The sequence below is a fragment of the Bubalus bubalis genome, chromosome 13 (assembly GCF_019923935.1).
Source record: "Bubalus bubalis isolate 160015118507 breed Murrah chromosome 13, NDDB_SH_1, whole genome shotgun sequence".
NCBI lineage: Eukaryota > Metazoa > Chordata > Mammalia > Artiodactyla > Bovidae > Bubalus > Bubalus bubalis.
Window position 1 is genome coordinate 1 of NC_059169.1, and position 144,179 is coordinate 144,179.

General features: G+C 44.6%; 5 protein-coding genes, 1 long non-coding RNA gene and 2 pseudogenes across 20 annotated transcripts; 2 read left to right on the forward strand and 6 right to left on the reverse strand.

Moving 5' to 3' along the window:
- Positions 1-19,846: 19,846 nt before the first annotated feature.
- Positions 19,847-60,630, reverse strand: LOC102415736 (olfactory receptor 5M9). Of its 6 annotated transcripts, none has more exons than XM_044927013.2 (5): positions 57,281-57,401; positions 48,783-48,894; positions 27,270-27,595; positions 25,761-26,743; positions 19,847-21,102 (listed from the first exon to the last, which is right to left on the reverse strand). In XM_044927013.2, exon 4 carries the CDS (start codon positions 26,712-26,714, stop codon positions 25,782-25,784), a length of 933 nt encoding a protein of 310 aa, XP_044782948.2. In that variant the 5' UTR covers positions 26,715-26,743; positions 27,270-27,595; positions 48,783-48,894; positions 57,281-57,401; the 3' UTR covers positions 19,847-21,102; positions 25,761-25,781. The 6 variants fall into 6 exon arrangements, 3 of the variants coding, with proteins under 3 accessions (XP_044782948.2, XP_044782949.2, XP_025118275.3); XM_044927014.2 differs by lacking the exon at positions 19,847-21,102 and adding an exon at positions 22,834-23,146; XR_006543927.1 differs by lacking the exon at positions 19,847-21,102 and adding an exon at positions 60,493-60,630 and having other exon boundaries at positions 25,799-25,938.
- Positions 20,237-22,720, forward strand: LOC123328926 (annotated as a pseudogene).
- On the reverse strand, positions 51,473-57,401 carry CHAMP1 (chromosome alignment maintaining phosphoprotein 1). The gene is made up of 2 exons (XM_025262489.3): positions 57,281-57,401; positions 51,473-54,919 (listed from the first exon to the last, which is right to left on the reverse strand). Exon 2 carries the CDS (start codon positions 54,880-54,882, stop codon positions 52,468-52,470), a length of 2,415 nt encoding a protein of 804 aa, XP_025118274.1. The 5' UTR covers positions 54,883-54,919; positions 57,281-57,401; the 3' UTR covers positions 51,473-52,467.
- A 158-nt stretch (positions 60,631-60,788) lies between the features above and the next one.
- On the forward strand, positions 60,789-70,981 carry LOC123328932. Its single transcript, XR_006543929.2, has 2 exons — positions 60,789-61,249; positions 70,056-70,981. It is a non-coding gene; the product is annotated as an uncharacterized LOC123328932 (long non-coding RNA).
- Positions 65,693-84,755, reverse strand: UPF3A (UPF3A regulator of nonsense mediated mRNA decay). 9 transcript variants are annotated; one of them, XM_044927003.2, is made up of 11 exons: positions 84,506-84,755; positions 83,188-83,294; positions 81,471-81,577; positions 80,185-80,283; positions 79,956-80,066; positions 76,451-76,506; positions 76,215-76,361; positions 74,574-74,639; positions 70,741-70,901; positions 69,442-69,736; positions 65,693-66,670 (listed from the first exon to the last, which is right to left on the reverse strand). In XM_044927003.2, exons 1-11 carry the CDS (start codon positions 84,707-84,709, stop codon positions 66,425-66,427), a joined length of 1,599 nt encoding a protein of 532 aa, XP_044782938.2. In that variant the 5' UTR covers positions 84,710-84,755; the 3' UTR covers positions 65,693-66,424. The 9 variants fall into 9 exon arrangements, with proteins under 9 accessions (XP_044782938.2, XP_025118278.3, XP_044782941.2 ...); XM_025262493.3 differs by having other exon boundaries at positions 76,203-76,361; XM_044927006.2 differs by lacking the exon at positions 84,506-84,755 and adding an exon at positions 83,801-84,146 and having other exon boundaries at positions 76,203-76,361.
- Positions 84,756-90,567: 5,812 nt separating this feature from the next.
- CDC16 (cell division cycle 16) lies at positions 90,568-117,188 on the reverse strand. The gene is made up of 18 exons (XM_025262494.3): positions 117,028-117,188; positions 115,828-115,882; positions 115,634-115,731; positions 114,315-114,353; positions 113,922-114,062; positions 111,817-111,976; positions 110,843-110,934; positions 110,138-110,271; positions 109,305-109,384; positions 108,256-108,305; positions 107,365-107,438; positions 105,562-105,687; positions 100,523-100,675; positions 99,217-99,280; positions 96,847-96,908; positions 95,804-95,939; positions 94,221-94,311; positions 90,568-91,042 (listed from the first exon to the last, which is right to left on the reverse strand). The coding sequence occupies exons 1-18, from the start codon at positions 117,073-117,075 to the stop codon at positions 90,783-90,785; spliced, it is 1,863 nt and encodes a 620-aa protein (XP_025118279.3). The 5' UTR covers positions 117,076-117,188; the 3' UTR covers positions 90,568-90,782.
- Positions 117,189-126,350: 9,162 nt separating this feature from the next.
- CFAP97D2 (CFAP97 domain containing 2) lies at positions 126,351-139,678 on the reverse strand. Of its 2 annotated transcripts, none has more exons than XM_006076607.4 (5): positions 139,090-139,678; positions 136,836-136,916; positions 135,833-135,951; positions 135,368-135,491; positions 126,351-126,791 (listed from the first exon to the last, which is right to left on the reverse strand). In XM_006076607.4, exons 1-5 carry the CDS (start codon positions 139,177-139,179, stop codon positions 126,576-126,578), a joined length of 630 nt encoding a protein of 209 aa, XP_006076669.1. In that variant the 5' UTR covers positions 139,180-139,678; the 3' UTR covers positions 126,351-126,575. The 2 variants fall into 2 exon arrangements, with proteins under 2 accessions (XP_006076669.1, XP_025118281.1); XM_025262496.3 differs by having other exon boundaries at positions 126,351-126,839.
- Positions 129,089-129,897, reverse strand: LOC102402676 (annotated as a pseudogene).
- Positions 139,679-144,179: the final 4,501 nt, after the last annotated feature.

The following is a 144,179-nucleotide window of genomic DNA, read 5'->3' on the forward strand; positions in this document are numbered from 1 at the left end:
ACCTAACCCTAACCCTAACCCTAACCCTAACCCTAACCCTAACCCTAACCCTAACCCTAACCCTAACCCTAACCCTAACCCTAACCCTAACCCTAACCCTAACCCTAACCCTAACCCTAACCCTAACCCTAACCCTAACCCTAACCCTAACCCTAACCCTAACCCTAACCCTAACCCTAACCCTAACCCTAACCCTAACCCTAACCCTAACCCTAACCCTAACCCTAACCCTAACCCTAACCCTAACCCTAACCCTAACCCTAACCCTAACCCTAACCCTAACCCTAACCCTAACCCTAACCCTAACCCTAACCCTAACCCTAACCCTAACCCTAACCCTAACCCTAACCCTAACCCTAACCCTAACCCTAACCCTAACCCTAACCCTAACCCTAACCCTAACCCTAACCCTAACCCTAACCCTAACCCTAACCCTAACCCTAACCCTAACCCTAACCCTAACCCTAACCCTAACCCTAACCCTAACCCTAACCCTAACCCTAACCCTAACCCTAACCCTAACCCTAACCCTAACCCTAACCCTAACCCTAACCCTAACCCTAACCCTAACCCTAACCCTAACCCTAACCCTAACCCTAACCCTAACCCTAACCCTAACCCTAACCCTAACCCTAACCCTAACCCTAACCCTAACCCTAACCCTAACCCTAACCCTAACCCTAACCCTAACCCTAACCCTAACCCTAACCCTAACCCTAACCCTAACCCTAACCCTAACCCTAACCCTAACCCTAACCCTAACCCTAACCCTAACCCTAACCCTAACCCTAACCCTAACCCTAACCCTAACCCTAACCCTAACCCTAACCCTAACCCTAACCCTAACCCTAACCCTAACCCTAACCCTAACCCTAACCCTAACCCTAACCCTAACCCTAACCCTAACCCTAACCCTAACCCTAACCCTAACCCTAACCCTAACCCTAACCCTAACCCTAACCCTAACCCTAACCCTAACCCTAACCCTAACCCTAACCCTAACCCTAACCCTAACCCGAACCCTAACCCTAACCCTAACCCTAACCCTAACCCTAACCCTAACCCTAACCCTAACCCTAACCCTAACCCTAACCCTAACCCTAACCCTAACCCTAACCCTAACCCTAACCCTAACCCTAACCCTAACCCTAACCCTAACCCTAACCCTAACCCTAACCCTAACCCTAACCCTAACCCTAACCCTAACCCTAACCCTAACCCTAACCCTAACCCTAACCCTAACCCTAACCCTAACCCTAACCCTAACCCTAACCCTAACCCTAACCCTAACCCTAACCCTAACCCTAACCCTAACCCTAACCCTAACCCTAACCCTAACCCTAACCCTAACCCTAACCCTAACCCTAACCCTAACCCTAACCCTAACCCTAACCCTAACCCTAACCCTAACCCTAACCCTAACCCTAACCCTAACCCTAACCCTAACCCTAACCCTAACCCTAACCCTAACCCTAACCCTAACCCTAACCCTAACCCTAACCCTAACCCTAACCCTAACCCTAACCCTAACCCTAACCCTAACCCTAACCCTAACCCTAACCCTAACCCTAACCCTAACCCTAACCCTAACCCTAACCCTAACCCTAACCCTAACCCTAACCCTAACCCTAACCCTAACCCTAACCCTAACCCTAACCCTAACCCTAACCCTAACCCTAACCCTAACCCTAACCCTAACCCTAACCCTAACCCTAACCCTAACCCTAACCCTAACCCTAACCCTAACCCTAACCCTAACCCTAACCCTAACCCTAACCCTAACCCTAACCCTAACCCTAACCCTAACCCTAACCCTAACCCTAACCCTAACCCTAACCCTAACCCTAACCCTAACCCTAACCCTAACCCTAACCCTAACCCTAACCCTAACCCTAACCCTAACCCTAACCCTAACCCTAACCCTAACCCTAACCCTAACCCTAACCCTAACCCTAACCCTAACCCTAACCCTAACCCTAACCCTAACCCTAACCCTAACCCTAACCCTAACCCTAACCCTAACCCTAACCCTAACCCTAACCCTAACCCTAACCCTAACCCTAACCCTAACCCTAACCCTAACCCTAACCCGAACCCTAACCCTAACCCTAACCCTAACCCTAACCCTAACCCTAACCCTAACCCTAACCCTAACCCTAACCCTAACCCTAACCCTAACCCTAACCCTAACCCTAACCCTAACCCTAACCCTAACCCTAACCCTAACCCTAACCCTAACCCTAACCCTAACCCTAACCCTAACCCTAACCCTAACCCTAACCCTAACCCTAACCCTAACCCTAACCCTAACCCTAACCCTAACCCTAACCCTAACCCTAACCCTAACCCTAACCCTAACCCTAACCCTAACCCTAACCCTAACCCTAACCCTAACCCTAACCCTAACCCTAACCCTAACCCTAACCCTAACCCTAACCCTAACCCTAACCCTAACCCTAACCCTAACCCTAACCCTAACCCTAACCCTAACCCTAACCCTAACCCTAACCCTAACCCTAACCCTAACCCTAACCCTAACCCTAACCCTAACCCTAACCCTAACCCTAACCCTAACCCTAACCCTAACCCTAACCCTAACCCTAACCCTAACCCTAACCCTAACCCTAACCCTAACCCTAACCCTAACCCTAACCCTAACCCTAACCCTAACCCTAACCCTAACCCTAACCCTAACCCTAACCCTAACCCTAACCCTAACCCTAACCCTAACCCTAACCCTAACCCTAACCCTAACCCTAACCCTAACCCTAACCCTAACCCTAACCCTAACCCTAACCCTAACCCTAACCCTAACCCTAACCCTAACCCTAACCCTAACCCTAACCCTAACCCTAACCCTAACCCTAACCCTAACCCTAACCCTAACCCTAACCCTAACCCTAACCCTAACCCTAACCCTAACCCTAACCCTAACCCTAACCCTAACCCTAACCCTAACCCTAACCCTAACCCTAACCCTAACCCTAACCCTAACCCTAACCCTAACCCTAACCCTAACCCTAACCCTAACCCTAACCCTAACCCTAACCCTAACCCTACCCTAACCCTAACCCTAACCCTAACCCTAACCCTAACCCTAACCCTAACCCTAACCCTAACCCTAACCCTAACCCTAACCCTAACCCTAACCCTAACCCTAACCCTAACCCTAACCCTAACCCTAACCCTAACCCTAACCCTAACCCTAACCCTAACCCTAACCCTAACCCTAACCCTAACCCTAACCCTAACCCTAACCCTAACCCTAACCCTAACCCTAACCCTAACCCTAACCCTAACCCTAACCCTAACCCTAACCCTAACCCTAACCCTAACCCTAACCCTAACCCTAACCCTAACCCTAACCCTAACCCTAACCCTAACCCTAACCCTAACCCTAACCCTAACCCTAACCCTAACCCTAACCCTAACCCTAACCCTAACCCTAACCCTAACCCTAACCCTAACCCTAACCCTAACCCTAACCCTAACCCTAACCCTAACCCTAACCCTAACCCTAACCCTAACCCTAACCCTAACCCTAACCCTAACCCTAACCCTAACCCTAACCCTAACCCTAACCCTAACCCTAACCCTAACCCTAACCCTAACCCTAACCCTAACCCTAACCCTAACCCTAACCCTAACCCTAACCCTAACCCTAACCCTAACCCTAACCCTAACCCTAACCCTAACCCTAACCCTAACCCTAACCCTAACCCTAACCCTAACCCTAACCCTAACCCTAACCCTAACCCTAACCCTAACCCTAACCCTAACCCTAACCCTAACCCTAACCCTAACCCTAACCCTAACCCTAACCCTAACCCTAACCCTAACCCTAACCCTAACCCTAACCCTAACCCTAACCCTAACCCTAACCCTAACCCTAACCCTAACCCTAACCCTAACCCTAACCCTAACCCTAACCCTAACCCTAACCCTAACCCTAACCCTAACCCTAACCCTAACCCTAACCCTAACCCTAACCCTAACCCTAACCCTAACCCTAACCCTAACCCTAACCCTAACCCTAACCCTAACCCTAACCCTAACCCTAACCCTAACCCTAACCCTAACCCTAACCCTAACCCTAACCCTAACCCTAACCCTAACCCTAACCCTAACCCTAACCCTAACCCTAACCCTAACCCTAACCCTAACCCTAACCCTAACCCTAACCCTAACCCTAACCCTAACCCTAACCCTAACCCTAACCCTAACCCTAACCCTAACCCTAACCCTAACCCTAACCCTAACCCTAACCCTAACCCTAACCCTAACCCTAACCCTAACCCTAACCCTAACCCTAACCCTAACCCTAACCCTAACCCTAACCCTAACCCTAACCCTAACCCTAACCCTAACCCTAACCCTAACCCTAACCCTAACCCTAACCCTAACCCTAACCCTAACCCTAACCCTAACCCTAACCCTAACCCTAACCCTAACCCTAACCCTAACCCTAACCCTAACCCTAACCCTAACCCTAACCCTAACCCTAACCCTAACCCTAACCCTAACCCTAACCCTAACCCTAACCCTAACCCTAACCCTAACCCTAACCCTAACCCTAACCCTAACCCTAACCCTAACCCTAACCCTAACCCTAACCCTAACCCTAACCCTAACCCTAACCCTAACCCTAACCCTAACCCTAACCCTAACCCTAACCCTAACCCTAACCCTAACCCTAACCCTAACCCTAACCCTAACCCTAACCCTAACCCTAACCCTAACCCTAACCCTAACCCTAACCCTAACCCTAACCCTAACCCTAACCCTAACCCTAACCCTAACCCTAACCCTAACCCTAACCCTAACCCTAACCCTAACCCTAACCCTAACCCTAACCCTAACCCTAACCCTAACCCTAACCCTAACCCTAACCCTAACCCTAACCCTAACCCTAACCCTAACCCTAACCCTAACCCTAACCCTAACCCTAACCCTAACCCTAACCCTAACCCTAACCCTAACCCTAACCCTAACCCTACCCTAACCCTAACCCTAACCCTAACCCTAACCCTAACCCTAACCCTAACCCTAACCCTAACCCTAACCCTAACCCTAACCCTAACCCTAACCCTAACCCTAACCCTAACCCTAACCCTAACCCTAACCCTAACCCTAACCCTAACCCTAACCCTAACCCTAACCCTAACCCTAACCCTAACCCTAACCCTAACCCTAACCCTAACCCTAACCCTAACCCTAACCCTAACCCTAACCCTAACCCTAACCCTAACCCTAACCCTAACCCTAACCCTAACCCTAACCCTAACCCTAACCCTAACCCTAACCCTAACCCTAACCCTAACCCTAACCCTAACCCTAACCCTAACCCTAACCCTAACCCTAACCCTAACCCTAACCCTAACCCTAACCCTAACCCTAACCCTAACCCTAACCCTAACCCTAACCCTAACCCTAACCCTAACCCTAACCCTAACCCTAACCCTAACCCTAACCCTAACCCTAACCCTAACCCTAACCCTAACCCTAACCCTAACCCTAACCCTAACCCTAACCCTAACCCTAACCCTAACCCTAACCCTAACCCTAACCCTAACCCTAACCCTAACCCTAACCCTAACCCTAACCCTAACCCTAACCCTAACCCTAACCCTAACCCTAACCCTAACCCTAACCCTAACCCTAACCCTAACCCTAACCCTAACCCTAACCCTAACCCTAACCCTAACCATAACCCTAACCCTAACCCTAACCCTAACCCTAACCCTAACCCTAACCCTAACCCTAACCCTAACCCTAACCCTAACCCTAACCCTAACCCTAACCCTAACCCTAACCCTAACCCTAACCCTAACCCTAACCCTAACCCTAACCCTAACCCTAACCCTAACCCTAACCCTAACCCTAACCCTAACCCTAACCCTAACCCTAACCCTAACCCTAACCCTAACCCTAACCCTAACCCTAACCCTAACCCTAACCCTAACCCTAACCCTAACCCTAACCCTAACCCTAACCCTAACCCTAACCCTAACCCTAACCCTAACCCTAACCCTAACCCTAACCCTAACCCTAACCCTAACCCTAACCCTAACCCTAACCCTAACCCTAACCCTAACCCTAACCCTAACCCTAACCCTAACCCTAACCCTAACCCTAACCCTAACCCTAACCCTAACCCTAACCCTAACCCTAACCCTAACCCTAACCCTAACCCTAACCCTAACCCTAACCCTAACCCTAACCCTAACCCTAACCCTAACCCTAACCCTAACCCTAACCCTAACCCTAACCCTAACCCTAACCCTAACCCTAACCCTAACCCTAACCCTAACCCTAACCCTAACCCTAACCCTAACCCTAACCCTAACCCTAACCCTAACCCTAACCCTAACCCTAACCCTAACCCTAACCCTAACCCTAACCCTAACCCTAACCCTAACCCTAACCCTAACCCTAACCCTAACCCTAACCCTAACCCTAACCCTAACCCTAACCCTAACCCTAACCCTAACCCTAACCCTAACCCTAACCCTAACCCTAACCCTAACCCTAACCCTAACCCTAACCCTAACCCTAACCCTAACCCTAACCCTAACCCTAACCCTAACCCTAACCCTAACCCTAACCCTAACCCTAACCCTAACCCTAACCCTAACCCTAACCCTAACCCTAACCCTAACCCTAACCCTAACCCTAACCCTAACCCTAACCCTAACCCTAACCCTAACCCTAACCCTAACCCTAACCCTAACCCTAACCCTAACCCTAACCCTAACCCTAACCCTAACCCTAACCCTAACCCTAACCCTAACCCTAACCCTAACCCTAACCCTAACCCTAACCCTAACCCTAACCCTAACCCTAACCCTAACCCTAACCCTAACCCTAACCCTAACCCTAACCCTAACCCTAACCCTAACCCTAACCCTAACCCTAACCCTAACCCTAACCCTAACCCTAACCCTAACCCTAACCCTAACCCTAACCCTAACCCTAACCCTAACCCTAACCCTAACCCTAACCCTAACCCTAACCCTAACCCTAACCCTAACCCTAACCCTAACCCTAACCCTAACCCTAACCCTAACCCTAACCCTAACCCTAACCCTAACCCTAACCCTAACCCTAACCCTAACCCTAACCCTAACCCTAACCCTAACCCTAACCCTAACCCTAACCCTAACCCTAACCCTAACCCTAACCCTAACCCTAACCCTAACCCTAACCCTAACCCTAACCCTAACCCTAACCCTAACCCTAACCCTAACCCTAACCCTAACCCTAACCCTAACCCTAACCCTAACCCTAACCCTAACCCTAACCCTAACCCTAACCCTAACCCTAACCCTAACCCTAACCCTAACCCTAACCCTAACCCTAACCCTAACCCTAACCCTAACCCTAACCCTAACCCTAACCCTAACCCTAACCCTAACCCTAACCCTAACCCTTACCCTAACCCTAACCCTAACCCTAACCCTAACCCTAACCCTAACCCTAACCCTAACCCTAACCCTAACCCTAACCCTAACCCTAACCCTAACCCTAACCCTAACCCTAACCCTAACCCTAACCCTAACCCTAACCCTAACCCTAACCCTAACCCTAACCCTAACCCTAACCCTAACCCTAACCCTAACCCTAACCCTAACCCTAACCCTAACCCTAACCCTAACCCTAACCCTAACCCTAACCCTAACCCCTAACCCTAACCCTAACCCTAACCCTAACCCCTAACCCTAACCCTAACCCTAACCCTAACCCTAACCCCTAACCCCTAACCCTAACCCAATTCTAACCCTAACCCCTAAACCCTAACCCTAACCCTAACCCTAACCCTAGCCCATAAGTAAGGAATTTATTTCTTCAAGGCTGTAGTCTCTTCCAATCCTCTCTTCTGAGAGGATATTGTTTGAGAGGAAACCGAGTGGGATCTCAGAGGACAATGATGACCGGTTCAGCTTGGTGGGCTCGTCCAGCTATCCCCTGGTCCCACACCAGGGGTTAATGTTGTCTTCCCATAGTTTTTGGTCCCTCTCTATTGAAGGTGTAATGGGTTCTTCAGTGGTAACCAGGAGCTGTAGAGCTCTAGGTGCTGAAAAACTTCCCATCACAAGGGTGGTCCCCAGTTTAGTGAGCATATCTCTTCCCAATAAGGCAGTAGGACACTCAGGGACCACCAGAAACTGGTGGGAAAATATTTGTCCATCCCAGCAACAAAGAAGTGCTTGGGTGAATCTTTTAGTAGTTGCTTTTCCTGTAGCACCCAAAATGGTACAGATTTGGGAGGAGAAGGCTCCGGAGTAGGAGATCAAGACAGAGTAGGTAGCCCCTGTGTCAACCAAGAAACTCTCAGACCTACCTGCCACATCCAGTTGCACCCTTGGCTCCAGCCCCGTGACGGTTATCTGTGACAGGCGGGCTGGCTGGAGCAGCCGCTTCAGTCCTCTTGAACCATCGTGAGGGTAGGCTTGGCGCTTGACCTTGAGGCTCTTGGGTCCGGAGGGCAGAGTGCCACCCAATGTCCCAGTTGATGGCATTTGTGGCAAGCCCTTCTAGGAGACTTGTCACAGTTTGGACACTCTTTGGCCCAATGCCCCGCCTGTCTACAGATCAGCCATCTGTCTCCTGCCTTGTCCTTCAAGGACTCAGGGATTGCCATAGGACTTCTCTGGAGGGCGGCCAGCATCTGGGCATGCCTTTTCTCTTTCTTTCTCTCCTTCTCCTGGGCCTTGGCCTCCTTCTCCTGTTCTCTGTTATAAAAGGTATTGGTGGCTGTCTGGACAATCTCGTCTAAAGAGGCAGCAGGGTCCTGCTGTTGTAGCTGTTGTAACTTAATTCTGATATCTGATGCACACTGGGACAGAAATTTGTCCTTTTAAATCACCTATCCCTCGTAAGAGTCTAAGTCCAGATTGGTAAACTTTTGGAGTGCCTCTTTTAGCCTTTCCAGAAAGGCAATGGGGTTCTCATTGGGGTCCTGAGTTATTGTTGAGACTGGGCACAGTCCCAATAGGCTTTTTTGTTTTCATGATGAACTTCCTTAGGGGTGAGTCTTTCTGAAGCTTATCCTACCCAGAACTGTTGCAACCCGAAAGCCAGGCGTCCCCGGGTCAGGGTGCAGATCCCCAGGCAGGCTGAGGCATGACAGCCTCCTAGAGATTGAATCCCCGGGCAGGTTGAGGGTGACGGCCTCCCAAGAATTGGGTCCCTGGGCAGGTCGAGGCATGATGACCTCCTGGGACCCCTGGGACTAGTGGATCCCCGAGCAGGTTGAGGTGTGACAACCTTTTGAGGACCAGATCCCTAGGCAGGTCAAGGCGTGATAACCTCCTGGGACCCCCGGACTGGAGTTTGGGCATCCCCAAGGTCTCCAGTGTGACCAGTGCTGGGTAGAATTAAGGGGTTTGTAACTCATTGCTACTTTGCCCACTGTGGATGGGAATAGATATGATGTAAGCTCATCCTACCTAGTACTGTTGCAACTGGAGAGCCAGGCATCCCCGGGTCAGGGTGCAGATCCCCAGGCAGGCTGAGGCGTGACAGCCTCCTAGAGATCGAATCCCCGGGCAGGTCGAGGCGTGACAGCCTCCGGAGAATTGGGTCCCTAGGCAGGTCGAGGTGTGACGACCTCCTGGGACCCCTGGGACTAGTGGATCCCCAAGCAGGTTGAGCCGTGACAACCTTTTGAGGACCAGATCCCTAGGCAGGTCAAGGCATGATAACCTCCTGGGACCCCCAGACTGGAGTTGGGCGTCCCCAAGATCTCCAGTGTGACCAGTACTGGGTAGGGTTAGGGGGTCGGATATTATAGAGTAGTTCCCTCCCAAGGCCAGCTATTTTCTGGTTGTCTCTCCAGAAGATTATAGAGGCAACCTTGTGGGTCTGGATGGGGCTCAGGAAAAGAGCATGAAACAGGAGGGAAGGGGCAAGAGCACAACCTTTGAAAGACTGACAAAGCACAAGGGTATAATGTAAACCAATTAAAATCAATTGGGTCCAAGATGACAGGTCAAATTCAAGTAAACCTTAATCCCCAATCTATAAGCCAACAGACACACCCAGAGGTGGCAGGACAGCTCCAAGGCAATAGAGGGAGGAGTGGGTGGTTCCCCAAAGGCTGGGATGATCCTCCCACTCATTAGCATATGAATTCCACCCCCTCACAAAACCTAGCCAGGCCTAATTCCAGGGCCCCGGCCCTTGCCCTCGGCAATGGTTCACATCCTGAAGAGTGGCTTCTCTCTGGATCCTAACAAATCCACCTCTTTGTCTCTCAATGAATTTTTGCAATGAGACATCAGAGCCTGAGTCTCATTAGTTTTGGCCAGGCTTGAGTCCCAGGAGAGAGCTGAAGGACAGGAGGAAAAAGCAGTGGGAAAAACGTGCCAAGGAATCCCCTTCATAGCCCACCAGAAAATTTGTTAAGTATAGACTACCAACTGAGCCACCACGGAACAGAAAGAGTGCACAATAAGTGGACTGCACTTGAAACATCCCAAAACCTTCCCCCACACTGTCTGTCAAAAAATTGTCTTCCAAAAAAACTCCCGAGGTCAAGGAAGGAACTTCAAGTGTACTCAGCTGTCCCAGGTTGCTGGCTTAGGGAGATGCTGAAGCAGGGGTGTCCCAAGAGGTAGACCCTCCCTTGTGTGAGGTCCTCAACAGACCACCGATGGCCTTGGTGATGATTGGAGAGATTTGTTTCATTTTTTTTTTAATAACCTTGTGGGATAAACTTAAAACTTAGCAATTGTTACAGCCTTCCTAAGAAAAAGTTTTCTTTCTTTACTGATCCGTGAAGTACCAACTATGATGATCACTGTTCTAATATACCTCACAGTGTTGCTGACACTATGGATATAATTGTGTGAAATTGAACTTGTTCAATAAAAATGATGAAGCATCTGCCCTGTGGCCAGCACTTTCCAAGGGTTGGAGAGGAAATTAAATACTCCATAAGATGCACAGCTGGTAGGCACATTCTTTAAAAAAAGCCTTTTACATTTCCACCAATAGTTTATTCTCAATGTCAACACTTGCCAATCAATGACCATGCTGGGTAGGAAGCTCATTAAAAACCCAGGAGCCAGGGTTCCTGGAAGGATATCCCATTCTCCCTTAGACAGTCCTCCACCCTCAGTGTCCTCATCTGTAAAATCATGGACAACTTACTATAATTCATTCCTGGAACCCAAGCTTATTGAGAGGGATGGGAAATATTACTCCAAGTCCTGGATGATAGACCAGATTTAAAGAAAAATATGTCATTGCTGCTTTTCGGTCAAACAGACAAATACAATGAAGGAAGGAGTCCCTGGCCCTAAGGGATTTGCCTAGGGGTCTAGTCTGGAAAGTTCTTACACATCAGATGGCTCCAAGCTGGATTTCCACAAACAAGAACATCCATGCAAAGGACAAGCCTGCAGAGCTCTGTGCCCCTCAGCCACAGGAAGAGACTGCCTCCCTACAGCCAGCAGCATTTACAAGTGACCTTCTAAAGCCTTCACCAAACTACAGGGGCACCTCTGGGCTTTCTGTTTCCCTCACTTTTCTGACTCTTTTCTTAAAAAAAAAAAAAAAAAAAACGCACATTTCTCCATAGAATGCCACAGTGGAAGGAAAATATGCCTTCAATTTTTAGACCTTAATTTGCAAAAAAACTTGGAGCTTTTTTTTTTTTAATTAAAGCACCACATAATTAAAAAAAAAAATTTACACGTTCTATTTATTCAGTTCTAAAACACCACACTTACTGCACAGGGTCCCCATGGAAAGGCCCCCTCTCAGCAGGACAACCACAGATTCCACCATGAAAGGGCAACAAGGTGCCCTCCTCCCTTCTTTTCTGCCTGTGTAGCCACCAGGTGTTTAAATCCATGCACCCTACTAAGTTGCTAGGGTGCAATTCGTGGACCCTTCCCCTTTCCCATCCCAGCAGGTGGTCAAGGGCCCACTGGGCTGCAAACTGCCGGTAGCAGGGCTGGGTCAGTCGGCCAGAGTAAGGGTTGTGGAGTCTCAGCAGGTGAAATCACCAGGCAGGATAAATCCCTTGGACTTCCTGGGGACCTCGCTGCAGGCACTGGGCTGCTTTCGAAAACCGCGCGGGTCTGAGCTTTATGCGAAGGGGTAAAGTGGTAAAGGCCTTGACCCCAATGGCGAGGCCTTTCTGCGACCGCCAGGTTAGGGGGCTCCGAGACTGTGCCAACAGAGAGGGCGGAATACGTGGTTCCCTGCTCCACCCTGTGCCACCGAGCCCCAGTTCCTTTACCTGTGGTCCACACCTCTCCACTCCGCTCACTGGATGCCGATCGATGGGGACCCAGGAGCCCACGAAATGGGCATTCCCAGCCGCAATGGCGACCCCTGAGACCTAGGACCCACAGCCTAGGAGCTCGGAGGAGGTGCGCTCCGCCCCCGACGCGGGCCAGGCGTGCTCCGCGCATACGCCCACTGCCAGGAGAGCCCGCGAGCCTCGCTATTGCCGCCAGGTGAAATCCATCCAGGAGCAAATCCACCCCACCAAGACAACCCAAGCTTTTTATCAGCTGTGAAGTGAAGTCGTTCAGTCGTGTCCGACTCTTTGTGACCCCATGGACTGTAGCCTACCAGGCGCCTCCATCCATGGAATTTTCCAGGCAAGAGTACTGCAGTGGGTTGCCATTTCCTTCTCCAGGGGATCTGCCCAACCCAGGGATCGAACCTGGGTCTCCCACACTGCAGGCAGACGCTTTACCATCTGAGCCACCACGGAAGCCCCACGCGCTAGGTACCTGGAAAGGGGGAGGCGAGCGAGCGGCACGGCGCGCCCCACGGGCCACCGCCCCTATGTCAACCAGCACCGCGTCTCTGCCCGCGGCCGCCCGCGGGCCTAGGCGCTGCTGGCCCGTGACGCTTGGGGGCCCGGCCTTGCGCTGGTCGACTGCCGCCCCCGGAGGTCCCCACCGACGCCAGACGACCACCCCCACGTCCCCCCGAAACGGGGCAGACCCCTCCCCCGCCACCTGGTGGGGATTTAAAAACCTGGTGGCCACCCAGGCAGAAAAGAAGGGAGGAGGGCACCTTGCTGCCCTTTCATGGTGGAATCTGTGGCTGTCCTGCTGAGAGGGGGCCCTTCCATGGGGACCCTGTGCAATAAGTGTGGTGTTTTAGAACTGAATAAATAGAACGTGTAAATTTTTTAATTAAATTTTTAATTTAAAAAAAAAGCTCCACCCGTACGGCCGCACCCCCCACCCCCGACCTCTCCCCTCAACCACCGGGGTCCCCTGCCCGCGCCCCAGGCACCCTTCTCCCCCCACCCCCACGGGCAGAGGGAAGGGGCTCCGAAAGGGAGCGTGGCGCCAAGCGGGCAAGGGACACGACAGAAGTGAGAGGGCGAGAGAACCGGACAAGACAGCCGCGGGACGCGTGGGGAAGGGGGCTTGGGAGCAAGCCCCGAGGCTCGGAGGGCGTGGGGAGGCGCCTGGCGACCGCGCGGCAGGCCCAGAGCAGCGGACGACCGACGACCGGCTGAGGCAGACCAGTCTAGGGCCAGCGGCGGGAGGCGACGGGCAAGCAAGCGGCCCCGCGGCGGGGAGCCGCCACCCGTCACGCCGCACAGCCCGCGAGACGCGACCGGAGGATCCGCGCCATGAGGTCCGCGGCCGGGGGGGAGGCAGTCGTGGCCGGCGCCACGGGCAAAGGCGCGTGGGGTGGGGTGGGCGCGCGCTGAGCACCCACTCCCCCGCCCCGAACTCTCGGACCCAACCTCGAAAGAACGTGGCAGGGTGGTCGGGCGGAAGAGGGACACCGGAGACGACGCCACCGGGCGCAGGGCAAGGGTGGCGCCCGGCCGGGGATGGAGGCGCGGAGGGGCGGGCGGGAAGGCGGAGGAGAGCCGCCTTTCCCACCCGACCCCTACTCTGCACTCCGTCCCCCACCTTCTCGCGCGGCCCCTCATCCCCTACCACCGGAAAGGCCACTGGGCCCAACGCCCGCCCGGGGCGCGCCGCCTTCCAGACGTTTTTCCCTCCCTACCTTCCCATCCCGCGCCGCACGCTTGGAGGAGAGGCTCACGAGGCGGGCAGGGAAAGGCGAGGCCGCGGGGCGGGGCGGTCCCACCGCGCCGCTCTCGGAGCCGACTACGTTAAAGATCCTTCCGCAGGTTGACCTACGGAAACCTTGTCAGCTGATCTGTCTATAATTCAGTGTTAGGGTTAGGAAAAGGGTTAGGGTTAGGGTTACAGAAATACAGATGACCTGACCTAGGATGGACATGATATTCTATAGAACCAGAGAAAATTGGTTAAAATAAATTTTTTTTTTCTCTTGGAAACTGTAAAGCTGGTTCTTTTGCATATGCAATTAAAAACAATTAGCTTGTTAAAAAGGCCTGCCTAGGGCAAAGCTTGAAGTTAACCCTTTCCTTGAAAAACACTGCCCACTTTACCTGAGACCTTCAGTTCAGTTCAGTTCGGTCGCTCAGTCGTGTTCGACTCTTTGCGACCCCATGAATTGCAGCACGCCAGGCCTCCCTATCCATCACCAACTCCTGGAGTTCACTCAGATTCACGTCCATCGAGTCAGTGATGCCATCCAGCCATCTCATCCTCTGTCGTCCCCTTCTCCTCCTGTCCCCAATCCCTCCCAGCATCAGAGTCTTTTCCAATGAGTCAACTCTTCGCATGAGGTGGCCAAAGTACTGGAGTTTCAGCTTTAGCATCATTCCTTCCAAAGAAATCCCAGGGCTGATCTCCTTCAGAATGGACTGGTTGGATCTCCTTGCAGTCCAAGGGACTCTCAAGAGTCTTCTCCAACACCTGAGACCTTAGCCTTCCGCAAATGAGAACTTCAAGCCCCCACACCCCAAAAGGGAGGTCAAAGAAATATTTTAAATCTTAGGCGGAAAACTAGAAGATCTCTGTCTGTCTGTCTGTGTGGATTTATGTATGTCTCAGTGTGAGTCTTCTGTTTTTTGATAATATTGCTGAAGTTGTGAGTTCTTATTTAAATAATCGAAAGAAAAGGAAGCCCTTACAAACCAAACAATTCTAAATACAATAAAAAATTGACCTAAATGAATTTTAGATTTATGTGAACTGGGAAATAATCAATATTAAATATATAGTATTTTTTTTCTAATATAGGCATTTCTGAGAGTCATTAACATTAAGCATAAAAATTTCATTGTGCCTAGGTTTATTATAAGTTAAATATTGCTGTATTGTTATATCTGTCACAAACTTGTCAACAAAATACCTCTAAAAACAAACAAACAAAAAAAACTCCTAAAAAATGTAAATGTGATATGAGCTTTTAGATAAACTATTAAAAATAATTATACTTTAAAATATGTCTATAATAGTCTCGATTGAAGGCAGAGGAGAAGGGGACAACAGAGGATAGGATGGTTGGATGGCATCACTGACTCGATGGACATGAGTTTGAGCAAGCCCCTGGAGTTGGTGATGGACAGGGAAGCCTGGCGTCCTACAGTCCATGGGGTTGCAAAGAGTCAGACACGACTGAGTAACTGAACTGAACTGAACTTAGAGTAGTTTCTCCAGATTTTGGTTACCCGAGTTTCTATCCTTGTGCTAAACTAAGTGACGACAGTGTATTGAATAGCTAGGTCATTTCCAAATAAATTAAGGTTCTGAAACATTCACGACTTGACAGGACCTTCCTCTTACACAGAAACTAAAGAGATTTTTGACTATCCTGAATAGTGTCTGGTGCCATCCTAAGATGTTCACTATAAGAAAGCAATTTTTTTTCCGATAGTATCACTGATGTGTATGTTCACCAACTTATAGAATGCCAATATAAAAGTCAGTTCTTGGTTGCTTAAGGAAAATGTATGTCTTGTTATTAAATAAGGTATGAGGAATGAAATCACATTTTATGAAGGAAAAAGAAGTAGTTCTGACTTACAGGTGGCAGTTTCAGGATGAGAGAAGCAAAGGAAGGGATACAGAAAGGGATAAGGAGGTTTTATGGAAAGTGGACCCCCAGAAAAGAGTTTTGTGCCTGCTACAAGCTTTCTTGAGATGTTGAACTGCCTTTGCTAATGGATTTTAAGTTTCTTTACCTCTTAAGTGATCTGTTCTAGGCTGACCTTTGAAATCTTGTGTTAACTTCGGCTAAGTGGAGAAGTTTTGTTTCACAGTAACTTATGTGATCCTATCTGACTGTTATAAACCCTTTTGATATTTATGAACAAACCTTCCTAAATAATTGACTTCTATCTAACTTTGGGATGCTTCAGAGGGCCCCTGAGACCTCCCAAAGAGAGATATTAAACAACTTGAGTTCATTTAGCATGTTAAACTACATGGGAAGTGTTGTCAGAAAGACTGATGAATCTTCTCAAGTTATATTGTATGGTTAATGATACAGATCATCAACCATATAGATATCCTAGTAATATAGATATAATATATACATATCCTAGATAGATAGATATCTCCTAATATAGATATCCTAGAAATCATGTGACATTCATGAAAATCTGATACGTTCTGGTAAAAGGCTGTCAGTGACGTTTCTGGTTATCATACTCAGTGCTTCAGGCTACAGCAGTGACCAGGTCACTTTGCCAATTTCAGTTTAATCAGGTTTAAACACGCCGTCTATGGTTTCACACTGGTGCCTTCAAAAATACTGCTCCTTCAAGATATATGGAAAAGACTTTTCTAAGCTTACCCATAAACATTTTTGTTTGTTTGTTTGTTATCTGGTAAGCTGGTCAGACTGGAATTTAGTCTACTCTCTAGGTTAAGAGAACACAGTTTTCTTAGAATGAAGCTGTCGACCACAGATTATGAATTTCTTTACCTTTCAGTGATTTATATTTGTTTTTATAATTTTTTTTTACTTTGGTAAAGTAAATAAGCATTATTTAAGATTATGGTACATGTAGGATGGACCAAGCTTTCCCCACTCCTGCAAATTCCCTTAACCCCTCAGATTCTTCTGATGGGACCAAGGTCTCACTTCCCTCCAGAGGGACAATCCAAGCTTTTTACCAGCTGATCTTCCCCTGATATCAGAGTCAATTTGGGCATTATTTGGTCTATAATTTAGGCATGAAACTATGACTACATAAAGGAAAGATGACTTTTTGATGCAGGATGGCCATGATATTCCTTGGATTTCAGAGAAAATTGGTTAAAATGAAACTTTTTTTTTTTCTTGGAAACTGCAAAGCTGGTTCTTTTAGCATTTGCAGTTGAAAACCTCTAGGTTGTAAGGCCAGTTTTCATTCCAGTACCAAAAAAAGGCAATGACAAAGAATGTTCAAACTGCCTCACAGTGCAACTCATCTCACACGCTAGTAAAGTAATGCTCAAAATTCTCCAAGCCAGGCTTCAACAATATGTGAACCATGAACTTCCAGATGTTCAAGCTGGATTTAGAAAAGGCAGAGGAACCACAGATCAAATTGCCAGCATCCACTGGATCAAGGAAAAAGCAAGAGAGTTGCAGAGAAACATCTATTTCTGCTTTATTGACTATGCCAAAGCCTTTGACTGTGTGATCACAATAAAGTGGGGGAAATTCTTAAAGAGATGGGAGTATCACACCACCTGACCTGCCTCTTGAGACATCTGTATGCAGGTCAGGAAGAAACTGTTAGAACAGGACATGGAACAACAGACTGGTTCCAAATAGGAAAAGGAATATGTCAAGGCTGTATATTGTCACCCTGCTTATTTAACTTATATGCAGAGTACATCATGAGAAACGCTGGGTTGGATGAAGCACAAGCTGGAATCAAGATTGCCAGGAGAAATATTAATAACCTCAGATATGCAAATGACACCACCCTTATGGCAGAAAGGGAAGAACTAAAGAGTCTCTTGATGAAAGTGAAAAAGGAGAGTGTAAGAGCTACCTTAAAGCTCAACATTCAGAAAACTAAGATCATGGCATCTGGCCTCATCACTTCATGGCAAATAGATGGGAAAACAGTGGAAACAGTGGCAGATTTTATTTTGGGGGGCTCAGAAATCACTGCAGATGGTGACTGCAGCCATGAAATTAAAAGAGGCTTGCTACTGCTGCTGCTAAGTCACTTCAGTCGTGTCTGACTCTGTGTGACCCCATAAGGCTCCCCTGTCCCTTGGATTCTCCAGACAAGAACACTGGAGTGGGTTGCCATGTCTTTCTCCAATGCATGAAAGTGAAAAGTGAAAGTGAAGTCGCTCAGTCGTGTCTGACTCTTAGTGACCCCATGCACTGCAGCCTACCAGGCTCGTCCGTCCATGGGATTTTCCAGGCAAGAGTACTGGAGTGGGTTGGCACTGCCTTCTCCAAAAACACGCTTACGACTTGGAAAGAAAATGATGACCAAACTAGACAGCATGCTAAAAAGCAGAGACGTTACTTTGCCAACAAAGATCTGTCTAGTCAAGGCTATGGTTTATCCATGTGTCATGTATGGATGTGAAAGTTGGACTATAAAGAAAGTTGACCGCCAAAGATTTGATGCTTTTGAACTGTGGAGACCCAACCACGCCATCCTAAAGGAAATCAGGCCTGAATATACATTGGAAGGACAAATATGAACCTGAAACTCCAATACTTAGGCCACTTGATGCAAAGAGCTTACTCATTTGGAGGTCACTTTGATTTGCCTGTGAGTGTGGGAACCAAACCTAGGTGCAGGGTGTCAGGGACAACTGCTACTGAATAATGACATTAAAGCAAGTGCATTCCAGCCCTGTGTGACTCTCAGCACACAAGAGACTGGGAAAGCTATCTATCTTGGAGGAAGGAAAGGCAGGGCAGAGAATGTGTTTTCAGGGCCCTCCTCGCAGCTGGGGTTTGGCTCCTCAGGTCAGCCCACCAAGCCTGCTCCCAGGGCCTCAGTTCCCAGGTCAGGGCCGTGTGCCGCCTACACCTTCCGAGCCTTGCAAACACATTTCCAGGTCAGCGCGGCACTGCCCGTGGGGAAGGAGGCTTCCGGAGTGTATCAGCACCACAGCGGGTGCCATGCTGGGGTCACCTAGCCGAGGGCACCTGGCACCTCCCATGAGCGTGCCATGCTGGGGTCACCTAGCCGAGGGCACCTGGCACCTCCCATGGGCCCCCAGCGAAGAGTGGCAGGCAGAGCCCTGGCTTGCGAAAAACCGAAGTGGAGAGCACAGCTAGCTCTGGTAGAAGGAAGCAAACAGCCACGGGAGGCCTTTGCAGGCAGTTGCTGGGCCTCTCCGCATTAGGGCTCCCCGGGCAAAAAAAATCACTAAAAATTGGTAACACCAATAATGTTACACCAATAATTTAGAAAGTATTCCTGATTATGTGTTGAAAATAATTAACATAAAACTATTTGTTGCTGTTCACTCACTCAGTCGTGTCTGGCTCTTTGTGACCCCATGTGCTGCAGCATGCCAGCCTTCCCTGTCCTTCGCTGTCCCCCGGAGATTCCTCAAACTCAAGTCCATTGAGTAAATGATTATAAAGAACTCTACTTTTTAACATATGTGTATTCTAACTACAAGTGTGCTTTTTCACTTTTGGAAAATAGTATTTGAAAATGAATAAATTACATATGAATCCAAAATTTGCCTAATTCACAAATAGAAATATTTAATTTCCTCCACTTTTCTATCCATGGAATATCCTGTTTAGCTTTGTATTATATTTAGCATAATGAACATTTGTTAAAATAAATGTCTATTAAAACAAATAAAATGTTACATATTAAAGTTTTGCTCCACTGAGAAGTAAATATGGGAGCAGGATATTTTAAAATGTCTTTATTCTATTACTTAATATGACTAAAAATCTAAACCTAAAATATTACATATATTTATAAACATTTTTTTTATTAAACCTCAATTTTTGGCTTCAGAAAATTATAAATAGTCAGACGGGAGAGTTTGAGAGGGGATATATTTATTTGTTCTGATATTCTGCTTCAGAACTTCTGGGGAACTTCCCTGGTGGCTCAGACAGTAAAGCGTCTGCCTGCAATGCGGGAGACCTGGGTTCAGTCCCTGGGTCAGGAAGATCCCCTGGAGAAGGAAATGGCAACCCACTCCAGTACTCTTGCCTGGAAAATTCCATGGATGGACGAGCCTGGTAGGCTACAGTCCATGGGATCGCAAAGGGTCGGACATGACTGAGTGACTTCACTTATTCAGCTTCAATGAGCAATAATTTCTCAAGTTAAAACACACACGTTTTGGCATCTGATGACAATTCCTTACTCCTGATAACTTATCTGTCTTTAACTTGTCTCTTTTCAGCAGTTCAAAGACCAGAACACATGACTGAAGAGAATATTACCAGGGTGATGGAACTCATTCTTTTGGGTTTTCCAGTCCAGAGAGAGATTGAAATGCTTCTCTTTCTTCTCATTTTAGTGGTATATTCTCTAACTCTGGTGGGAAACATTGGCATCATTTCCTTAATCCGGTTGGATCCTCACCTTCACACACCCATGTACTTTTTTCTCAGTAATCTGGCCTTTGTAGACTTTTCTTACTCCTCATCAATAGCCCCAAAGTTCCTGGAGACCCTCCTGACCAAGCACAGGTCCATATCTCTCTATGCATGTGCGCACAGCTGGGCTTTTTCCTGAACTTCCTGATTTTGGAGACGTTCCTTCTTGCAGTCATGGCTTATGACCGCTCTGTGGCCATCTGCGATCCTCTTCTCTACATGGTGATCATGTCCCAAAAGGTGTGCATGCAACTGGTAGCAGGCCCTTACTGATACAGCTTTTCTGTTGCTTTCCTCCACACAGCTGTTACTTTTCAACTGATCTACTATGGCCCCAATGTTATTAATCACTTCTATTGTGATGATGTCCCTTTGATGGCCCTTGCCTGCTCAGACACCAGCCTCAAAGAGATCTTTATCTTTGCTGGATTCAACATGATCAGCTCTTTGACCAAGGTCCTTATTTCTTACCTATACATTGCGGCTGCCATCCTGAGAGTCCAGTCTGCAGAAGGGAGGCGCAAAGCATTCTCATCCTGTGGTTCTCATCTGACTGCTGTCACTATATTCTACGGGACTCTGAGCTTCATGTATCTGCAGCCCAAATCAAACCATTCCCTCGACACAGACGAAATGGCCTCTGTCTTCTACACAATAGTCATTCCTTTGTTGAATCCCATGATCTACAGCCTGAGGAACCAAGAGGTAAAAAATGCCTTGAGGAAAGACTCTGAAAAATGTTATTTCCTGTCTCTAATAAACATTAAGATGTATCTTGTAACACTGACTGTCTTGGAACTATGCCACACACAGATGTGTTGTTTTTATTATCTTTGATAGGTTAATTTTATTTCTACCATTTTTATATGAGCAAAATGACTTTGCACATGTGTTCTATTTTTCATATAATTATAAGATAAAAGGTTTAAAAGATTATAATGCACATTTTTAATAAATTGCTACTATTTGCATCTGTGGCACTTGATAGTTTTGACCTGGATAGTTTCTATTCAACTGATAATAAGATGTAGCCACTGCTTTAAAAAATGTTTCTATTTTATACATGGTGGAGACAGAAAAAGGGAGGTGGTAAAGTAAATTTCTTGTCCATCCCCAGGTCATTCCAGGCAGTAGCTGTTCCTCAACTGCACCCTGTCTGCTAAAAATCATTCCTCTCTGCTTCTGACTCCCACTAGATTCACTGGCAGTCACTCTCTGTAATTCCATGGTTCTCGTGTTATTTGAAAAGATGTCATTTTTCGACATGCAGATCTGGAAATCAGGGTCAGCTTTTGGAAAGTCATACTCTCTTTTTCTGTAGCAAAACAAAAATGCAGACATACCTATATTCCCTCAGCAAAGCTTAAGATCCTTTTATATTTTCGGGATTTGAAGAAATTACAATGGTTTGACAGGAAGCAGTAGTTTAAAACCAAGTTATAAATGTAGTTGCTGTCAGATGTCAGGAATATTATTCTATGTTGGGGTGGTTGTAAAGTGATGCAATCTAAGATCCACTTAAACCATCAACTGGAATTTTTTTTTTTAATTCAGATTCAAATGTTTGGTGTCTACCATGTGGGTGATATTGTGAGCTCTTCTCATAGGGCAAAATCAAAAACATTCCTGAATATGCTGAATAGTCTGCTATTTTGGAAAATACTGGCAAAAAAATGATTGTATAAGTTATTTAGAAACAGTTTAGCTTATTTTATCCAAGTTATCTTAGTAAACATTTCATTGTTAAATTAGATTTCACATTTATGTGAAGACATCAATATTGCCATGTTAAATTATTTATATTAAACTTTATTTTAATTTATGCCTCACCTAACCTCAACACCATTATTAAAGCAGCAGCAAGGTGTTCTAAGTGGATGTAAACTGTACAAATTCTGAAGAGAAGCAATGAATTGCAATCCTGATTTTCAAGTTCTTAAATCAACTTCTTTTGGGGTCAGGGAGCACAGTTGCAGAGAAATTAATCTTGGGAATCATGACTGTCCATTGCCCAAGATAAAACTCAAGAGAGGAGAACATCTTTGTTATTGCTATTTTTTAAATAATTCCAAAAGTATAATTTAAATAGTTAAAAGCACAGCAGCAAGCTTCTATAGTAAACTACAGAGTAAGGGCTGGACCTGAGATTGGCAATGTGAGAAGGGTTTAAAGGTCAGTGAATCTTTGAAAAGGAATCTGGTGCCCCTTCTGGGTAGCACACTGGATTCAGGGGAGGTTGCTGCAAAACCACAGGTTTACCAAGGAAACTTCAGATACATTTGAAGAGCTCCCAGAGCAGAAAGGATGATAGCCTGGGACACTAAGAAAAACTAAAGTGAAACCAAAGTTCTAACATTTAAAAATTACTTAAAGAAATATATTAGTTTCATCAGTCTGCATTAACAAAGGACCACACACTCATTGACTTAGAACAACAAAAATTTATTTTCTCACAGTTCTGGAGCCTACAAGTCTGAAGTCAAGGTATTGGCGGAACCAGGCTCTCTATGAAGCTCTAGGGGAGGTTCCTTCCTTGCTTTTTCCAGCTGCTCATGGTCCCAGGCATTCCTTGTCTTGTAAGCATCTTTCCAGTCTCTGCTGTCTTCTCATGGTCATCTTCCCTCTACATCTGTGTCCAAATTCCTTCATTCTTGTAAGGACATCACTCACACTGGATTAACAGTCCACCGTACTTCAGTATGACTTCATATTAACAATTGCATCTTCAACAACCCTACATCCAAATAATATCCTATAACCAAACTCTGAAGTTCTTCAGGTTAGGAATTTAACACATCTTTTGGGGGAACAATTTCACTCAGAATAAGTGCGTGTAAGTGTGTGCATGCTCAGTTGTCTTCGACTCTGTGTGACCCTATGGACTGTAACCCGCCAGGCTCCTCTGTCCACGGGGTTTTCCAGGCAAGAATACTGGAGTAGGTTGCCATTTCCTTCTCCAGGGGATGTTCCCCCAGGGATTGAAATCATGTCTCTTGCCTTGCAGATGATTCTTTGCTGCTGAGCCATTGGGGAAGCCCCACTAATAAGTAAGGACAGTTAAAGATGTGCTGACTCAAATGTATGGTGAAAACACACCTTATCTACACCTGCAAGCACAGTGCAGACAAAAAATAGCTGAGATTTCCTAAGCTTAAGAAAGATACTTGTAAATACCTAAAAAGGCTGGCGAAATGGCCTAGATGACGGGTCAAAAGGGATCCAAAACCAGTTAATGTGACAACTGGACTCTTAAAGGTCATAACAAGCCCAAGGACTCATCAAGTACTTAGGACAAAGAGATATATAACCTAATATCTAATATAGATCAGAACCTTGAGTTTTTCTCCTTCTGGTTAAGACAGAAGACAAGATGCCCTTCTCTCAATACCAGAATAGTTTCAAAGAAACTTGATCATTCTCAGGTAAAAATCATCCTACTGAGTGGTAAGATGCAGAGGTGAAGTGCCAAGGATACATTTATGGAAAGTATTATAAGAGCAAATATAGCACTATAGCTAAGTGAACTCCCAAGATGCAGTGACTTAATAAAGTAATTTACTCCTTTCTCAGGCAGCAGTATGAGTTAAGGGGTTTGGGAAAGGCAATTAGACCCTCAATATGTGGTTTCCATCTTTGTGTAAAAAGTGATCATTTCAGTGGCAACATTTTCAAGTGGGAAGGAAGAGAATACAGTCCGTATCTAATGGCTTTAACATAGAGAAGGTGATCTTTAGGTTTCAGGCACCACTTTCTACGGATGGCTCATTGCCAAGACTTGAAGCATTCTGTCTCCCACTGACGGGGGCAATGGGACGTGGTGAGCAGCTGGATGACAAAGGTTTTACTTATAAAATAAAACATAAAATAGTGGACACTGAGGAATATGTCTGCCATAAGGATCACAGAAAATGTGATTTTAAAGGGTCAAGTTATAATGATCTCTGTCCGTACGATTGTTTCTTGAGCAGCCTATCATTTCATACTTGACGCCAACTTGTTAGAAGTAAACTTGGGTGATTTAAAAACATTTAAAAAAAAAAAAACCTTTGTTAATGTAGTTTCCAATACTAATCAAATAGTACTTTTTCTTCCTACTTAGAACCTAAAGTTATGAAAAAGAACTCTCCTCCCACCATCTGCTTTTTCTCAGAACCAATCTGAGGGAATGTGGCTTGTGGGCAATTAGTAAATTAGCCTGAGTAACAATACTTTCTGTGCTTAAATGAATCCATCTTTCCCGTGATACTACCACAAGTAACTGTTACTTCTCAGAGTCTTTCTCCACACGTTCAGTTGTGCACCCCTCTTAACTGGATTAGCCCTTAAACAAGAATAAACTCATTCATGAGAAATTGCTTCTGCTTCCGATTTGCTTTTATGCTGGTATTATTAGCAAGAGTCAACAAGGACAAAAAATGCATTCCACTTATATTAAGAATGAAGGTAGATTAAGTGGACACCAATCAACATAAATTGAATTGTAAATGTGTAATCAGACTTAAGGAGCTAAATACAGACCTAAGAATGTAATGTTAGTGACAAGACTTTGGAATCAAACAATACCTTCATCATAGCAATGAAATGTTTAACAGGACATTCTTCTGATCAAAAGTTAGATTTTAAATGACAAAAATCCATATTGCTTCATTTTTTTAAACTATGAGAAGGACATAATAGGCTTTACTCAGAAATTTTTCACCTATTTAAATTAATGAAGAGAAAAACAACTAGACAAAATCCAAACCAAAGAGTACAATTACGGTGAGTCAACAGATTGTTTGAAATACAAATACTGTTAATTATAGAGCAATACATACTGAGAGTTAACCTTCTGATTGATTCATGACACTAGTTGAAGATTCTGAATACATGTTTGTTTTCAAGAGTCCATGCATGTATGAATGTTATTGAAAGCTTTTTTGGTAAATGAGGATCCAGCAACGTTTATATTCATGGAAAAGTGATGAAGTCTTAATTTTTTCTCATGAAATTATATATTACTTATAAAACAAGTGAAAAGCAATTATATATAGAAAATATCCTAAGAAAGCATATTCAAGTCTTACAAAGATAACTCCAGTTTAACGTGTGCTTATCCAAATGTGTTTATGAGTTATCCGATCACCACACTTAGCACAGTTTCACATACACTGGGACTCACAGTAATAGGTCAGGGTTAGAATGTTTGCATATGTAGATAAAGGAGGCTTAGTCCTGAGAGTCCGTTCATGGGGTAAACCATCACTGTGTTAGACTGGACCTCTTAGTATATTTGTGTTGCCTGTATACAGTCTATTTTAAACAGGGTTATTTATATGCCTGGACATTTATAACAGGAAGCGGCATACCCGGAATTATGTACTGCAGGTTCACTGCCTCAAGCTTGCCTTGACGTTTGCTTTGTTGACCGCCTCTTTCACATCTTCGTTCCTCAAACTGTAGATCATGGGACTCAGCATGGGAATCACTGTGGGGTAAAACACGGCCACCATCTTCCCCCGCTCCACAGACTCTTCAGTGGGCCTCCTGAGATACATGAAGAGGAGAGCCCCATAAAACACGGCAACAGCTGTCAGGTGGGACCCACACGCGGAGAATGCCTTCCTCCTGCCATCGGCAGAGCGCATGCGCAGCACGGCCGCTATGATGAGGGTATAGGACATGAGAACCACTGAGAGGGAATATGTGAAATTCATCCCAGCAATAACAATCATGGTGCATTCTTTACTGTGGACCCCTCCACAGGCAATCTTGATAAGAGCACGGTCAGCACAATAGAAGTGGTTGATTTCAAAGTTTCCACAGAAGTACAGGCCATATGTCCACAGTGTGCAGATTAGGCTAACAGAGAACCCACAGATGTATGTCACAGAGATGAGACGAGCACAGACAGTCCTGGACATTTCACTGCCATAAAGCAGAGGGCTGCAGATGGCCATGTAGCGATCAAAGGCCATCACAGCCAAGATACATACTTCCACGTGGACAAGGCCTGTGAAGAAGTAACACTGCACCAAACACCCCACATAGGAAATGGTTTTTGTCCCTGATAGTAAGTTTTCCAGCATCTTCAGAGTGACCTTGGAAGAGAACCACACATCCACAAAAGACAAATGACTCAAGAAAAAGTACATGGAGCTCTGAAGCTGGAAGCTGATGCTGATCAAAATAATCATACCAATGTTCCCTATCAGAGTGATCATGTAAACTACTAGAAACACCACAAAAAAGAGAACTTGAAGTTCCTGATGACTGGTCAACCCCAGAAGAACAAATTCTGTCACATCTGTGAAATTTGGCATTGCCTTCACTTAGACCCAGTCTGCATTGCCTATGGACAAATTAAAAGAAATGAATGGATTTATTTTATTCTTGAAAATTTTGAGTCATGTTTATCAGTATTCTAGTTCAAATAATATAAAAATCAACATAGACTTTGCACAAAGTTTAATATAAGAGTATATAATCATTTATTTCCTTTAATAGGCCTTATAAGTAATTATTACAATATTTATTAGTTTCTTAACTCTAAAACAATTACATTCACATACTACTAGTATTAGACACTTATTTTTGATAAATTATTTCAATGATGCTAACATCATAGAGTGCTAATAGAAGTAAAGCTAGACTGAGAGTCATCAGAGAATGACCAAATCCATTTAAACATATTGTCTTATAGGAAATGACTTGAGACTCATAAATGTAAATATTCAATAAGGTCAGACAACCACTTTGTGCTGACCAGGGAAGTAATAAGAGTGAATCATTGAAATGCCATTGAATACTATTTTTGTGTATGATGGTTGCCTTTCATTGTCTATATTAATACAAAGGCACATGTAATATTAACTTACTCATTTCCCTATGACTTGGAAGATATCCTTTTTTTAAATGCATTTGTTTATTTTTGGCTGTTGTTGGGCGCCTCTTGGTTGGGGTGTGTGGGCTCCTCACTGCAGGGCTTCTCCTGTTGTGGAGCACTGACTCTAGGTGAGCAGACTTCAATGGTCGTGGCTTACAGGTTCTAGAGCACAGGCTCAGTAGTCGTGGCTCTCGGGCTTAGCTGCTCCATGGCGTGTGGAATCTCCCTCCAACCAGGGATTGAACTTATGTCCCCTACATTGGTAGGCATATTCTTATCCACTGAGCCACCAGGGAAGTCCAGAAGATATCTTCTTATCTACGGAATTTTATGGGAGGATTGTTTTAAACCTTGGTCTTACAATCTAGTCAATGACATACTTTTCTACACTATGCCAGCATATGATGTAAAAAGCTTTCAACTAATGAAAACCCTAGTCATGTTTTATTTTATTTAGCTATATATTTCACTTGCTTGATTACTGCTGCTTGCAGGATGAGGTAAGCGGTATTTAACAACACAGACTGTATCAGTTTAACAGTTATCTCAGAAAAGTAAACCACAAGTGGATCAATCACCATATCAAAATTATATCAATAGATAAATTCTATATACATATAAAATAAAATTCAGGTGCCATGCTCTTAAAATTATTGTCTTATTTCAGATTCTACTGCTTTTCAGCAAAAGTCCATTATATGTATAATTATTTATTTTCAAATTCAATGTCATTACAATTAAAATGTCCACAAGGAATGTTTTCTCTGTTTAATACACTTCCCTAGATAAGTCTTCTGAGAAGTAAACTGCTCTGAGTACTTAGGGATGCATCTGTAGGATTAACATCATCTCGGGAATATAAGATCCCCATAATAACATTGCTTGAAGGGACTATTATGACATAAAATGGTCTGTAGTTATAATTGCTTATAATAATTCATTTACAAACATCAAAACCAATATTATGTCAAATATATTTGCTATATTATATTTATTATTTACTATATCTAGAAGTAGTCTAAGTTTTGCAATATGAAATTGAACAAGCTACACGAGATTTTGGTTTGCATCATAATTGATTCTTCTTGAAAAAGAGTGAATGAAAAATACAGAAATGAGACAATTTAGGGAATAGAACTACTGTGAGACGAAAAAGGAGCATGCTGATAAACACAGAAATAAGAAGAGGCAAATGCACACAGAGTAGTGCATTTGAGGATGTGACTTTTGAGGATGTGACTTTGAGGATGTGACTTTTCAGTTATGGGCAAGTAGCCAGTTATGTAAAAATATTGAGGAAAATGAAGCATGCTGAGACAATTTAGGGAACAGAACTACTGTGAGACGAAAAAGGAGCATGCTGATAAACACAGAAATAAGAAGAGGCAAATGCACACAGAGTAGTGCATTTGAGGATGTGACATTTGAGGATGTGACTTTGAGGATGTGACTTTTCAGTTATGGGCAAGTAGCCAGTTATGTAAAAATATTGAGGAAAATGAAAATACAAACAGTTAGAAGAGGAACTATTTTTAAAAATGTATAAACTCTACGATTGTATCATGGCTCCCTCCAACTAGTAGCAACTCACAATTTGGAAGCTGATTAATCTTTGTAAACACTCTTCCTACCCCTGAAATTATTCATATGGGAATTAAATACATCATAGAGAAAATTATTTGGGCACATAACAGTCACTGATATTTCAGTTCTGGTCTGGGTTCACCTGTACCCTGTATTTTCATGATCATAGATCTTCTGGCTTCTAAGTGTGGATAAACTAAGCCAGATGAGAGTTACTGATTTTGACTGGGAGATAGAGCTAAGACCAAGAATTTTCATATATAAAAACTCTTACCTCTGCTTGGTGAACCCATAATTACCTAATTAACAGAGTTTGATTTGGATTATTGGTACAACTAATTATAAGAGGATGAGATAGTTAGATAGCATCACCAACTCAGACATGAGTCTGAGCAAACTCTAGGAGATAGTGAAGGACAGAGGAGCCTGGCATGCTGTAGTCCATGGAGTCTCAAATAGCCAAATATGACTTAGTGACTGAACAACACCAGCAACTAAGTATAAAATATATAAAAAATCATCAAGGCACCTAAGAAACAAAGTAATACTACTTCTCCAATTTCCCTTCTTGTGTGATATGTGGGTTTTCTTCCACTTTTCATAATCAATCATTAACTCTGTGATAGTAGAGTTTGTCTCATTCATTTTAGAACACTTCAAACTGACTACATTAGTTGTTATATATTGTAGACATTCAGGGATATTCACACATGATTTTTAAGCATCCTGATCTCCAGATCAGCTTCATAGAATGCATTACTGTGTCCATAACTAATAAAATCTCTATTAAAAAAGGTAAGATATTAGCTAACTTTTGTTGAATCCTTACACAATCTTTTATAAATAAAGGTCCCATGAGAGAGGTTCTAATTAGCATATCTTTCTAAAAAATGAGAAAACTGAAGCACTGACAGACTAAGAGGCTCTCCTTGGATCCGACATCTGCAAACTGGCCAGACGGAAATGCAAACCAATTAACTGAACTCTAGGGGTACACTCAACAACTTTATATCACTACTGCCTCTTTGATAACTTTTTCTAATATTCTATTTCTCTACATTTAAAATGCAGTTTGATTATCATCCAAAAAAGGGGAAAAGTTATCCTTTTGATAATTCATGCTTGATGAACCAGAAGAGCTTGACATGGCTATAGAGCCTGAAAAACAGAGTTCTTGGACCACCATTGGTCCTCTATGCCTCTCAAGGTTCAGTTCAGTTCAGTTCAGTCGCTCAGTCGTGTCCGACTCTTTGCAACCCCATGAATCGCAGCACGCCAGGCCTCCCTGTCCATCACCAACTCCTGGAGTTCACTCAGACTCACGTCCATCGAGTCAGTGATGCCATCCAGCCATCTCATCCTCTCTCGTCCCCTTCTCCTCCTGCCCCCAATCCCTCCCAGCATCAGAGTCTTTTCCAGTGAGTCAACTCTTCACATGAGGTGGCCAAAGTACTGGAGTTTCAGCTTTAGCATCATTCCTTCCAAAGAAATCCCACACCTGATCTCTTTCAGAATGGACTGGTTGGATCTCCTTGAGAGTCCAAGACCCTCAAGAGTCTTCTCCAACACCACAGTTCAAAAGCATCAATTCTTTGGTGCTCAGTTTTCTTCACAGTCCAACTGTCACATCCATACATGACCACTGGAAAAACCATAGCCTTGACTAGACGGACCTTTGTGGGCAAAGTAATGTCTTTGCTTTTCAATATGCTATCTAGGTTGATCATAACTTTCCTTCTAAGGAGTAAGCGTCTTTTAATTTCATGGCTGCAGTCACCATCTGCAGTGATTTTGGAGCCCAAAAAAATAAAGTCTGACACTGTTTCCACTGTTTCCCCATCTATTTCCCATGAAGTGATGGGACCAGATGCCATGATCTTCGTCTTCTGAATGTTGAGCTTTAAGCCACCTTTTTCACTCTCCAATTTCACTTTCATCAAGAGGCTTTTTAGTTCCTCTTTACATTCTGCTATAAGGATGGTATGATCCCATAGTCCTAGGGCCAGATGACCGAAGTAACTTCTCATAGAGAGCCACTTTATTAAATAACTGTGCATCATCTTTTAAAGCAATTAAGCATATAGAATGTATAATTTAGAAATTTTTAAAAATCACTTTCATTACCTTTTCAGGAATTTTACACACACACACAATACAGCAAAGGTATAATTATTTCTTCAATATAGTGAAAGACAGGGAAGTATGGCATGCTACAGTCCATGGGATGGCAAAGAGTAGGACACAACTTAGTGACTGAACTGGGAATAACAATCATTCCCAAAGACACAATACTTTCAATTCCATTCAGATACATTTTAAAACACAATGTGGAAATCACTGGGTTTGTAGGGAAGATATAAAAGGCAAAACCTAAAGAGCAAAAATTCTTGTAAGTCCCTATGGTAGCAAGATATTCTTATGAATTTTTATATCAACTATTAATATAAATAGTAATATTTCCCAAGTATATAATTCCAGAAAATAAAACACTGTGATAACAAATAGGTCCACAAGTAAGGTCTTAGTCTCTTCTTCAAAAAAGGGCTAAAAACTAAAGATGTGACTGCATTAATCTCTATTGCAAAGAGTATAAAATTTGCAGACCTACCTTCAGCAGCAACAAGAAAACGATGATAATTCCTCACTATTTATAATAGAATCTTGAACACTGCACACATTGAGAGCATCTCCCCAAGGAACTATCCAGATAATGATGAAACACATTATAATTAAAATTATAGAAATATCTCAGGAGTAAGGGAAGTTAAGGAGGGTTAATTAGAAGAATGTCTTCTGATAACATTACATGACCAGTATCCTTAATGTCATGGGTATAATCTCTCCCATCTTCACATGGTATAATGCCTGCCTCAGGAAAGCACCTTGGACCTCAGGAAAACATTCTTGGTTTGCATTATGCAATGTTGTTCGGTCACGTTCTTTTATATTGTACTTTAGTTCTAATAAGCATTATCTTTCCGGCCAAACACAGCAATGCACACCCTATGCATCTCATGGCTGCTGAAGAGATCCCAGGTGCCTCCAAAGTACAGATCACAGAGAAATGTCTAGGGAGAATGAGTACAAGTAGAGGTCATTGGTGGAGAAGTTGATTGTAGTAGAACAATTCATCAGTGAACTCTTTTCAGGCTCTTTTTGGAGTCAGTAGAGCATCAACTTCGATGTCAGTTAGAGTGGAAATAAAATCTTAACTCTGCACCATAATTAACTGCCTGTCTTTGGAAAAGTAAGGATTCTCAGTTTCAAAGTTCATCTGTAGAAAAAGGAAACTGCTGTCTCCAGTGAGGTACGGGGATTGCAGACAACATAGGGAAATTCCTAGCACAACGCCTGTCTCTGATAAGGCAGTCAAAAAATTGAGACGAGCTGTGAATTTTTACCTATTAACAGTTTTGTGATCGTGATCAGTACGATCTCTGTGTTGAAGGGTAAAATAAAAAAAAAACTAAGTAAAATAATTCTGAGGTTCAGTTTCTCCACAAAATATGGATAGTAGGGGCTTCCCTGGTGGCTCAGACTGAAGAGTCTTCCTGTAATGCAGGAGACCCAGGTTTGATCCCTGAGTCCTGAAGATCCTCTGGAAAAAGGAATGGCTATCCACTCCAGTATTCTTGGTGCTTCTCTGGTAAGCTCAGACATTAAAGATAGCTAGCAGATTAAAGAATCTGAGTGGAAACCAAGATTGTTCACAAATTCCCATTTGTACTACCTCAATTTTGCTGGGAAATCATGGACAGAATAATACTCAGGCAAAGTTTTCCTCTTCAGTGCCCAAGGATCCCAGACTCCTTAGTTCCTTCTCACCTTTTATGGAGAAGCTACATAAGGCAAACTCATTGGCACCAGATTATTATAACTTAACTTGCACTCCCTCAAGAAAAAGGGAATTTAAAACAAGAAAGCATTGTGTGTGTGTGTGTCTGTATGTGTGTGTGTGTGCGCGCGTGTTAAACAGGAAGAGAGCAAGGAAGAGAGTCAAGGTTAAATACATTTTATACTAGAGATACTTAACTATAAAAAAATTGATAGATATATGAATAAATGTATGAATGAGATCCATTTTTTAAAGTGCTTTACAGAGCTATCCTGAATTTTCTGCAAATAGCAAAATTGCTTTAAATTCTCCAAAAGAATCAAGATTTGGGGAGATTATGAGCTAGAAGTGATCTTGGAGGTCAGATACTTCATCCTAAAAATTAACTGGATGAATGACACAAAATGAGTGGTTTAAGGTCACCTGCAAATTATTTTGAAAATTTGAAACTAAAACCAGGAACATGACTTAACCAAGAATCTTGACATCATCATTCTTCATGCAACACTGAAACAAATCTCAAAAGAGTAGAGAAAGTGGTTCACTTAAAAAAAAAAAAAAAAAAGAGGTGACAAATATTATCCAAATCCACTTGCCAAATTCACTTGCTAAATTCAGACTTAAATTGGAGAAAGTAGGAACAACCACTAGACTATTCAGCTACGGCCTAAGTCAAATCCCTTACAATCATACAGGGGAAGTGACAAACAGATTCAAGGGATTAGATCTGATAGACAGAGTGCCTGAAGAAGTATGCACGGGGGTTCATGACATTGTACAGAAGGCAGGGATCAAGATGATACCCAAGAAAAAGAAGTGCAAACACACAAAACGGTTGTTTAAGAAGGCCTCACACATAGCTGAGAAAAGAAGAGAAGTGAAAATCAAAGGAGAAAAGGAAAGATATACCCATTCAAATGTAGAGTTCCAAACAATAGCAAGGAGAGATAAGAAAACCTTCCTCGGTGATCAGAAAAAAAGCCTTCCTTGGCAAAGAAATAGAGGAAAAAATAGAATGGGAAAGACTAGAGATCACTTCAAGAAAATTAGAGATATCAAGAAAATATTTCATGCAAAGAGGAGCACAATAAAGGACAAAAGTGGTATGGATCTAACAGAAGCAGAAGATATTGAGAAGAGGTGGCAAGAATACACAGAAGAGCTGTACAAAAAAGATCTTCATGACCCAGATAACCACAATGGTGTGATCACTCACCTAGAGCCAGACATCCTGGAAGGCGAAGTCAAATGGGCCTTAGGAAGCATCACTGTGAACAAAGCTAGTGGAGGTAATGGAATTCCAGTTGAGCTATTTCAAATCTTAAAAGATGATGCCGTGAAAGTGTTGCACTCAGTATGCCAGCAAATTTGGAAAACTCAGCAGTGGCCATGGGACTGGAAAATGTCAGTTTTCATTCCAATCACAAAGAAAGGCAATGCCTAAGAATGCTCAAACTACCACACAATTGCACTCATCTCAGATGCGAGTTAAGTAATGCTCAAAATTCTCCAAGCCAGGCTTCAGCAATACATGAGCCATGAAATTCCAGATGTTCAAGTTGGTTTTAGAAAAGGCAGAGGAACCAGAGATCAAATTGCCAACATCCGTTGGAAAAACATTGAAAAAACAAGAGAGTTCCAGAAAAAAAAACATCTATTTCTGCTTTAATGACTATGCCAAAGCCTTTGACTGTGTGGATCACAATAAACTGTGGAAAATTCTGAAAGAGATGGGAATACCAGACCACTTGACCTGCCTCTTGAGAAATCTATATCTAGGTCAGAAAGCAACAGTTAGAACAACAGTCTGGTTCCAAATCAGGAAAGGAGTCTGTCAAGGCTGTATCTTGTCACCCTGCTTATCTAACTTATATGCAGAGTACATCATGAGAAACACTGGGCTGGATGAAGCACAAGCTAGAATCAAGATTGCTGGGAGGAATATCAACATCCTCAGATATGCAAATGATACCACCCTCATGGCAGAAAGTGAAGAAGAACTAAAGAGCCTCTTGATGAAACTGAAAGAGGAGAGTGAGAAGGTTGGCTTAAAGCTCAACCTTCAGAAAACTAAGGTCATGTCATCTGGTCCCATCACTTCATAGCAAAAAGATGGGAAAACAGTAGAAACAGTGACAGACTTTATTTTGGGGGCTCCAGAATCACTGCAGATGGTGACTGCAGCCATGAAATTAAAAGACACTTACCAACCTAGACAGCATATTAAAAAGCAGAGACATTTCTTTTCCAGCAAAGGTCCATCTAGTCAAGGCTATCATTTTTCCAGTAGTTATGTATGGATGTGAGAGTTGGACTATAAAGAAAGCTGAGCACTGAAGGATTGTTGCTTTTTAACTGTGGTGTTGGAGAAGACTCTTGAGAGTCCCTTGGACAGAAAGGAGATCCAACCAGTCCATCCTAAAGGATATCAATCCTGAATATTCATTGGAAGGGCTAATGTTGAAGCTGAAACTCCAATACTTTGGCCACCTGATGCAAAGAACTGACTCATTTGAAAATACCCTGATGCTGGGAAAGATTGAAGGTGGGAGGAGAAGGGGATGACAGAGGATGAAATGGTTGGATGGCATCACCAACTCAGTGGACATGAGTTTGAGTAAACTCCAGGAATTGGTGATGAACACGGAGGCCTGATATGCTGCAGTCCATGGGTTGCAAAGTGTCGGCCACGACTGAGTGACTGAACTGAACTGAGTAGAATTCACTGGTAAAAACATGGGCTATGGAGTCAACTTGTTGAATTCCCATTCTGGCTTTAACAATTTTGATCCATGCACTCTGGACAATGTCTCTTGATATTTCTGGGCTTCATCTTTTTTTTTTTTTTTTTTTTTTTTTTTGTCAAACTGGATTCCTTATATGGGCAGGTTTATTTTGAGGATTATGCAACAGAAAGTATGCACTATGGAACATACTGTTCTCCATACATGTCTGTGTGTTTGTGTGCATGCTCAGTCGTTTCTGACACTTTGTACATCCATGGACTGGGTAGTCATCAATAAATGGGAGCTATGAGTCATTAAGTAAAGAATCATAGAGAATGGCATTCAATATATTCCTTATCATCCACCTAAATGACTCAATGAATTATATAAGTAATAGTACCTAAAATAGTAAATATCCACACTTTTCTGGTCATTGGTATTTCCTTTTTCTTTGTCATTTATGAATCATAAGTCTAGTTTTGGCACATGATTGCCCAAATAAGAAAGCAGAGTTTTGATGGTTATAAATAAATGTATAACACAGAAGTCTACATATCTTTGAAGGAAGAGCCATTTTAGAAAGAGCATCAATGTCATGGCTCTTCTGCTGAATAATGCAGGCAGGATTTATATTATTTGTAGATTGGTGCCATTTCCTTAAGAGATTATACATATAGGTGAGTATTAAGTAATTGCTTTGTTAGCTTGTATTTTGCACTAAATGAGTTCTCTGGAGAAATAACAATTGGGTACAATGCAGATTTGCCATGGGGCCCAACTGGTTTCTGGTGCTTTTCTTCTTTAGATTCCGTGTCAATATTTTCCTTCATACATTGGTAAGTCTACATCATAATACTGATGTCTGCCATCGATACTCATGCCATATTCTGTTACCCGTAATATTTGTTTAATCCAATTTAACACAATTTCTTCCACACAATTATCATAACTTTGTGCCACAACCTATTACCATCTCACTTTGGGTTATGGGTTGAAAAGTTTATTTATATCAAAATCTTGACTCCCAGTACTTCTGAATATGGCTGAATTTGTAGATATAGTTTTTAAAGAGGAAATTAAATTGTAATCGGCTCAAATCGTGCATCCTAACGCAAGATGACTGGTATCTTTTTTAAGAAAGGAGATTAGAACATACACACAGGAAAGACTGTGAGAGACACAGGAGGTGATGGCTGTCTATAAGCCAGACAGAAGCTTCAGAATGAAACCAACCCTACTAACATTTTGATCTTGAATTACTTACTATCCTCCAAACTGGAAGGAAATCAGTCTCTTTCGTTTAAGCCACCCCAGTCTGTGGTACTTAGTTATAGCTGCTGCTGCTAAGTCACTTCAGTCGTGTCCGACTCTGTGCAACCGCAGAGACGGCAGTCCACCAGGCTTCCCCGTCCCTGGGATTCTCCAGGCAAGAACACTGGAGTGGGTTGCCATTTCCTTCTCCAACGCATGAAAGTGAAAAGTGAAAGTGAAGTCGCTCAGTCGTGTCTGACTCTAGCGACCTCATGGCCTGCAGCCTACCAGGCTCCTCCGTCCATGGGAATTTTCAGGCAAAAGTACTGGAGTGGATGCCATTGCCTTCTCCGTTAGTTATAGCAGCCCTCGCAAACTAATATGTTCTGCCTTCAGTAGACAAAGAGACTGATTTCATATTCAAAGGAAGTTTTGCTTCTTTGAAAAGTAGTATCATTTTTAATATATTTCAAACATTTACAGTACACATTCAAAATGTGCACAAAACATGTTTACAATTTATTGAATTTTTTCAAAGTAAAAATGCGTTTATGACCAAACTTCTAAACTGAGTAGAAGACCAACACTACATCAGACAAACTTCTCATCTTCTTTCTGAGTCAGTATTCCTCAAGTTAGATGAATCTTTATTTTTAGCACTCTACATAACTTGTGTCTTTTTCTGAATTTTACACAAGTGAAATCAAACAGAACACATTCTTTGATGTATAGTCTTCTGGTGAAAAGTCTGTTGATATCTGAACATTATGTTGATGATTGTTTTAGCTTGTTTGGACTGCTATAGTAATTATAACATAAGCATTTATTTATCACTGTTCTGAAAGCTGGAAGTCTAAGATTGGATTGGGTTCTGATGAAAGCATTCTTCCTGGTTTGTAGATGGCTGTCTTTTTGCTGTGCCCACACATCACATGGGGCAAGGGAGTACCCTGGGCTCTTTTATGAGGGCACTAATCCAGTTCATGGGCTTCCCTAGTAGCTCAGAAAGTACAGAATATTCCTGCAATGCAGGAGTCCTGAGTTTGATACTTGTGTAGGGAATGTTCCCTGGATCAGGAAATGGCAACCCACTCCAGTATTCCTGCCTGGAGAACCACATGGACAGAGGAGCCTGGCGGGTTACAGTCCATGGGGTCACAGAGTCGGACACGACTAAGCATGAGCAGGCACTAATTCAGTTCATGAGGGCAAAGCCAAGCCTTCATGACCTAATGACCTCCCTAAAGCCCCCGCTTCTAAATAGCAACGGTTCTTTTATTACCGTAAGTGTAGAGATCAAGTTGACAACATTCACTGAATCATGGAGAAAGCAAAGGTGTTCCAAAAAAAATCTACTTCTGATTGTACTCCAACTATACCAAAAAATCTGGAACAAACAACCTCATTTAAAATGTATAAATCTGAACACCTGGCCAAAGACAATATACAGATAGTAAATCAGCATATCAAAAATACTCAAAATCATATATCGTTAGGAAATTACAAACTAAAACAACAGTAAAGTAGCACTGCACACCTATTAGATCAGTAAACTCAAAAAGGGGGGCGGGGGACAGGGCTTGTCTGGTGGCTCAGTGGTAAAGAATCTGCCTGACAATGCAAGACACTCAAGTTCGATCCCTTACCCAGGAAGATCCCACATGTCACAGAAAAACTTAGCTGGATTTTTCCTCAGCTAAACAAGGCTCACCTGTGACCTGAACACTACATGTCTAGTACTTAGTAAACAGCTTTGAAAAAGTGTCCAAAAATTATCACACAATTATACACAGGAGCTCTACTTCTAATAGCTAAAAACTTTCAAATATCAGGATGTCTTCGATAGATGACTGCATAAACAAACTGGGATACATCCAAAGTGAAGGGGAGCAAATGCCACCCCAAAATATACCCCTTCAGCATGAGAATTAGTTGGACTTAATTAACTATTTTTTTTTAAGAGGACACATGATCATCTCTGAAACCCAAGTTCAAGACGGCTCTTCTGAGTCACATTTACAAGAGAAATCTCATTTCAAAAGAATTCTCTGTATATACCAGATAGAAGGATGACAGTCTTGTGAAACTCTTTTTTTTATCAATAGGGAAAGCTAAGATGTAAATATGTACAACAACCATACCCTTCCTTTCCTTTGGTTTTATTTTTTAATATTTATTTGTTTTTTTATTTGGCTGCACCAGGTCGACCTTCATTGAGGCAAGCCAGATATTTAGCTGTGGCATGCAAACTCTTAGTTGTGGCATGGGAGATCTAGTTCTCTGATCAGGGATGGGACCTGGGCCTCCTTCTTAAGGAGTGTCCAGTCTTAGCCACTGGACCACCAGGAAGCCCCTGTTTTGTTTTTAGATGAAGACGGTATCTAAGGTGATATCTTGGGCCATTTCAGTCACTGACTCAGTTTCCCGAGTTTCTCCAAAGCATACACAAGGTGCACATTATTAAACTGGTTTGCAAAAAAGGAAAGGTAGTTCATACTACAACACTGTATGCTTACAAATATGTAAATAGTAAATGGCATGTTATTTATTTTTAATTACTATGGGAAAAAAGAATGTAGTATTGGTACATGTTACAAAATGAATAAACATTAAAAACATCTTTAGTGAAAAAATCCACATAGAAAAGGCCACCCAGATCCCATATTCACCATGTCTGCTTTACATCCACCAAATTTGTCCAAATGTCTGAAAATCTCAGTAACAATCTAAAAAAATATTGGATGCGGATGGGAAAAAAGATATTTTCATACAATTGGACAACTGCTGAAAGTGGAAGTGGGGCTGTGGATTACATTATAATGTAGAAACTATATGATTTCCTGATTTTGGAGATTATGTGCTGGTTCCACAGGAGAATGCGCCCATTTTGGATAAAACGCATGGAGTATTTTAGGTGATGTGGCAAATGTGAGTATTTTTTTAACCATTATTAAGAGTTTACTGCACATTTTAAGTTACTGAAAAGTAAATTATTTTTCAAAACAACCACGTCAATACCACAAAAGAAAATCAGATCAGACAGGCTTGAAACTTTCTTATAGAGGCCAAGACTTACCCAGACAAAGTTCAAGGGAAGTTGTGATGCTCATTGTCCTTGAAGGAGTCCACATGGAATTTACAAACAAAATTTCCCACATAACTTCACAAAAAGTTGTTAGAATACATTCAGTAAAGTTGAATAATTTGGGATCAATTTACAATCATATAAAATACTACAATTTACAATCTAAATCAATATACGAAAATCACTTGTGTTTCTATACACTAGTAACAATCAGAAACAAAAATTAAGAAAAAACTTAACCAAGGACATAAAAGACCAGTAGTTAGAAAACTAGAAAGCACTGATAAAGAAACCAAAGAAAACACAAATAAACAGAAAAATATTCCATGCTCATGCACTGGAAAAATGAGTTATTAAACTGTCCATTCTAACCAAAGCCATCAGCAAATGCACTGCACTCAAAATATAATATCCAATGGCATTTTTCATAGAAATAGAAACATTCCTAATAATATTCTGCAACAACTAAGGACCCTGAACAGCCCAAAAGACTCTGAGAAAGAAGAATGAACCTGGAGGCATCTTCCTCTCTGACTTCAAACTACATCATGGAGCTGTAGTAACCACAACAGTGAGGGACTGGCACAAACACAGGCACAGGGACTCGAGGAAAGAATAGAGCGCCCGGGAATAAAGCCACATGTATGTGGACAGTTCATGAAAATCAAGCCAAGGACATGCAAAGAGGAAAGGACAGTCCTTTCAAGAATCAGTGACAGGAAAACTGGCCACCTACACCAAAGAACATCACTGGGCATCCTCTAGATCATCTAACAGAAATCTAACTAAAAACTCACCATTTTGCACATGGAGCTCTTTTCCACCCCCAACCCCACCCCCCGACCCCCCACCCTCCGCCAACGAGTTCTCTGAGATGGACCTCCGGTCAGCGCTCAGCTGGACACAGGAAACGTCTACTTCATCCTCATTTTTCCCTCTTGCAGCGCCCCCTTGCTGGTGGGCACCGAGGCAACCCCCCTCCTCTCAGCCTGGACACAGCCCCATTATCCAGGAGCCCAAGCCCTGACGGTGCTGAGAAGACAAAGCTCTCACCAGCTGGTCACCGAGCTGAATCTGAAGGCAAATGTCCTGTCCCCACAGGTCAGAGGTGGGGTTGGTGCCCCAAGCAGGCCACCAGAGAAGAGCGGGCAGCCCTGCACTCACAGACCCCAGAGGGCTCACCCAGAACCAGCTTTGCTGTGAGCACTCAGACTGGAAACCCAAACTGAAACGGAGCCAAAAATCTCCATGACACTGCTCAACACACAGCCAGGGAACAATTGATTAAAATTGATTAAAAACCATACAGAATGAAAGGAACATAAACACAAACTTTGCAACTGACACCACATTTCAATTAAAACTATAAACATTTTAGAAAACAACAAAAGATCTACATGACCTTGAGTCTGGTGATGAGTTCTAAAACACAACAAAAAAGCCAATATACAAAATGTTTTAAATAAATTAATTAAAACACTGACTTTTAAAAATGTATACATTCACTCTGTAAAGGACCTTACTCAAGAAAACCAAAGGACAAAGTGTTAGGGGAACCACTAACTAAAACTACCTGCCCGTCCTTGTCAGGCACCAGAGAAACCACTTGCCGGAGTCATCTTACAACAGGAGGTCCTGGGTAAGGAACAAGGAACTAACAAGCTACCACCAACCAGAAGAATTCAGGAAAGGTCAAAGGAGATGGGAGATTCCAATCCATAGGTCTTACCAACCTCCCAGGATCCTCCTTGCTAGAATCCACCTTGGATGAGTGATGCATATGCCACCAGGAAGGACTCCAATTCAGAATGACTGGCCAGAGATAAACCAGAAACTAATCCAATGCCCATAAAACCCGAGACTGTGAGCCACGTGGCAGAGCAGTTCTCTCAGCTTCCCTCACCCTCCTGCCCTCCACCCAGGCAGCCCTTCCCAATAAAACCTCTTGCTTTGACAGCACAGACAAACATTAATATTTTTTTTAAAACAACACATATCTGATAAAGAATTTGTACTCAAATTATACCAAGAACTCTAGAGCAAACAAACCCATTAATAATTGGTAAAGACTGAAACAGATACCTGGCCACAGAGGGTACTCTGATAGTAAACAACCATAAGAAACACCTGGCCACAGAGGGTACTCTGATAGTAAACAACCATAAGAAAACATACTCAAGATCATGGTGGGATGCATGCACAGCCACCTTTGGAAGACAGTCTGACAGTTTTCTCCAAAGCTAAACAGACTCATCATCTAGGATGCAGCACTGCTGCTGCCAAGCCACTCAGTCGTGTCCGACTCTGTGCGACCCCACAGACGGCAGCCCACCAGGCTCCCCCGTCCCCGGGATTCTCCAGGCCAGAACACTGGAGCGGGGTGCCATTTCCTTCTCCGATGCATGAAGTGAAAAGTGAAAGGGAAGTCGCTCAGTCTTGTCTGACTCCTAGCGACCCCATAGACGGCAGCCCACCAGGCTCCGCCGTCCCTGGGATTCTCCAGGCAAAAACACTGGAGCGGGGTGCCATTTCCTTCTTCAATGCATGAAGTGAAAAGTGAAAGGGAAGTCGCTCAGTCTTGTCTGACTCCTAGCGACCCCATAGACTGCAGCCCACCAGGCTCCTCCGTCCGTGGGATTTTCCAGGCAAGAGTACTGGAGTGGGGTGCCATTGCCTTTTCCAGGATGCAATACTACACCTCTTGTATTTAGACAACAGCTTTGAAAAACTGTGCATAAAATAATGCACAGTAGCTCTATTCTGGGTTAAAAATTGGTTAAAAACTGAAAGACATCAGACTGTTCTTCTGTAAATGAATTAATAAGCAAATTAGGGCACATGTACATCAAGGGGAGCAGAATATGCCACCCCAAGTTGTGTCTTTTGGACATCAGGATAATTCTGGACTGACATTTAAAAAACAGCAGATCCAGGAGAATGTTTGAAAATGCCCTTTTAGGAATTAAATTTACATTTATTAGGGAAATCTCCACTTGTAAGGCTGTCTCCACCTGTGTACCAGAAATGGACGGATAACGAAGTCTTAAGAGAAGCTAGTCCATGGAGATGGTCTGGATGTAAATCTGCATAATAGCCAGACCCCTGTTTACTGTGCTTTGCCTCCAAACCTCCCAAATCATTCCACCGTGCACCCCCTGCCCAATGTCTTTCTTTTGTTCTTAGCTAAAGACAGCACATAAGTTACAGGCTTGGGCCATTTCAGGTTTTCCTAGGTACCTTACAAGCATATAGGGGGTATGCATGGTAATAAGCTTCTGTTTTCCTCCAGTTCATCTGCCTTTCATCGCGGGGGAAAGTCTCAATGAGGAAAAGAGAAATGGAAAGGGAACATTATTTTTCCTCCAAAACACATGCAACGGAATAGTATTCAGAAATATAACAGGATGAACCATCAAACCAAGCAAAAATCATGGATGAATCTTACATGTATATTGCCAAGTGAAAGAATCCAGTCTACACACTAATGACCCCATTTATACGACATTCTGAAAAAGACAAAACAGACTTAGAAAAAGATTATGAGGTAGGAGGTTCAATATTCCATCTGATACATTACAGATGAAATGATTGGATGGCACCACTGACTAGATGGACATGAGTTTGAGTAAGCTCCGGGAGTTGGTGATGGACAGAGAAGCTTGGCGGGCTGCAGTCCATGGGGTCGCAAACAGTCAGAGACAACTGAGCGACTGAACTGACATTACAGATGAATATCTACCACTGTGCATTTGTATAAACACATAGACCTTTAGACCTCAGTTAGTAAATCATAATCTATTCAAATTTAGTTATTTAGGATATGAGAGTGTTACAGAATGAAACACAGAATGCAGCAGAGTCTAAATGACTTAGAAATGCATGGAAAAAACTCACTCTTTGTTGCTGGCAGGGCTGGCATAGGCTGACGAAAGCTGAAGCACCAGCAGGTCCTGAGGATCTTAGCGCAAAGAAAGCCAGAACTGGGAATATAAAGGGGTACAGCAGGGCCCCCACCTTGTTCCAGTCCTCCTGCTTCCCAGCCCACTCTCTGGGCCTGGAGGAGGGTCCTCTCCGACTGGTCCAGTGTGGACACATGGGCAGCGTCACTGTGTGGTGACAGCCAGGCACACAGGGCCCCTGGGCCACATGCAGCCGCCCAGGGCTTCCAGGAGCCCATGTGCAAGCGCCGGGACAGACATCTGACACATAGACGCACCACCTAAAGTGGAAACACCTGGTTCCTGGGAATCTAAAACTTAGCTTTTTAAAGGCCCTTTCCTTGGCCCTCGCCCTTCTGGGCCGCTGTGTCTCCTCCTGACTCCTCCTCCTGAGACGTGTGGCTCACAGGAGCATCCCCAGGACCTGAGCTACTCAGCAGCTCCCACTGTGGTCCAGCCTCTCAGAGGGGCTGCTCCACCGCGCTTTGTAAACAGGGGAACTCGCCGTGGAAAGGCCCCTGCTCGACGGTCAGGAGACAGCTGCGCAGGGACGGCCACGCCCACGCCGCCGGGGCCGCTGGGTTCACAGACTGTTTCCCTAGTAAGGGCCTCGGAGATCCCCTCGATCCTTCTGAAGTGTTCTGGAACGCGAGTGCAGGAAGCTAGCACACACTTTCCGTATTCCGGTCCTGAAATGCGGCTCAAGCCTTTCCCTTTCACGACCGCACTGGCAGTGTCGGGAGTCACTTGGATCGTTTTTCCGTTTAGTTGCTTTGATTAACTCCAAGGACAACACGCCTACACGCGTCTCTAACTGGAGCATGCACGGCCCCGGTTCCAGGCAAGGGCGACGCAAAACAGAGTGTGATACAGCTTCCTGGGGCATCATGTTTATTCCCTGTGCTTTACAAGGACACCCATCCAGCCTGAACTCACCCCACAATGTCCCAAAGCCGAAACACCAATGGTCCTGAGGAGACCCATCTCCTGTCAGCCTGAAGTGAACCCCACAACGTCCCAAAGCTGAAGCCCCAGCGCGTCCTGAGGAGACCAGACTCCAGTCAGCAGCCACGGGCAGCCAGGCGCTCAGGCAGAGCGGGAATTCAGCTTGGGGCGCGGGTGGTCGAGGAGGCGGGCTCCTCGCTCCCTGCCAGCCAATGGGAACTGCAGCTCAAGCCTCCCTCACTCTCGCGGCTGCTGCTGCTGCTGCTGCTGCTGCTGCTAAGTCGCTTCAGTCGTGTCCGACTCTGTGCGACCACAGAGACGGCAGCCCACCAGGCTCCCCCGTCCCTGGGATTCTCCAGGCAAGAACACTGGAGCGGGTTGCCATTTCCTTCTCCATTGCGTGAAAGTGAAAGGGAAGTCACTCTGTCGTGTCCGACTCTAGCGACCCCATGGACTGCAGCCCACCAGGCTCCTCCGTCCCTGGGATTTTCCAGGCAAGAGCCCTGGAGTGGGGTGCCATCGCCTTCTCTGCCCTCACTCGCGCAGGCACAGCTAAGTGGAGACTCCGCCCCTTGGGGCAGTTCTGCTAGGTCCATTAAACTATGGAAATTAAAACTGAAATATTGCCAATATCCAAAGCTTCTCCAAAATAGTTAAGGAATAAATAACTTGAAACTGTATAGAATGAAATGTAGTCACCAAATTCACTCAAATTTATTAACAGACATTTAAATTTTGAAACTATCAAAATTGTGGACATAAACATAGAAAATCTACATGACCCTGGGTTTGGCCTGTATATCATGAGCTTTGAGTTTTAACACACAAGCTGTCAGTCTAAAAAAGAAAAATAGTGTGGACTTTATAGAAATAAAGATGTCTATTCTGAAAGACCTCATTCAGAAAATCAAAATACAAGCCACAAACTGGGAGAAAAATATTTGCAAAATTCATATCTGATACAGGATTTGGACACAAAATAGAGAAAGACCTCTTGAACAACCCTATAAACAATAAGTAAAGATCTGAAGAGACACCCAGCCAAAAAAAAAGTTATACAGATAGTACAAAACAAAAACACACTCAACATCATACACCATACACCATTAGGGAATTACAAATTAAAGTCACAAGCTATCACACTACACATATTAGGGCTGCTAAACTCTAAATATATGACAATACCAATTGCTGGAGGCTGAGGAAGAGCAGGAACGCTCCCTCCGTGCTGGTGGGATGCATGCACAGCCACCTTGTAACACAGTTGGGCAGTTTTCTCTAAAGCTAAGCACACCTCACCTAGAGATCCAACAATCGTACTTCCAGTATTTAGGAAACTGCTTTGAAAAATCCATGCCCAAAGGCAAACAAAGATGAACTTAGGCACAGCAGCACTACCCATAATAGTTAAAAGCTTGAAGTAATCATGGTATCCTTCAATAGATGAATGCATAATCAAAGTGGGGTATATCCACGTCAAAGCAAGTAGAACATGCCACCCCAAAATATGCCTCTCTGCTATGAGGATTGCTTAAGTCCACTTCCATGAAAAAAAAAAAAAAGAGGGCTCTCAGTAAACTAAGTAGCAATTGCCATTTTGTGATGGACATTTACAGCAGACAAATCTCTGCATTTAAGGGCTGTCCCTGTTTGCACCAGAAATAAAAGGCGAATTAAAACTCAAGTAACTTATCAATGGAGAGGTCCCGACTTAAATCTATAAACAATCATACCCTTCTTTACTGTGTTTTGTGTAATTACCTTCCATAATGGGCTTCTCCCATCCTTCAGGGTCTTGTTTTTAGCTGAAGATGGCATTTAAGGTGATGACTTTGGCCATTTCAGGGAGTGACTCAGGTTTCTTTGGTAGCTCCCCTGTATACAGAAGCTACTTGTTGTTTTAGTCACTAAGTCATGTTCGCCTCCTTGCAACCCCACAGACTATAGCCTGCCAGGCTCCTCTGTCCATGGGATTCCCCAGGCAAGAATACTGGAGTGGGTTGCCATTTCCTTCTCCAGGGGATCTTCCCAACCCAGGGGTCAAACCCAAGTCTCCTGTATTACAGGCAGATTCTTTACCACAAAACCACCAGGGAAGCATAGAGGAGGTATGCCTCTGTTTTTTCTCCTGGTGATTTGTCTTGTATTATGGAAGGGCAGAGTGAAAATTGTTTTTCCTCCCATACACATGCAATAGAGTATTACTCATCAGTAGTAAGGAATGAACCACCAAACCTTGAAAAGCATGGTTAACTCTCACGTGCATATCACTCAGTGAAAGAATACAGTCTGGAGAAACAGCACACAGTATGACCTCATTTATGACATTCTAGGAAAAGCAAAGCTAAATAGATGATAAGCAGATCATCTGCTGAAGGGGGTTGAAGTATTCCCTGTGATGCTTTAGGATAGACCCCTGTCACTATGTGTTTGTCTACACTCATCGATTTGTATAGCCCAAAGGATCAAACAATCTATTCAAGTATGGTTATTCAGAGTGTAGGAGAATCACAGAACAGAATACACAATGCAACAAAACCTAACCACATTATAAATGCACTGAAAAGATATCTCACTGTAGGAGATGGGGCAAAATGTGTTGACTTTGGAAATGAATGGATACACAAAAGGCAAAATGGCCTGCACATACACACTGGGCTTCATTTTATAGAGATCTTTCCAGAGTGCTGCTGCTGCTAAGTCACTTCAGTCGTGTCCGACTCTGTGCGACCCCAGAGACAGCAGCCCACCCGGCTCTGCCGTCCCCGGGACTCTCCAGGCAAGAACACTGGAGTGGGTTCCCATTTCCTTCTCCAGTGCATGAAAGCAAAAAGTGAAAGTGAAGTCGCTCAGTCGTGTCCGACTCCTAGCGACCCCATGGACCGCAGCCCACCCGGCTCCTCTGTCCATGGGATTTTCCAGGCAAGAGTACTGGAGTGGGGTGCCGTCGCCTTCTCCGTTCCAGAGTGCAGTAGCTAGCAATTCTGAGACCACTGTACATGTAATCTGAAGAGGAGAAAAGAGCTGAAAATGCAAATGGTGGGGGCCAGGCTCCTCGCTGCAGGAGTGGGAAGTTACAGATAAACAAAGAATAAGAGGACGAAGCTGAGCCCCTGACCACCACTCCTTATGGCTCTGAGTTGTGTCCAACAGGACCACCATCACCTGCACATAGGTGCTATAACCAACCTGCCCCCTCCTGGCCTTTCCCCTTCCTCCCTGCAATGATTCCAGTGACATTTCCAGCCTGTACCCCTCTCCTAGGCCAGGTGCATCTGTCCATCCACGGCCTCCCCATCTCATCCTGGGGACAAACAGGCCCCTCAAGGACTGCAATCCTGCTGCTCCCCACGCCCAGGAGGCAGCCCCAACTTCTCCAGTTGGCTGAGCCCAGACACCTGGTGTAACCAAGCAGGAGCCAATGGGGCCCTCCCAGAACAGACACCGTCCCGTATCCTCTGCTGTAACTCCTCTCTGAAGTATGGAGATAATAGTATCTGAGGCACACTCAGGGAGTTGTTTTACAGCTGCTAAAAGCCTCACTGAGTGGAAGAAGTTAACTGCTTGATGAGCATGAACACGTCACCCCCAGAGTGTCCAGTACCTGAGGATTTGTGAGGTTAGCCACCTGTTACCTCACCAACCAGAGAACTGTGCACCAGCGAATCACATACTGGTGAGGATCCACATACGAAATCATCATGACCCCACCTCCCTCATGTGGCCCGTAAAACTGCTTTCCTGAAGCCCTTCAGGGATTTCAGGGTTTAGGGCAAGAGTTACTTGTCTCCACGTATTGGTGCCTTTACAATTAATGCTGCACTTTCCTTTACTGCACCTGGTGTCAGGCGACTGGCTTTACTGCACTCAGGTGTGTGGACTCAAGTTTGGTTCAGTAACACAGAAGCCTCCCAGGTTCCCAGTTCCTTGTGCCCCAGGGACTGTCAGCTCCTTCTCCAGGGCATATGGCCAACCCCCACACTAATTCCACTCTACACACACGGCCCTGGCCCAAGCCTAATCCCTCCATCAGGCCCTACAAAGCTCCCTGCCCTCACGGTGCATCTCACATCCCACCCAACATGGTCTTTCTGAAGCCTGAACAAGACCATGCCCCGCTCCTCCCTGTGAGTCCCCTCACCTGATGAAGCCAGGCATGATCTGTTCCAGGTGACTCCAGGATCCTGATTCTCTCCAGATGCCACGAGTGTGGTCGCTGTCTGTGCCCGTCTATATGGGCCTGTGGTGATCTCCTAAAATAAGGGTTATTTTATATACAGATAATGGGGTAAATGGTGGCCCCAAAAGATGTGTCCCCCCAGAACACGGGAACAGGGCCATATCTGGGAAAAGGGTCTTTGTAGATGTAGTTAAGGATCTCAAGGTAAGGTCATCTAGGGTTAGGGTGACCTTCAATCCAACTGACAGAGTCCTTATAAGAGATGAAAGAGGACACAGATGAGAAGCCTCATGAAGATGGAGGCAGAGGGGGTAAGGAGGGGGCCACAAGCCCCGGGACCCCTGGAGCCCCAAAGCTGGAGAAGGCAGGAAGGACCCTATCCTGGAGCCTCTGGAGGGACCTCAGTCCTTGATCTCAGGTGTCTGGTTTCCAGTACTGGGGGAGGATGAACTCCTGCTGCTTTAAATCACCCAACATGTGGTTGTTTGTTAGAGAAGCCACAGAGAACTCACACAGGCCCTGCTCTGTAGGATCCTAGAAGTGTGGGTCTCATTAAAGGAGGATGGAGGCTGGATTACAGAACCCTTAGAGTCAGAACTGGGCCCTCATAAATGATAAAGCAGTGGTTGGACCCCAAAATGTTGAGGGGTCAAGTCTGAACCTTGTCCCTAGGGGTACTGGCTGCACATGCCTCCCCAGGTTCTTACACCTTTATGTGGCATAGTTAAGTATCTAGTCCTGACTGAGGACATTTAATGTCACTGTTCACATTGCTCATTAAGAACCCACCAGTTACACAGGTGAAAACCCAACTAGGATCTTGCTACACGAATGAGCAATTCTGAAGATGGTCGGGGGTGGGGAACGTATGTGCAGACAGCAGGCCTTCCATCCTCCCACCCCTCCTCCACACTCCTGACCCCCTCCTCTACCCTCCCAACCCCCCAACCCTAACCCTAAATCCTAACCCTAACCTTAACCCTAAACCCTAACCCTTCAGTCATGTCTGATTCTGTGGACCCTGTGGTCTGTAGCCTGCCAGGCTCCTCTGTCCATAGTATTTCAGGGAAGAATACTGAAGTGGGTTGCCATGCCCTCCTCCAGTGCGTCTTCCTCACCCAGGGATTGAACTTACTTCTCCTGCATTGGCAGACAGGCTCTTTACATCTAATCTGGCCTGGGAAACCCGTTCTTTTTGATATATTCCTCCAGAATTTCCTAAGAGCCATGCGACTGAACTGAACTGATAGGGATGCTGAGCATTCATGTGTCTAATGGCAATCTGTATTTGTTCCTCAAAGAAATCTCGTTTCTTTGACACCAGAAGGGTAAAGTCACAATCAGTTCAGTGACTGCTTCATCGCCTTTGACTGTGTGGATCACATTGTGGAAAACTCTTACACAGCCAAAAATACATAAACAAATTAAAAAGTAAAAAGAAAGTAAATAGGTTCTAAACTAAGGACAGTTTACCCCTTAGAGGTAAAAGGAGAAAATTTTGGGAAGCTATAACTGAGGTGAGCCAAGAACATGGTGGTTTACTCAACTAAAATTGGCCTTAATGCCAAACTACACATGCAGCACAGCTCCTTAATCTAGCACCAAATCCATCTTATGACAGCATTATTAAACACCAACATGAGATGCCAAGTTATAGGATCTAGCCAGATTCCCCTTGAGCAGATATAGAGGACTCTCTGAGAAGACTGCACCAAAAGATATGACTCCAAAGAACCTGTTGCATGCTGTTACATGCTCAGACATGGTTGTTTTGATTGCAGGCTTCAAAACAGTTTCTGGGCACTGGAGGCCCTTTGTTTTTCTACTCATAATTTTAATCAAGTCAGCATATTAAAGACAGCTGTATCCAAGACACCTTCCCCCTCCTGCCTATTGGCATCATGTCTAGGAGTTAACTCCACAACTCACAAGCTTGTTGTTAAGCTGCCCAGTGTAAACCAACAATCCCATCAAGCAGTGCCTTCCCTGCCAGACCATGTTCTCTGAAATGACAGGTCTGGAGCTGCTTGTTTGATGGAATTCAAGTGCATAAGCCAATATCTCATTTCTGGCTACAAATCAGAATCCTTACGACACTAAATGCTCCCTATTGTTTAAATGAAGCAGTCAGGACTGACCACTACCAGGATTAAGTGCCCTTTAATAGGCTAACATGGATTGATGAGAATTTTCATACAAAGCCTCATGAAGCTAGGACTCGTGCATCCTTGGTTTCCACTTTCATGGATTCAACCAATCATGGATCAAAAATATTCGAAAAAATTTCCAGAAAGTTCCATAAAGCAAAACTTGAATTTGCCACTTGCTGATAACTATTTACAATGCACTTACATTGTGTTAGGCACTCTAAGTTATCTAGAGATGATTTAAAGTATGGGAGGACGTGCACAGGTTAAATACAAACATTACATGCTTTTAAGAGACGAGCATCCATGGATTTTGGTATCTGCAGGGTGTCATGGAACTAATTCCCTGTGGGCACCAAAGGATGACCGTACAGTCCCTGAACCTACCTGACCACTCTGAGAAAATAGAGCTTAGAAAATGCTGCTCCAGATACGAAAATCAGTGTGAAAACAAGTGGAAACTGGAAATAATTACACAAAAGAAAACACACAGGAAGATGCTGCTAACATGAAAGCCTTTGTTTTTAATTTGGTTGATACACATTTGACAAAATATTTTAGAATACAACAATCCATAAACAGGCACCAAGTACTTACAGTAACAACTGTGAAAAACACAGAACTGACGTATTTCTTAAACAGTAATGTTTATTTATAAAACTTTTTGTGGTGAATCTGGAAGACTTTTGGTTCTGCTCATGACCCTGGTCTGAAGCCCCAAAAGATGGTGCGTAAGGCCCAGAAGGAGGTGCAACTCGTAACACATTTGGCAAGTAAGGATCACCTGTTGGTATGAGCTCATAGGGAAGGGAAGGGCCAGATCCGGGGTAGGGTACAGAATGGAAGACCCCAAAGGAATCAACTAAGGACAAGACCTAAAATCACACCCCTGTTTCTGTTTCCTACAGGAGAAGACTGCAAACTATCTTTTAAACTGACTCAATTTCCCCTCTTTTAGCAGAAAATCAGCAACCCTGAGACTCCAAACTTCCATGACATAAAAGCTAATAAACACCTAAAAGTGGTTCAAGATTAATAAACTAATATTTTATGACCAAATAGAAACTTTAAAATAATTTTTATGATCTGAAAACACAGTTAAGAGAACAAAACTTCTCAGAATTTTCATGCCTAATTTCCATTGTCCAAAATTAGTTGCACAAAAAAGATGTAACTAGACATTTCCAACTGGGTACGACTTAGTCTTGTTATACAGAACACCTACCTCTTCGTATTACTCAAATATACTAAAGAAATTAGAGAAATTTTACCCATATGGAATATACAATATGCATTTATTGACTTAAACAACAGCCACATAAACAAGAGACCAAGAAAAAAAATAACAAACACTTATTCTTTGTAACACCACTGAGACAAACACAGTACACCACAAACATCAGCATCTACTGGCCCAACTAGGCTTTCTAACCAATACTTTCAACAAATGAGTTCAATAGACAACTCTGTAGAGCACATATCCACACCATGTTTAAAAATCAAATTTGCTGCTCCTCCAGTGGAGGTTCCAGAGCTTCCATCAGCTTTTTATTTGCTTCCTCATTATGCCGGCTTTGACAATGAGTTAAATGTTTCTTAAAGCCTCTTGGAAAATTTGATTCAAAATTACAACGTGGACATTTAAGCAAACTTTGCCCATGAGCAGCTACATGATTTTTAAGGAGAGATTCTAAAAGAAAAGCTTTTCCACAAATTGTACATTTGTAAGGACTATGGACATTATGCTTGTTAACCAAATGATGCAAAACAGCACCTTTTTTCATAGCACGACAGCAACAAATTTTGCAATAATACTTTCCTTTTCCACGCTTCATGTATTTTGCAATCTCTTCTTCAGAGATAAAAGCCTCTTTTTCTTCAGTAAACTGCAATACATTTTTGGACTGCTCTGGACTAGTAATGTCCATTTTGTTCTCTTTACTATAATCAATAGATTCCACATCAACCTGCTCTTGGTCACTGCTGGATTCTTGGCCCTTACCATCTACTGCATCCAAATCTGCTTTGATACACTCACTGCTACTAAGCTCAGCGTCAGAGTTCTCTTGGTTGTCTTTCTTGAGCTTCTTTGAGGAAGGAAATAAAGTGTCTTCCAAGAGTTTCTTAGGTGTATCCATTAGTTCTTCCTGAACTAAAACATCACACTTTTGATCATCTATGGCATCTGCCTGTGGTTCATCACCAAGCTCAACTGCCTTTTGAGACTCCGAGAAGATGGCAGACTTTGAAAGTTCAGGGAAAAGGGCATGCTTCCGGGGCTCTGGAAAAAGAGCACGTTTTCGTGGTTCAGGAGAAGCAGGAGGGGCGGTTTTGGTAGGCTCAGAAAACAGGGAAGGCTTTCTAGGCTCAGTACTGACAGAGAGAACAGGCTTCCAGATATCAGAGGCTGCTTTTGGGGACTCAGATGGCCCAGAAGGACCTGGTTTCCGTATCTCAGGGAAGACAGGTTTCTGAGGTTCGATGAAAAAGGAAGACTTCCAGAGATCAGGGGAACCACCACGGGAACTTTTCTGGGACTCAGGATAATCAACTGAAGCAGGAGATGTTTTCCGCTGATCAGGAGAAAACTTCCAAATCTCTGGAGACCCTGAGGGCTTTCTGAGCTCTGGAGATCCTGCTGGACTCCGGATCTCTGGGGACAGTGTTGGGCCAGGTTTGCGAAGCTCGGGAGACTCTGGAGGAACTGTCTTCCAGTGTTCAGGTGACAAGGTGGTAGCGGTCTTTCGCAGCTCCGGTGGGCCAGACTTCCAGGACTCAGGAGACGCAGGAGGAGATTTCCAGGAGCCAGACGAGACTGATGAAGACTTCCAGGAGGCGGAGGACACGGATGGAGCCGGTTTCCAAGGTCCAGGAGACACAGATGGAGCAGGTTTAGCTGGCTTCCAAGGTCCTGATGCTGCTGACGGACTGGATTTCCAAGACCTGGGGGATCCAGGTGGCCCTGGCTTCCAAGAGCCTGGTGACACAGATGGGGCTGGCCTCCGAGGCTCTGAGGAGACAGCAGAGAACAGCTTCCAAGGTTCAGGAGACACTGATGGGGACAGCTTCCTCGGCTCAGGGGAGACAGTCTGGGCTGGCTTCCGAGACTCCGGAGATGCAGTTGGGGACGGTCCCCAAGGTTCTGGGGAGGCAGCTAGTACTGGTGACTCGGGGGATGGGGCGGAAGGCGGCACCAATGTTTCTGGGAAATGCGAGTGTTTCTGGGGTTTGGGATTAGTCAGAGTGGCCTTTATTGGCTCAGGAGACACAGGAGCAAGTTTCTGTGGTTCTGGAGAAGGAACAGGGACTAGTTTCTGAGATTCAGAAACAAGAGGGGCTGGTTTTGGAAGTTCAGGAGAAGAGACAGGGGCCGGTTTTGGAGGCTCAGGAGAAGGAAGAGAAGGTGTCTGTGGCTCAGGAGAAACAACAGGGCCAGGCTTCTGAGAGTCCAGGGAAGGAAGAGGAGCAGGTTCTGGTGATTCTGGAGACGCAACTGGGCCAAGTTTCTGTGTTTCTATAGAAAGGGCAGGGGCAGGCTTCAGGAGCTCTGCTGAACTGGAGGCTGTTTTCTGGTGTTCAGGAAGAGGGGGGCTTTTCACAGGTTCTCCTTCTTTGTTGAACTGATTTTTTGGTTTCTCATTCCATTTCTCTGCAGCCGAATGTTTAGATGTGATGTGATAGTATACATTAGAGTACATCTTGCTGGTGAAAAAGCATTTATGGCAGTGAAACAGCTTTGCACTTTTCTGGTAAAATATCATTTTACCTAACCCACCGGCATCCATTTCATCACAAAATTCTGGATGGATGGTACCCATGTGGATTTGTACATTTTCATAATCTGTGCCTCTGAAATTGCAGTGGTCACACTCCAAACGTGCCGGCGTCTTACCACGTTCCTGCAATACTTCCATTTTCTAACACACACGATTTTATTCTTTAAAAACAGTGCTGTGACAAAGGAGAAATACAGGAATGATTTTCAGGGATCATAATTTGAATGAAATGCTATTTCTAGTCCATTCTATACTTGAAAAATTTTAAGTTTAGAATGGCACATGCATTTATTTATATATATCTCTATAAAGACTGTGAAGAGAAGGGGAAAATCTAACTAATTTTTAACCAAGTCCCAGGAACTCTGCTACTTTTACATATATCATCTCATTTAATCCTAACAATATGACTCCAATATTATTTTCATCTACAGATGACGAACCTAATGTTCAAAGTCAATTACCCAGGTTATAAGACTGTAAGGAACCCAAGCCTGATTCCAGAATTATCTACCGCATGTGCCTTATACTTTAATACCCTGAATCAACAAGCTGTTAGCACACAAAGGCTGAGTAAATGTCAAAGTTAAAGCTAGGCTATTCAGGCAGAGCAAGAAACTTTAGACCCACTTTACAAAGTGCTTGTTAAACTAAATCTAACTGTGAAAAGACAACTTTTAAAAAAAAGACAACATATCTTGTAATGCTTTATCCATCCTAATGTATTTTTATCCACTCATTTAATGAATTAATTATTTTGTGCCCTATGCTCTTCTAGGTGTTGGGGTTTTAGGGGTGTCTTACAATGTGGTGCTTACATCAATTGAGAAGATACGAATGTGGAAGACAACACAGAGAAGGCTCTCAGCAGAGACCTTAAAGGCTGTGAGGGGGGTTTGTCAAAAACAGCAATTCAGATGGAGGACACCCTTGAGGCAACTTGCTTGCCAGAAAACAGGACTTTAAAACTTTTAAGCTAATCTTCTTAGGCGGTAAAAGTTAAGAAAAACTCACATACTCATTCATGCGGACAAGACATTCACATAGTATCACTTCCCAGGGGTTGTCACTGTACTTATGTATCACTAAAGAGAAGTTCTGTGTTTACAAAAGGGCACGAATACATTCTATATAAATAAGGTATTAAACATATTTTTCTGCAATGAGCTTCCATTTAAAGAAGAGAAGTCTGTGGCTCAGGAGAAACAACAGGGCCAGACCGCAGGGAAGTGAGAGGAACGTGTTTTGGTGACTCTGAGAGCAACTGGACCAAGCTTCTATTTCTACAGTAACAGCACATACAGGCTTCTGCTGAATTAGAAGGCATTTCCTAGGGTATCTTTACACACAGGCTAAGCACTGAAATTCCTTATACAGATCTTTGAATGTGAGGGTATTTTTGTAGGGGAAATTCCTAGAAATGTTTCGAAGGCTATTTGCAACTGAAACTAATGTTTCACCAAACTCTCAAAAACCTGCAGCACTATTACATACGTTACATACCAAGTGTGTCTATGTGAGGAATAATTCCAGAATTCCCAACTCCCTCATCACCCGAGGATCATTCCACTTCAAACCCTTGCTACTCCTTAGGTGAAAACTGACATCTCACTGTTGTTTTAACGTTCTTTAATGAGAAAGACTGAGTATCTTCCCTTTTTATCAGCCACATGTATATCTTTTTTCTAAGATGTACTTTATGCATTTTTTTAATTATTTGTAAATAGTCTTTGTATATAAAAGAAGTCAGTCATTTTAAGGAAACTACCTTCTCAATTTACCATTTGTCTCTTGACTTTGACTTTCCCCCCCCCCAAACTACATATTGGGTTGGCCAAAAAGTTCATTCAGGTTTTCCATAACATATCATGGGAAAATCCAAAAGAACTTTTTGACCAGTTGGTTTACACAAAAATTAAAAATTTACAACTGTTTCTCTTATGACTGTGTTTTAAATTATGCCTTCTCATTCAAATACTTTAATAACTCAGTATTTTTCCTATGATAATGATAACTTCATTCTCTTCTTACATATTTGTATCTTTAATTCTCTGGTATCCAGCCTGTTTTTGACCCCAAATGGATAGTTTTCATCTCAACATTGATTACACATGTAATCAATGACATATAATGTTCTTTTCCTGAGATGCAGCATTCTATATAGCAATTACTAAGTTTTGTGATTATATTCTGGACTCTATTCTCCACCAGTTATATCAGGTATGCCCTTCTTAGCATGGATCCAACAACTGCTAAACCAGATTCTGTAACTAACACAATTAATACATGTTCATATACCACTATCAATATGGGTACGTATGCTTTTAACGTTTTCCCTTAAGAACTCTAAGCACTTTTTAAAAAATGCACTCATCATAAAATATTCTCTTAAATGTTAGAAAGTGAGAAATATTAAAAGCACACAAAAATATATGCAAAGCAATGCTACTAGAATATTACTGTATAAATTCAGGACAAATAGTTTTAGAACAAGGAAGAAATATAGTCCACCATGTTTTTTCATTAGCAGACTTACCAGTTGTCTTAGAAGAATTCTTTAAAATGGTCTTCAAAGGGCAGGCAAGTGTACATGGCTTTTTGACTAGACCACAGAAAACAATGTATAGTACATGAAGGACAGAGATGAGAAGTTGAACCTGAAAAAAACAAAAAGAAGGGTAATCAAAATTACTTCACTGTGAAAATCTGTGCCCTCTGTAATTCTGATAATTTCTCTCACTATCCTGCCCCTTCCAACAGCAACAGGGGTCCAATCCAAAGCCTAGACATTAACTTTAATAAAATGACACCAAAGATTACGGTAGGTAATATGCATGACATCGCCCTTGTTGAGTTTCAATTTAATGACCCACTATGGAATTATATACACAGAGCAAAATCCTAGGCTGGATGAATCACAAGCTAGAATCAAGACTGCCAAAGAAATATCAACCACCTCAGATATACAGATGATACTACTCTAATGGCAGAAAGCGAAGAGGACCTAAAGAGTTTTTTGATGATGGTGAAAGAGAAGAGTGAAAAAACTGGCTTGACAACATTCAAAAAACTCAACACTGAAAAAACTAAGATCATGACATCCAGTCCCATCACTTCATGGTAAATAGAAGGAGAAACAGTGAGAGCTGTGACAGATTTTACTTTCTTGGGCATCAGAATCACTGTGGGTGGCGACTGCAGCCATTACAGTACTAGGCTGATGAAAAAGTGTGGTTTTGCATTGTTAAACTTTGCTGTTTGATATTGGAATACATTCTTAAATAAATGTGGTCACGATATACATCATTTTAACATGCATGTCTCACTTTATGGCTTCTTTTTGCTAATGACATTACTTGCTGTTTTAGACTAGGAAAATGATGTTAGATAAAAGGCAAATTCAAGTGGTTTTTTTATTCGAGTTCAAAATGGGTCATAAAGTGCACCAGAGACAATTCACAGTATCAGCAATGCATTTGGTCCAGAATCTGCTAACGCAAGTAGAGTGCAGTGGTAGTTCAAGAAGTTTTACCAAGGAGACAAGAGCCTTGAAGATGAGGAGTGCAGTGGCTGGCCACCAAAGTTGACAATGATCAATTGAGATGATCATCGAACCTGATCCTCTTACAACTACATGAGAAGTTGCCAGAAAACTCAACATCAACCATTCTACAGTTGTTCAGAATTTGAAGCAAATGGGAAAGGTAAAAAGGCTTGATAAGTGGCCAGCTCATCAGCTGAACACAAATCAAAAAAAAAAAAAAAAAATCATCCTTTTGAAGTGTTGTCTTCGCTTATTTTATGCAACAATGATTCATTTCTCCATCAGATTATGATGTGAAACAAAAAGTAGATTTTATACAACAACCAACGATGACCAGCTCAGTGCTTGGACTGAGAAGCTCCAAAGCACTTCTCAAAGCTAAACTTGCACCAAAAAAAGGTCATGGTCATCGTTTGGTGGTTTGCTGCCCGTCTGATCCACTACAGCTTTCTGAATCCCGGTGAAATCATGACATCTGAGATGTATGCTCAGCAAATTCATGAGATACACCCTGAACTGCAACACCTGCAGCTGGCGCCGGTCAACAGAAAGGGCCCAATTCTTCTCCACAACAACATCCAACCACATGTCACACAACCCACACTTCAGAAGTGGAATGAACTGGGCTAGGAAGTTTTGCCTCATCCATCGTATTCACCTGACCTCTCTCCAACAGACTACCACTATCTTCAAGCATCTCAACAACTTTTTGCAGGGAAAATGCTTCCACAACCAGCAGGAGGCAAAAATGCTTGCCAAGAATTCGCTGAATCCCGAAGCATGGATTTTTATGCTACAGGAATAAGCAAACTTTACAGTTAAGAAAACTGAAACCTAGACATTAATAACTTACTCAAGATGAGGCAAATAGCATCTGATGAAGGACCATAATAATGTTCTGCTATCTATCCAGGTTCTTTCTCAAATACCACTTTAAAAATGAATAAACCATTCAACTTACCATTTTTAAATGCATAATCTAGTGGCATTAAGTACATTCATAATGTTGTATGGCCGTTTCCATTACCCATTTCCAAAATCATCACAAACAGAAATTCTATACCCATTCAACAATTCCCTCTTTGAGAGGAATCATAAAATATTGGGGGGTTTGTGCCGGGCTTTTTCTACTTAGCATGTATACACTGAAGCATGCATCATAATTTCATTCCTTCGGGGATATGCAGCAGCCCACTGTATACACCACAATTTTTTTTCCCACTCATCTGTTGATAGTCATGTAGCTTGTTACCTCCTTTGGCTACTCTGGTTGAACAAAGACTGTGCTGTACTTAGTCAGTCAGTCGTGTCTGACTCCTTGCCACCTCAGGGACTGCAGCCCACCAGGCTCCAGGCAAGAATACTGGGGTGGGTTGCGATGCCCTCCTCCAGGGGATCTTTCCAACCCCGGAATCGAACCCAGGTCTCCCGTATTGCAGCCAGGTTTTTTCCTCACTGAGCCACCAGAGAAGCCCTCTTCTTGGCTACTCTGAATAAGGCTGCTATGGACACTGGTGTACAAGTACCTGGGTCTCTGCTTTCAATTCTCTGGAATTTATACCTAGGAGGGGAACTGCTGGTTCATACTGGTAACTTCAAATGGTAATTTCTAAACCATTTTCCATAGCTGATAGCCGCATCATTTCACTTCCCAGACAGCAAAGCAGGACTGTTCCAATTTCTCCAGGTCCTCATCAACACTTCAGAATTTTTTTTTTTTTTACCAATATTAGCGAGTGTGAAGCGGTATCGCATGCTGGTTTCCATTTTCACAACACTGATAGCTAAGAGTCATCCTTCGACGTGCTCTGGGGCCATCTGCACATCTCCTCCGGAGAAATACCCACTGAAGTCCTTTGCCCACTTTTAAACGGTCTTTTGTTGCTGAGTTATCATATACACGCCACCCCACTCCACGGTTTGCCCCCTGACTTCCAAGCGGCATTAATGACAAAGCCCACGCAGCCGAGGGGCAGAAAAAACCGCCTCCAGAACCAGGAGCTGGTGGGCCCGGGTTGCGTCGCCCCAGCGCGGTTTGAAACAAAACGTTTCCGACCTCGGGCGGGATGACGCACGGCTCCCGCCCCAAGGCCCGCGGCCCTACCCGGCCCGCGGCCGCGCCTAGGGCCCTCGTCGGCGGCAGGCCCAAGCCTCCTCGGGGCAGCGGTCCGGGGACGGCCCTCCCCGCCCGCCGCGCTCCTCACCAGCGGGCCGCGGCCGGCATCCGGGCCGGAAAGGAGGGGGAAGCTCGCGGTCCCGGCGGCTCCGCCAAGGCCTGCGGCGCGGCGGCCTCCCGAATGGCGGCGAGGCGCAGGCGCGGGCTCTGGACGCGCGAACGTGCGCGCGGCCCCAGGGCGGGCGGGCGCGCGCTCACGCGACTTTGGCGCCGCGCCCCCCGCGCAGACCAATCAGATCGCTGGTCTCAGGCGCCCCTTGCGGAGCGCGGCGGCCTCCGGCAGCCCTCCCGCGCCCGGAAGTGACGCGCCTCCCGCCCCGGCCGGCCCCGAAGCTCCGGGAGCAGGCGGTGCGGCCGGTCTCCCGTCCACGCACTAACGCTAACCCTTTGTGCTTCCCGCGGGGCCGAGCGCCCGGCTGCTGAGTCCTGGGTTTATCTCTGCCTGTGGCCGAGTGCTTTCCCGTTGACAGCTCCTGAGTGCCCGGCCGCGACGGAGCTCCGCGGGGAGGACGGCGTCTGGCCGCTGGGTTCCGTGTGCGAACCGACGGCATCCATTACCTCAGTTGCAGGCATCTCTAGTCTGTTCCTTTATTTTTTATTTTATCCTCACTTTCACGCCAAATTCTGAATATTGTCTGTTCTTTTAATTTCTGGAAATATTCTAACTTTAAATAGTAACATATTCATTCTAGGAAATTTTCAGGTTTTTGTAGCAAAATGATCCATACATTGGACCGGACTTAATAGCTTTAGAAGAAAACTTCTCGGATTTCCCTGGTGGTACAGTGAGTATCTGCGCTCCCTGGTGTTTGAGCTGGTAAAAAATCCGCCTGCAGTGCGGGAGACCTGGGTTCGGATCCCTGGGTCGGGAAGATCCCCTGGAGAAGGGAACGGCTACCCACTCCAGTTTTCTGGCCTGAAGAATTCCATGAACTTAATAGTCCATGGGGTCACAAAGAGTCGGACAGGACTGAGGGACTTTAACTTTAACACATAATTAAAGCCTTTAAATTTTTTCAGCTATCTTTTACCTGAGCTCTGTGGATTCCTCCCAGATGGAGGCACCTGTCTGAGCTTGAAAAGTACCTCGCTAGATTCCCTGTGCCAAACTCGAACTTCACTTGGCCACCACTGAATTTAGGATGACCAGTTGAGTAAACAACTAGAACTGATGTTTAAACCACCACACTCCATAAATTCAGCCCAACCCAGCACTCTCTTCTTGTTTAGAACCCAACACTGGGAACCCATGCCTGCATGTGCTCCCCTCATGTTTGTGGGCATGAGTTAGTAAAGTACTTGTTCCTTTGGTTGGGAGCGGCCTTCTCTAGACATCAACTTTGTTACTGGCTACTTCAGCTCTGAGATGGTGGTGGGGAGGGGGAGCAGAAGAAAACCAGCTACCTTGGACTGCAAGGAGATCCAACCAGTCCATTCTGAAGGAGATCAGCCCTGGGATTTCTTTGGAAGGAATGATGCTAAAGCTGAAACTCCAGTACTTTGGCCACCTCATGCGAAGAGTTGACTCATTGGAAAGGACTCTGATGCTGGGAGGGATTGGGGGCGGGAGGAGAAGGGGACGACAGAGGATGAAATGGCTGGATGGCATCACTGACTCGATGGACATGAGTCTGGGTGAACTCCGGGAGTTGGTGATGGACAGGGAGGCCTGGCGTGCTGCAATTCATGGGGTCACAAAGAGTCTGAGCAACTGATCTGATCTGGTCTGGTCACGACTGAGCGACTGATCTGATCTGATCTGGTGGGGGGAGTGGCATGGGAGGGTGGCGCTCAGGTGGGTGTCTGTGGGTGTGCTGAAGCCGACTACGTACCTCAGTTCTGATACATAGTCTCATTCTTGCCAGATTATTGTCCCAACTTCCACACAGGCATTTTGTGGCTATTTCAACCCTGTGATTGTAAGATATAAATTATTTTAGCATCTGCATAGCAAGTCCCAATTCTTATGTCTATAAAGTGGGAACACTTTGGACACTGTGTTTGCTGTTTGAAAACTTTCAGTGCTATTAGAAATTGCTGCTCTGCCTACAATCCTGAATTCCTTTTCACTTTCACACTGTTGTGTGGCATTGCCAACGCAGCTTCCTCAAACCTGGCCCCTGATGAACAGTTTGTTTTAGGTGACCACAGGTAATTAGTCATTCTCCACCATAGGGCATAGGCTGCTAGATTCTCATTCCTGAATATTAGTGGAATTTTTACTCAGGGCAATGCAACTTATCGCCCCAAATTTTCTTTCTCCAAATTTCCTTACTCCCCTATTTATCAGTTTTCCTTTGAAATTCTTGGTTTTAAGCAACAGAAACCAATTCTAGCTAACTTAAGCAGAAAAAGAACTTCCCGGGAGCATCTCACACAGCTCAGAGTCAGCTGGAAGCCCGGAGTACCAGCAGTTCTGAGGCAGGGCTTGAGGATGCATTTCTAATAAACCCCCAGGAGCTGCTGGGGCCTGGGGGGCCACTCTCTGAGAATCATCACAGCAGAGCAACAAAGTTTCTCATGCATTCAAACCAAAAGAAACAGACACAGTGACTCAGACTGCTTTAGTAACAAGACTTGTCCCTTGTCCACAGGGAGGGGAGTCCAGGGTGAGCTGCTCCAGCACTGCCACCAGGAGGAGCCCATGGCCTTTCCACCTCTGTTCTGAGTGCACAGCTTGGGCCTCCTTGGTCACTTTAGGTGATAGTTTCTGCCAATAATATTGAATTCTTCCATTTTATGTTTATTGCAAGACGACTGAAGAAAATTTAACGCTGGATTATTGTTGTTCAGTCGCCCAGTCGTGTCCAACTCTTTGTGACCCCATGGACCGCAGCACACAAGGCCTCCCTGTCCCTCACTATCTCCCAGAGTTTGCCCAAGTTCATGCTCATTGCAGCGGTGATGCCATCCAGCCATCTCATCCTCTGACGCCCTCTTCTCCTTCTGCCCTCTGTCTTTCCCAGCATTAGGGACGTTTCCAATGAGTCGTCTGTTTGCATCAGATGACCAATACCGGAGCTTTAGCATCAGTCCTTGACTGGCTTGATCTCCTTGCTACAACTTTCAGGAGTCTACTCCAGCACCACAGTTCAAAGGCATCAACTGTTGGCAGAGTAATGTCTCTACTTTTCAACACACTGTCTAGGTTTGTCATTGTTTTCTTGCCAAGAAGCAATTGTCTTCTGATTTCATGGCTGCAGTCACTGTCTGCAGTGATTTTGGAGCCCAAGAAGATGAAATTTCTCACCACTTCCACCTTTTCCCCTTCTATTTGCTATGCAGTAATGGGGCCGGATGCCATGATTTTAGTTTTTAAAATATTTAGTCTTAAGCCAGATTACTGACAGTCTAATATATAAAAATTTTATCTTCTGAAAAGTTATTCCTTTGAGGATCTGATGAAAGCTTATATAGGCCATTCCACAGAAGTGTACAATATGCTTTTTCATAATATCATGATCCCAATTTATGGTAGCTACCGATGGTGAGGACAACAATGTCACAAGAGCACACAACAGATTTTGGATTAAGAATTCCTGATTTAGGGGGACTGATTCTGCCATTTGTGATGTGGAGGATTTGAGGAAGCCTGTGAGCTTTCAGGGGCTTCCATTCCTTTTGTGGGAAAAGAAGAGCACTGAGGCCTCTGAAGTTGGGCTGGTCTGCTCTGCTCACCACTGCGTGGCTGACACCTGGAGAAGTGCCTGCTGTACAGAGGCATGTGGTGACCTCATGTGTCACTCCATTCACCCACTTTTTCTTATTGTTAATCGAAGTATAGTTGATGTACAGTATTACATCAGTTGCATTATCATTACAACAGTATTACATGGTACAGGTGTGAAACAGTCATTCATAACTTTTAAAGGTTATATTCCATTCATCAGTTCAGTCGCTCAGTTGTGTCCAACTGTTTGCGACCCCATGAATCGCAGCACGCCAGGCCTCCCTGTCCATCACCAACTCCCGGAGTTTACACAAACTCATGTCCATCGACTCATAGTTACTATCAAATACTGGTTATATTCCTTGTGCTGTACAATATGTCCTTGTAGCTTAAATGTTTGTACACCATAGTTGGCACCTCTTAACCCACTAGCCCTATCTTGCCCCTCCTTCCTTGGCTCTCCCCACTGATGACTACTAATCTGTTCTCTGTATCTGTGAGTCATTTTTTGTTGTTGTTTTATTCACTAGTTTTCTGTTTTAGGTCCTATATATAAGTGATATCATATAGTATTTATCTTTGTCTGAGTTATTTCACTTAACATGATGCCCTTGAAGTCCATCCATGTTGCTGCAAATGGAAACATTTCCTTTTTTGTGGCTGAGCAGTATTCCACTGTATATATATACCCCTTCTCTGTCCATTCTTCTGTTGATGGACACTTGGGTTGCTTCCGTGCCTTGGCAATTGTCAGTGATGCTGCTGTGAACTTTGGGGAGCAAGTATCGTTTTGAATTAGTGTTTTCTGTTTTTTTTTTTTTTTTTTTTCAGATATATACCCAGGAGTAGAATTGTATGGTGAGGTTATTACTCTGATAGCTAAAAGGAACATATGTTTATATATGCTTGTGCTTAAACATTTTGTTTTAATTTTGACTACAGCAAACATCAATAGCTGAAAAACAAAAGTCCTTTGTGGTTGTTAATAATTCTTAAGAATACAAAGTGTTCCTGAAACCAAAAAGTATTAACAATCATTCCTTTAAACCACGGATCTTGAAAATGAACCCTAACAGACTGTGGTCCACAGGCCAAATATTGAATGTTCTTGTTTTTATAAATTAAGTTTTATAGGAACCCAGCCCTACCCATTCATTTTTCTATTGTAAATGTATTCGAAGGCTGCTTTTTCCACTATGACGGCAGAGTTTAATAGTTGTTACACAGACCTTACCGCCTGTAAAATCTAAAGTGTTTACTATCTAGCCCTTTTCTGCCAGAGTTGAAGCTGCTAGGTCACCTGGATCTCACTGAATCCACAGCAAGCCCTCCTCTCCACCCCCACCTCCTGAGTCAAGAGCTAGAGCACAGCAGTGCTGGCGGACTGACTGCCCACAAGCAAGGAACTTTCTCACAACAAATCTTAGTTTCCTGAGACACATTTTATATCTTATAAGGAATAATCAAAATATTCAGATGATTACAGCTACATTTTAAAAAGCAGTTTTTTTATCACATAACATTCTACATAGGGAAAGTATCATAACTGGAGTTCAAATTCATAGCAACTAAAATTTTTATTTAATAAATGGTACAAAGCACAGTGCCAAAAACATTAACATTTAAAATTTCACCAAAAGAAAAAGTACTATAGAACACACAGTTGCAAAAAGCTACATTAAGTTATTTTACAACTGCCTCAGGCTGCAAAAAGAAAAAACCCAATGCCATACCTAAGTTATCCCTCTCTCAAAATAATGCCATTTATGTTATAAACCATGAGCACCCCATCAAAAGACTGGAACTGTTTTTGTTAATTCTGTGGCCATATTGTTAAAAGGGCAACAATTAGACCTTTGGGGCTTTATGCAGAGTTAGAGTTCCTATCAGAGGGACAACAGCACCACAGCCTTAGTGAACCCTTATGAAAGGAGGTGCATGAATGACTGAACTACAGGAGCTGCTTACTTCCCAGAAACTACAGCTCACAGAGAACCAACAAAGGCATGAGATGCAGACCATTTACTTATGAATGTGTAAAACTCAAAGGCCACGTTATTCCTACAACATGTTGAAAGGGCTTCAGAATTCACACAATACTAGTTTTCTTTTGGTTCTGGTTAAATTATATATACCAGTTTATAACAGAAATGGTAAAATCTGTAACTCTGTTCAAAGTTTTAAAAGATTACTTAAGAATGGTTTCTTGTATTTCTATGCCACCTTTATAGTTCTGGTTTCTCATTTCTTCATTAGTAAATTCAGTGTGCAGGTTTTATCCCAGGATAATTTAATTTATACACTTCCGGAAGGAACGCCCTCTCGAATCCACAGAGTGTTGAGGTGGGGAGCCCCCACCCACGTCACCAACATGCATGTCGCCCCACACCGCCTCTTCGCTCTTCTCAGCTAAAGCCACCGTTGAGTCTTCCGCCTCACCCCTCCTCCCGTCGCGGCCCTCCTCAGGGTGTCTTCCATCACAGTCACGGGCTCGGATGCGAGCTCTGGGCTGGTACAGCTGCAAGCCTGGCCGGTCCTGCCAGGACAGAAGGCGTGTTACTCTTCCAAGGGCCAGAAACACAGGTTGGGGCAACAGCTCTATTTTAGGCCCTGATAACCCTAATTATCTAAAGAAAATCAGTCTAGCAGGTAAAAATCAGCCTTTTTCATAGCACTATCTCAGAAACTAGGCATTTTGAGATTTTAAAATAGGCCATGAAAAAGAGTATTCAAAATAGCTTGAAAATAGTCTCTGAGAAAGTGTTATTGCTCAAACCTAGACCACGCTGTAGAATTGGTATAATCATGGCATTCCCTCCTATTGTGAGAGGTGAAAACTCAAACACACTCATCACAATCCTTCAAACTCACCATGCACGTTGGATGCAAAATTGGAAACAAACTAAGACATGGCCTTTGAGCTATGAGCTGAGCAGTCACACATTTGTAATAAGCTACAATTTCTGTGTACCTTATTCCTCCACTGTCCCCTTTATAGAAAATACTAACCAGTCATCATACTAAACTCTTAGAGGTGGTGGGATAAAAAACATGACTGAGTAAAGTACACGAAATGAAATAAAACTGCTTCAGGGCATGGGAAAGCAAAACCAGGGAAGGACAAAGCGATCCTGCAGGCCAGGACCGTTGAGGAGGCCAGCCAGGCCTCCGGGAGCTGTATGTGTGCCTGGGCAGAACAGCAGCCTTGGCCACCTGAGGGGCAGTGTGACTCAGGGGCATGTCTTATGCTGTTTCTCTAGGGCTCACCCCTCACCCTCACCCACCACTGCTGGGCTGTGTGTGAAGTCCCCACAGCCACTACTACCGTGGGGTTTACCAGAACGTCCTTTTCCTTAATACCAGCCTGGCCAATGAGAAGAGTGGGAAAGAGCTTGGTAGGCCTGTGTAGCCTATCACGCTCTTTCCCACGCTCTTGGATCAGAAAAATTAATACTGCTAAAACGGCCACACTAGCCAAAGCAATCTACAGAGGTAATGCAATCCCTATCAAAATACCCATGATATTTCTCACAGAACTAGAATAATCCTTAAATGTATATAGAACCACAAACAGCCCAGAACTGCCCAGGCAATCCTGACATAAAAGAACAAAGCTGAAGGTGTAACCCTTTCAGATGTCAGACTATACTACAAAACCACAGTAATCAAAACATTATGGTACAAAACCAGACATATGGATTAATGGAACAGAGTAGGGGGCCCAGAAATAAACCCACACATCCATAGTTAATTAATCTAAGCCAAAGAAGGCAAGAATACACAATGGAGAAAAGACAGTCTCAGCAGCAAAGGGCGTTGGGGCAGCTGGACAGCTACACACAAATCACTGAAATGAGAACATACCCTCACACCATGCACAAAAATAAACTCAAAAATTGTTTAAAGACCTAAATATAAGACATGACATCATAAAACTCCTAGAAGAAGACACAGGTAAAACATCCTCTGACAAATCATAGCAATATTTTCTTCGGTCAGTCTCCCAAAGCAAAAGAAAATAAACAAATGAGACCTAATTAGACTTAGATGCTTTTGCACAGCAAAGGAAACCACCAATAAAAAACCCCTATGGAATGGGAGAAAGTATTTACCAATGATGTGACCAACAAGGGGTTAATATCCAAACTACATAAACAACTCACATAACTCAGTAAACTTATGTATTACTTGTGTGAAAAGTATTATAAGCTTATTACAATACAGTACTACCTAGCCAATTGTGTTAGTTGGGTACCTGGGCTAACTTTGTTGGACTTATGAACAAACTGGACTTAATGAACACACTCTCTGATTGGAATTTGTTCGTATGTGGGAGACTTACTGTAGTCAAGGTATGGAAGCAACTTAAGTGCCCATTGACAGATAAGTGGATAAAGAAGATGTGGTACATATATACTATGGAATATTACTCAGCCATAAAAAGAATGAAATAATGAACATCTGCAGCAACGTGGATGAACCTAGAGATTATCGTACTAGGTGAAGTAAGTCAGACAGAGAAAGTAACTATATGATTACACTTACATGTAGACTCTAAAAATAATATAAATGACTCTACATACAAAACAGAAATAGACCCACAGTCACAGAAAACAAAGTTACGATTATCAAGGGCGAGAAGGAAAGAGGGAGGGACAAATTAGGAGTATGGGATTAACAGATACAAACTATTAAACACAAAATGGATAAGCAACGAGGATTTACTGTATAGCACAGGAATTACATTCAATATCTTGTATGAACCTATCATGGAATATAATCTGAAAAAAATAACCAGCTCACAGTATACCTGAAACTAGCGCAATACTGTAAATCAACTAAACTTCAATTTAAAAAATCAGAACACTGTTAATAACGTAAAAGACATATCATGTTTTCCTTACTGTCTTAGGGGTAAAATAGATAATCTTCCCATTACTTATTCTTAGGCAAGTAGTGTGAATGTGCAGTTTTATGCTAAATAAAAGGGTTTTGTGTGTTTGGTTTTTTTTTTCCTTTCTTGGTTAAAAAAAAAAAAATCAATTCTCTGAGTAAAGGAGATGCTGGTTTCATCTCAGGCCCTGGTACCCTCTCACTGGACAAGAATCACTGCTCTACAGACACAGCCTTTCAGGACAGGGTCTAAGACACTGTCAAAGCTTGTGGTCCTGCATCTCAAGACACCTCAAGACACTTGGTTAAATAAAACATTTTTGTTTGGAAAAGCAGCTGTAAGCCTGCAGGATTATAGTTTATACTTTGAGCAGATGAAATGAATGGAAGATTATCCCTGAAGAATAAAAGAACCTTGTTTCCCATGCGCTCCTTTCTGGGTGCCGGCCGGTCTTCACTCTTCTCCCTTCCCGGCTTCTCTGCCACTTCCACAGGGCAGCCCCTATCCTGGCTCCCTCTCCTCCCTCCGTCTGCGGCCGACCCCTTGCCCCGTGCCAGCTCTTCTCCATTTCTTCCCGAACATTTTTCCAGCTCATGGTGGGCTCTGTGTTTCCTGCTGTCATCCAAGTGGCATCGCTGTGCTTCAAGTTCTTTTTCTCGGGATCTTCTCTCCTTATCCCTTTGCTCTTTATCACTGTCATTTTGTGACCTGTGATTCAACACAAATTATCAGTAACCTTACATAAACTGCCTGACAGTTATCTGTCTTCCCTTCCAGACTACAAGTTCAGAACAGGCAGGGAACATACAGTGTGCTCATCACTGTTGTGCAGGTTTGCACATGATGGGCACACGACAGATGCTCAATAAGAAGCTTTTGAAAAGATGAATAAACAAGAGTAGTAACAACATTTACTCTTACACTTGAGTGACATATATGTAATAGGCACTAAACTAAGGTATCATACACACACACACACATTCTTGTAATTCCTAGTAAATATAACCCTCTGGTTTTTTTTTTACAGATAAAGCAAATGAGACTAGAAGTAATCAAGGGACTTTCCTAGTAGACCAGATGAACATCCATCATAACACAGAACTGTCAGTTTGAGTTTCTGTTCCAAGCAGACCTAAAATTAACTTAAAAAATTAACACATGCATATATCAAACTGTTAAATGAATACTAAGTAAATAAGTCGCTGCTTCAGTTCAGTTCAGTTCAGTCACTGCTTAGCTCATCTTAAAGTCTTTCTCTGCATGAGCCCCACATACCATCTGTGGCTCCGCACACGATGGCAGCAGGGCTCATGGAACAGAAAGATCTGCAAGCACGCATCTGTGCCAGAAACAGGACAAGAGCACAGAAGAGAGCTACCAACCGACAGAGACCCCTGAGGAAGAGAGTGAGAAGAAGAGAAGACGGGACAGGCAAAGGCAGGGATCCAAGAGGAGCAGCAGAAGAGTGGATCCTGGAGGCAGGACACTCCCTGCCTGAAGAGAGCCTCGGGCTGCAGACTGATGGTTCACCATCAGCATGACCCTGACCACAGAGGCAAAGGTGTGGACAAGCGCATCCCAGCAAAACTCCTGAATTCCAAGCATATTTATAAAATATAAGCATTTACTCACACCGCAGAAGGCGACACGACCACAACTTGATGACAACTTCAGGTGCGGAACATGGTCAGAGAGACAAGAGCTCGGCTCACCTCTCCCGGAGCGCCTCCAGCGAGCCCTCCGGGGACTTGGGCTTCAGGACCACCCCACTGGGACAGGGCTCCCACTTCCCGTCTCCAGGGTCAGTCTCCTCCGCTCTTTCTTTTGGTTTCTCAGTGCTCGGCTCCTCTCCCTTTTCTGGTTTTTTGAGAAGCTGAGAAATTATAATGCTAGTAAAATACCACTTTAAGAGTATATTAAAAAGAAAGTATTTAATAAATAATTTAAAATATACACCAATATCGAGCCCAAATGTTTGAATAGCAAAAAACATAAGCTAAAGATCCAATGAACAGGTTTTTGGTTAAATATACATGGGAACATTCAGTCAATGAGGTACTTTGTAGTTATGAAAAACAATTTAGGATAATGTGATAAAAAGATATTATATAAATGAAGAAAAGAATGTTACAAAGCAGAATGATCTGATTCCTATTTGTATGTTGATTCACAGATATATTAATAGAAAAATGTCTAAAAGGCATGCAATAGTGTTATTATTTTCAGTTAGCAGAAATGAAATGATTTTCTTTCCTTTCATCTATAGGTTCTAGTTTTTCTAAAATGAACACGTATTATTTTTATAATACAGAAAAAACTTTTTAAAAATGTTTTACTGTTGATGACTTTGAGAATAGTTTTCAAACTACCTATTGCTGTCTTTCTTGTAACAGACTTAGCAGTAACGCCGATACACGGCTTCTGGTATGAAATTGGACCTTCCTTCTGTTCTTACTCTTTGAACTTTAGTACTACAGGCAGGGTCATGAACTTAAGTCTACATGTAAGAATTTTGTTCTCACTTATAAAAGTGAACTTATTTAAGTTGTGGTATTGGAAAACTATACACAGACATATTTCACTAAACGCGATCATTTAAGAATGAAATACAGACTGTCAGACACAATTGTGAAAGTTGCCTTTCATCAGAGGTTACCTGCCTATGGAGAATCCTTTCAGGTAACAGTCTATCTTTTTTTAGTTTAAAAAGTAATATATGCAAACCACAGGGAAATGCAATAGTGAATGTCTCCATCAATCCAACTAGTAGTTTATGCACCTACAAACTGTTGTAACAATATTTCTGAAACCAAAGAGTTTTTCCAACACCAGTTCTGACACCATCTACCTGGGGTCAAGGTCAGACCCCATGGGGCCATCCCCACGTCAGAGGCCAGGTGCTAGTCCCAGGTTGTCACCAGTACTTGTGACTGACAGGCTATAAATTCAGGGAGTTCTTGAATGAGAATGACTCAGGGAACTCAGGAAGCACTTTACTTACTATCACTGGTTTGTTATGAAGAGTACAACTCAGGCCGAGCCAGCTGGGAGAGAGCTCGGGGCGTGGTACCTGGGAGCAGTCTAAGGCCTCCCACCTCCACTCTCTCGGCAGCAGGATGTGTGTGTCCACCAGCTAGGTTGCTCTCCAAACCCCACACTTCAGGACTTTTATGGAGATGCCATTCCATAGGCATCATCAATTGCACCTCTGGCCACTGATGACTGAACTCAATCTCCAGCCCTTTCCCTTGTGGGAGGTGGGGATGGCGCTGGAAGTTCTAACCCTGTAATCACGCCTGGTCTCTCTGGTGACCAGCTTCCATCCTGAAGCCATCCAGGGCCCCAGCCACCTCTTAGCTCTTAGCATACAGGACATTCCTATCGCTCCAGAGGTAGCAAGGGTTTGATGAGCTGTGTGCCCTGAACTGGGGAGGAGAGCCCGGGCTCGGGGCTAGGAATGCAGTTGTGCGAAATGACGGCCCACAGTCAGTGCCTCACACATGATATTCTTGCCAAGGCGGTGGCATCTCCAGAGTGGGAGAACCGTAACCACAGTGACGAAGAGTGAGCTAGATAATCTCAGGAGGTTATAAAACGCTACAGACACATAATAAACAGAATACAAGTACAAAGAGATGTCGGGGAGGGAGGAGGAATGGTTTCTCAAGGGGTCAGGGAAGGGCCCCCTGCACAGACAGGATGTGCCCAGGGAGCAGACAGAGAAGGGAGCCATCCTGAGAGGGCGTGAGTCGGGGGCGGGGGAGGGGGGGGGCAGAGGAGCTCCCTGTGTAGGAAGCGGGGGAGGGAGCACAGAGGGCAGCAGGGAGGGAGCACGGAGGACAGCAGGGAGGACAACAGTGAGGGAGCATGGAGGACAGCTGGGAGGGAGCACAAAGGACAGTGGGGTGGACAGCAGGGAGGGAGCATGGAGGACAGTAGGGAGGGAGCATGGAGGACAGCGGGGAGGGAGCATGGAGGATAGCGGGGAGGACAGCAGGGAGGGAGCACAGAGGACAGTGGGGTGGACAGCAGGGAGGGAGCATGGAGAACAGTGGGGAGGACAGCAGGGAGGGAGTATAGAGGACAGCAGGGAGGACAGTGGGGAGGGAGCACGGAGGACAGTGGGGTGGACAGCAGGGAGGACAGCGGGGAGGGAGCACAGAGGACAGTGGAGAGGACAGTGGGGAGGGAGCACAGAGGACAGCAGGGAGGGAGCGGGGAGGACAGTGGGGAGGGAGCACGGAGGACAGTGGGGTGGACAGCAGGGAGGACAGCGGGGAGGGAGCACAGAGGACAGTGGAGAGGACAGTGGGGAGGGAGCACAGAGGACAGCAGGGAGGGAGCGGGGAGGACAGTGGGGAGGGAGCACGAGGGCAGTGGGGTGGACAGCAGGGAGGACAGCGGGGAGGGAGCACAGAGGACAGTGGAGAGGACAGTGGGGAGGGAGCACAGAGGACAGCAGGGAGGGAGCGGGGAGGACAGTGGGGAGGGAGCACGAGGGCAGCGGGGAGGGTGCATGGAGGACAGTGGGGAGGACAGCAGGGAGGGAGCATGGAGGACAGTGGGGAGGACACTGGGGAGGGAGCACAAGGGCAGCAGGGAGGGTGCACGGAGGACAGCGGGGTGGACAGCACGGAGGACAGCAGGGAGGACAGCGGGGGTCAGGGCATGTGTGCACCGTCCAGTCCACATCCATGCTTATAAACTGATCTCACACACCTGTTCCTACAGAGCTTCGTGGAAAAGATCACACAACGTTTTCAGATAGTAACCTACAACTTACAAAGTTTTCAGGAATTTCATTTGTGACTCCGGCAGCCTGACTGCCTTCCTCAACTTGAGCTCACTGCTTAGTCTTCTGAGGAGAATGAACCACTGGGCTGCGTATTCTCTTTATGGTAAAAAGGGCCATGAGGACCTCTCTCTGCCTTCTCACTTTTAGGTTATCAATACAAATTCTTTTGGTCTTTCTTTACAGATTTTATTTTTTAGGTTTCCTTTTTTTTTAATTTGATTTCCCCAGATGAATCTTAGGTCAGAGATCCCCACACTGAGCACATGCTCATAAAAGGCTCCCCTTGGAGTCGGATACGTACTGTAAGATCAGAAGCCCAGATCAGATCAGACACTCGGAGGACAGAGCTGTGGACGACTTGTGTCAGTGGGGTCTAATCTGCCACCAGGATTCTGTTTTACCAGATTCAATAAGACTAAGCCTTTCTCCTGCTGTGCCCATGTTTTGGCTTCTTTTTCTATGTGAAGAGTCCTACAGTTACTTTTACTGACATAATTTGTTTTTATTTCTTTGGCTTATTTTGATTTCTAATTCTATATTCAAACATGTAAAAATAAAATGTTCTACTTCAAATACCATTAAGTCTTACTTAAAATTATAGTCAAAATTGTAGGCTAGAAGTTTCAATGATTCTTCCTGAACAACTCTCAAAGCTGTTGAAAAAACACTTTTGAGAATATCAAGCATTAAGTGCTATTACATTTTGCTGAGAAAGGTAAAGGAGAAGAAGGTTAGACAATATCTGCATACCTGCAAGCGTAAGGTCTGCATTAAGGATACACCTTCCTCCCCTCTGGTCACGACAGAGCCGACATTCTACAATGACAAAGCCCTTCCCATAGTATTGCAGCTTCATTTTATTATCTTTCAAGGGCTGTTAATTTGTACTGTTGAGACTATGTAAGTTTGTTATAGGAAGTATATCAGCTACATTTCTACTATGAATAGTTGTGCTCACACTAAACCACATGGACAAACAGGAGACACTCTGAGTTATTTTCAGGGGACACCCTTGCTTTGCCTGTTATTAGGTCCATGCCCTGGCATAAGCAAGATAGACAATCTTCACTTAATAATCCTGATTGTGCTCCTCAATTTCATCAATATTATTATCAGGTTATGAGATTTTAAAGCTACATAGATCTGTAAGAATTGTCATCAAAGCCAAGATGAAGGAAACCACTCTGTCCGACTTCTTGCTCATCTTGCATGCTGAGTTTATCTTTGCAGCAGATGTGCTGGAACAACATAACCTGGCCCACACCGTCCATCAGGCTGAGTTTTTCAGCAAATCCTTAAACTTAAGGAGACACATTTCAAGGAACGGTCTTCAGAAATCGTCATGCAGTAGTGCTGTTCATCAGATGTTTCAGGCTCTCCTCCTGATGCTTCTGCTGTCCTTCAAATTGACATTAGGTGGGGATGTGCCTTTCAGTGGCCAGTGAAATGCAGCAGATACAAAAGGTTTAAGAATCAGTGTGCAATCTGCTGTGTTACACACCTCCTCCTCCGTCAGAAAGACTGTGGAAGCAAATGCAAGATGGAGCCTCCTCGGCTTGGGTCCCTGGAGGGCCATGATGCGCAGTGCACAGCAGACACGTGCTGTGAGCAGGGACGGCTGCATGAGCCCAGTGAGGTCCCGGGGCTGCTTTCCCTGCAACGTCACCAAGCCAGTCCTGACCGACACACGTGGCTGTGTGTTTTACAGGCACGTCGTTAGGAGATTCCCTTCAATGCTAGTGAACTCCATATGAACACCTATGAGAGAAAAGGCCTAGAAAAAGCTTTGCTTTCCTCGAAGACACGGCGTGTTTTCTCCTCGTGGATAATGAAAACGTTTCGCATCAACTTTTCTGTTTCTGATTGCTGAGCATATCAGCAACTGATCTGTTGCTCCATTATGGCAACTGTGATCTCTTTCCTTTCCTCTCCACCTAGTTCCCACCTGGTCCTGACCTTTCATTTTTTTCCCTTTATATTACACGATTTTAATGAATCCTTAAAGGGCACTTTAAACACTTCATTGAAGAGGTAAGATGCATGATAGGTTGGAATCTAGACTGAGTTAAAGTCACCTGAGCAGAATACTAAGAAGGTAATGGCTGACCCCAACTGGGGAGTAAATTTTACACGGAGAAAAAACCTAAATCACCTTGCTAAATGAATGCGTCAGTCAAAGAAAAAGCCGGGGAAGAGATGCAGAAACCATTGCTGCTACCACAAAAGAAATGACACAACCAGCTCTACGAGTCAGCCTGCACACAGAAGGCAGTGCACACACAGCCAGCGGGTTTCACACATGCACTTTTTTAGTTAGGAAATCTTTCTTGAAGGGCAAGTCTAAGCAGAAGCCCGCTCTCTGACACTCCTGGAAGTTACCTTCATCCTTACTTCCTTCTCCGCCGTTTTCTTCTGTTTTTCTGCTGCTTTCCTCCTGCACTTCTCCTCTTCCCGCCGCCTCCGCTTCTCTTCTTCCCGTAGGCGCTTCTTTTCCAGCTCCCTCCTCCTCCGCTCCTCTCGTTTTTCTTCTCGAATTCGCTAAAGATGTGGAAAGTGTGTGTATAAACTGTCTGCACAGACATGATGGAAACAAGAAGGCTATTCACAGGGTAAAAAGCCAGACCTACCTGCTTCTCTAATTTTCTGTTTTTAATATATTCCAAGAGAGGTGTGGTTCTTCTAGCTAAAATACAAAAATTGCAATGTAGTCTTTAACTGTAAAATAAGATTTCCCTATTTTAAATACTTGCTTTCAATTCAACCTTTAAAACAAGGGAAGAATATATAATTTTAAAGTTTACATGAGCATTCATTTTATCTGGGGGAATTCTTACTCTATCTCTATAAAGTCAAGGAATTTGGAGCTACTGACAGTTACACATACTAGGCATTTAATTCCTTATTCTTAAAGGAGTCTTATATATTACCCAAAAATGATATAAAAGCAAAACAGCAAAATGAATACATTAAACTTCCCAAATATTCCATTTATATACAGACGGCCCTCACATCATCAGTTCTGCATCTGCAGATTCAACCAACTATGGATCAAAAATATTTGGGAAAAAATTTACAAAAAGTTCTAAAAAGCAAAACTTTGAATTTGTGACTCAGTGGCAACGATCACAGCATTTACAGTGTATCGTGTATTATAAGTAATCCAGACATGACTTAAAGTATACAGCAGGATATGTGTAAGCTGCATGCAAATATACCACAATTTTATAGAGAGGACTTAAGCACCCACAGATTTTGGTATCCATGGGGTGGGGGCAGGGCTGGAAATGAGTGAGGACTCTGCTCTGCACTGTGGAGGTTCTGGACTTGTCAGCTGCTGCAGGGCTGAGACCTACAGGGGAACAGGTGGTAGGGGGGTGATGGGGGTTGATATGAAGACTCCACCTGCCTTCCCTCCTTTACTATAAACACCTGCCTTGTTTCTTCAGAGGCCTGATATGATGGGTAAGTGACATCCTGTATAAGAAAGTGCTTTGCATGCTCAGTTGCACAGTCATGTCTGACTCTTTGCCACCCCATGAACTGTGCAGCCCACCAGACTCCTCTGTCCATGGGGTTTTTTAGGCAAGAATACTGGAGTGGGTTGCCACTTCCTCCTCCAGGGGATCTTCCTGACCCAGGGATCAAACCTGCATCTCCTGCATTCCAGATGAATTCTTTACCACCGAGCCATCAGAGAAGCCCCAAAGAAAGTGCTTTACAAACCATAAAGGTGCATCTTTTACTAAAGAGAACATGCATGGTCATGTAGCCCTGATTTAACCTACAGTAGAACAGTCCCCACTTACTAGGCTCGGCCACAACCACCTATGAGGAAGCAAGTCCCATAGCTGCTAAGTCTCAGAGCTGGGACCTGGGCCCAGGTCTGTCTGCCCTAAAGACTGACAGGCCAGCACTGAACTGCAACTTTAGAGTGAACTAACACTTGCACATAACTCACATGGCTCACACTTGAGCCTAAGCATCCACTAAAGGTTAGAATCTAAGAAAAGAAAAAGGCATTTGCCATGAATTTCCTGATTAAGTTTACATTTAAATAGGCAGAAACAGGAAATCACAGAAACAAAGTTCTACAGGCTCCTCTGGGCTCGTGGATTCTAAGTCACATTTATTCATTTAGTAAATAGGTACGCTGCATCTCCTATGCAGCAGACACTGGGCAAGGCGCTGGGAACGTAGAAGACAACTGGTCTCTCCTCTGCGAGAGGACGGCTGGACTCTGTGGGACTGTGTGTGTGTGTGTGTGTGTGTGTGTGTGTGTGACCAGCAGGCAGATATCCAACTGCCCAGAAGAAAAGGTCCTGCACAAGGGTGCTTAAGAAGAAGCGGTAAAGAGATGGGAGGGGGAGGAAGTTGAGTTTATAAATAATTTCTAGTTTGCTTCCTTGTTTAGCTCTTCTTAAAATCACTATATTCTACAGCGAAACTGCAATTTTCCCTCAACACTGTTTCTTCTCCACCTCAGTCAAGATGCCATAAACCACTGACCTGCTCAAGTTGAGCACCTGAAGGCCATGATTCTTTCTGCTGTCTCACCCCCACACCCAGTCCTCAGCCAGTCCTGTCAGTTCGACCTCCAGAACACATGCTGACTCTGCAGGACTCATCCAGCCACCTTCCCCAAGGACAGCAGAGCCTCTAAGCAGAGTCCAGCTTCTCCCATCTTCCGCAGCAACCAGAGCGATGGGGAGAAATAAATCAGACCAGATCACACCCTCGATGGTCTCCAGCCCATTATGCAACAGCCCTGCCTCTCCAGCAACTCTGCCTCTTGCCCACTGTGTCCAACCACACAGGCCCAGAGTGCCAGCCTCCAGCCCTCTCCTTCTATCTCTTGGCTCCACTGGACTTGGCTCAAATATAGTCCCAGAGAGGTCTCACTCTCTATCCCAATATCCTCCTCCATCACATCTGTGGCACTTCTCACAAGAGGAGATGTTTGGGCTTAAGCGTTTCTGCTTGTGTTTCCTCCAGTCACCCCAGTAGGAGGGCAGCTACAGAGAGCGGAAGCGTGTGTCCTGTTCTCATACTGCCCTGGACCCAGACGCAGAGTCGATACCCAGTCAACATGAGCTAAGCACGGCTCCATAAATACTTCAGTGATTAAAGATCCTTCCAGCCACACATTAAATCATCTCCTATAAAATATAAAACTTCATTATTAGACTAATGAAGAATGTTTCAATAATGTTAACCTTTCTTACTAATTTATGCAACACACATTTACCAAATACCTAACTTGTCCAAGAAATGTATTATGTGCTGAGACTACAAAGACAAAAATACCATTCTGTTGCGGGGGTGGGGAGCAGGGAAGCAGAATGAGAGGAGAATTAATGTAGAGGGAGAGAACAAAGAAGATAAAGTGTAACAGTGTAGCTGTTCTGTCTCCTAAGTCTTAGTGGATAAGCAAGAGGTAGGCATGGGAGGGGAGGGCAGAGGAGTGTTAGGCAGTAAGGAGGCCCCAGACCCAACAGAGGTGAGGAGGGAGACACTACACATGTGTTTGGGAGTGACAAGCAGGTTGCCTGCTAGAGAAAGGAGTTCCATGTCTACCCTTAATCTTCGGGCAGATTGCTACTAGGGTACAGCCATTCCCGAAATAGACCACCTGTGGGGAGAAGGCTGAAGGCCGGGTTCAAACCAGACCCAGCACTCGGGCTGGGCTTATCCTTGCATCTGCCTCACTTGCTTAGGGGCTGTGACAGGTTTTGAATGATGGCAAGATGACATCACACTTGAGCAAAGCACCTCATTACCGTGGCTGCTCTTTGCAAAGATAACTGGCTTCAGCTCTGAGACATAAGCTTCCCTGATGCAGCCCAGCACACAGCACTCAAATGTCTTCTCAGCTGCCAATTCAGAGCATCAGAACTTTGAAGCAGAATGACCATAGCTGAAAACTCAGGTATTCTCTCTCCACCGACAGATAATCAGAAATATTTTCCCCATTTGCCATGTTGACATCCTTTTCCTTTTGTCAAAACTGGGGAACACTCTATATTTCTGCCAAGCCTGTCACATGCGTCCATTTTTTATAATAATCATGAAAAAGAAAAAATATACTCTATAAATATATATCTCAATAAAGAGGAAAAAATGAGCAAAACAGACCAATAAGTTCTCGTGTCTTTGCCTCTATGTCTCCTAGAAGAGTTTCAGGACTGACATTAGTTTTCTCCTCCTCCCCACAGTAAGTTTCTAAAAATTTCTTATACTCTGGGTCTGTAAATTAAAACAGAAAAAAAGGAATGTATTACTTCCCATGTATGGGAAAGAATTATATTTGACCACTGTGCTTAATTTCAAAGCTTCACAATCCATTACTTGAAAAAGGACTCACCATCTTCAATGCTTCCGGTTTTGGCATCTTTTTTCTTTAGTTTCTTTTTGGCTATCTTCTGGAATGGAGCAAATTCTACCACTGCAGGATATTCTAGCCCTTTAACAGGAAACAAATTACAAAAGCCATTCTGAAATGGCTTTTCTGTATTCATTTTGAAACAATAATCTAGCTTACTTAAGCATTGAGCATAGCATTGATAAGGTTACTATTTAAACTATAATTTAATTATACTTTCAAATAGTAATCTTAGCATATCAAGCTCCAGATTTAAACAAAGAATTAGCAATTATTTACTAAATAAACTAATTGTAGTTGTGGTTACATGACTGGAGATATTCAAAATTCATTAAACTATATACCTTAAAGTGGTACTTTTTAATCATATGTAACTTATACCTCAATAAACCTCTTCACCCTCCCACCAAAGAGCTTATTTTGGAATACCTTTAAATAGCTTTCCTAGTCATAGCTTATATTTTTAATTTTAAAGGTTAATTCAATGATCAATCTGTTATATGAATTCGAGGAAGTGACATAGTTTACAAGAGACACTTATTTAAAGACAGGGTTTCAAAGGATGTACATGATATTCAGGTAAGATTTGCTTCATACAGAAAATTCAGAATAAAAGTAACTTTAAACTAATTTTGTTGTTATACTGGCGTGGGGGCAGACAGAAAAGTTTACTAAGAGAATCTGCTTAATCAAGAGATGAAACACTTCTACCTTGGTACCAAACCCTTTAGCCACTTCTATATCTGTCAGATGACTGATATTTTAACTCTCATTTATCTGCAAGACACTTTTCTATATTTGCTTTATACTCAACTATGCAGAATAAAGTCAAGAACCAGGAGAAGAGTAGGGCTTCAGACAGACAGGGACAATGTCTGATTCACTTTTCATGCTGTGTCCATAATGCCTAGCACATAGCACTAGGATAAAATAATTTAGTTTGCATAAAAGAATGAATTTTACTTATTCAGAAAAATTTTACATAAAATAGTAAAGTTTACTTATCCAGGAAACTCATTATGAGAAAAATTTCACTGTCCAGTGATAATTCCTAAGTAGATTGTCTACACAAAATTGCTAGAATTCTTTGGTTTATATATAATTTTAATTTTCAACATAAGCTCATAACCACAGTAACATAATCAAAGTTTAAGAAGTTATTTTAGATTAGCATCTATGGACTCAATTAAAACTCACAAACATCTAGCAAAACTTAATTAATGTACCCAGAAATTATAATGAAGAGTTTAAAAAGCCAATGACCCAACCTTTACTATCAATGAAGATATATCCATCAAAACGATCTCTAAAAAGAAGGATGTCATCTGGATTTCTAAAGTTAATGTATGCTCTTGAGTAGAGATGAGGATAAAGACTGAAAGAAGAGACAACAATGAAAATAGTAAAAAACTTAAGACCAAAACAACTTAAGACTTATTTTAATTTTTTTTTCTTTTCTGGATACAACAAACTATTTCAGATAAAACCTTTATGCCAAAGAATCATTTCTCAGTTAATTACAACAATCTGGGTACTCTTCATCAAAAAAATCCAAACAAAATATTAACTGAGATTTTTTTTTTAAAGATTTCAGAGATACTTTAGGTTGGTTTCTCTACTGCATAGAGCCAGGGTTAAAATACTGGTTCTCAGACGTAGGAAATCAAAGTCAAGGTTATTCAGAGATCATTCCTAATCATACATCATGACTGCAACACAACCCAGTCATGATTCATTTAGAGAAAATGTTATATTGTAAAGAGATCCCTTACAGATTTAAAGAGCATGTTTAGGTTATCTTAAAAAGGTATTTATTATAGCATGCAGCATGGGATATACAGAACTAAACCTTTCTCCTCTATCTCACAGTTACCAATGTCCTTCATAGGCAGGAACTTTCAACCCCATTTCATGGATGAGAACACTAGAACACTAAGGTTCGGAGAAATCAGGTACCTGCTGAGGGAGCAGTTGGTAAAAAGGTGGGGCTGAGATTCCAATTCGAGTCACTCTGAGTCCCGTGCCTGACCTCCTTTAACTGTAGCCTAAACTTTAGTCATTTGAAAAAATCGTGTTTATGTTGGTTTTTTAAGAAAAACACAAATCTATATTTACCTGTGATACTTTTCTCTGACTGAACTGACAGTTTTTACTGCAAGGTATTTATTCAAAAGGAAAATATGTATGACTGCTATAAATGAGAACTCATGATATTGAAGAGAAAAATAATCCAGATAATGTGAAATCACTAAGAAATCACATAGTGAAATTCACTAAATTCTAGCTGATCTGTCCCCCTGTTGGGCTAACTTGAGGTCTGCTCTTTTTTAATAAAAAGTAGATATTGAACTGTTAAAGCATTGAAACATCTTACTCCCAAGCTGCAGACAAGAATAGAAAGAGACATAACTCAGCAGAGGTGGCTGAAAGCAGGGGTGTCAGGTCTGGAAGGGAGCACTGGGGGCTGAGCTACATAGGTGTGTTCACCTGTAACAACTCTTTGGCTTATACATCTATTATTTATTCGTTTTTCTTTCTTACATTTTAATACAATTTATTTCATATAAAAGGTAATATTAAAGTTTACTGATATCCAAAACAAAATTAAGTAATATGGTGTTAGACTGTTTTTCTTTTTAGACTATGTTGATGCTATGGAGATACTCAAATCATTTTAAGGGAATTTAGTAATTCGACTACTTGGAAATAACTTGAAGAAATAATGATCTGCACTGATTTCTGCGTACGTGTGGGAAAGACATTGAAACAGAGATGGCTTCTATTATCTACATTACTTTACCACCCAACAACAGTGCCTCGCTCTTTTTTTTTCCCCCCCCTTTTCTTGGCCCCACGGCACAGCCTGTGGGATCTTAGTGTCCCGTTCAGGGGTTGAACCGGGCAGGCAGTGAAAGCTCGGAGTCCTAACCCTGGACCGCCGGGGAATTCCCGCTCGGCCTCCTAAGGCTGGTGAGGTCATCTCACCTGACATCAGCAGTAAAGAACTCGAAGTAATCGTGTGCAGGCAGCGGGTGCAGCTGCTGTTCCAGCTGCTCCTTGGTGAGGCTGGGGGGAAGCCGCCGGATGACCACCTGGAGAGAGAGGTCACTGGTTGGATTCATTAGAACCTCATGAAGCTTCAGCTACGAAGTGGGACACCACTTAGCGGCTAACCAACAACCACCCGGATCCCGGTCACCCCGTTTCCGCTCCGAATATCCAGCTCGGAGTATTTTAGGATATCATTGTTGTGAGACGTGGACCGTAAAGAAGGCAGAACACCAAAGAATTGATGCTTTTCAACTGTGGTGCTGGAGAAGACTCCTGAGAATCCCCTGGACAGCAAGGAGATCAAACCAGTCAATCTTAAGGGAGATCAAACCCTGAATATTCACTGGAAGGACTGAAGCTGAAGCTCCTGTATTTTGGTCATCTTTTGCGAACAGACGACTCATTGGAAAAGTCCCTGATGCTGGGAAAGATTGAGGGCAGAAGGAGAAGAGGGCGTCAGAGGATGAGGCGGCTGGACAGCTTCACCGCTGCAATGAACATGAACTTGGGCAAACTCCGGAATATGGTGAGGGACAGGGAGGACTACCGTGCTGCAGTCCATGCGGTGGCAGAGTCGGACAGGACTGGGCGATTGAACAACAAATATCCAAAAATGCGTGAAATATGCGCACGGAGAACAAGGCTGTCAAAAGGGTAACGTGGGCTCAATAGTCTAAAAGGGATCGGTGAGGTCAGAAAAGGCTGCGGACAGTAGCACTTCCCCAGGCAATGGTCATTAAAGCCAGAGGGCCAGCCTCCCGCACTGCGGCCCACGCGCTCAATACGACGCGGTCGGGCCCCCACAGGCGGCGCCGCGGCAGAGCGCCCAGGGGGCAGCGTCCGCCGCCCGCCCGCCTGCAGCCCCGCTGGACCCGCCCGGCTCTCCTCAGCGAGGAAAGCTACTGCGCGGCACTGGCGGGCCCCGGCGTCCCAGCCTCGCCGGGAAACACCCACAGGCTGAACTGACTTTTCTTCCTCCAGAGTCAGAAAAGTCGAAGTGAAAGTCGCTCAGTCGCGTCCGACTCTTTATGACCCCATGGACTACACAGTCCATGGAATTCTCCAGGCCAGAACACTGGAGTGGGGAGCAAGTACGCTGCAGTGGGGCAGCCAATCGTTTCCTCGCCGCCCAGACGCCGCTGTCCGCGGTGCTGGAGAGCCGGCGGCCCCGCCCTCCCCCCCCCTCCCCCGCTCAGGGCAGTCTCTTATCGCGAGGTTTGCCGGCCCCGCACCGCCCCCGCACCGCCCTCACTTTGCTCAAGACCGTCCTCTTTTCCTCGCGAGGTTTGCCTGCGCCGCTCCCACAGCTGGAAGAGGAGGCCAGCGGCGCTTCGGCCTCCCGCCGCGGAGACTCCCGGCGGAACTGGCTTTCTGCGGATGATGGTTTCTCCCTCCCGCTCGGACCCCGCGTAGCAACGGCCACACTGGGGCCCCCGGCTCCATCCTCCGAGCGCATCCGTACCCCACGCGGCGCTGCCGCCGCTTCCCGTCAGAGCGGAAACCTCGCGAGAACTGGGCCGCCCCCACCGTTGTGAGGCCACAAGTCCCCTCCCCCGGCCCGGGCTCCGCGTCTGCGTCCCCTCCCGCCGCCGGGGCCGAAGACGCGGGCGGGGGAGGGGCGCGCGCGGGCCAGAGGCGGACCCGAGCTGCGCTGGGCGGGCCGTCGGCCTGGAGCCACGGTCAGCGGGAAATTCGGGGCGCGAGCTTAGCCTCACTAGGAGCTTTGAACGGGCCGGGGCGGGGCGGAATGTCTCCCGCGGAGAAGAAACGTTCCAGAAAATTATACACGCGCGCTTGACAGTGTTTTGTTTTGTGCGCCCAGTCGTATCCGACTCTACAACCCCAAGACTGTAGCCCGCCAGGCTCCATGTAATTTTTCAGGCAAGAATACCGGAGTGCGTTTCCATTTCCTACTCCAGGGGATCTTCCCGACCTAGGGATCCAACCTGCAGTCTCCTGCATTGACAGGTGGATTCTTCACCACTGTGCCTCGTGGGAAGCCCAATAAAGTGTTCACAGCCTTGTATTCTTTTCCAAGGAAATCTGAACCTTTCGTCAGAGAATACCAGTTACATTTAAGAAAAAGCAAGGAAATGACAGCACAAATCAGCACATGGCTTTCCCCTACGAAGTAGAATGCATGCCCCAGAGTTGAGAGAAGAAATTGGCCGCAAAGAAGTTTCATTTCACCTGCCCTTAGTGTTCAGGTTGCAGTGACTAGAGTAACTCAGACGCTCAGCACTCACAAAACAGGGCCTCAATGTTTCCATTTTAATCTTCACTCATTTTTTGAAGCGCTCAATGGGACAGCAACCATGTTTTCCTTTTACAAACATGCAGGCAGAAGTACCTTTGGTTAGAATAATTCATATACAGGTTGATTTTTAAGTGCCATGTCTTTTCATATTTTCGACTTAATCATGTTGACTATATTTTTCATTTGTAGCACCTTCCCAGTACTTCAAGAACAAATGAGAATGGAGTAACTGAGGCATTAAGAGAGAGGGGAGTTGCAGGCAGCCACTGGGAGTAACTCAGTTTTAACTCAATCCATTTTAACTTTATCCAGGTTTAACTCAATCCAGTCTTTTATCCCTGAACCACTCGCTACCTATGAACAAACTCGAAATGGGTCGTTTTATTTATTTTTGGTTGGGCTGGGCTTTTCTGTGCACATGGGGTTACGGTGCACGGGCCTCTCAGGTTGAGCACCAGCTCTAGGCTTCAGTAGTTGCAGCTCCCTGGCTCTAGAGTACAGGCTCAGTAGTTGTGCACAGGCTTAGTTGCCTCGTGGCATGTGGGATCTTCCAGGGCCAGGGATCAAACTGGTGCCCCTGCATTCTTAACCACTGCAGCACCAGGGAAGCCCAGAAATGCGTCATTTTAAATGAGCTAAAAAAACTAGGGGGAAAAAAAAAAGTTCCAAAACCAAGTTCTCAAAAACCCCAGCAAGGGGGCAAGGAGTCGTTTTGTTTCATTAAGTCTAAAGGAATCCTATATATGTACATATGTATGTGCACACATGTACACACGTATGGATGTGAGAGTTGGACTATAAACAAAGCTGAGCACTGAAGAATTGATGTTTTTGAACTGTGGTGTTGGAGAAGACTCTTGAGAGTCCCTTGAACTGCAAGGAGATCCAGCCAGTCCATCCTAAAGGAAATCAGTCCTGAATATTCATTGCAAGGACTGATGCTGAAGCTGAAACTCCAATACTTTGGCCACTTGATGCGAAGAACTGACTCATTGGAAAAGATGCTGATGCTGGGAAAGATTGAAGGCGGGAGGAAAAGGGGACAACAAAGGATGAGATGGTTGGATGGCATCATTGACTCAATGGACATGAGTCTGAGCAAGTTCCAGGAGTTGGTGATGGACAGGGAAACCTGGCACGCTACAGTCCATGGGGTCGCAAAGAGCTGGACACGACTGAACAACTGAACTGAACTGAAAGCAATCCTATAAGAATAAACTATGATGAAGTTGCACACACTAGATCAATACTTTCCTTGTCTGTCTCCAATCAACTCCGTATTGAAAGCCTAGTTATGCTGATCAAAAGCTTTTATTGTGACAAAGAAAGTGAAAGCTGCTTAGTCGTGTCTGACTCTTTGCAACCCCATGGATGATACAGTCCATGGAATTCTCCAGGCCAGAATACTGGAGTGGTAGCCTTTCCCTTCTCCAGGAGACTTTCCCAACCCAGTGATCAAACCCAGGTCTCGCACATTGCAGGTGGATTCTTCACCAGCTGAGCCACAAGGGAAGCCCAAGAATACTGGAGTGGGGAGCCTATCCCTTCTCCATCGGATCTTCCCAACCCAGGAATCAAACCGGAGTCTCTTGCATTGCAGGCAAATTCTTTACCAACTGTGCTATGAGGGAAGCCAAGGAAAATGCAGTTGTCAGACAAGAGTTACTTACATCCTGAGGGTGGAAAGTAGGGGCAGAATGGGCTGATGGTGAGAAATGGCAGAATTTTAGAATTCATGTTTGCATAATGAAATTATTCTTACATAAAATTTTATAATACAAATTTCAAGACAGTGAAGGATACACACTTGTAAAATCACTTATGATTTTACATGAAAAAAAAGTACAGCTGAAAGAAAATCTAGCTTCCTACACATTACCGAGCATGTTTTGTTTACAATACACACAGAACTACATCCAAAACAAAAGCAGTATTACGTAGTCTCCAAATGTCAGAGAACCTAGCCCTAACTGAACACTCCACCCATGAACATGGCACTGGTCACAGGAAGGGTTACCTTTTACTCCAGAACACAGGTCTAATGGATGAATGACAGTAACTTAAAGCAACTGGTGACCATTACACTCTTATTTTTCTTCAAAGATGACAACACGGTCACTTTAAAGTTGGCAGGAAGGCTGATATTTTAGGAAACTATGCGTTATTACGAAATACTAGAGATCTGAATTGTAACAGAAAAGTACTTGGCAGAACAATTACACATTACCTGTTTTGTTTTGTTTTGTTGACACTTTCTGAAGATTAAACACTGATATTAAACTGCTGCTGATGTGGAAAACCGCTTAGTCAAATGTCTTGAAGCTCTTGTCTTAAAGAACTGTCAAGGAGGTCATGGCTTAATTATGAGGTGTTCACTTTTCCAAAAAACTAAAAAAATAACACCACATGATCAGTGAAGAAACTAAATGAAGCAATGTCATCATCTGGTGGACAAAAATAAATGTGCAGACAACATGACCCTATTGTGTAGAAAATTCTAAAAAATGAATACACACACACACAAATTAAAGCTAAGATACAAATTCAGGATACAAAGTCAACAAACAAAACTCAGTTATTTCTATACACTAGGAATGATGCAATCCAAAAAGGAAACTAAGAAAACAATTCCATTCCCAACAGTATTATAAAGAATAAAATAATTAGGAATAAATTTATCCAAGGAGGTAAAAGACAATGAAAACTGGAAAACATTCTTAAAAGACATTAAAGACAAATAAAGCTCATCCTGTTTATGGGATAGACATAATACTCAGATCCCTATCAAATTCCCAATGGCTTTTCTTCCAGAAATGAAAAAAAATCTAAAATTAATATGAAGATTCAAGGGACTATAATAGGCAAAACAACCCTGAAAAAGAACAAAGTTGTAGGACTCAAACTTCCGAATTTCAAAGCTTACTACAAAGCAACAGTTAACAAAACACTGGTACTAGCTTAAGGATATGCAGATGGACCAATGGGACAGAATTCAGAGCCCAGAAATAATTCCTTACATTTACCATCAATTCAACCCTAACCCTAACCTATTTTAAAGTGAGCAAAGTATCTGAACAGACATCTCTCCAAAGAAGATATACAAATGGCCAATAAGCACAGAGCACCCAATCAACATCACTGGTCATTAGGGAAAGGCAAATCAACCAAAATGAAATTTATCATTTCCACCTACTATGGGAGCTAGAGTGAAAAAGCAACAGTAAAGAGCACTGTGAGGATGCAGAGAACCTGGAACCCTTGTGCAGCGGTGGTGGTAATATAAAATGGTACAGGCACTGTGAAGTCTGCTGTCTCTCAACCACAGTATCATCACATGACCCAGCAATCCCACTCCTAGGCATAGACCCAAAGGACTGAAAACGGGGGCCCAGACAGACAAGCACACAGCCACGTTCACAGCAGCATTATTCACGGCAGGCAGAAGATGAAAGCCACCTAAGTATCCGTCAACAGACGGATGCAGTAAATACACACGGAATGGAATGTTGTCCAACTGTAAACAGGAACAAAGTTTTGAAAAAACGCTACAATATGGATAATGCTTGGAAGTATTATGCTAGAGTAAAAAAAGAAGACACACAAGGACAAATATTCTATGATTCCACTTATATGAAATTATCGAGAATAGGCAAATCCAGAGACAGAAATCACATTAGAGGTTACCAGGTGATGTTCAGCACTGAGTCTCCAGTGGTGTCTGACTCTTTGCGACCCCAGGCTCCTCTGTCCATGGAATATTCCAGGCAAGAATACTGGAGTAGGTTGCCATTTCCTCCTCCAGGGGATCTTCCCAAACCAGGGATCAAACCCATGTTTCTTGCATCTCCTGCACCAGCAGGCAGATTCTTTCCCACTGTGCCTCCTGGGAAACCCAGGGGCTGAGGGAGAGACAAGTGGGGCATTGCTGCTCAGTGGCCAGTTTCTCTTTATAGAGTGATGGAAAAAAGCTGGAAATAAATGCCACTAACTATACACTTGAATAAAAGGACTACCTATGCCCATACGCACACATTCTTTACAGAAAAATGGAAAAGAAAGCAGAGTTCCCATACATTAACTGCTCCCCTCCACCCCAGATCCCTATCTTGCATTAATGTGATACAGTTGTTACCAAGAGTGATGCATTAGTGTTAACTAAAGTCCACAGTTTATGTTACATACATTTTACCAAAATAAAAGGAAAATCCAGAAGAAAAACACAAACGGATTGGGGCAAGTGACAAGGACATAAGAGCCGAGCTGAGAGAGTTCCAACGATCAAAGCTAGAACAAACGAAGCCACAAGTAACAGTATAGAATTACAACCGAAAACAGAAAATACATTTACACGAGTCAGTGCTGATAAATAAATGGGATCAATAAATAAAATGAATAAACAGAAAAAACAGATGAAATCACCATCCACCCCAGGGGATGGAGCTTAACTTAAACCCTGTGTCTAACGGAGGGTAGACTGTACTTAACGATTTGTTTCTAAAGTGTGGAAAGGGGCGAACAATGACTTCTCAGAGGGCAGATGTGGCAGACTCCAATGCCACCAGTGATCAGGTTGACACCTCCTGTAAGTCACGCTGACAACACGCACCCCTGACACATGTGATGAGAAAGGTACCTCACACCTCAAACCCAACACTCCAGTCCAGTCAAGAGAAATCCTTGAAACAAACCCAAACTGAGGGAAAGTCTACAAAATATCTGACGACTCCTCTTCAAAACTGTCCAGATCATGAAAGACAAGGTCTGAGACATCGTCACAGCCAAGGAGCCTACGAGATCTGACAGCCTAGGCCTCCCAAATGCAGATGTGGAAAGAGGACATTCACAGGAAAACTGGTGAAATCCCAAACGCCTGGAGTTTGGTTACTGAAAACCAAGGTAGATTTCTAAGTTATGATCAAAGTCTCATAGTCTCATGAGATGTTAACAATACGAGAACTGGGTGAGAGCAGATGGAAGCTCTTGGTACTATCTTTGTAGATTTTCTGTAAGTTCAAAATTAGCCCCAAATAAAAGTCTGTTGAAAAAAAGACATAAGAGATGGTTTACCTTCTTTATTTCACTTTGCATTACTATTTTGTAGATTCTGAAAACATCTGTTGCAAAAGTGTGCAATCCAATCTCTTAAGGCAAGTATCCATTCCTAAATGCAGAGATGGGGTCCGGATGCATGTTGAGAAACTGGAAATGTTTAAGACAAGGATGAGAGGAAAGACTTACTCTAAGACAAAGGGGAACTGGGACTAGTCTGGAATCATGTACTGTGGTCCGACATAGACGTCTCTAACATCATGTCACTTTCATTCATTTCAATTTCAAAGGTTTCTTCCAAGGAAGGTCTGGAATCTGGGGTTTTCCTTGAGGTTTCTAGTGGTGCAAGCCCTGCTTCTTCCACAGTCTGTTTTTCTACTTCAAATTCCCTGAAATCCCACGGAGGTGAAATAATATTTTTTAATGTCTTCATTGTATGCACATCGAAATCGTAACATTTTAGTTTGTCTTTGATATCTGCTCCTAAAAAGACAGACACAGCACAGTAAGAACACAGAAAATCCCATGTGTCATTTCCAGCAATACATAACACTGCTCTATCATTTGGGTCACATGTCCTTGTAAGAGCATGTGCATAGCTAACGAAAATGTTCCCATGTCTCTCTGCCCCATGGGTCTTTATGATGAAGGGAGACTATGGGGAAGGCTCCCAGAAGCACAGGCAGGCTCAGCTCCAGGGCTTCAGCAGCCGCCTCCTACCCTCAAAGGGAGTCAGCACCAACAGGAGCCTGTGGGCAGGACCTCCTCAGCAGCTGCAGATGGAGAACTCCTGGCTGGCACTTGGCCCGAGTACAGTCACAAGTCCCAGGCACAGAGAAACATACTGACTTTCCACAAATCAAAACTGTAAGAATGATGGATGGGCCGCGGAGAGGCCCAGCTCTATCAGGGCTTCCCAGGTGGCACTACTGGTAAAGAACCTGCCTGCCAATGCAGGGGGGCCAAGAGACGCTGGTAAAGAACCTGCCTGCCAATGCAGGGGGGCCAAGAGACACTGGTAAAGAACCTGCCTGCCAATGCAGGGGACCAAGAGACGCTGGCTCAATCCCTGGGTGGGAAGATCCCTGGAGGAGGAAATGGCAACCCACTCCAGTATTCTTGCCTGGAAAACCCCGTGGACAGAGAAGCATGGCAGGTTGCTCCAAGGGGTCACAAAGAGTCGGACACGACTAAAGTGTCTTAGCACAGGTTCAACTATTCTGACATGAACAACATGACAGTTTTACAGACTTCACACTAATAGCTTCAGTGACAGATGTCTCGACAGGTAACATGCAAGTCTGCTAAAGATAAAGACAGCACAGCATGGCAGTTAGTTAATAACACCGTTTTACATATTCAGAAGTTGCTGAGAGTTTACCTTGTAAGTTCTCATTTCAAGAAAAAAATGTCTGTGTTGTGACAGATGTTAACTAGACCTACTGTGGTGGTGATTTTACAATGCAGATATTAAATCATTATGCTGTACACCCCAATGTAACGTAACATTATATGTTCAATACAATAATATGTAATGAACCACCTTAGAAATTTCCTTTTGTAAGACCTCTATGAGGGCAGGCAAACATCCATCCTAGTACTGGGTCTCCAGACATTTTTTAATAGTTTTCATTCATGCATTTATTCTGGGCTGTGCTGGGTCCTCACTGCTGCACAGGCTCTTCTCTGGTTGTGGAGGGCGTGCCTCTCACGGCAGCGGCTTCTCCTGTGGCGGACCACAGGCTCTGGGAGCGCAGGCTTCAGTAGTCGCGTCTCCCACGCTCTGCTAGAGCGCCAGCTCAGTCGCTGCAAATGGGCTTAGGGGCTCCGTGGCATGTGGGACCTTCCTGGATCAGGGATTGAACCCATGACTCATTGTGATGACAAGAATGTGACAGAAATGGTTTTGTGCAAACTGTAGCCTACAGGGGGCCCTGAAACTTTAGTTCTTCTCCCTCAGGCCCTGAGACCACCATGCTATAAAGAAGCCTGGGGTAAAGACCCACGGAGAGGCCCAGCTCTGTCAGTGGTTCCCCTGTGCATGATACCATCTTAGACCGCCAGCCCTGCCAAGTGAAAGCCCAGCACACAAGTCACCACCCGACCCGCAGGGCTGTGGGAAACGGCATGCCTCTGCTGGCCAGAGCCGCGCACTGGGCAACAACAGGCCTGTCTAACTTCAGCAGACGTGTTGTTAAACGGTTTTCCAAAGAGTCTGACCTATTTATAATCCAGCAATAACAACATGGGCGAGTCCCAGCTGCTCTGCGCCGTTGCCAACCCCAGGTACTACCAGTACTTGTTTCTTCTCGCCGTTCTGGCAGGTTATAGTGATGCCTCATCATGGCTTTTATCCACTCTCCTGGTAAGTAATGACACCGAGCACCTTCATTTGCTTGTAATTCTCTGAATACCCTCTTTGGTGAAACTCCTGTTCAAGTATTTTGCCCATTTTTGATGACACTTTTTCTTACTGTAGGATTATGTGTAGGATTTTTTGCATCTAGACAAGCTCCTTGATGAATGTATATGTTGTAAGGGACCTCTCTTGGTCTCTTGTGTGCCTGTTTGCTCTCAAGTTTTTAATTTTATTGAAGCCTACTTTAACACTTTTTCCCCTTAGGCTTTTATATCCTGTTAGAGAAGTCTTCGCCCCCCCCCAAGATCTCAGGATGCAACCTCACTGCAGCATTCTTTCCTTTACAGTGTTCCTGACCAAGGACCACAACTCCACACCAACTTACCTTTGCAGTTCTTGCTGTTGTTCACTCACTAAGTCATGTCCAACTCCTTGTGACCCATGAACTGAAGCACGCCAGGCTTCTCTGTCCATCACTATTTCCCTGAGTTTCCTCAAACTCGTATCCATTGAGTAAGTGATGCCATCCAAGCATCTCATCCTCTGTCACCCCCTTCTCCTCTTGCCCTAAATTTTTCCCAGCATCAGGGTCTTTTCCAACAACTCCATACCAACTTACCTTATGACTTGCTAATCATTTATAAAAATTTAAAAAATTACATAGCATTGAAATGTGAACATAAGCCAACTTAACAGTCCACTGAAGTGCCAAGATTAACATGCTATACTCTGCATTGTAAAACAGTAAAGCATTTACTTATTAGAAAAATCCCTCAAGATTTTTTCAGTTATGCAAATAGATTGATTCTTGTATATCACCCATATTCTAAAATGGTATTTTGCATATAGCAAGTACTTGACTTTAAAGTGAATGGATACATAGAAAGTGAAAGTGAAAGAAAATGAAAGTGAAGTCGCTCAGTCCTGCCGACTGTTTGCAACCCCATGGACTGCAGCCCACCAGGCTCCTCCGTCCATGGGATTTTCCAGGCAAGAATACTGGAATGGGTTGCCATTTCCTTCTCCTGGGTCGGGGATCTTTCCAACCCAGGTACTGAACCCAGGTCTCCCGCATTGCGGGCAGACAGACACTTTACCCTCTGAGCCACTAGGGAAGCCATGAATCATTAATCCCCACATGCTCTTCCATTGAAATAAATGGAGTTTCTTGATATTACTATAGCAAGAATGATCAGACAAATAAACTTAGAACTTTATATGAGAATCTGAGACACCTACACAGAGATATACAACGATCTAAGATATGGACTACAACATCAATAAGAGTAATTATAATCTTACCAATATAAGCTTCAGAATCACCAATGTACATTTCAATGCAATGACCAAGCATTGTAACAGAAAATGTATCATCTCGCCTAAGACCAAGGGCCTGCAGAGAAGATTCAGCCTGGTTATTACAAGAAAATCTGTTTCTTTCTGATTGACTTAAAGCATTGCCATGGATCTCATTTCTAAATATTCCAGGGAACTCAGGATAGCAGTGAAGGGAGGTTGTTAGTGGGGATACAGACAACATGAGTGGCTATCATAACTGCTGAAACAGGATGATGGGTATGTAGCGTGTCATTACACTATTCTCTCTTTTATGTTTGAAATGCTGCCCTCCAGAAGGATTTTTAAAAAGCCCGCGAAGCCTTCTGTATTAATTAAAACATAGAAAAGAAATACATTATGTAACACTTAAATATAGAATTTGAAAGGTCACAAAAACTAGAAAACTTGCTTAGTCCACACTCCTGCTCAACAAGTATCTGGTCATCTCGGTGGTACTTCAGGACTTCATCTTCCCTGAAATCTCTAACCAACCCTTGCAAACCAGTTACAAATCTATCATTCACTAATGTAACTTTGAAATGTTGTATTTTCTCATATTTTATCTCTTTCTCCAAATACAGTTATTTCATCAATTTAAAGACCCACGTGTTTTCAAATTCTAGCATCTGAACTTTGGAAGTCTTTCAACAGGTGGCTTCTTATTACTGCTGTCAGCTGGTCTCACTGTGGTGAGCACGCCTGTGTCAGCAGTGTGGGCCTGGCGGCCACATCAGTGATACAGACTAGACCATACACCACCTGAAGAATGCCCAAAGGAGGCACTGAGTTGTGGGCATTATCCAGAAACGCTCTGGCACACTTTCTGGCACGGCCAATGCTGCTAGCTGGGAAACACCTGAGTGGGGCATGTGTACTGGCATGTGGACACAATCTTGGGAAAACAGGAATATTGATCACTTGGTACAAAAGTGACTTAGAAGAACCAAACTCTGAATGTGAAGAACTGAATATCCTAACAATTTCACTTATATCTTCTTTTATGTAGATAGTAGAGTGCTCCCTGACAAAAATCTATGCCCTAATATGTCCAAAAGAGAACTTTTTCTAAGCAAACAAAAAAACCAAAGTGACAGGAAAGAATTAAAGTTTAAATGGCAGCATAAGTTTTGATATAATCATTTTTCTTTCTAATTACTAACGGTGGCTTAGATTTGATGAAATACTGCATGTGGATTAAGGAGAGAGCCTGTTCCAATGACGAATGCAGCAGTTCTGCTCATGTTGGGCAATTACTTTTAAGTCGTAAATAGAAAGACTGGACTTCCCAAAGGGCTCCCTAGACGTGCACCCAGCTCAGCTGCGCTGACAGATACTCAGGTAAGGCTCACATCTGAGAACTATACGACAACTCACACACTTTTCTCTGCAAAGAAAAGAGTAAAATCCAAGGTTGCCTGAAGAATTTTAAAACGTACATTTTAAATTGCACTTCTCTGAAATAAGAAAATATTGCCTAGAAAAGATGTTTCAAACAAGTGCTAACTCTCAATCAGATTTAAAGTTCTTGGTACAAACGAAAGACGTACGGTGTGGAAATAGTCCACAGCGTTCTCAAAGTTGCCCATCAGACTGTGAATATAGCCAATGGCGGAGTAGGTGGACGCGTTCTGAGGGATTAACACCAGGGCCTGCCGGTGGTAGTCCAAGGCCTCAGCATACTTCCTATGAGGAGGGAGAACAGAAGAGAGAAGCAGTCAGTGGGTACAGCGGGTTTTCCTAGATGGGCACATACAGAAACACCTCCCTATATTAGAGTCATGGTCTATGTGGCAACGCCCCTCACATCCACTGTGTATCCACTTCAGTGTGTCTCCCAGCCGAGTGCAGACAGTCCCACAGGGCCACCAGTTGAATCCCACCCTTGACTCTTGGGCCTAGCCCTGGCCCCATCACACAGCAAGGCCTCTGTTAGGTGAAGGCAAGCCTCCCATGCCAGGGGTGGTTAAAGGAACTAAATGGTTTTGCTTTAAGGTCCACAGGAGTCACCTGGAGTAGCATTTCCCCAAATTTTCTAGAATACTTGCTCTATAGAAACCCTGGTGAAAAAAGGTTTCGTGCACGATAATGTTTGGGAAACGCTGCAGTTCATCATGCATAGTAAAGACTGCAAGATATCCTGAAAAACCTGCTAACTTCTGAGTAACTTCAAGGTTATCAAACTTATTTAACCAAAGAGTCTCTTTCTCAATTATGATCTAATATCATACCAGTTATCACTCTGTGAAACTGGCATCTAGAGGAAAGCAGTGAGTTAGGATACGAATATGGCTTTAATTAGGTGCTACTGTCCTAATTCTTCTAAAGTAATTTTGAACAGTTAAGCATTTTTAATCCAAGAATACAGAAGTTATTACTATTCTCAATATATTTCTAAAATAAAATTATACTAACAAAGGTAATAAAAACATTTCTTCAGTTGCTTGCTGTATCTGAAGAACCAAGTACAAGAAAACTAAAGGATCTCAAAAATATGGAAATAGAAAAAAAAATTATGGAAATAGCTATACACAAAATTAAGTAAAATTTTAGTCACAAAGAAAATTTCTGAGAAATGCTTTACTTCACTTACTTAAGTTTTCTGCACACATGGCCCAAGTTGTTCAACAAAGGTTCCCATTTGTCAACTGTCACCTAAAACAAAGCACATCAGACCACGACTCACAAGCGGCTCCGCCCTGCCCGTCCGCACGGCAGGACCTCACTTGTCTGTGGGTATCCCCTGGTGCTTCCACAGCACTGAGCCAGGGTTAGTGGCTTCTCCATCTTTCCCACTGAAGGACACTTTCTGAGGTTCATTTTATGAGCACAATTTTGTCAAAGAGCCCATCTATGCCTAAAGATGTTCAAATTCTGTACCCCCAGCCCTGAATTCTCCATCTGCCTAGTACATGTTTCTACTTAGAAATCTCACAATCACTTCAAATCCAACAAGTCACATGCTAACCTTATCCTCTCTCCCGTTATCCCAGCTCAATAACATCACCCCTCTGAGTGCCCCACACACGTCCATGCCATCCCCGACCCAATCCCTCCAGGAACCACCTGCTTATCAGACTCCTCACCGAGCTCCACCCCACCACGGACAAGTCTTGTCTCACCATGCCGCCCATATGAGAGCTGCTCCTGTCCCACCACCATCTCAAGACGAGGTGCAAACTCTCACGTCCTTTCAAGGCCCCTGGAGACCCACATTTCGCCCTCCTGCCCTGTTTCTTGATGTTCTCTGTGAACTCAAAACCCAAGCCATACTGAAGTTTTGCACATTCCCTTTGCAATACCTGAAATGCCCTGCTCCCTACTTCTGCCTGGCCAGCCGTCCACGCTTTAGGACTGAAGTGCATTTCCTTGAACCCAGAAGGCCGTCCTGACCCACCCACTGGTCTGTGTCGGTTCCTTTATTTCCTCAATCACAGCCCTTCCCGTGCACTGGCATTGTTACTGCCAATTTATATCTGCACTGACCTAAGAGCAGTCAGTATCGGGCCCGTTCTCTGTTGCCTGACAGGCTGCCGTGAGTCAGGACCCAGTGAATCAGCAGACCTGACCACACCCTCTAACTCCCCTGAGCCCAGCTCTGGGAGGCACTGCCCACGTCAAAGAAACAAATCCTCTAAGATTCTTAGGTGCAAACTGCTTTCCTGCGGCTACTCTGACATCTGCAACAAAGTCACACAGTTATCTTTGCCTCCTCATGTAACTTTTTAATGGGTACTTGGAAACTTTAATAGTACTGTGCTTTTGCATTTAAACCATTACTTTAAATATCTGCAAGAACCCAAAGTGCCTTCAAATCATCAAAGTTATAATTTCAATTTCAACTGTGCTTTGCAACAGTGCATGTCAAACTTCTCTGTGCATGAGAATCGCCTGGAAGTCTTGCTAACACTGCAGATTCTGGTTTGGCAGACACAAGGTTCTGCGCTTCTAACAAGCTCCCAACTGATGCCGACGCACTGCCCCAGCCTGAGGGGCAAGATCCTAAGGTATTCAACACTTTGAAAATGGGCAGGATCACAAGTGCAGCCCTGTGTTAACAGAAACACACACATCATCCAGGCCACCCGAGACTGAACTGCGGACGACCCGCTTATATACAAACGTGCAGACACACAGAATACAGTGTTTTTAAGTTCATGTGACAAGAGGCCAAAGTAAGCAAAGCTGTGTCTACAGGGACAAGTAAGCTGTCACCGGGTAGGGAGCCCAGGGGAGCTCCGTCTGTCTCCTCAGTAAAAAGAAACTGACAGCTGAGGAAGATGTGTGTTGTGGGTAAGTGTTCCTGTGGGCCGGAACAGAATGACACGGGAAGTGGTAATAGAACAGAATACGACAACATGGGTGTGAATAAAAAGAATCAGGACACAAAGAACAACAACATGCAAACCTCTGACCTACGGAAGTGCACGGGGCCCAAAGCTGCCACATTTAATGTAAGATCAGTGTTCAACACATCCGAGAGAGCTGGAAGCACAAATTCATGCATCTTCCAGGAACCAGAGCCTGGTTACAGATCTGAACATATCTTAAATACCAGGTAGGGAAGAACAACAACAGGTCTAATTTTAATTACACCTGGTCCTGTTCCTGCAGAAAGGGGACCTGTTGCTACAGGTACCCGTTCATCAGAAAGAAAGGACAAGTCAGACATGACAATGCCCACCCCCTTCCAGGATCATCACATACTCTCCCCACTGAACAATCATCAAATGCATTCCGATTACGCCCACAGATCAAAACTAGAGCCTCCGAAGAAGCAAACAGCCAACTGCCCTCTCACACTCTTTTTTCACCACGTACCAGGATAAGTCAAATACTGACAAACATCTGCGATGATAAATATTAGGCTAATACATACTAGGCAAGACAGATACTATTTTCTTCACTCAATACTAAACATATTTATGAGTGTGTCTGTATTTACAGATATTATATAGAATACCTCATTCCCAATTGCTTTAATTTTTTCCAAAGCATCGAGAAACCATTTTTCTGCTGTTTTCCATCTAAAATAGAGGGGAGGGAAAAAGCTGTAGTTTATTTAAAATTAGCACGTATAAACATTTTAAAAATATTTGAATTATCTTCTTCTAATAATAAAAATGAGGTAAACATGTGTAATTAGTTTTTTAAAATTCAAGGGAGACAAATGATTACTTTTATGGCATTACCTTCACAAGAGCTCAGTACTTGGGAGATAGAGCATATTCTCATTACTCTGAGTAATCAGGTTCTACAAAGACTGTGAACAGCACTTTCGCCAACATGGAACCACCGCTCCCAGTGGGAGAACCACGCCCTCTGCTCGCAGGCTCCCCAGCTGCTCAGAGCACCTGCTTCCACACACTGCAGGGTGGCACTGTCTTCCTTAATGCACACTGCTGATTCATGAACACTGAACTCACAGCAAAAGCACGGTGGCTGCCGCCTGCACAGAGCTCGTCTAACCCCACACTCTGTTCAAGGGCCGTCTCGGCCCTCCTGCACTTAGGACACGAGCAGCACTCCAGCATTCTGCTTGGGGGTCATGTTAAACTGTGAAATAACGAAGAAAAGCACAAGCGGGAGGGGGGCGGCGGAGGGGCCCAAAATAGACTCCAACTAAACTGACTGTATGAAATCATCACTACACATTATTTTAAGAGGCTCCAAACTCATAAAGACTAGATAACCCAGTTTTTACAATACACACCAATGCCACAAAGAACACTACACTGGTACTAATTTATTGGTTTAAAATGTACACATAGTTTAGTGTAGATCACAGGCAGTTCTGTCGGTGTGACACTGAACTGCCTGCTCTGTAAACACCCAGGGCCACAGCAGCCTCGGCCACTGACCAGGAAGCTCAGAGGCTGGGCCACCCTAACTGGTTAACTTTTGGATTAACTGATAACTGAAAGGGAAACATTTTTGTTTCAAAATTGTGAGAAATCTTTCTCAAATGTATGAATCCAATTCCTGGTCAACAAAGAGATGACAAGGGATTCTGCAGTGCCTCCAGGCCACCTGTAGCGTCCAGGCCTGGACCTAAGAGCTTGTGCCAGCCCACAGTGAAGGGGATCAAAACCCGGGCTTAGTATTTTTAAAGACTTCCAAGGCAATAGTTGCTATTTCTTTTTAACTGTCCACCTCCTTCTAAAATAAGACATGTATTAACAGTCACTGGCCAGTTAAGGTTAAACTCTCGTGATCAAGGTTTTGCTCTGTTTACAAAAAGGAACAAAAGGGCTCCCGTGGGTACTTACTCTCCATTTTGAAATGCAACCACTCCAACCTCGTGCATAACAAAAGGGTCTTCTGGCGCGATGCTTAGAGCTTGGCCAAAGAATCTTTCAGCCAATTTTGAGTTATTGGTCAATCCATATTCTAATCCAATATACAGCATTGGCAAGTGACACCTAAAAGTATTGGAAAAGTTCACATATTCAACACTCAAAACTTTAGAATTCATATTTTCAAACCCTGTCTGCAAAATTACTTTAACATACCAAAAAGAGCACTTAATTTTTTTCTAACACTTCATTTACTAATATTTAATGAGTATCTAATAAGCTTTTAGAATAATCAGCTGCCACTTCTAGAATCTATCAGCAACCTATTTACCCATATTTTCCATTATTCTACACTAAAAAGACAAAAACAAAACCCGTGTAAAGCAGAAGGCAGGTCCCATGTGTTTGCATCCATGCCGCCAGCCAAGACTGTCTTCCTCTCACTGACTCAGCAACACAGACCCTCGTGGCTGTGCCCAGTCCCCGCTCCCACTATGGAACCAGCCCCGCCCTCGAGTGGACTTCCACTGCGTCGGTTAGTAGCAGTTCTATGCTAAAGAGCTTGGAATACGTCATATTCCATTCTCATAGCCTCTGACTAGGCAGAGGAACTCACTTCCTTGAACTTCATCTCTTCGTGCTGTCAGACAGTGGTCACAGTAAGAGGACCCTTCCCTGAAGGTGGTCGGACCGTGTCAGTGAGCACCGACCACCCGGGCTCCACTCCAGAGTCACGGCTGAAGTTACAACCGCGCTGCCTACAGAAGCGCCACCAAGAGCCTCCACACACACACCTGCAGGAGTATCGGGCAATCACTGACCCCAAACAGGAATTCAAATCCACATAAAAAACAGAGCGCCAATAAAGGTGATTACATTTCAACTTTCTTCTCTTGACTGATAGGCCTAACATATACAGAACTGTAATGTTTACCATTAACAGCACAAATGAGGTGGAGGGAGCAAAAGCTGCCTGGGAGTAAGGAGGCACGGCTGACAGTGTCTGAGGAAAAGCACGCGACACCGAAAGCGTCTGCAGTGAGAAAGTACGGAACCCTGGAGCAAGGAAGAGACGGCAGCCAGCACTGGAGTAAGGACACGTGGAGTAAGGAGTCATGAAGCAAGAAGCAACGTGTCCTGGAATAAGCAAGTGACACTGGACAGTACCTTGGAGTGAGGAAGTACGGAGTCCTGGAGTAAGAAAGCGACACCAGATGGTATCTCAAATTCACAGGAACAAATGAAGAGAACTCGGAACAGTAAAAAAAAGGTCGATGTAACAAACAACACAAATATATACCTGTTCTCCTTCTCACAGCTTCTTTGAAAAACAACATTACACACTGAACATTACAACAACGGATAACAGAGAATCTGCTGTTTGCAGATCTGCCCAACCAGAAATACTAACGGGAGTCCTCAGGCTGAAAAAAAAGACACTTAGACAGTAACTCAAATCCAAAGGGAAAAACAATTTGGACAAAACAACCACATAGGTAAGGATAACACAGTATAAATGTATTTCTGTTTGCAGCTCTTCTTGAACTTGACCTACTGAAATTAAGTTGGTGTCATAAAATAAAAAACACATTTGGTTTGTCCCTGGTTGCTGGCACAGACCTCCCAAAAGCCTGGGGAGTCCCTGAGTGAGAGGTGTGTCCTTTGTCATGTACAACAAGCCCCTCCTGATTACACCCAATTTACATTAATGGGGACTCAGAGCGAGGCTGGTCACCAGAAGACCAGGTGCTGAGAGGACTGGAACTTTCAGCCCCATGCACAGACTTCCTGGTAGGGAGGCTGAAGGCTGAACTCTGGAAACACTCCTGACTGCGAGATCCCAAGAGCTTCTGAGCTGGTGAACACAGCACGGTCCTGAGCGCGCTGGAGGCTGCGTGCACTCCTACCCATGGACCCTGCACTGCCCTTCTCTTCCATTTGGTTCCTTCTGAGTTGTATCATTTATGATAAACAAAACACTTCCCTGAATTCTGTGAGTCATTCCAGCAAATAATCAGACCCGAGGAGGAGCTGTGGGAACCCCTGATTTACAGCCAGTCAGTCAGAAGGACAAGTGACCCAGGACCAGCGTGAGAACTGAACTGACTTGCAGGACTCCACAGGTGTCTGGAGAATCAGAGAACTGGCTGTTAGTGTTGGAAAGTACTCTAGTCAGTAGTCTGTATTAATCCAAAGTAGATTGTTTAAGATGTTCATTGTAACCCCCCAAGATAATGACTAAAACCTCAAAAAATGTACTATATGAAAAAAACAGAGAATTAAAGTGGTAATTACAAAGTATCTAACCAAAGAAAGAGTAAGGAGAAATAGAAGAAAAAAACATGTAACATATTAAAAAACAGAGCAAAATGGCAAGCCTAAATCCTACCTTATTACTAATTATATTATACACAAACGGATAAAACTCCAACAAAAGGCAAGAAATTGGCAGAATCAATAATAGAACCATGTTCCAACCATTTGTTGTCTACAAGTGACACACTTTAGATTCAAAAGACTCAAGTTGAAACTGAAAAGATTGAAAGAGATACACCATGCAGGTAACAACCAAAATAAGCAGGAATGGCTACACTAAACATTAGATAAACTCAGACAAAATCTGTTACTAGAAACAACTAAGGATGTTTCACAAAGATAAAAGGCTAAATCCATCAAGAATCTAACAGGAGAGACCCCAAAGCTAGTAGTAAAAACTGCCAGAATTGGAGGGAAAAAGACAATTCAACAGAACAGTTGGAGACTTCAATAAGGATATCAGCTGCCATTTGAAAACATGCTTTACGCCACTTCATGGGCATGAAGGACCCACCCGTTTTGGCTAACCAACGGAAATATGAAGAAGGTATCTGCTTTTATGGGAAAGAAACTTTGCACGACTTCAGCTTATTAAAGGTTTCACAGGAACACTCTACTTGTGACAAGGAGAAACCCACACCCACTTGCAGTCATGAACGAAATCACAAGGTGCAGCAGCAACAAAAGAAGCCACGAGCACCACTGCGGCCCGGCAGGGCTCAAGGCAGTGAGCCGCTCGCTGGCAGGAGTGGGGCTCTCGCACACGGGAGGAGTGCTATGGAGTGTCCTCTAGGACAGACACGCTAGGTTGTAAAGAACCTCAAGAAACCTAAAACACTGAAATCACAGAGTATGATCTTCAATCACACTGGAATTAGAAATAACTGAAGGAAATGTTGGAAATTCACAAATATCTGATAATTATACAACACTCTTAAATAACCAATGGCTCAAGAAGTCATGAAGAAAATTTTAACAGATGTAGGCAATTTCAAACAATTAACCAAACACAGAGTAAGCTAAGGGAATACAAAGCTATTCTGATGAGGAAGTAAAACGGAGAGCAAAATAATGCTTATCCTGATGAGGTAATGTGAAAATTTAATTAAAAAAGTGCTCGACTGGGAAACATTACAAGTGTTAATCATATAATTAACTATTGGTTTTGACTCTTGATCAGTAACTAAGAAGTAACTATTACTTGTTAGTAATAACTATTCTGGGTTTGTGAGCACCCAGAAGAGCAAAATAAAACTAGCAGACTCTAGCATTTGCTCGGAAGAAACAACCCACAGCAAGTTATTATTTGCTGCAGTTTGCCAGACTGACACATTAGGGGTACGTGCGGACACCGAGCCAAGCTTCAGCAAAGCACTGGAAAGCATCTCGCAGTCGTGGTGAACAGGATGGACTGGGTACGAGGACCATTTAGGTGGGTCAGTAACTGGTTGAACAGCTGTAATCCGGAGGACTGCACCAGTAGCATGTCAGGATCATGGACTGATGGCTGTCTCCCCCAAACCCATACCGCAGGCCCCATGCTGGCCTCCAGTGACTACACTCAGAGAGAGGGCCTATGAGGAAATAATAAAGGTCAGATGAGGGTGTAAAGGTGGGGCCCCAACACAGCAGGGCTAGTATCCTACAAGGGATGGCAGACGGAGCTCCCTATGAGGACAGAGTGAGAAGGCAGCCGCCCAAAGACCAGGACGAGAGCCCTCACCAGGAACCAAACCGGCCGGCCAGCCTCCGAGATGGGAGAAACCTGACTTCTTTTGTTTAAACCACTGTCTGTGGTCTCTGTTATGGCAGCCTGAAAGACTAGGATTCTTAGGGAGCTGTGTCTTTTATAATAGTGTCATGGACAGCTACTTAGATATCAGTCATACACAGAAAATGTACTACACTTGAAAAAGTTGGGATGCTAAATAATATAGATGCAGAACTGAGTGCCAGTAAATCAAACCAAACAAATGCAATCCAAGCAGCAAGGTAAGGCAGCTAACTTGCACTGAGCGCTTTCTGTGTGTCAGAAACTGATCCCAGTCTGTAACTAGAACCTTCTTCATTACTCCTCAGTCAGCCTAGGCCTAAGTGTTGCTGTTGCTCCTATTTCTCAGGAGGTGAGTAACTGGCCAAGATCAGCAGGCACCCTGGCACTTCCACCACCTCCCCATCAGAGTAAGGCTGTGGTCAGCAGCAGCAGCCCGCACAAGAGAACGGGGCAAAGTGAAACCAGTGCAGACCTAAAAAGAGTCAACAGGAAGAGCAGCAGTACTCTGCTCCGCAAAGCAACATACTGCCAGGGCTCAGTTAGTATCAAGACATTTAACACGGACATGAATTCACAGCCCTGGCAGGCTCAGTCCTGAATCTGAATCATGAAAGAAGCCACAAAGACACCTTCTGCACAGCAGCAGGGTACGAGCAGCCTCCCGGCTCACGGGCCCGGCCACTGCTGTACGAGCACGTGAGACAGCTTCCGCCCTCCTCCGCTCCCTCAGCCGGCGTGTGAGCGCCCCTCTGTGCTGGTCAGAATAAACTACTTGGCAAAGTCACGCCAGCTGTCTTCCCTCTCGCCCCCATAGCTACTTCACAAGCGTAAGCTACTAACGAGACACACTACGCTTTAGCAACCCAGTGGCTGAGACGGTGATAACGAAATCCCACTTGCTGCATCAGCCTGTCCCGCGCACCCTTTCATCAGCTGAGCTGCGGTGAAGTAGGCGGCCATCGCTTGGTCATGCTCACTCTCGACTGCGAACGAATGCCCGTACGCGATCCATGCCGGCCCGTAGGTCTTCTCCAGCGTCGTAGCTTTGCTAAAAGATGAAATTTCATTCATGTGTGTAATGTTTAAAGGTGTTAGCTTAATTTTATGTAAGTTGACTATTTCAAGGACATCAGAATTATGTCAATGAAAGCTGCCAATGTATTAAACACTAGTGTAACACTGTTAATTCACTTGAAATAAAATAATGCTTAATAGTACAAGCAAAATTTTAAGTAATTTTAGGAGAGGTCCACAACTTCCTAGGTATATAGTGGAACCCATTAGCTTTCTGCATAGACTTTATAAACATTACTTGACCCAGGAGCTTCATTTCAAAGTGGAGGAGATAACCAGCGGCAGCAGCAACCTTTTCATGAAGGCCTGCTATGCACCATCTAACCCTGGTAACTTTCAGGGTTATTTATGTTTTAAGGGTTAAGCATATCGAGGATGGAAAGGTTAAGTGACCGCCTACAGATGACTTGGAGACTCATGCGGGTTCGATGGACAGGACTACATAGTTTTACACAGTCTTCAACTAGGTGACCCACAATTAGCAATCAAGACAGCATATCACAAAACATGAAAAATATAAAGGATGAGATTCCCACTTTCTTAGCATTTTATTTTCTAAGATTTCTTTTACCCAGATGCTCCCTGTTTCACATAGAATCCATCACTGAATAAGTGCAGTAAATCAAAGCAGCACAGCCCAAGAGAACTGCTGTAACACGAATCATCCTGCTCCCCAAAACACAAGCACGTGTTCCTAAAGTGCTTATCACTCAGTCAGAGTGCTCTCCCTAATTCTTCCCCTAGTGCAGGATCCTCTCCAGTCATCTCATCTTCTTAACAATCCTGGCATACAGATACATCACTCCCCATTTCACGGGAGAGGGAGGATCAGGGGAATGAACTCTCCCAAGGAATCATATCTAGTAAGTGGCAGCACAGGGTCTAGAAATCAAGGCTGGGTCCAAAGTTTATGAACTTTCCCACAGATCCGTTTTCTATTCTGTTCACATGGAGGAAGTCACAGGTATTACTAGAGCTTTTTCTGTACTTGAGTAATTGAATAACACTGGTTAAGCAGCTGGACTGGGCTGCATGGGAACTCCTCAAGCTAATACCACAGCAGATCCTTAGGTAAACCTGTTCACTTTGCCAAGCATTGTGATTTTAAGTATTTTTTATTTATTTATTTAGGCTGCACAGCGTGGCATGTGTGATCTCAGTTCCCACACCACGCATTGAACGTGTGCCCTTGTAGTGGAAGCAGGGTCTTAACCGCTGGACCACCAGGGAAGTCTCCAGGAATTCTGTTTTACAGTCACATTTAGTGACCCTGACCTCAGCGTTTCATGTAATTTCACAATTAAAAAGTCCTCATAGTAAGAGGTTAATACTGTCTCTGTAAATAACAAACTCCCAAAATATTTCATATTATTCCCTATTCATATTTATTCTCATTTATAAATAAAAATTTAAATACATCATAAGCCCCTTGAAGACAAGGTCTATACCACTAACTACTTTTATCTCCCCTTCCCCCTACAGCATCTTATAAAGAGCAGGGAACACAATTGATACAACTGAATAAAATCTGGAGAAAACACCTTCTTTCATACTGCTTTTAAAGTACTACAAGTTACTATATTAAGGCAGATGACAAAGAAATTACTTCCTGTAGGTTCACTACAGAGGGAGGAAGACAGTAAGTTCATACCTGAGATATCTTCTGGCATGTTCATTTTTATGACCAACCATGAGATAATAGCATCCCACTGCAAACCAAGACACCTAAAAAGTTTAAAATGCACCATGACCAAAGGCACGTAATCTTGCACTGGGAATCAGCAACAAGTCAGATGTCCCAGCACACACTTGTTCACGACAGAACCTTCTCTGCACAGGCTGTCTACGAAAGGTCCCGGGTGAAGAGAGACCAGACTCTCGACAGCTGCTGCTCCAGGTGCCTCCCACCGTGTTCCTGCAGCATCTGAAGCACGAGGCCCCAGCTTGGGTCTACAGACTCCACCTCGTTAGCTAACTTCTCCTGCACTGATTTCTCCACTTTATAAACGGTTTCCACTATGGGGTGCAGATTCTTCTCCGAGACTTAAACCCTGACTCCTGACTTTTGTCTTTAAGCACATAGTTTCTGATTCCGTTTTCAATTTCTATGTTTTCGTTCTGATCCATGGCAGTTTGGAAGACACAATGATTCACTCAGTGCATAATTCAGTAAGTTATCACACATGCAACAGGAGAAATACCAAGCAGGTATTAACACTGCTTATGAGAGATATATGGCTTTCACTTTTAGTATTTAATTTTTCTGTATGTTAAATATTTTAAAATGATAAGCATATATTATTCCTATAATCATAAAAAATAAAGATTTTTAAGTTATATACTAAAAAAATACTTTTGTGATTTGAAAAAGTGAACACTGCTTCTAATGATCATAACCATTAGAAGATTCTGCTCCAACAACTTAAAATAAAACATCTGTATCAACTTAAATTTAGCCTCTATCTAAATACTAGTTAAGTATTTTCTTAAAGTTTAGGTAAGAAAAAATTACTATAAGGAAAAAAAGTTTATATTTACTTACAGGATTACTAGGATATAAATCCACCAATTTATGAGAAAGATAGAAAAGTTCTACATTAGAGAAAAAGAAAAAAAAAAAGAATAAAATTATTCATAGCAAATGAATTTTAAGATATGAGTTTCCCCCAGTTACAACTCTTTACAACCATATACACTGTGTTCTAGCAGCAGTGATCTTATACTTTTCTTTCTTCCTAGACACAAAATTCATTTACCTGATGCAACACAGAAACTCCACGAGCAGTCACTGGCTGTCATTTACTCCCCACCCCACACCTGGTACTAAGTGGGCGGGCAGCACTCAGAGGGCCTAGAAGCCTGGACGAGCAGCACACGACGGAGCACTGCACGTGCTTGGGTTGCTTCAAAGGGCCTCGCCGGTCTTAAAGCCCATGTCTCTTACTCCAGGGGCCTATCACAGACCATCTCAACCACCCACCACCAGGTTGGCTGACCAAACTCTCCCGTTTATCGCATCAGCAAGGTGAGTTCCTCCTGAGTGACACAAAGACCAGGGTGGCTAGAGCGCCTGCACCCCCAGCAACTTGCAGGAGACACGATGCTGCAGGTCCACGGATGGTACTTGGAGCAGCAAGCCTAGAGCTGGAGTGCCTGGCTACCCTTCTTGACAGAGCTGATCATTCAGTTTAAAAGATTAAGGGCAAATATAGTCCAAACTCTAAATGTTTCTGAAATGTTAAAATACGGAAAACATTAAAACTCTGCCCCCTTACAATTTCTAAAGTTACTGACTCTTGCCATATCAGCTTTCTTATGGATTTTACAAGAAAAAGAAAAAGGCAAACTGCCACCCAACACTCTAAAGTTATGAGATCTTGGAACACAAATTACATTTAAAAAAGGAAGCAGAAAGTAGGGATAAAGGAAGCGTGTCCTGCTGCAATGACGAGACAGACCACTGGTCAGTCTGACGGGCGCTTCTTCCCCCAGCTGTCACCTGCAATTGCAATTACCCAGGACTCGAGAGAGAAAATTTCCAGTTACAGAATATTTTTGTTATAAAAATTCTTAGTTTTAAAATAGTCTTACCATTTGCTTTATTCAGCTCTACAAGTGTTCCTATATGTACAGGTAAACAATTCGCATGGAAAGGATCTTTCTCCATCACTCTGAAAGTTAAAGCAGCACATTATGTATGTAGGTACAGTTTGTACCAGCACTCATTACAATCAGCTACGTTTATTTAAACAGTCATTTCCACACTACACACAATACTGTGGGTTGTAATACATTTTTAGTTTCTTAACTCCATTATCCTCAGACTTTCTTAGTTAAGGCAATGATTAGGTTATAAATTAAAGTGAAAATCCTGATTTATTCAGAAGTAATAAATATAAACATCACTACAAACATTTGCTTTAAATTAACAAATATAATTTAAGTGGTCTATTTAGAAGGATCAAAAATGATATGAAATATTAAATGAATCCTACTTGTCAATTAAAATCTTTGTGAATTCAAGTTATTTTAAGCAACCCCAGAGGCAAATGTGAACTATGTACACAGAAGAACTGACGGTGGGGTAGGAGGCTTGGCAAGCGAGCCTGACACTCAGTCCCTGTGGGATTTTATTCGTCTCTACTGCAACAAAGAATGGACTCTATACAGCACGTGCCAGGATGGGATTCCCAAACTTGCACATTATCGCTGGGGATGGACACGGACACTCCCGAGTTAATGACATGAAGCAACAAATGCGTGCAAGCCTCTGTCTGTAGACTGCTCTTCTGAGCCAACACCCGCTCTGTACTCTGCAAAGGCGCACCCATCAGTTGACATCATTCAGAAAGCATATCCCACACACTGCTCATGTAAAGCGGGCTATACTCTGTTCCTGCACAAAAGTAAGTGGATGTACTTACACAGAAGTCAGCTTGTAGCACATTTTAAAATCACAGTTATAATAATGTCTTTCAGCTAAAGACACGACCACATCCAGATTCTCCTGCAAACCATCTACAGACGCAGGGATGACAGTTTCACTAGGCTTATTATACTGAAACAGAGGAACGCAAACATGGCTCAGTGGGAAGCACGGAAGGCATACTCAACCTGACCCGAGTGTTTCGATGTCTAACACACAACAGGTGCGACACTCTCGAAACTTCCAACCGCAAGTGTTACTAACACTCCTTTCACAAGTCTGATTCTCTTCTCACTTTTATCACAGAATTCCATGGTAGGAAGTATTTTACAAAGTAGAAGTACAGGAAGCATAAGAAAAAACCCTCATTTTTACACATCATCATCCCATTATCTAACAGTTTCATCTTTTAAAAGTAAGAGTTGTAGAGTATGGGAGACTCACTGATTTAGAACATTATTTAAAAGTTGGCAGAAAAGGAAAAAAAAAAATAAAAGTAAGAGTTGTTCCTGGGAGAAAGACATATTTTTGAAAGCTTTGTTAGGAATCATATTATTTAAAATAACCTATGTGTTTTCCTGCAAATGTGCTAAACTAATAAAAATTAATGTTTAAATTCTTAACCCATAAAAGAGAGACCAAATTTAAAGAAAGAAATACGATACTTATATAAAGCAAATACTAACTTGGTATTTTAATTTACCTTTTTCAACTTGTTCTCAAACAGAAAACGTAGCAATTCCTGTTCTTCAGTGCAGAGCTTGCTAAGAGGTAGTGATTCAAGAAGTTCTTTTTCTAAAAAATATTAACAAAAAAAGAATGTCCTCAGTAATTACGGTGAAAAAAATCAGCAACAAAAATTATTCTTCTATAATTCTTGGTCTAAGCATACAGAAGTCAAAAGAAAATAACAAGATCAAATGTACTACAGAAAACTAAAACCCAGGTGATGAGAACCGTGCAACAGCTGTGCGCGAACCTTCAGGCAACTCTAGTCACCCTCAGGCTTGAGAGCCACCCCCAGCCTCAGCACGACAGACTCTGCAGGGACAATCTCTGCCATGCTGGCTGTCCTCTGCCCTCTACCCACAGGATTCCACAGGCAACCTCCAACCCCCACCCTGACCTGCCCCCAAGCTGAGACAGTCCGACTCTCCCCAGACAATGCCAAACGTCCTCCAGGGGACAAAACCACAGGCTGAGAACTCATTAGGCCAAAATACGTCTGAGTCCCGTTAACACACCTCCACCTTCTCTGCTTCTCTCGTTCAGGTGCCTCGCACCACTGGCCACACACTCGGTCAATGGCTCTCAGCCCATGCGTCACCTTAGAACCACCTGATGCCAGGCTCCCACCACAGATTCTGACTTGACTGGTCAGGAGTCGGGACCTGCACACTGAATATTTGTCAAACTCCTCGGGGTTTAAAGTGCAGCCATGTTGGGAATCACTGAATCAGATCCTGAATTCTTACACAACCTCAAGTCATCAAGAGGCTGACTGCAAGAAGCACTTCCCAATACTGTATTCTGCAAAATGCTTCACATCTGAAGACATGAAGGAAGTGAACAGGTTTATTTAAAACCTGTACATAGCCTGCTATTGAATCTGTAAGTTTCAGAAAAAAACAAATAATATTAATTGTGCTAAACATAAAAACACCTGGGTTTCCAAACCTTCTTGGGCTGTCAACATATGGTGGGACGTTAACAGATCAAATGCTTCAAAGCAATACACGTCAAGCTTCAAAGCTTCTTTATAGCTATAGGTAGCGAGGGTTCGGTTGTCTAGAGCATCATAGATTTTTCCTCGTAAAAGACAAATGGAACTCTTTATCTGTTGGAAAAATAAGTCACATACTAAGTCAATACTACTGAAATTAATTTTGATCAAAAATCATATGCTGTCCGAAGGCAAAGACTTTTTTTTTAATATCTAAAAGGATTCACTCCATCTCAGTGTCAGACACAATATACATTAACAGAAACATAAAAACAAAGTAAAACTTCTGTCATCTAACTTCCCGAGGTTCCCTCACGTCAACAAACCTTTATGACTCGGTTATGCATCACTGCTACTTTGTTCATCCTTGTTCTGCCTCAAAGAGGGCAGTAACTTGGCACACAGAGCACACACACCCCGAGTAAACATGAAGACAGCCTGACAGTGCGTCTCAGGGACGAACCTTAGGAAGCACTAGAGAACTGGCAGCAACGCGGCACGGGGTCAGGAGCCTGGCCTTCGGGAACCAGAGAGAGGCGAGCTCCAGTCCCAGCTGTGATGCTCCCAAGTGACCCTGGACCATGCTCCAGCTGCTCATGCCTCAGTCCCCGTCCTCATCTAACTCACAGGCGCTGTAAGGGTCGGAGGTGGTACCATCCGGAGGCAGCACATGGTAAGCAGCTCACACAGTAGCCACCTCACTACTACCAGTAACAAAAGGATGGAGAAACCAGATTTATGTTCTAGATTCTGAACCTCAAAAAAACAAATAAGTGAGCTTAAAGGTTGTCCAGAGATGCCATTAGGCTTCTCAGGTGGCTTAAAGAAACTGCCTGCCAATGCAGGAGACGGGGGCTCTATTCCTGGGTGGGGAAGACCTCCTGGAGAAGGAAACAGCAACCCACTCCAGTCATCTTGCCTGGAAAATTCCCTGGACAGAGAAGCCTGAAGGGCTACAGTCCATGGGGTCGCAAAAGACAGGACACAACTGAGCGCCTGAGCACACATGCATGCAGAGACGCCACTAACTGGAAATGGGATGAAGGAGACTCATCATAAAATCACAATTCAAAACAGTAGAGGACATTATGGGAGAATCTTAGACCTATGCAGTATCTGTGAGTTATTAAAAAAATATAAACTCAATAAAATAAATACTGCATTAAAAATAAATCATGCATTTCTTAGCAGTTAATGTATAAGAGGTCCAAAAGTAATAATCCTCAACTCGCTCATCAATGCATTTCCTCACACAAAAAACAATGTGTTTCTTCACACAAAAAAAAAACCTAAGAATGTTTAGTATTCCTACCACTATATGGTGAAGAGCAGAGTAACCAAGTTCCTGCATAGATATGTTACAAAGAGTAACTGGGATATGAAGGAATTGGTGGCTAACAGCTAAGTGATATAGGGTCTCTTGCTGAAATTAAAAAAAAAAAAGTTCTCAAAGTGATTATGGTAAGGATTGTACAGCTCAGTAAATATACTAAAACCCAACGTACTATGCACTTCTGAAGAATGAACTGCATGTTATGTGAATTACATTTCAAGACAGTTGTTTAAAAAAAGAATAACAGTCCAGATTAGTAATCTGGCTGTGAATGTTATCTATTACATTACATTATATAATCTCTGCCAGCAGGAATTTGCGATTTCAGACAGGTATGAAGTACACAAACTGAAATACAGAAAATAATACAAATAGTAACATCAAACCACTTCCTGGAAAGAACAAGGTTTCTTGCTGCTGCTGCTAAGTCGCTTCGTCCAACACAGTTAGGAAGGGAAAAGTGGGAAGGAATTTAAAACATCAAAGTTGAGAAGAAAGAGCTTAAGTTTGCCTATTTCAGATTCAAGCATCTGAGGACACAATTACAACTTCTAACTGATGGCTCAGAAATGTCTTAAAATCTTTTCGGGTTGGGAAAATCAAGTAAGTTGGCAACCCAACTATTTTAAGACAATCATACTGAAGTAAAAGAAGGTGATTTATATTTGCCCTCTCCCGTGGGCAATTCTTACTGATGTCACTGAAACTTCTTACTGTATTACTTACTGAGGACTGTGACATTTCCCAGTCACTGGAGGGGTCTTTCAAGCCACTTTCATCCTTCAAACATTTCTCAAACAGCCGTTTGTTGATCGGCTCCTCCATGTCAAGAATATCAAGAGCCTGCTGATGTTCTTTCGCAGCAAACTGTATAAAAAACAGACACAGCCTTTGTCACTTATGACTTCTGATACCAAATAAACACAGTCACTGAAGATTTTAAAAGGTCATGAATATTGTACCCACTCATTATTTAAATTTAAAATTTAAAGTAGAATTTTCTTCATGCACATCAGCTTTTAGTAAATGGAGAATTGGTATACTGAATTCTCACTCTCATGTGAGGGATACAAAGATTCATAGCATTAAACCTTTACCAAATAACCAGAGCATACTTACATGGCATCTAGCTGCAAGGTAGCGACATGCTTCATACAACTAGAAAAGAAATTAATCAAAAAAGTGATTAAGATAACATGCATCTTCGATCAAAAAGAAAACTATAACAAAAAAGAGATCAAAGTTATTTTCATGATTCCTCTTCTACTCTCACAGAGAAAAAAAGTCTTTTTAACTCATATTCATCATGAACCTACTGTTTGCCAAGCACCAAGGATTCAAAAAGGAATAAGGACTTGCCTCAAGGAGGTTGTAACAGAGGAGACATAAGTACAGCACAGAGTTTCTTTTATAAGCTATGAAAGAATCGCATAAAAAAATACTAGCCAGTTGAATAAGGAAACCCTTCTGGGCGAGAAGGTAACTTAGGCGTTGGTCAGCATCCCAGCACTGAGCGTGAGCACCTGTCACCCGTCTCAGGAGCTGCGAGCAGGGGGCATGACTGGACACACACTCCACGCACTGACGGTGGTGGTGGCTGCGTGACAACTGGAGAGAAACCACAGAACACCTGGGGGAGGCGTCCATGACTGCATCTGACTTTATGAGTTAAAGTCGCTCAGTCGTGTCCAACTCTTTGCAACCCCATGGACTATACAGTCCATGGAATCCTCTAGGCCAGAATACTGGAGTGGGTAGCCTTTCCCTTCTCCAGGGGAATCTTCCCAACCCAGGGATAGAACTCAGGTCTCCTGCATTGCAGGTGGATTCTTTACCAGCGGAGCCACTAGGGAATCCTGTAGGTACTGGGAAAGCACCGAGAAAGCGCTGAGTGGTACTGTGAGCGATGTAATCAGATCTGTTTTAGGAAGACCACGCTGTGAGAGTTTAAAGGATGAACTGGAGACAAGGAAAGGGGTGTGGGAAAGATGTTACTGAACAAAAGAGAGAGGCTAAAACAACAAACAGACAAAGTGCAGGCCTGATGTACAGAGTGGTAATCAGACAGAAGGGACAGCCGGTACTTTCAGAGCTATTTAGAAGAGTGTTGTCAAAACTTAGTGACTAGATGGGGGGTGGGGGTGGCAGGAGGGAAAAACAAAGTGACCTGAGTTAGGAATAAGAACATTTCTCTTTGACTTTCCTGGCGATTCCAACGCAAGGGACATGGGTTCCATCCCTGTTCAGGGAACTAAGCTTCCACATGCCTCATGCTGAGACCAAAAAGAAACATGAAAAGAAACACAAGAAATTTCTCTTTACATTTCATAAGAGAAATTGGATCCTTTAAAATATTCTTCAAAGTATTTTCACGTAAAAAGAACATATACCTAAAATACTAACCTAACAACATTTTTAACACCTTTGGACTCACTTACTTTGTCCAGTTTCCGAGACCGAAGTGCATGAGCCGCCCTGTGATACTGGGCTGTCAGGTAAAGACACTGAGCCAACCAGTAAATGTCCTGGGGGTCCTCTGGAGGGAAAATTACATACACGGTCAGAGGTGCAAGGTAAAGTAGAAAGTTCTTTTAAGGATAGAGAAATCAGAAAAATAGAATTTGTCACTTACCATGAGAGAGTGAAGCTACTTTATCTGCCCAAAATAGAGCACTCTGATACTGTTGCTGCATCATAAAAAGAAAAAGCTGTAATCACCCTGTTCTTTCAACAGTTTTACACAGATAGCTAGTATTACTAGAAGGTTTTAATGCTATATAACAAACCAACATCTCAATACAGTATTTTTTTTAATGTATAGTATCAATCATATCTCTATCTTCTATCCCAGGTGAGTTTTACTTCCGTGGTACAAAAAAAATAAAAATATTATTGGAAGACTGTTGACATACAGTTTAAGAAGGCAGATTTTTAAAAAAATTTATACTCTGCAAAAGTACCTCAGCAGGTATTTAAGGAAGTGGCTAATTAAAGTGATCACTAGCAAGGTTCTCAGTCTTTGCCTCAGGCCTCCTAGATGCAAACCAGGAACTCTGCTGCCAATCAATGTGGGAGGAGGGATGCTCTGGCAGGGTCACAGATCTGCCCAACCTTCGTGCCAGGAAGGCTGAAAGCAGGCCTGTCCCCTTCCTCACCCAGAGCCAGAGGAAAAGTGCTCCGGAAGAATTTGGTTAACTCATCTGACTTAAGGGCAAACCAAAATACAGCGTTCTCAATGTTGCAAACAACCAGCAACAATATTTCACATTCAACTCCTAACAGTTCACACTGAACAGGCTTTTCTCTCCCCTTCTTGGTTACCAATTTATGGGGACCACATACATTTCACAAAGACTAGGTGACATCGTAGACTAAAGGGATGCTGCTGATTCTGGAAATACGTCTTTCCTTAAACACTGATGCTCATTCAAGCGAAGGGAAGGGAGAGGAGGTGTAGTTAACACGAACTTTTTAAAGTACTGATTTTGACACTAGAAGTTTGTCTTTATCATTATTCACTTAAACTTGCCCAAATAAGGACAACCAAGCTTTAAACGTTTTCTATTTACTAGCGAAGTTCACAGGCCACCCCTCGACTTGCGCTCAGTACGAAGGGTGTGCTGAACTGGCCGGACCGGGCTCGGGGGCGCCGACCCGTGCCGGGCTCTCGGAGACGCCCGGCGCCCAGCGCTCCCCGGCCGGCCGGCCGCAGAGGGCCGGCGCTCGACGCTCCCTCCAGGGCTCCGGCCCGAACCAAAGCCCAGGGCCGCATGGCCGCGCGCCGCCAGGACCGCGTCTCCACAGCCCCGCCCGCGTCCCCGGCCGACCCCACCTGGTCCAGGTACTGCCGGACACGCTTCCGCAGCCGCTCCAGGTTCATGGCTGCGGGGCCGGGCCCGGCGCGCTCGCCGCGTCCCGCTGCCCACCCGGCGGACCTGGGCCCGCGCCCGGCGCCCGCGCCAACGCCACTGGACCGCGCGCGGAGCCCGGGAACTTCCGTTCCCGGCTGGCCCCGCCCCGGAAGCCCATGCAAAGGAGTCCCCCCCTGGAGCCGGAAACGGGCGTCGCGCCGTGGGTTCCGAGGCGTTCTCTCGCCCTTTCGGTGGCCGGGGCTCTCTTTCGGACTGCTACGTTGTTTTCTGTATCATCCAGTTTTTGCAAGAATTCTGATGTCCGTTTAGCCGGAATCCCCCGCTCTTTACCCTCCTTATCCACTGCAATCTCCCAGGTGGTGTCTGATCGCCTTGGCCTGCCTTCAGGGAGAGCTCCGTGAGGTCCGAGGTCTCCTCCCAGTCCTTTTCCTCCGGTTGACCCACACAAGCTCCTTGGCTGCGCCTTCCCACTCGCGTGTGCTGCGTCCTGAGTTAACCCGTTTCCCCCTCGCTGCAAATTTCCATCGCAGAGGTCCTTGTACCCGTGTTCACAGTCTCCCACCTTTGAATAAAACCTTACAGCGCCTTAAGGAATGTAATTTGAATTTTTTTTTCCTTTAACATCATTCAAATGAAATATCCAAAAGAGGCCAATCGATAGAGATAGAGAATTGAGAGTAGTTGTCAGGGGCTGGAGTGAGGGATGGGGTTGGGCAGATGACAAGTGACCTCTAAAGGTATGGGGTTTCTTTTAGAATGATGATAATGATCTAAAATGGATTGTCGTGGCTGCTGCATAGCTCCGTGAATAAACTGAAAGCCACAACCTCTACACTTTCAACTTTATGGTGTGTGAAAGATATTTCAATAAAGTTGCCTTTAAAAGCTCATCTTTGACAATTTGCAAAAAGAAGCTATTTGACAAATACGTTTTCCATGCTGTGCCTGACATGGTGCCAGCAGTAGCTGTGCAAAGATGAGAAAGCCCTATGCTTACTTGAGAGCAATGTCTACATGGAAAATGCTCGGTCTAGTAGAGGGAAACAGATGAGTCAATATATGAGTGCAAAGTGCAAAGATGCATTCAGGAAGGAGTGGAGGGACTAACAGGGAATGGTCAGTACTAACAAAGTCAGAAATCAAGTGACATGTAAGCAATTGGAGTGGCGGTGAGGTAAGCTGAACCTTTCTTCCCCATAATGAAGTTCAACTTTTAAAATAAAGACAATGCATTCTCATTATCATAACCCCCGCAAAAAAAAAAAAAAAATTGTAGACAAACAGCACTTGAAGTCAAAAGACAAGGTAGGGAGAAATTTTAAATCTACCATAAGATACTAATTTCCTTTAGATGTAATAAGCCAATATAAAGGGACCAGTGGCTCAAGAGGGGGAAAAAAATGGGTAAATGATATGAAAATGCAATTCATAGGATAAGAAATGCAAGTGGATTCTAAACATATGAAAGAAAGCCCAACTTCACTCATAATAAGAAAACTAAAATCGTGGGATATCACTTTTCATACATTAGCAAAGATCAAAAAATTTGGTGACACTTTGTTGGCTAAAGTAGGGGAAACAGACCTCTTCATACACTGTTTTGTGAGTGATGTTGATACATGCTCTATGGTGAACAAGTTGGCATGTCTTCCAAAACTACGAATGTACATACTCAGCCCTACTACTACTACTACGTCGCGTCAGTCGTGTCCGACTCTGTGCGACCCCACAGACAGCAGCCCATCAGGCTCCCCCGGCCCTGGGATTCTCCAGGCAAGAACACTGGAGTGGGTTGCCATTTCCTTCTCCAATGCATGGAAGTGAAAAGCGAAAGTGAAGTCGCTCAGTCGTGTCTGACTCTTAGCCACCCCATGGACTGCAGCCTACCAGGCTCCTCAGTCCACGGGATTTTCCAGGTGAGAGTACTGGAGTGGGTTGCCATTGCCTTCTCTGATACTCAGCCCTAACACTTCCAATTCTGGGACATATCTTCTAGAGACGCATTTTGCATGTGTGCAGAGTGACCTGTTGCATGGGGATAGTCATTACAACATTGTCTTTAAAAGCAAAAAGTTAGGGACAGTTTAATAATCCATCAGGTTGGAAACGGATAAAAAAAAGTCACAGCATTCTCACATAGTGAAATACCATGCATCTATTTACAGGAACAAGCAGTTCTATGTGTGGATATGGAACAACCTCCAACATATATTAAGGGGGAAGAAGCAAGGGATAGAGAAGTGCTGATCACATGTGACCATTTGGGTAAAATAGAAAACTAACTGAACAATGGGTAGAAAGATCCTTAAACTATCCACAGGAGGACAAATTAGGACATTGGCAATGTGCAATGTCTTCTGAAAGGAGCATATTATATTAACATGAATATCAAGATACATTGCCTCACATTAGATTACGTTATTAATGCCATTTATTACTAATGGCAATAGTTGTAGTGGAAGTGTTGCTAAGAAGCCCTAGAGACACAAACCAACAGAGTGAAAATCAGCCATTTCTGAGCCCATCTCAAGGCCAGATGGTTTGCTCTACTCCACTTGAGGTCTCTGCACCAAGACAGCCCTTGTTTACCTTCTGACCCGCTCAGCTCCATGGAATGGCTGGCCAGGATGCCAGACAGTTTCTGGAACCTCAGGTAGGCCTGGAACGTCTCTGTTGTGCTAAGACTGGCCAAGTGACTTGTCATACCCAATTTCACGTTTAGAGTCTTAATTGAACATTTTTAAATTAACATATATTAGTGCTAAAGTCATATATTTGAGATGAACATTTAGTAAAATCACAAATATAATCTAAAATTTTCCTTCCTTCAAACACACTTTTAAAATGACAAAATAAAAGACTGAATTCAGTTTGGATTAAAGTCCTCAGTAACTGAATTATTCTGACATTTCCTAGATGTGTTTGAAGATTCAGTTCAGATCAGTATTGTCTGACTCTTTGAGACCCCGTGGACTGCAGCACCCCAGGCTTCCCTGTCCTTCACCAACTCCCAGAGCTTGCACAAACTCATGTCCATCGAGTCGGTGACGCCATCCAACCATCTCATCCTCTGTCGTCCCCTTCTCCTCCCGCCTTCAATCTTTCCCAGCATCAGGGTCTTTTCCAGTGACTCAGTTCTTCACATCAGGTGGCCAAGGTATTGCATCAGTCCTTCCAATGAATATTCAGGACTGATTTCCTTTCGGATGGACTGGTTTGATCTCCTTGCAGTGCAAGGGACTCTCAAGAGTCTTCTCCAACACCACGCTTCAAAAGCATCAATTCTTCGGCACTCAGCTTTCTTTATAGTCCAACTCTCACATCCATACATGATTACTGGAAAAAAACATAGCTTTGACCAGGCGGACCTTTGTTGGCAAAGTAACGTTTCTGCTTTTTAATATGCTGTCTAGGTTGATCATAGCTTTTCTTCCAAGGAGCAAGCGTCTTTTAATTTTATGGCTGCAGTCACCATCTGCAGTGATTTTGGAGCCCAAGAAAATAAAGTCTGTCACTGTTTCCATTGTTTCTCCATCTGTTTGCCATGAAGTAAGGGGACCTGATGCCATGATCTTCGTTTTCTGAATGTTGAGCTTTAAGCCAGCTTTTTCACTCTCCTCTTTCACTTTCATCAAGAAGCTCTTTAGTTCCTCTTTGCTTTCTGCCACAAGGGTGGCATCATATGCATACCTGAGATTATTGATATTTCTCCCAGCATTCTTGATTCCAGCTTGTGCTTCATCCAGCCCATCACTGCACGTGAGATACTCTGCATATAAGTTAAATAGGCAGGGTGACTATACAGCTTGATGTACTCCTTTCCCAATTTGGAACCAGTTCATTGTTCCATGTCTAGTTCTAACTATTGCTTCTTGATCTGTATACATATTTCTCAGGAGGCAGGTCAGGTGGTCTGGTATTCCTATCTCTTGAAGAATTTTCCATAGTTTGGTGTGATTTGCACAGTCAAAGGCTTTAGCATAGTCAATGAAGCAGAAGTAGATGTTTTCCTTGGATTTTCTTGCTTTTTCTATGATCCAGTACATGTTGGCAATTTGATCTCTGGTTCCTCTGCCTTTTCTAAATCCAGCTTGAATATCTGGAAGTTCTCGGTTCATGTCCTGTTGAAACCTAGCTTGGAGAATTTTGAGCATCACTTTGCTAGTGTGTGAGATGAGGGCAATAGTGCAGTAGTTTGAAGATTACGTATCTTTTAATTCATTCCATGAGGCCAGATTCTCCAAATGTCTTCAGGCATTAAAAGCTTCACTGCAAAAGGATTTAATAAAGTAAACATATACTCCTGAAAACACAATCTATCACTTTTTTCCAGTACATTCTTTCTTGCTCTTGATGGCAGCTCCAGAACCGTCTCCTTGCACACGATCAAGATGATCATGGTGGCGTTCGACTACGTTATGAATCTAAACCTTGAGAAAGTTTAATTTCAAAGTCATAAGAATCATGAAGCAATAACCAATATCCAAATGAGATTTCTCAACTTTCAAAGCACCCTCCCCTGGTGGCTCAGTGGTAAAGAATTCGCCTGCCAATGCAGGAGACATGGGTTTGATCCATGGGTCAGGAAGCTCCCCTGGAGGAGGAAATGGCAACCCACTCCAGTACTCTTGCCCAGAAAATTCCATGGACAGAGGAGCCTGGCAGGCTGCAGTCCCTGGAGTCACAAAAAGAGTCAACATGCCTGAGCACACATGTATGCCTATGTAGCAATCATGCACCTCAGCACCTCCTGGGCTGTGGCAGGGTCACCTCCTTTCAGATCAGGGGTCTGAGTCCTGACGGAGCGACTGACACTTTTAACACACCTCCCTCAGGACTATGTTTACCTGGCAGCTCCACGCCAGTCTCAGCCTGGCCAAAGAGCAAACTCCTCAGTCAACCGGTGCCATCCCACTGCTCTCCCCTCCCCCTCTCCTCCTCCTGCCTCTCCCGCCCCTTCCTTCCTTGGCCTGGTGGCCTTGAGAAGGTGGCATGGCCTCTCTCACCTCCGATGAGGTAGCCATTGTCACAAGCTCCAGGAGGCCAGCCCCGTGCCTTTAAGGGGCCTTGGTGCCAAGGCCCAGCCAGCTACTGCAGGCCAGGCTGACTGCCCTGGGCTTCTACCTTGGAAAGAGCAGCACTCGTTTCTTTCTGGAGTAGCAGCTTGGTCTGGACTTGGACTTGCTTTCCCTACCTGTCATGTCCTCACAGACCTTGGCCTGCTGCCCTGGTGCTCAGGTTCTAACCGGGGTGTGAGGGGACCACAGCCGCAGGCATGCCGTTTCCAGCGGCAGCAGCTCCAGCGCAGCGAGGCGCGCACGCCTGTCCCCCGACGCGCCCCCTCACGCCTGCGACACAAAAGCTCCCATCAGAGGCAATACCTCCGGTGTCTGAGGGGTGGTCCCTCAAACTGCCTGCTTTTTCTGCAGGACTCACTTCCACTGCCTGCAAAGTGGGACAATAAAGAATCACACATGGAAAGAGAACAAGACCCTGATACCATCAGTCACGTCATGAGTTACATTAGACAACAATACAACCTCCTCCAAGGGGCTCCAAACCCCTAGTCCAGGGGTTCCTGGCATGTGAACTTGTCTGAAGCCAGCAAGATCCTGGGAAGCAGCTGCTCACTGATATTCTTACGCAGTACTACATTCTGTGAGCTCGCACACGTGCAAGTCTCTGTTTTGCTGTTTCTCTGATGAGTCCCTCCTAAAATAGTCCATGAAACACAGTCCGGAAAACAAGGCACAGATTTTCAGTCTGACCAGAATATTAAACATCCCAAGGGGTTTCTTAAGAAATTAAATTACTCAGAAACAAAAAGAGAGCCATCTTGCTCACTGGAGTGAGGACTGCTGTGATCAGGCATGGCAGGAGAGTCATTTAAGAAGTGCTGGACTGGTTCCAAATCGGGAGAGGAGAACATCAAGCTGTATATTGTCACCCTATTTATTTAACTTCTATGCAGAGTACATCATGCGAAATACCACAAGCACAAGCTGGAATCAAGATTGCAGGGAGAAATATCAATAACCTCAGATAGGCAGATGACTCCACCCTTATGGCAGAAAGCAAAGAGGAACTAAAGAGCCTCTTGATGAAAGTGAAAGAGGAGAGTGAAAAAGCTGGCTTAAAGCTCAACATTCAGAAAACGAAGATCATGGCATCAGGTCCCCTTACTTCATGGCAAACAGATGGAGAAACAATGGAAACAGTGACAGACTTTATTTTCTTGGGCTCCAAAATCACTGCAGATGGTGACTGCAGCCATAAAATTAAAAGACGCTTGCTCCTTGGAAGAAAAGCTATGATCAACCTAGACAGCACGTTAAAAAGTAGAGACGTTACTTTGCCAGCAAAGGTCCATCTAGTCAAAGCTATTTCCAGTAATCATGTATGGATGTGAGAGTTGGACTATAAAGAAAGCTGAGTGCCGAAGAATTGATGCTTTTGAAGCGTGGTGTTGGAGAAGACTCTTGAGAGTCCCTTGCACTGCAAGGAGATCAAACCAGTCCATCCGAAAGGAAATCAGTCCTGAATATTCATTGGAAGGACTGATGCAATACCTTGGCCACCTGATGTGAAGAACTGAGTCACTGGAAAAGACCCTGATGCTGGGAAAGATTGAAGGCGGGAGGAGAAGGGGACGACAGAGGATGAGATGGTTGGATGGCGTCACCGACTCGATGGACATGAGTTTGTGCAAGCTCTGGGAGTTGGTGAAGGACAGGGAAGCCTGGGGTGCTGCAGTCCATGGGGTCTCAAAGAGTCAGACATAACTGAGTGACTGAGCAACAACAACAAAAGACTCTAATTGGCTAAAGTTGAAAGGATACAGGTAACTCTTAAAAAGATAGTGATTTTCAGACATTCTGTCATCATTTTACAATGACAGTTCTACAAATTTGGGACTAACCTCCGTCCAAACATCAGATCTGTCTCCCAGAGCTTTCTCTGTGTCCCACTGTGCTCACTACAGACAGGCTCCAAGGGTTGCAGCTAACACCCACTTGGAAACCGGTGCCTGTGTCCCCGGTTCATCCCCCAGCCACGGCCCCACAGATTACTGCCCTAATGGACACAGATCCTTGAAGGGCAGGTCTTACCCCTGCTGCTTCTACACGCGACTCTGTTAAAATTCTTGGGGAATCTATTATCTTCCTGAATTGGATTTCATGACTTGGAGACTTGTTATAAAACAGCCCATAAAATCATGCTGAAGATCTGAGCACAGGGAGCAGATGCTGATTGTGGTGGTGGTGGTTTAGCTGCTCAGTCGTGTCTGACTCTTGTGACCCCATGGACTGTAGCCAGCCGGGCTCCTGGGTGCATGTGATTTCCTGGCAAGAATACTAAGTGAGTAGCCTTTTCCGTCTCCAGGGGAATCTTCCTGACCGAGGGATCAAACCCAGGTCTCTTGAATTGCATGCAGATTCTTCCCTGAGCCACCAGGGAAGCACCTGGGGTGATTGGATTCACTCATTCTTCTTGATCAGGCCTCAGTATTTTGGGTGACTTAGTACATATTTGCTGAGACAATTGATTACTTTGCTACAATTTACAATTTGATGAAGATATTGGAAACAGCCTGAGAGAAAGAGTGCTAATTAGGCGAGCTGGAGTTGTGGGCTCCTGACCTTTCTCATCAAACGGCAGGAAGGGACAGAAGCCTCGTGTCAGGCAGCTGGGGGCTCTGTGGTCCCACCCGCACGGCAGCCTCTGAGCTGCGCTGCGGCCCCAGGGGCCAACACCAGAGGGCGCACCTCTGCCGGCTCCTCCAGGCCCTGCAGAGGCTGCCGGCCAGTCACTTCTGCGGACGCCTTGAGCTGGACCCGAGCCAGGTCAGGCGAAGGGCCTGGAGAGGCCGGACCCTGAGGATCCGGAGGCCTTGTCCGTTTCGGCCATTGTTTCGAGGGTCAGTTTGTTTTGTGGTTTCCCCAACTTGCTTCTGGGTCAATGCAGGAGACACTGGGTGGATCCCTGGGTAGGGAAGATCCCCTGGAGGAGGGCAGGGCATCCCACTCAGTATTCTTGCCTGGGGAATTCCATGGACAGAGGAGCCTGGTGGGCTACAGTCCGTGGGGTCACAAGCAGTCGGACACAGCTGAGCACACAGTACATTGGTGAATACAGGTAGCTGAGTAATTGTTTCAAAAGCTTAACAGATAACAAGTTGTTGGTGGTGGTTTTTTGCTAGAAATAAGACATTTTTGGACAACTTTTTCATGTATAACAAATCTTTTTTTCCCTCTGTGTGCAACCAAGCTTCTTTTGCATTTTGGAGTTGAGTACCAAGAGCCTCAAACATCAGAAACATATTGAATAAATTCACTGCATTGGGACTTTTCAGGGTGAAGCTGCAGAGACCAGCTACTAAAACTCACCTCTGGGAGTAAAGTGGTCACTGGGGTGGGGACAAAGGCAAGACAAACACTGGCTGTGGTTGGGAAGGGCAGATGTCGACCCTAAGTAGCCACAGTTATAAAGGAGACGCAGGTATGAGGGCTCATAAACCAAACTTTCGATTGCTACTGGAGAGCTTTTTCTAGCAATTTGGCACTGAGCTCAAGATTCTTGACACAGTACGATGCCCAGTTTGAGGCTTCTGGACAGGGAAGGGGCGTGGACAGCTTGCAGGGGTTCTGAGGATTCCCCCTAACATAACGAAGGCCAAATCCAGTCTTGGGCCAGGTTCTAGCACCAGCTCTCTCTGCCGATGGGGGTTCAGAGAGGCTGAGTGATCTTCTCACAGTCACGCAGAGAATCCTCTGAAGGGTCAAAACTCACATCCAGGCCTGTCTGACTCCAGGCCTATGATTTTAAACACCGTCATTGAAGGGCCTGCGTGCTGGGAGCAGGGAAGAACCTGGGTGGTTCCACGTGCACATGGAAGCCTGAGAGGAGACGGGCCATGGATCTTCAAGGGTTTGTGCAGGAAGGGGTGATGTGAGCTCCTAGTTCTCCTCTTTTATTTTAGTGGAGAATTCAACCTAAACCTGCAGTATGAGCTAAATACAGCTAAGTGTTATGTGCCATGATGCTCGCAAGGGTCCAGCTCTGGGAAGCGGGACCACGTCCATCTTCTCGTCTGGAGCCTCAGACCTGTCCCAGGGCCTGGCACGTGCACACATGCACAGGTCTCTAACTGAGACCTACTGATTGCTCTTACTTCTTAGGGTCTGTGTCTTGGGATCTGGATGTAATTTCATCACATTGAGTAGTTTTAATCTGATTTATTTAGATATTTGTTAAAGTAATAATCACAGACCTTTAAGGCAAATTATACAAATACATCTGAAAATTATAAACAAATCCACAACAACACAAAATATGGTAACAGAGTATGTGTTCCTAACTAGAGAGAAAAATCCAATTCAAAAGCCTTTAGCTCCCAGTATTACTCTGCATAATTTGTTTTCAGCTATCAGCCCTAGAAGCACAGCAAATAGTTTTGCTGCATCATCTGCTCAGACATCCTGTGAACACACACAGTTGGGATGCTGACTCACACACGTGTGGCTGTCCCTGCGTGATAAGGTGAGGAGGCCTGGCCAGGGTGGGAGGCAGCGTCCCTGAGGACAGGGGGCTGCCCCAGGAGGCCGTGCCGGCCTTGCCGTTTGTCCACCACTGCTTCTGATGCGTCTCCTCCTCCTCCTCTGTGTGCTGAGTCCTCCCTCCACTTCATCTTTTGGGTCCAGGAGGTGGCCTTGCTGAACTTCAGCTTCAGTTCCCATGGGATCAAAAATACATGTTGGAAACAAACACTTTCCTTAGGTAAAGACGGTAAAATGTCAGTTTTCTAGAACACTTGGGAAATGAAGTATTTAAATTCATTGACAATTCTACTTTATTTAGAATTAATTATATAACCTTAAAAAAAAAACCAACCTTGTGTGCATGCTAAGTTGCTTCAGTCATGTCTGACTCTGTATGACCATATGGACTGCGGCCAGCCAGGCTCTTCTGTCCATGGGGATTCTCCAGGCAAGAAAAGAATACTGGAATGGGTTGCCATCCCCTCCTCCAGGGGATCTTCCTGGCCCTCTTTACAAAAATAACAGCCTTATTGAGACACAATTGTATAACATAAAATTCACCATTTCAAGCTGTGTTTTCAGTGGTTTTGGTATATTCTACATTGTGCAGTCATCCCCAAATCCAATTTTAGGAAACTTTCGTCATTCAGACCCAAAGGGCCACATGCAGCTACGGATCCCAGTTCTCCTCCCCAGCCCTCGGCACCCACGAATCTACTTTGCATCTCTACGGACTGGCCATTCTGGGCGTTTCATAGAAGTGGAATCACGCACTGTGTGGCCATTTGTATCGGGCCTCTTTCACTGAGCAGAATGTCTCAATGTTTATCTGCAATGTGGTGTGTATAGAACTTTACTCCCAGGTCTCCTGCATTGCAGGCAAATTCTTCACTGTCTGAGCCACCAGGGAAGTCCCTTACTCCTTTTCATGGTTGCATAATATTCTATAGTGTGGTTGTATCCTATTTTGTTCATTTGTTCATCAGTTGATGGAACATTCTTGTACAACTCTTTGTGTGGGCATGTGTTTTTAATTCTCTTGGGTATATACCAAAGAGTGGAATTGTTAAGTGATATGGTAAACCTGTGCTTAACTTTAGAGGCCAGACTGTTTCCTATGTTGGCTGCACAATTTCACATCCCATCACCACAGCCCGCCTCAACTCCTGTCTTCTGTGTTTTGATTTTAGTCACCTGGTGGGTGTGGAGTGAGTTCTCATTGTGGTTTTGACTTGCATTCCCCTAATTGTATTGAGCATCTTCTCATGAGTTTCTTAGCCATTTGTCCATATTCTTTGGAGAAATATCTAAATAATCAGATGATCTTTTGCTATGTCAATTGTATTGTTGAAAATCTTTCTGAAATGGGTCAAAGTACTTTTATACTAGACTGTACTGCCACAATTTCACTTTGAACCTTCTGGCTTGTTGGTGTTGGAAGGTGCTGGGCCTTTAGAAAGTCAGCCACATCCCAGAAGTTTTCTTTTTTCTGTTATTTCCCTCATCCCTCCCTGAAAGGCTGTGTTGGGAACTGCCCTTGGATAGAGACTGCGGCAATGGGACCTAGTCGTCCAGGTCTCTCAGGGAAAGGGTAGATGAGGGCTGCTTTCTCTGCTGTGGACGCATTAGGACTCGGAAGCGGAGAGAAAGAAGGCTCTCGGTCATGTCCTGCCCTGGAGCGTGTCTGCTTACCCTGGCCTTGCACACTGCGTGTGTCAGGGAGACCACACAGTGCAAAACAAAGTCTCACGTGAAATACTAGGAGTTGAATTCTTACAGTTTTTATTTGCATGATATAGTTAAGGAGTAATCAGGCACACAACCCATCAAGGGATAGCCTGCATGATCACAAGATGTTCCCAAAACTTATTGGCAGGTAGAAGAGCCACCTCAGTCAACACATTGATGGAATCCTGTGGCTTAAAATAAGCAGAGGGGGATGGGGTGGAAGGTGGGAGGGAAGCTCAAGAGGGAGGGGACATATGTATACCTATGGCTCATCCATGTTGATGTTTGGCAGAAACCAACACAATATCGCAATTATCCTTCAATTAAAAATACATTTTTAAAAAGCCACTCTGTTTTTTCCCCATTATCTTAAATGGCTAAAACCTTTAACTAGAAACTATTGTGTTCTCTTTCACCTTTAACTATAAGCCTAAAATAATAAATCCCTGGTGGATGCTGAATGCTTGGTAAGTAGTAGGCTCTCATAAAACACATTGAATGATAATACAAGACTATTTAATAATTAAATTCAGTCACCTGTGTAAAAATGTCACCCAGTTCCTAGTTCAATCTTCTCATGTAAGAATTGAAATAATCTTAACGACAGCATCCCCTAATGTTTCACCATTCATTTATTTCCAGTACACACACACACACACACACACCCCCCAAGATTATAAAATCCCTGAAGTGGGCAAATACCTTAAAGTACCACTTGCCCACCATGTGTTCTTTAAAAAAAATTTTTTGGGGGGTTGACAAATTTTATTTAAGAACTTATACAAATATTTTAGATTGAGTTTTAATTCTCATCTTCCTCCTCTTCTTCATCTTGATTAATCTGGAAGTAACACAGCTTATAACTTTCTTTGCTGTTAGCAACTATGCGTAACCAATCATGTAGATCATTCTTCTTCAAATATTTTTTGTAAGATATTTCAAATGCCTTTTGGAAAAGGACCCCAGAAGTTCCAGCGATCTTGCTTTCGCTTCTTTCTGACTGGTGTGACGCCACTGCCCAGATTGCAGCCGTGTCCATTCGCCTTGATTCTCTCCTGAAGAGATGGCTCGGTTTTGGTGGCATCCATGACCAGCATCTTCTGCAGGATGGGCCTAGTCCAGAGTGCACCTCAGGACTGGCTTCTTTTTTTGCCCCCCTTCGCCATAAGCTTTTTCACCGGCGCCATGGTGGCAGCAGAGGCAGAAAGGGTAGATTTTTACAAATGTATGTATTTACGGCTGCACTGGGTCTTCATAGCTGAGTGGGCCTGTTCTCCAGTTGCGGTGAGTGAGGGCTGCTCTCAGGTACAGCAGCTTCTCACTGCGGTGGCCTCTCTGGTGGAGCACAGGCTCAGTAGTTGTGGCTCCAGGGCGTGTGGGATCTTCCTGGGCCAGGAATCGAACCTCTGTCTCCTCCATTGGCAGGCAGATTCTTTACCCTTGAACTGCCAAAGAAGCCCCTCTTCATATGCTATTAATTAAAGATTTTAGATAAACAGAATTTGGGGTTTGCATAATGTCAAAGGCTCCGTCTTACTTTGTTAAGCTTTTTGACCCTCTTGACCCATACCTCCCACCACCCACCCCCAGCTCTGGCAACCACCAATCTGTTGTCTGTATCTAAGAGTTTGTTATTATTATTACATTTCACATAAAAGACAGATTGCACAGTGTTTGCTTTTCTCTGTCTGTCTGACTTATTTTTCTCAGCATAATGCCCAGGAGGTCCGTTCGCATTTTCTCAAATGGCAAGATTTCGTTCTTTTTGGTGACTGAGTACTATCTATATGCATGACTATGTATCTTGCGCGTTCTTTATCCATTCTTCCGTTGGTGGGCACTTGGGTTGGTTCCATATCTTGGCTGTTGTAAACAGTGCTGCTGTGAACATGGGGGGCATATACACCTTCCAAGTCAGTGCGTTTTTTGGTTAGTGTTTTTATCCTGTGTGGCAGATGCATACAGTAAAGAAGGAAAGAATATTTCATGATTTCACGCTTGCCAAGTAAGCGTCAGGCACTGCGGTAGTCTTTTTTGCAAGTCTTTGACCCTGACATGAGTTCTGGAACAGGTTCTCTTTACAGAGGCACGATGGAAGCTCACGGAGGCCGAGGGAGCTCGGCGTCAGCCTCGTGCCCTCTGCAGTGGCTGCAAGAACCCTGCGCTGCCTCTCTCCAGGGTCACTTGTGTTTGTTCCGTTTTGTCTCCTTCTCACGTGTGTGGGTTATTTGGGGCTGGGGCACTAGATTACAATAATACACACTTCTAGGGACTGCAGGCTCCAGCAAACCCAGGGTGCCTAGTGGGTTTTATCAGTTGATCTTTTAGAAATCTTATCCTCCCTCAATAAAAAGCTATCAAATCAGTTAAGTGATTTCTCAGTTTGGAGTTAGGGATAAGTGAGGATTTGAAAGTGCAAGGAAGATGAAAGGTTGAAACCTTTCCTTCAAAATATTTGAGATACTTTGCAAGTTATTATCTAAACTAGCAAAAACTACAGAAAGATGGAGGAGACGCTGCTCTGACGAAAGAATCAGGGTGCTGAAGGAAGGGCTGTTTTTTTCTGCCAAGTCAATGAGCATATTTTCTGGAATTTTAAATGTAAACTGCAGCATATCCTGTCTATGCCTGACCAGCAAAGGCCCCAGGCTCAGCTGACCGGACGTTGGGTAGGGGATATCAGTCTTCAGACAGCTGGTCAAGGGTAGCTACTGGGCTTTCTTTGGACCGTCTTCCAACTTTCTGGTCCTATAACAGAGTTCTCTCCTCCCTAAACCTGCAGTTTTCAAATAGCTTGGTTTTTTGTTGCAACCCCTTCTGCCACCTGGATTTCAAGGATAGAGGGCAGGGGCTTGTCAAGGAAAAGTCCTGCTGGTTCGAGGCAGGGAAGGGGACCCTCGGCAGGGGAGTTCTGCAGCGGGGCGTCTGTCCCTCTGTCCTGTGTCTGTCTCCGCCCTCGTCCTGCACAGAAGCTGAGGTTGGAAACTCCACACCGGGTGTGGGGGCCGCTTGGGAGGGAGCTGCCTTTGGGTCTGGATTGTGACATTCGGGTCACATTTCTGACTTGGGACCAGAGGCTGTGAGCTGGCAGTTGCTTCCTTGTGCTTTCCATGGCTGTCTTTTCACAAAGGGAAGCACAGAGCAGCGATGACCTCGCCGGGAGCCCAGCACTGGGACGCCTGCCCGCCGGCTCCCTGGGGCCTGGTCTTTGTCAAAACTGGGAGCTTTTCCCCCATTCGGTTCCTGTCCTGTCCTGGCAGCTCCTTGGCCCCACACTTAAACACTCAGCGCAGCTGGTGACACTCCAAATAAAGTGCAGGAAACCCTGCTGAGGTGCTTCTGTTTCCCTTTCTTTGTTTGGCTTTAACATCTCCCTTTGCTCCTGTGCTTTATCTGTTTCCTGTTTTGCAAAAGGAGGGTTTCAGGGGAGTCAAAGTAAATAAATGAAGAATGAATTTGAAGCACAGGATCCAAGCATTTTCTTGACATTTGCTAAACAAAATGATAAATGGGAAAAAAGTAAGGAAACATAAACAAACAGAAAGCCAGAAACAAGAGCAAACACGATACAATACTTAAGTCAATATTTATGAATGGGTAAGACGGGAAAAGCCACTCGGACTAGATCATAAAACAGAATTATGGTGTTCCACTTAAAAGATACACATCTGAAGTAAAATGACACAGAAATGTTACGAATTAAATGATGTAAAAAAAAAAAAAAATTAGTCTTGTAAACCACAGGAGTAAACATATGACATCCTAATGGAAAAGGCCCAGGACCCACGTGAAGGTCATGCAGGGTGACCCCTTCTCCATCCGGGAGGACCCAGGAGCCGTTTGTGCTCTAGGGTGTGAGCCTGTAACCCTCTGGAAAGTAGTCTGTGTCAAGTATGAAAAGCTTCTGATATAATACGCTGGTATTTTTTAAGCAATACAGTTGGGGGAAATTTTTCTCACACTATGAACAAAAATTCCATGTTTTTTTTTAATTCTATATTAATTAAAGATTTAAAGTGAATCAGGAAAACTATGAAAAATTAAGGATAACATAGAATATTTTTCCAATCCTAGCTTGAGAGAGCCCTTTCTATGTACAGCAGAAGAACCAGATGCCATGAAGGAAAAGAGTCACAGATTTGATGACTTAGAAATAAACTAGGTGAAATGATAAATAATAATGGAAAAATATTTGTGACACTGATAATAGAAAAATTAAATATTGAGAATGCATGTTAAAAACTAAAGGAGACACACCGGTGTAGGAGGAAACAGACAGAACAGGCTCCGTCTTGAAAGCAGGATTCCATCCTGGGCGGGACTGTGGACTTGGAGCTCTATGCCCAATACTATGGAAACGACACACCACCTGGAAAACCAGGCGCCCGGATGGAAGAACCACAGGGCTCGTACCTAGACTCTCCATTGCCTAAAAGAATATCCTAATTATCTGTGTAACCAAATAGAATCATAAATTCTATTATGCTTATTGGGGTATGACCACAGGCCTATTGATAATTGTCCACTGTTAACTACCTAGGCTTAAGGCATATGAATCACGGGTTAACTTTGATTGTATCTTTCTCTTCCTTTGTTCAGACTAGTTTCAGAGAATTTGGGGAGGTGGGTTTGGGCACGTACACTTAGGGTATATAAGGTTTTCACAAAAACTGGTTGGGGTCCTTGGCTGAGAGGAGACTCTGCCTTGGGCCCGCCGGTGTAATAAACTGTACTCTGCTATCTGCATTGTCCTTCTGAGTGAGTGTGTTTTCCGGAACACGTGGCTACAACACCAGTAGGAAGTTGACCAAAGGTAGGCGCAGACAGTTACTCTGCAGAAGTCTGGAGGCCAGGGTGTGAGTGGACGGGGTTTCGGGTGCAGCCGCCACAGGGAGACGTGCACGTTGCTGGGTGCTTCTCAAGGGCAGCTTCGTAGCATCAAAAAGTTAAGTGTGCACCTTCGGATTGAATGATTTCACTTCTAGGGATATAAGTTGCAAGAATAACATGGGCTAGGATGATTAGCATAGATCCACGTGGAATAGTGAAAACCTGGAAACAACCTCAATTTCTATAGTTAGGGTGCTGATTAAATAAATTAGGGCACATCTGTGCAAAAATACTTTGTAACTGCTTAAAAGGAATGGAGATCTTTATACACTGACATGAAACTGTCTTCATGATCTGTTGTTGGATGAAATGAACAACTGAAAGAAAACTATGTAGGATGCGGTGCTGTTTTTGTTTAAACAGGGGACTCTACACGGGAGAAAAGTCAGAGCTCACGAGCAAGACGTTGGCAATGAGCACTTCCAGAGAGTTCAAACTGGGAGAAGCCCACCATTTACTCAGCCACTCTGTACTGTTTTATACTTTATTTTTTACAATAAACAAGTGTTAGTTTTATAATTAAAAATAAAGATTTGTAATGAACTGTTTATGTTTTCAATATAAATTGAAAGCTAGATTTTCTGAGTGCTTTAGCACCTTGTTTTACTGCATTCCACAGACACTGCATTTTTATACAAATGGATGGTTTGGGGCGACCCTATGTCCAGCGAGTCCATAGACGTCATTTTTCCAACAGCATTTGCTCACCTTGTGTATTTGTGTCACGTTTTGGTAACTGTCACAATATTTTAAAGTTTTTCATTGTTATTATATTTGTTAAGTGATCTGCTATGTCATTACTCTGACTCACTGAAGGCTCAGATGGCTGGCATTTTCTAGCAATAGGGTGTTGTTGTTTTTAATTAAGGAATGTACTTTTTAAAGAGACAGTGCTACTGCACACTTAATAGTCCACAGTATAGTGTGAACACAGCTTTCACACGTGCTGGGAAACCAGAACACTCCTGACTCCCTTTCCCGTGGCCTTCAGTATGCTGTGGTGTTCTGGAACGGGGCCGAGCAGGTGTGCCTGTTATTAGTGATTACTTGTAAGTTACGTATCTTTGTGAAATGTATGTGTTCTTTCCATGCCTCCGGATTCTGTAAGAAGTGTCCAAGGCAAGTAGGCAGGAAGGTGGGGGCTCCCCCCCCAAGTGAGGAGAGAGGCTTTAGCAGAGCCAAGTCCACTCACACCGCCTGCAGGCTCAGAAACCACCTCACAGAGCTGGGCCCCTGAGGGGGTCTCGGTCAGGCTGCGGGGGCAGGGGACAGGGGAGGCTGGGCACCAAGTGTTTACTTAAACTTTGGTTTCTAGCGTTGTTCCCCATGATGGGCTGCATTTCAAGGGAAAGCAAGGCCCTGAAATACCAGAGCCATGTCTACAGGCGGGGCGAGTGACGGTCCTTTAATTGGATTCATTGGGACATTCATAAACAGGGTAATTAAGGTCAAAATTAAAATCATTTTTTCATTCAGAATTATGGTTTTGCCAGCAACTAGGACGAGATGAAAAGGGAGAGTATACAGTTCAAGTATCTGGCAAACACGTTCAGATCATTAATTTCCTTCGCCTCTCTGGGTGCAGCATGGGACCGCTATTCCAGAATTGTCACAAAACTTCCCACCGAGGAAGCTTTTCACCAAATGTTTCTCCTACAACCTATAATTGATCAACTGAGCTCATTTTTATCTCCTTATAATTTTTCAAGGAGGTTTCTTTGATGGCTCAGATGGCACCTGCAATGTGGGAGACCCAGGTTCAATCCCTGGGTCAGGAAGATCCCTGGAGCCCGCAACCCACTCCAGTATTCAGCAACCTACTCCAGTATTCTTGCCTGTACAATTCCACGGACAGAGGGGCCCGGCAGGCTACGGTCCATAGGGTTGCAAAGAGTCAGACTCGACTGAGTGACTAACACACACGTCATTTTCAGTGAGGAGGTAGTGGACGGATTCCTCAGTTGGGTTGTTGTTCTGTGTCTTCCGTTATTAAGCTACGACCACGCGGCACACGTTTGCTGACAATAGAGTAAAATGCCCTAAAGCAGCAAAGAGGCTGTGTGTCCATGCAGGTGGTGAATCTGATGGAGGGAATGGGAAATTCAGACAGCTCTGGGTTGGAAGGAGTAGAAAAGTGAGGTACCTCCTCCGGCGGCGGGTCTACCTTCCACAGGGTGTGTTGCAAACGGGTCCTGAGCTGAGTTTGTGACCCTCTCCGGAACGGGTTTTTCTCTCTCAGGCTGCAAAGTTCCTGCTCTCTTTTCTCCCTATTTAGAGTCCAAAAAACAGCATAGATGTTGAAACATGGAGAGAGTTGAAGCCTGTGGTGGCCTCAACTCTCATCCTCATTTCAAGAGAAGGAGCTGGGAGCCTTCTGGGCGGGAAGGTTTCCTGAGCAGGAGTGTCCCCTCTCGTTCACAATGAAGTGAACGGGCTTGGCAGGGCCGGTGTGGACCAGGGCCTGCGGCTGTGATAGCTGCTGCTCGCGTCCAGGTGCCGCTGAGGGTGGGAACCGGCCTGACTCTGGAGGCACTGGCTCTCTTTCTGCAGGGGGTGGAGGCGCCTGGCTTGCCCAGTCTGGTCCCGCCCGTGGATGGGGCCCCCTCACCTCCTGTGTGCACAGCTGACTCCGCTGCGGGTCCGCCCCCCGGTCCTCACGATGCAGGACAGCTTCTCCAGCAGCAGACGGTTGTCCCTGTCGATGACGGACAGCCGGCCCTCCTCCAGCTGCGCAGACACACCAGCCGTGCCAGGGCCGTGCCAGGGCTGCCCTGTGCCCAGCTCTGTCCAGGGGGCCTGCAGCCCCGCCCCTGGGCCTCGGGGCCTCCTCGCCCCTGCGCGCGCTGCTGCGGTCGCTCCCTGGGCAGCTGGTGGGCTCCTGTGTCCTAACTGGGATACCCGAGGGCGGGGCCAAATTTCACAGACTTGGAGTGGAAGTAACAGGGAGGGAGAAATTAGGTCATTCCTCAAAAACCTCTGAGCTGTGTCAGTGAAATACAAAGGAAATCACTTTATATTTTAGGAGGGAGATTTTATACTGCTCAGAAGAAGAGAAGGTCTGAGGCCAGAGGAAATGAAAGCCCTCCTACTTTATTTCGGGTTTTGAACCGACTGATCTGCCAATTTGCTCCTCTTTGTTTTCCCCGGTTAGGCTGACGCTGGGGGCACAGAAAGCTCGCAGCATTTTGCTCTGGGAGGTGTAAGGATCAGCACAGCCATGCGATGCTGGCTCTCACCAGATGGCTTTAACTCCAAGAAATAAAAATTTCGAGGTGGTCATGGAATGGTCTGGTTTAAAGAAACAATGCTAATTAATTACTCTAGATCTGTGCTGAATAAATGGCCGCCGTGGATCCCCCCCGCCCCCTCCCCACTTCTGGACCCCTGCCAGGTCAGCAGGGAGACTAGGGGAAGGGAGATCTCTGCTTCATTTGTCACCAGCTCCATTCCTGGCAAGACAGGCTTAATTGGCTGCTTAGAGGCATTTTATTTTTGATACATGACTTGTTTACTCCCTATGAGCCCGCTTTTTTCATTTTCCTGGGTTTTTAAGCTGATATTTTTTGTGTTGTGTTGGCTGTAACAGTAACTGGAGTAGAACTGAAACTTACCTTGAGTTTGCCAAGTTTCAGGCGGAGGTGACTGAGGGTTGGTGGGGCGCGGCTGTCCACCACCGGCCGGGCCTCCCGCACCTGCACAGAGCAGGCAGTGTGACCTACACACCCTCACCAGTCAATCACCCTGAGTTTTTGTTGGGCAGCTTCTGCTCTGTGGGCCCTGGAAACACGTGCAGGTTGTTACTCACAGCATCGGAGATATCAAGTTGGCCTGGGCAGAAAGTTCTGAAAGAGGCTCCGGACTTGATTCAGAACCTGAGCATCCCCTGGAGGGGAACAGGCAGCCCTCAGACATGGCCCAACATGGTCATTGTCAAGTAGAGAACTGAGTGTGTGTGGGATGAGATCTCATTAAACAGAACTACCTGCTGATGTTTCCACTCTGCACTGCCCGGCTTTGAGACAGTGAATTACGTTCCCAAGTCCACTGGACTCTAATTTCTGAGCCTCCAGCAGTATTTTCAGCATTAGCATCTTAGCCATTAAGTGCAAAATGATCCATGCAGAGTTTCGTATCAGAAATTGTACAAACAAGGGAAGAATTTGTATTTTAAAATGTGATGGATGAAATGCACGAGGGCCATAAGTATTACACTTGCAATAAGAAGGAACCCCCATATTCTAGCCACTTGCTCACAGATACCCAGCTGCTGAGACCTCTGATCTGATCATCTGGAAATGGCAGCTCCACGACTGCGTCTTTCCAGTGTGAGGACCTGAGCTCCGGGCACTTGGGACCCGAACCCACAGAGCAGTGTGGTGACAGAGCAGGCGTCTTCGCAGAGAGCCAGGAGCTGGCCGGGGGTCTTGGAAAACATGCTCGGGAACCAGCACCTGTGCCCTGAAGTAAGGGGACCCCAGAAGGACAGGCAAGAGAGAGGACATGGCCGGATGAGGCTGGACAGTCCGCACTGCCCCATCACCCAGGGTGTGGGAGCGGGCAGAGGTGAGCCAGACTCATGCCCTCCTGCCATGGTGCAAGCCCATTAGGGTGGGGTCAGAGGAAGGTGGAGGTGCTGCGGGCTTTTGTTAAGGAAATATCAGCAGCAATTTCTGTTTTATTAAGGTAATTTTCTTAGCATGAATGGGTGAGATGAGGTTCTGAGACAAGAAGGGGCCCTGCCCAGACATGGGGAGGGGCCTCACTCTGGGAGTGCTGGGGGAGGGGCCCAGTCATCCTAAAGCCACACGGAGTCCCTTCCTACCCTCAGGGGTTCTCAGCTCAGCAGTGAGGAGAGCTGACCCCACTCGAGTACAGAAGAGGAACCACAGGGATACCAGGGTGAGTCCTTCCCACCCACAGCTCTTTAGTGCTCCGACGTGCTCTGGGCAACCAGACCGGCCATCCTCCCAGACAGGGGAGGTGAGGAGGGGGACGGGGAGGCAGCATGCCCATCCTTGTTCTCAGTGAGCAGGGAAGGCTCCAGAACCAGGGGTCGCAGGAAGGGAGGTGAACTGGGGCGAAGCCAAGAGGCTCCTAGGGGCTCCCACAGGGGCACAGGTGCAAGGCCAGGTGATGAGGCACCGTACAAACCTCGCCCCCAGGTGGGCGGTACCCCGGGAGGAGCAGGGACCTTGGGTTCACTCCTTCAGATCACTCTGTGGCACACTGATTCCCACACAGCCGCTTCTTTGTTTCTCAGCTTTGACGGCCAGCCAGCACCCTGCGCCTGGATGGCTCTGAGAGGTCTTGAGGGCAGAAGACTGCCCAGCCACTCGGGACCACAGGGCCGCCTTCTCAAATGAGACCCACGTTTGCGTCAGATAGATGGAAATAACACTGTATCTCTTAACAGAAATAAAAGTCCATTCCTAGTCCCCTTGGACAGGACTGAGCAACTTCACTTTCACTTTTCACTTTCATGCATTGGAAAAGGAAATGGCAACCCAATCCAGTGTTCTTGCCTGGAGAATCCCAGGGACAGAGGAGCCTGGTGGGCTGCCGTCTATGGGGTCGCACAGAGTCGGACATGACTGAAGCGACTTAGCAGCAGCAGCAGCAGCAGCAGCAGCAGTCCCCTCTGGAGTCTGTTGTTTCGATAGGGGAAATATGCCATGATTGAGAAAGGATGGTCCTAAAACATGGCACTTGGAAGCCATAGTCTATTTAATGGAATTTTTATTGTATGGCATGGCCCACCTTTTAAGGATATGCCATTTCACCTATTCCATCTCCAAAAAGAAAATTCACCTTTGGCTTCCAGGGGAGCTGTGGCTTCAAGGTGCCACTCTGCACACCTGCCCCTACCTTTCTCCTGTGGTCCTGGTAGGCTTTCTCCCACGTGCCCTGCAGGTACCCCCTGCCATGGGAAAGGGCCAGCCGGGGGCCTGCAAGCATCTCGGACAGGACAGAGAGTGGACGCCCGTCCGGTGCAGCCCTGGACAACTGTGTTTGCTGGGTCACATGACAGTCTCCATGGCACCGAAGCTCCGGGAAGGCAAGAGACCAGAGAGTGGCCTCTGCACTTGGCAGAAGGAACTGAATGTCCTTCCCTCCAGGGGGTATCTTTTCAGTGAAGCCACTTGGAGGAGCGCACCTCAGCGCCCCACACTCGGGAACAAGGTGAAGACATTCTCCCCCAACTAACTCCTTCCATCTTCTCCTCCTCTCTTTCCCTGCATCCTCCCATGTCCCCTTCCCTTCCTTAGTCCCTTCTTCTTCTGTCTTTGAATTTTATAATAACTTGGACAATTCCAAATATTTTTATCTGCAGCTTAGGTGGCAGATCTTCAGTAACTTCTCCTCCAGTGGACTTGGAGACAGAAAGTTTTAGCCATTTTAAGCCACTCCTCTCTCCCCAGCTTTTTCTGTTAGGAGCGGGTTTTCTGTGAGACAAAGGAAATACAGTGATGATAGCAGTATCTTTTGAGTCATTCTCCTCTGTCAGAATTATATGCGTAATTTTGAGGATGACGTAGTTGGAGGAACAGGTTAATCACAAAATAGCGGTGCTGTTTTCATTGCAGAACTCTGGTCTTTACTGCATTACAGGATCCATCACAAGACCCTGCGTGCAGAGTGAGTGAGCGGGAGTTCACCATGCTGCTCTGTGGGAGAGGGGCACATTATGAGGAACTGGGTTCCGCACAGTAGAAGATAAATGTAAGAATTACTGCCTAAAAAATAGTCGGCACTTTAAGTCTTCCTTAAAATTTCTTAGCCTATAAAGCCTGCACGTCACAGTCAAAAGACTTCTGTGAAGTTATTTTTGTTTGCCTGGTTACAGTCACTACCCAGCTCACAGTCAGTGGCGCTTAGTGGGTACCTGCCGTTAACAATGATGGCACAGGACTGAGGTCAGCAACTGAGTCCGCAGCTGGTGATCTGGGAATCTGAGACTTTTCATTCAATTGTGGGTCTTCGTGACTCTCGTCTTTCTTTTCCTGAAGCCTATTGGCCACACAGCTGAGAGATTTTTGATAACCTCAGCATCTTGCCAGGTGCCTGGGGCAGAAGCCACTCTGTCCAGTTTGTTCACACTGTGTGGACAGCCTGGGCATGGAGGGCAGAGAAGAAGCTGGACAAGTCACAGGATGCTTGAGGGCTTTGAATGCATAGTTTTGCTGCACTCGCCCTTCCAGCTGTGTGCTGACTGTCCACCTGGGCTTGCTCTTCCCTGACCACTTAATTCACGTTTGCTATTTGATTGACTTGATGGTGGGGCCCAGGGCAGAGAACCTGGAGAAACTGGACCTGCCCCCAGGAACAGAAAGGTCACCATCAGCTGCCTGGTCTGGCTCCCACTCGCCTGTCCACCCCGGCTGGAGCTGAGTTTCAGTTGCTAGGACGTTCTCAACAAGATTAGAGCAGAGAAGTCTGCTAGTCCGGAGCTCCTCTGGGCTTGTCCTGAGGGAAGAATCTGAAACACTGACAAGGATCCACACACATTGAGGAATCACTCATAGAAGTGAGAGCTTGGGAGGCCCAGAGTTCAGTTTGTAGCAAGAGACAGTGCTGGTTTCTACTGATGTTCTTTTCTGTCCAAGACCCGATCCATGACACCATTTTGCATTCTGTGAACTTTTAAGTAGTGAATTTTTCCATGGTTCTAGATTTGAATGTTTAATATTAAAAGTTTCTACATATGTTCTGCAGAAAATAAATACCAGGGCCTTTTTTGATTTGCTCATTCACATGATGATTGTGTGTTTGGCTCAGCCTTAATCAGTGTTTTGGTCCAATATTGACTTGAAAATTGAGTTTATTAGTAAGGTCTTATGGAGAAGGCAATGGCACCCCACTCCAGTACTCTTGCCTGGAAAATCCCATGGACGGAGGAGCCTGGTAGGCTGCAGTCCATGGGGTCGCTAGGAGTCGGACACGACTGAGTGACTTCATTTTCACTTTTCACTTTCATGCATTGGAGAAGGAAATGGCAACCCACTCCAGTGTTCTTGCCTGGAGAATCCCAGGGACGGGGGAGCCTGGTGGGCTGTCATCTCTGGGGTCGCACAGAGTCGGACACGACTGAAGTGACTTAGCAGCAGTAAGGTCTTGAGATGTTACCAATGATACCACAACTACATGAAGCCCTCGCACACGATTGATTTTGATGTGTACACAGGATCGAGCATTTGTGATACAATATGTTTCGGTTAAATCCTTAATGTTTGTAAGTCTTTTCTTGTGCTCTGTGACCACAGTTGACTCTTCTGTCCCTCTGCCTTTCCACAAGGGCAGTGTGAGCAACAGGCTCCATCCTTACTTTGCAGGAATCTCAAATTGCCTCAAACTTACTCCCTTTTGGAGGGAAATTGGCCCACAGATGTCTGTTCTGAGAAATACAGAGGTGCGCCCGTGGCCTCTGGTGACTAGGGTCACGGGGGGCCTTGATGGGGACACCTCTGTCCAGTCAGGGCTGCTGCTCCTCTGGCCTGAGACACCTGAAAGCACAGAGAGCACCTTAAATGCACCAAGGGGCTGACTCAGGCTCGACAGTTTCAAAGCTGCGAAGCTGCTGTCAAAGCAGCTGGAGTCCTGAGCCAGCACAGAGGGGGCTCTTCCTGGGGGCACTCCAGGTACCGAAAATTGAGGTCTCTGTGAGAGACACATAGGGGCCCCACAGGAGAGCCCTGGGGGAAGGTGAACTAGAAACAACCTCTAAAAGCAGCTTCCAGGCTCCTGCAGGGCAGCGACGGAGCCGGGAGTCCCTGCCCCCAGCCCCTGTGCCTGGGCAGCCGGACGCTCTCACTCGCGGGACTGGCTGAAGCAGCCATGGTTGAAGACATCCCAAGACACCAAGAAGAAACGACAGTCTCCATCCAAGGCCCAAAACCTGCCCAGTGTCTCCAGGGCATGGGCATCTTGCAAAGTGAGTCGACATGAGTAGAACCAGTAGAAACCTCAGAACTGACTCCCAGAGACAACAGCTACTGAAATCACAATACGATTAGAGGACAACGGTGCTCGCTGTGTTTTAAATGGAAAAAAAGATGAAATTGGAAATATCTTCAGGGAACAGGAAACCACAAAATTTTCAACACATGAGGAACATTTACAAAATTGGCAAAATTTGACCATATGCTGAGCCGTAAAAAGTCTCCACAAGTTTCAAAGAACCATGATCATACAGATAATGAGGCAGTGTGGGGATTAAGCTGAGGATTAAGCAGAGGGACAACTGGGAATCACCTGTATCTGGATGAGCTCCAAGGTCAAGAACAAGACAGGGTGTTTGTGCAGCTGGTGAGTGTGCTTTCAGGATACATCTGATATATTTGTTGGGTGTTTTGAAAACAAGGAGTTTTAGTTGCCAGTAATTAGTGGGGTTATCTGTAGCCTCAGTTATGCAATCACTTTTCAGGGATGTTAGTCCTAAAAAGGTTCACTTATGTCTCTTAATCCTGCTCTGGAGATATTCGTAGGGAATTAATCCAGAAGAAGAGAAAAGTTTTGAACACAAATGATGAATTTCCATGTTTCTAGTTTTACTGCTGGTGGGGCGGTGTGCCTGCAGCGTCCTCTGGGGGCAGGTCACCTGCCATATTCACATGGGGTGCAGAGACTGGAAATGCTCTATAACGAAGGGTCCTGGCCTCTGTGTGGGAAGGAGGTCTGGGGGCACTCACTGTCCCGTCCGTGTGCCTGTGTGACCTCGCTGTGGAGGCAGCTGGCCTTGCATGCTGTTGGGTGACCAGGCAGAGGTCGTGTCTTGGTCCTGTGGGGAGGTGGGGCCTTCTCGCTGGCAAAGTTAGCATAAGTAGTTATGTGTGTGGTCTCTCTGCTTTTAGACTCTGCCCTACCGTCATCTCTTCACTAAAATAAGCGGATGAGTTCTTGAAGCTTGTTTCTTCCAGGACGAAATTGAACGTAACTGTCAGAAAGTGTCTTAGAGTCACCTTGTCCTAGGTCCAGAGGCACTCTTGAGCTACTTAACTTTTAAAAATGGAAGCGATGCTGTGAAAACGGCCCCAGACACAGTGGATAGCAATAACACGTGTTTCAACCTCACAGGGCAGGCCTGGCTGGAGTGGAGACAGAGCTGGGTCCGGGGGCTCTGACCTTGGGTCAGGGATGTTTCCCTCTGCCTAGGCCTCAGCGTCTGCCGTGCCTTGGTGAAATAACCTACCTTCTGCAGACATCACGGTAGGTATCTTGGTGTCAAGGACATGCAAGGCAGCAGGTTTGATGGGTCTTCAGCTGAAGACGAGCTGCTGCTTGCCTTGAGGTCGTGGGGTGCAGGCAAAGCGGTTTCCCTCTGCGGCGTCACTGACTGGGGAGGGGAGGGCAGGGCCAGGCCAGGGGGAGCGAGGTGTCCTACCTCCTTCGCGGGTTCACCGGCTCACACCAGTGGTGTCCTTTGCTGTGTGAGCTTCTGGGACCCTTTCAGTCGGGTTTCTGACCTCGAGCCTTCATGGAGACCTCACCAATTAAAGTTTCTGACATCTTACTTGCTGGTTGCCAAACCCGAAGATTCAGTCCCACCCTGACCTCATCTTGCTTCTGCCCCGCCCGCCTCTCTTCCACTGGCCTCTCTGCAGGAGAAACGCAGATTTGCCCTGAAGCCAAAGACCTGAAGTACAGAGCCTCCACTGCACCCCAAGGCCTTGGGAAGACGCGAGTGGTCTTGTCTTCATAACTTTAACCCTTTTTCTTTTCAATAGACGACCCCCTCCCCCAGCGTCCGGTCATACCTCCTTCAGGACCTGCTGCTGCTCCTACCTCTTCCTTCTCTGCAACCCCTCCCTGCTCCTGTGTTCCCTGCTGGATGGACGTCTCCAGGGGGTGGTCGCTGGGTCACCAGAGGATGTGAGGCTGAGACGGCAGGACCCCAAGAGCCTTCCACACTCAACCAGATACTCTATCTGGACACATTTAATATTTGGTTTTGCGTTTTT

Coding starts and splice junctions, on each gene's coding strand:
- LOC102415736 (XM_044927013.2), bottom strand. CDS start 26,714: ATGCCAAATTTCACAGATGTGACAGAATTTGTTCTTCTGGGGTTGACC.
- CHAMP1 (XM_025262489.3), bottom strand. CDS start 54,882: ATGGAAGTATTGCAGGAACGTGGTAAGACGCCGGCACGTTTGGAGTGT.
- UPF3A (XM_025262493.3), bottom strand. CDS start 84,709: ATGCGCTCGGAGGATGGAGCCGGGGGCCCCAGTGTGGCCGTTGCTACG. Junction 81,578..83,187: donor TTCTTTACTGCTGATGTCAG/GTGAGATGACCT, acceptor CTCTTCTTTCAG/TCTTTATCCTCATCTCTACT. Junction 74,640..76,202: donor AGAAGGAAGTAAGGATGAAG/GTAACTTCCAGG, acceptor TTGTCATTGTAG/AATGTCGGCTCTGTCGTGAC.
- CDC16 (XM_025262494.3), bottom strand. CDS start 117,075: ATGAACCTGGAGCGGCTGCGGAAGCGTGTCCGGCAGTACCTGGACCAG. Junction 111,977..113,921: donor GGGAAATGTCACAGTCCTCA/GTAAGTAATACA, acceptor TTTTTCCAACAG/ATAAAGAGTTCCATTTGTCT. Junction 94,312..95,803: donor CTGTGGACTATTTCCACACC/GTACGTCTTTCG, acceptor TCTTCTCTGCAG/GCCCTTGGTCTTAGGCGAGA.
- CFAP97D2 (XM_025262496.3), bottom strand. CDS start 139,179: ATGCTTGCAGGCCCCCGGCTGGCCCTTTCCCATGGCAGGGGGTACCTG. Junction 136,917..139,089: donor ACCAGGACCACAGGAGAAAG/GTAGGGGCAGGT, acceptor TGCTCTGTGCAG/GTGCGGGAGGCCCGGCCGGT. Junction 135,952..136,835: donor TGAAACTTGGCAAACTCAAG/GTAAGTTTCAGT, acceptor GTGTCTGCGCAG/CTGGAGGAGGGCCGGCTGTC.